Below are 144,179 nucleotides of genomic sequence, written 5' to 3'. Positions count from 1 at the left end.
ACCTCCTCCAGCTTGAACACCAAGGACTTCCCAGGCCAGCCGAGAGATATAAGCATGTCCAGCGTGTCCTTGGTCTGCCACAGGGCTTCCTCCAGGTGTTACATGCCCAGAAAACCTCACCCAGGATGCACTCAGGAGGCATCCTTGTCAGGTACCCGAACCACCTCAACTGGCTCCTTTCGATGTGGAGGAGCAGTGGCTCTATTCTGAGCCCCTCCAGAATGGCCAAACTTCTCACCCTATCTCTAAGGGAGAGGCCAGCCACCCTTCGGAGGAAGGCCATTTCTGCCGTTTGTATCCGCGATCTCGTTCTTTCGGTCACTACCCACAGCTCGTGACCATAGGTGAGGGTAGGGACGTAGATCGACTGCTAAATTAAGAGCTTTGCTTTTACACTCCGCTCTCTCTTCACCACAACAGACCGGTAGAGGGTCCGCATCGCTGCGGCCGCTTCACCAATCCATCTCCCAGAACCAGAACCTTAGAAATCTAGGTGTTATTGTTGATAAAGCTTTTTCTTTGGAGGGACATTTAAATCAGATAGTAAGAACCTGCTTTTTTCATTTAAGGAACATTTCAAAACTTAGATCCATTGTGTCAACAAGTGAACTCGAGATGATAATCCATGCTTTTGACTCATATGACCCCCTGTTTTTGGCTGCACTGGCTACCAATCCAATTTAGGTTCCATTTTAGAATTCTAGTTTTAACTTTTAGAGTCTAAAAGTTAAAACTAGAATTCTAAAATGGAACCTAAATCGGATTGGTAGCCAGTGCAGCCAAAAACAGGGGGTCATATGAGGCAAAAGGAAAGAGAGAAGAGAAGGCCCTGTAATGCTCTAAAATTTAGAGCATTACAGGGCCTTCTCTTCTCTCTTTCCTCAGCTTTCCTGTCCCTATCAAACATAAATCCAGTTTTCTGTCTCTGAGACAGGTTTATTTTGGTTTGAGCCTTTCTCTGTATTATTGTAGGGTCTCTCAGTTTGCATATATGTGACTGCTGTTGTGATTTGCTGTTATACAAGTAAAACTAAATTGACTGAAATGAATTGATGAAAATCTCCTTCATGCTTTGGACCTCATATTTGGACTTCCACTGTAAAGCTACACACAACTTCTGCTCTTTGATTCAACTCCCTTGAGTCTCTTATCTGCTTAAATTGTCATCAAACAACAAGGCAGCTGGTCTCAGCTAGCAATGAAAGCCAGACAGTTGTCTAATTACTTTTGATGCTCTGAAAATGGAATAGCCTGTTCAGATTTAGAATTCAGCCACATGCAGTAAAACTGAACAGAGAGAACGTCACAAAGTAAATGGTTATTAACCCAGAGTATATCAAGGCAGCAAATTCTTCAATGGCTAAGTCAGTCATCTGAGCATGCTTTATGGTTACTAAATACACAACTGAATGAAACAAGCAGCAACTGAAGGTTAGCTGCAGCAAAGGCTTGGCATCTGAAAAGGAGGAAACACAGCATTTGGTGATGTCCATAGGTCTTAGACTTTAAACAAGGATTCCGTGTAATTAAAATTATATTAATTTTAAATATTGTTTGATTTAAAATCCACTGTGGTAGTTTATAAAAGCCAAATATTTTTTAAAAAGTATACTCGTCTATATTCCTATAAGCACTTTTATAAAACAACTACACTAGAAAAAGTCAGCAATCAGATTTGATCAAGTGCTTGTCAGTGGAATGAAATGGCTTGATCTGCTGGAGTGGGAGTAAGATTAATGTCTGTGTGTCTGTGTTTCCTTTTGGTTCCCAACTCACATAAAACAGGAGCAGAATGCAACTCTGTTGCCCCAAAGGACAACGGCTATACTAAAACCTTAATGTTTTATAATGTTTTGATTGAAACATGATGATATCAGCTGTTTTTAATAGATCATTTTTGCTGATGTCAGCATTTTTAACATGGGAATCTAATGTAGTAAGTTAATCTTTTTGTGTTGTTCTGTCATATAATGTCAAATTGAAAGAATAGTTCTTTAAAGAGCTTAAACAAAGAAAGAACTTTTGTCTCCCAATGACTAATATATTGCTTTAAAGTTTGGAGATGGAAACAAAAAGATGTTTCCTAATGTGTGGCCCTGATCTTTGACCTATGACCTTGAAGCATTACATACCAAATGCCGTGATGGGAATAACAGCGTAAAAAGTAACGGAGTTACTAACGCCCCTACTTTTTTCAGTAACAAGTACTCTAACTAATTACTATTTCTAACGTTACAACACCGTTACTAACAAGAAAATGCGGTGCGGTCACGTTACTATTTTTCAACAAACAGACGGTTGAAGCTGTGTTTTATGGCGTTATTTTTTGCCACTATTCTGGGCGCACATAAAAAAAAAATTTGAACGCACGTAAAAAAAATTGCAGGTGCAAGTGTTGCATTTTGAGGAGAAATTTATTTTGAGTGAAGAAAAACTAAATTTGAGTGAACAAAATTCATTGCTGCATGCAAAAAATGTGTTTCAGTGTTTGCTATTATCCATACACACACAATAGCAGCCCCTCTCGCTCAGTTTTTGCATTTGCGCTTGCTCGCAATGTGTTGCTTGCGCTCTCAACATTTCTGCCCGTGCGCGTTCAACTCTTTCTGTACACCATTATATTTGTGCCACAAAACCAGCCAATCACAGACTTGGATGCAAAAAAATCTGATTGACTGTTTTGGTGTCCAATAAGCTCGAAATGCAATATCCCAGAATCCATTTCGTCCAAAACTCAAACGAGGCAGTGGCGGAGGAACACAGAGTGGCGGAGTTTGAAATATTACTCTTTCTGGGTCACAAAATAAACTTTTAAGATATTTTCATGCGAGAATGGTGCTGTGTAAACTTAAAATATCTGACCGATTTATCAAGGCATCACATATTTGCAATAGTGCTCTAACGTTTACGGAGATGCCTGTTACCCACCAGCTGACTGCATAGCTGGACTGGCCTTATAATACTTTCTAAGGATATTCATTGATGACATTAAATACATTGAAATATTGTACTTTGTAGGTAGGGTTCTGACATAAACGGTAGTAACCAGACCGAAAAGCAGCGCACATTTCAGTGCTTTTTTCTGTGCTTTTTTTCCTGAGATGTCATACACTTTGGATTCTAGCCAGTCATTTTACCTTCCGAGGATAGTAGGCGGGACCAGGTATGTACGTTCTTTTAGAGCAGAGCTACAGATTAAAAATGTCCAAAGCGAAGCGGTCAAAAGTCTGGCTGTACTTCACAGCAAAAGATGCAAACTCAGCAGCCTGCAACAAATGCTTTAAGGTGATACTGTGCAAAGGAGGTAACACCTCGAATCTGATGAAACACCTGGCGACGTATAGCATTTTGTTAAAAGCCGAGAAATGCACCGTATTTGATAGCTTGCTGCGAGACCTCACACCGTTCACATCTACTGTGGGTGGGTTGCCTGTTATCAGACCCGGAGTTAGCAACATCCCCCAAAAACCCAAAGATTAGAGTCCTGGCCCCTAGCCCTGCCAGTGTAGCAGAAATGATGAGGATGATGATGGCAGCAGCAGCCATTCTTCTCTGCGTGAGCAGCTTAATGTTGTTCGTGTGTAATTTACGTTGAGTAGGCTAACCACGTTATTAAATTAATACATGTAAGGTGAACTAGCAAACACCTTTGTAGTTACATGCGGCTGTCTTCTTGTTTGATGGCAGATACTCCCTTCACCCTGGCCAAAAAGGCTAAAATGACCAAAGAAAAAGTGGAAAACAGCTAAACATGAGAGGTTTTTGGACAAAGTTTGTGTTTTTTCCATTGATTAAGCACTGCTTCCAGCCAAGAGTGATGCCATATATGCCCCATAGCTGCAGAAAAAGCTAACATTGTTATCTTTTTACAGATAACAATGTTATCTTTAAAAACAGCTGAACATGAGAGGTTTTTGGACCAATTTTGTGTTCTCCATTCTTTAAGCACCGGTTCCAGCACAGTTTAAGCACCGGCACCGTTTCAAAAGTACCGGTTTGGTACTGGTATCGGATAAAACCTAAACGATACCCATCCCTATTTGTAGGTGGTCCTAAAAGATTCGCAGCCTGTGCAACTGCTGCACTTCTCCTGCATGTGCAAGGCTGGAAAAGCTCTGTCCAACCATTGTGTTGCTCTTCTGTTTCAATTCCGATGTTAAGCTGCACTGAAGGTGAACAACAGTGGCATAAGCCCAGAGTTATGGTGAGTGCAATGATCGCAATATTTTTAATGTAACTTTATATTTTATAATTAATTTTTACCATATTGTAATAGTGGATAAAGCCTGGCCCTATTGAGAAGATGGCTGTGCTCTCAGCCAAACCCAAAACAAGAAAGACCGCAGAGGGTAAGTGCTTGCTACTGATGGGGTTTCAGAAATCATCACAACATTCGTTAGGGCAATAATATTTAATAAAGAATGGGGGGGGCAACTTATTATTGTTAAAAGGCAGATTCTAGTGGCAATATAGTGAGTTATAGGGCCTAACAACTAATAAAAATGACTTGTTTCAGCATTTATAAATTTAAAGTTTTGATACGCCATGGCAAATGTAATGAATAGGAAAATCGGTCTCTTGTCCCCCAGTAGCACTATGACATCATCACATTCTATCTGAATTCTAATCTGAAAACTGAAAATCTATTTAAAATTATTATCTTTTTTGTTACATATCATTCAGGAAGTGTTTTTCGGATTTCACACCTCTAATCATTAGTCATAATGTTCATTTGTAAAAAAAAAAAAATTGCTATCATTGTGCCTGTAATTGTAGTAGATTTCGCCTTAAATTTAAAGTGTGTGTGCGTGTGCGTGTGTGTAGTGTACCAAACTTTCTCTGATGCTGACTGGCCTGTGATCTGTTTGGCAAGGTGCAACAAGGAAGTCCACTTTCTTATCAGCAACCAGCCAAAGAGAAAGTGCAGACTCTTCATAATGCTCCACCTCCACCATCATTGCCACTGCAAGACTACAGACTGAAACCATCAGAGTGCATGTTTGTCTTTTCCAGGAAGCAACAGCTGCACATGAAAAGTCTGGAGGTGAGCATAGAATATGCTACGCGAGACCAGAGTGAGTGTGCCGATTGGTATAATGTGCGGAGACCATGAGTCGCTGCATCTCATTTTAGAGAGATCTGTCATGTGAGCAAACACTGGATTGGTGCATCACCAGATGGTATCATTTTTGACCCCTTGGAGCAACCTCAGTTTGGCCTAGTAGAAATGAAATGTCCAAACATTAGAAGTTATGTAGATGCACCTTACCTCAAGGTCATCAGTGGGGCATTGCAGCTTAAACCAACACATGCCTGTTATTGGCAAGTTCAGGGCCAGCTGCTAACTACAGTTATGAGTTGGTGCAATTTTGTAGTCTCCACTCAAAAATATGTTTTCATACAAAGAATACAGAGGGATGAGGGTTTGATGGAGACATTCCTGACTTTAATGTCATAAACTTACATGGTGGGCAAGGGCCATTGTATTATTTACCTGTTGTTTTGATCAAAATAGAAAGCTGTTGGTAAAAGTAGGTTTGGTGAAGAGTTCACACAGACTAGTTTTGTGTTAGTATTAATATTGGCAGTGTTTGTGTTCAAATCATGTTTTTTTTGTTGAAATAAATTTGATATCTTTACCTTTATAAATCTCAAAGTATGTCAAATAAAGTTGATAATTTGAAATCTATGTGTGTTTTTCTTTCAGAATTCCAGGGAAACAGTATTTAGCATCTTTAGAAAATCTATTGCAGTCAATAAGAAGCGCACAGAATGGAGCAATAGACAATGCGGTTAAAGTAAGGCAGTTTTATTTGCAGAGTTACAGTAAAACATCAAGTGATTTATTATTGAACTTTAACCAGGAAAGGGGGTGTGTTAGCTGTTTATCAATTCTACTTAGTAAAAAAAATTTGCTACTTCCATTGTTGGGAGGTAACTAAATACATGAATTTAGAGTAATAACAATATTCTAAAGATATTCAAAGTATTCAGAATACAGTACTCTGATTAGACAAAGTAATGGAATATGCTACAAAATACATTTAAAGGCAAGAATTCAGTATTCAGTAACTAAATACAATTGTAAAGTATTCTTCCAACACTGGCTACTTCTCCCACATACTACAAAATACACTACACTACACACATTTCAAGCTTTTAATCAACCACCCATTTTTTGACCAGGGGTCCATATTGATAATTTGTGAGGAGACATGCAACAGTAAAAATTTGGTTCATACTCCCAGAAATGGAGAGAGGGATGACAGTGTCAAAAAGTTTGTTTTCTTTAACCCTCCTGATGAGCCTCTCCACGTAGACCCTAAAACGTGCAATGGACTGGGTTCTAAGGACATCCATCTCTGACATTTGAGCTTGCTTGGACAAAAAAGCTGGGCGATGGACTTTCCGGGCACTAGCTTATCTACCAGAAACCCTTTGTCCACCATTATATCCATCTCAGGCGTTAGGAGGGAGGTGATGCCGGAGTGACGGAAAATCTTATTCTCACTGATGGAGCCTTCAAAAAGTGCTGAGGCAAATGTCATTGCTCCATGGGGGGACATGCCAATAAGTGCTTTGAAAGTGCAGTGTGTCTTGTAAGTTGAAAATACCTCACTCTGGAGCAGAAGGGAGGAGGGTGTTTGGCACCTCATTTCAGTACAGTCAAGAATGACCTGGGTATTTTTATAAGTCCCACTGAAATCCGTGGGGCTGTTTGCTCTCACTCTGCCAGGTGCAATCCAGATGGAGACAGATCCAAGCAAAGTGTACAAAAGTTGGACCATGACACAAGTATTCTACTCACTGTAGATCTGTGAATGTTAAAGTTGTGACAAAGCTCCCTTTGTGCCGGTTGCCAGATAATTCAGGAACAAGAAGAGCTCATGAAATGGCAACAATTTCTGGAAGAGAAAAAAAAATGCTGCAGTCATAAAAATGCGCAACACACACAGATCAAGCAGGTAGTAATTTTGTAGAATTTACAGTTGGTCTGTTTACAGGGCTCTCGGTGGATGTGCTGGTGGAAAGGCTCTTCTGACCACTGGTGACTAGAGATGGACCGATCCGATATTACGATACTGACCTAAATGACTGGATCGGATATCGGAGAAAAATAAAAAATGTAATCCGATCCATTAAATATCACGAAAGCATCTCACAAAACTTGCAACACGCCATAACTCACCTCAGAACGTTAGCAGTCGGAGCAGTATGCATCACGTGATAGAGCGGCTGTGGCATGCGGGACCTGTAGGTGGTCTGGATAGCATGTGGAGCTTCGCTAGCAACCCGGCATTTCATCTCCGACAAAGTTATCCCGAGAGAAGTAAAGCAAGTGTGTAAGTCCATCTCTGAATGTTTGTAAAGCATTCCTGCGTTAAGCTTAATAAGCGACTGCCTCTTCTTGCTGCTACTTCAATCATGAAACTGCTTAACGATCAGCTGATCGGCTTTTCTGTCGCGAGTCCGTGTCTCTAGTTTGCTTTTGGTCCACTTTGCACCAGAAAGAGGAAACCAGCGGCTGAACAACAGCAGCACGTTTAAGCTTGATAAGCTGTTGTTAGAATTTATTTAATATTACTTTCTACACCAGGATCTTTTTCTATGTAGCTGACGGCTGGTAACTGTGCAGGGGCGGATCTAGCAAAGTTTAGCCAGGGGGGCCGATAGGGCATTAACAGGGAAAAGGGGGCACAAAGACATGCTTTTCTTTCTTATTCTCATTTAAAATGTCTAGCTTTTAATAAATAATTATCTGACACCCAAAGTTTTAATTTGATGCAAAATGAATAGAAGTCAATTACTGTATATAGTGACTATTAAGTCTAATATATATACCCTAGTAAGCTATAGTACTTTTTCCTTTGGGAAGGTACCATCTGTGCAGTCTGCAATTTTGTTGAAGAAAGATGTTGAATCTATTTAATATTTCTTGAAAAATAATTGATTTCTGTGCATTTTTTTCACACTGCATCAAATTAAGGTTGATTACGGCGATTAAGCATCATGAGGTGGAGCGTGAGGGGTGGTTCCCTATTTTTTATTTATTTATTTTTGTTGTTGCTGGGAGTTGGAACCCTATTAGTTAGGTTGCTTAATATTTATGCTAAGTACTCTTTAAAATACCAGAATAGGGAGGATGGTGTAGGTTTAAGTTTATTAGATTGATCAGTATTGCTGAAATATGAAATATTTTTTTTTGCATACAGGTATAACAGAATAGCTTTAGTGTAGTTGTTGTTTTAAACTTGAGTATGAACTTATACAAAATGCAGCAAGATATTTAAAAAACAGTTTTGTTGATTAAAAAACACTATATCGGATTCATATCGGTATCGGCAGATATCCAAATTTATGATATCGGTATCGGTATCGGACATAAAAAAGTGGTATCGTGCCATCTCTACTGGTGACCCTCACCATCCTTCTTGTTGCCTCTTGGATTAGATTCCAAAAGGCCATCAAATGCTCATATGACGGAAATCTGCATTTAAATGGTGAAATTTTTTTTTTTCTGCAGCTATTGATAAATTTCAGATGAAATTATAACTTTCTATTGGTCAATGTAATACAGATCGGAGGTAAGTTACACTAATATTGTTAAAGTGATGAGGGCTAGAAACAAAAACCAACTTCAGCCTCGTGTTAAAATACACATTTGTGTAATGTTATTAAGGCCATGGGTCACTAGCTCCCAAACTCCGGGTCGCTCTGTCTTTTTTGAAAAAATTATTCCAGTGGAATAAGGAGGGAACAACTTTCAGCTGAGGACAACGTTTCCCAGAGGAAGACACGACACTCTCCAGTCTCAAAATGCCGACTACACACTTTAGAGCTGGTCGTAACTGTGAAGCTGTCCCCATTGATTTTTATCAGTCATTTTGCACGCAATTCAGGATCTTTGGGAAATGAGTGGAAACGTAACATCTTGTTGAATCTTCCCCCAGCAGTACACAGCGGGACACAGCAATGGTGAGCGTTCCCACCTTCTGCTATTTGTAATTTAAAGCAATCTTTCCGTTTCGGTATTTTGGAAATGCTTTTGGAGTCCATCTTCGCAGTAGCGATTGACCGCAAAATAAAGGTACCAGAAATGTACAACTTCCCAATGCTAACTTCCCTTAAAACAGGAAGTTAGCATTTTCTCGTGCACAGGGTCTATTGGGGATACCGGGCATTTGCCCGGTGGGCTGATGGTGATTTTGCATTTCGTCATTTCGAGCTGATTTGAGACCAAAACAGCCAATCAGATTTTTTTGCATCCAAGTCTGTGATTGGCTGGTTTTGCGGCACAAATATAACGGTGTACAGAAAGAGTTGAACGCGCACGGGCAACACATTGCAAGCAAGCGCAAATGCAAAAACTGAGCGGGAGGGGCTGCTATTGTGTTTGTGTGTATGGATAATAGCAAACACTGAAATACATTTTTTGCACGCAGCAATGAATTTTGTTCACTCAAATTTAGCTTTTCTTCGCTCAAAATAAATTTCTCCTCAAAATGCAACACTTGCACCTGCAATTTTTTTTTATGTGCACTCAGAATAGTGGCACAAAAATAACACCATAGTGTTCAGCTTACTGCACCTTATATCAGTTGCATGGAAGTAGCTGTAATTAATCAGGGCGCTACAGCTGTGCACACTCCCGCGGGCGGCAATCACTTTCTGGCTGACTATCACTTTTTGGCACAACACCTGGAGCTAAGGGGGCAAAACAATCGCATGAGTGCTGCGGTTTGACTGAGGAAGAATAAAGTTGTCGTGGTAAGCCAATCACATGACCACTTTAAGATGACAAGCAACAAGGTGATATTTATCAGTTTTTAAATTGTGTTGATAGGCCACGCAAAACCAGAGTCATGATAAACAATATATATGCGACGTTTTTTCCTCAATAGTTTCGTCACGTTTACTGTCTATGTCACGGTTCTGGGTCAGTTTGACCCAGTATTTTGAGTTATGCTTTTGGTGTGTTTTGCATTTTGGGTTCTTTTCTTATTATGATGATAATGATGATTATGACTCTATGTTTCGGTTATTCTTGTTTAGGGATTAGTTCGTAGGTTTTTGTGTTCTCATGTTTATTGCAGGTTTAGTTCAGTGTCTAGTCTATCTCTCTGTGTCGTGTCTGCGTGTTTGTTTAGTGGTGTCTTGTTTCCCGTTTTACTCTGAAGGCTCATGTTCCCGTCTTATGTCAGTGTTTCTAGCTTTGCTCCTCCTGTCTTATCAGGTCTTATTCCTCCCAGCTGTGTTCCCCTTCTGGCTCTAATTTCTTGATGACTGCCTCAGTGTATTTAAGCCCAGTGTGTCTTTGTGTCAGTGTCAGATCGTCTGTTATCCTCATCTCGTATTTTCCCTTATTGTGACACTGTGTTTCATAGCCTGCTTAGTTACTCTGTGTTTATAGTTTTTTCCATAGTTCCTTCACAGAGTGCCTTAGCCTTTTTAGTTTACACAGTGTTCTCTGTCTTCTTAGTTTTCCCAGTTTCAGTGTCCCCAAGTGTTTTTGTTATGCCTGCAGCCACAATAAAGGCTTGCCTTATTTTGGAAACCTAGTTCTGTCTCCACCGTGTCTGCTCTTGGGTCTACCTCATTCCTCACGCCGGCGCGCCCCGCCGTGACAGTCTAAGGACAGTGGTAGCAAGCACTCTCTGCTTATGAGCAAAAAAACAAAACAAAACAAAAAATGCCCTTTCGTGTTGGTGGAAAAATGCACCATGTCGGCCAATCAAAAATGATATGGCAACATGACATTTGGTTGTTTAGGAAGAGGGGGAAGTTTTAGGAGTGACGGCGAGAGAGAGAAAGAAAGACAGGAGAAAAATAGAGAGCGAGTTTTGAGATGTGAGAGATTTGTGACGTTTAGAGTGTTTGGAGTGTGTAGTTAATGTGTTGTCTCGTGTAGTTAGTGTGTAGTGTTGTGGATAGTTTGGTGTTGTGTGTCAGAACAATCCATAACAAATATGGGTAAATAAAATGCCCAATTATAACTTGGACCCCAGAGGGTTAAACATTTTTTAAATCAACGCAATAGTTACTTTTCAAGTAATTAATTGAAGAATCTTGTAACTCAGTTACTAACTCAGTTACTTTTTTGAAGAAGTAACTAGTAACTATAATTAATTACTTTTTCAAAGTAACTTGCCCAACACTGCCAAAATGGCATATTTGATTATCTTTATCAACCTGATTGACACAGAAGTCTGTCTCCTATAAGCTATAAAAACGTGAGATTTCAAGATATATTTATGCACTTTGTGATTTTGCGAAACTCTAAAAACATTATTGTGACATCATAGGGGGTTGTAGTGAAAAACTAAAAAGTGTGTTGTGCAGCTGCCACCTTGCTCTTTCATATCACTCACAATATTTTTTCCAAGGTCGATTTTAAACTTGGACACTAACAATGAATGTCAAGATCAAATGCTTAGCCAATGTAGCTGCTCAAGTTTGATGACGATCCATAACAAATATGGGTAAATAAAGTTGTTTTCACATTTGGTGTGACCTTGACTCGATTTTCACCAAACATGTAATCAGCTCCAGCTGTTGTTGGTATCTGGCACCACACATAATTTGATCTGGATATGTTGAAAACTGTAGATACTAGACAGCTGATAGACAGACAAACAAACAAACTGACACAATAACATCACTGTGTTACTCTGATGGTTGTTCACAAAGCTCCTACACTTTTCTTGAGTTAATTTCCACCATCACACCTGCTTCATATCTCGATTGGCACGCAGTGCAGAGATGGAAGGAAAATATAGCCAGGATTTGAACTGCTGAACTCTGTTTCCGGTCCCTGTGTGTGGCTGCTCACTTGTATCTTTTTCATCGGCTTCAGCATTTGCTTTAAAATACCTTTCTTTCATCAAGAAAGACTTGAAATGGCTAATTTGAAAGGAAAATAAAGAAACTGCAGAGAGACTGACTGTTTTCATGTTGAAACGTTTAAGAGGTTTCACAATGCTTGAAGCAGCTGGGAGTTAAAATGTGAGGTGTTTCCTTATTTATACAATCCAAAAGGCATTTACAGGGACTGCTAAAGAGTGGCTACATACCCAGGAACATGGAGCATTCATTAAAATAAATGTGTACAGTCTAATAATGTTCATGTTTAACAAGAAACATTAAAAACATATTTATTAAAACATTTTTTTCGAAACTCTGAAAGAAATGGAAGCACGGTTGCTGCATTGGACCTTTACACATGCTTAACCAGGTCAGTATCACATTAGTCCTCCTTCTTCTTCTCTCTTACTTCTTTTTCCTTTTCTCTTCTTCCTTTTCTCTTTTCCTTCCTTCCTTTTTTTTTTCTTTCTCTCCACCTGGTTGCTCCATTTAGAGGTGACAAAAGTGGAAAATCTGCCTCCTTGTCACTCTATCCCCATGCAGGCCCTCTTCACGTACGTCTCCAAACTGCTCATCCTAAACTGTCTCTCTGATATACTAATTTTTTCACTGCCACCATCATAGCAGGTCTCAGAACCATCTTGTAAATTTTCCCTTTCACCCTTGCAGCTTTTACTGTGTCACAAATCACCCCAGACACTCATTTCCACACACTCCACTGTGGAGTAATAGAGCTGTTTTTTATTTTTACTATCATTCATGTTTTTACAACCAGATGAGCAGCTCCCTGGAGGCTCATTAGAACAAATGCAAGATGTGAACAGCCAATCTAGATCTGCTATTTATTGCAGGCCAGGTAGGGACCTATACAAGTAATTTTATATCAACAGAAGCTTTTTAAGGAGCTTTTAACCTATACTTGCTTAATTGCTGGAAAAAGAACTACGACAAATTAGCTTTTTACATTTGCCATCACTCACAGTTGGCAGTGTATTTATTTTCTATTGAAGTAAAAAACAGCTCTTCTGTGCTTTAAAATGCACAAATAATGTAAATAAATTTGTTTCTTTGTAATCATGAGCTAGTAAGTTATAATAAAAGTTATGAATTTAGTGATTTCACTCCAGGTCTAAGTAAGTAAGGGTTTTGCTGGCTTTTTTCTTTCCTTATGTGTTCATGTTTGCAGACCTGATCTGGTTTATTACAGTAAGCTTTACTTACTGTTTAATTTGTTTAGCTTTACTTTAAATTCAGAGTGTCACAGCTTGACCTTGCCGATATTTACAATTTGCTTCTTTGTGTTCTGCCACACCCTTTTTTTCCTAGCATCTCAGCACAACCTGAAGCAGACTTGCTGTGTCTGTTTAGCATACCTTGATCTGTTTGGCAGCAGCGGTCAGGCCTGGCCAGTGTCATTGTCCTTTGCCTACAGTGATCGCTAAATACTGTACTTGGTGTTTACAAAACTAAGAAAGGCCATCTTTAAAGAAAAGAAGCTGGCATTCTTGGGAATATTTTTAAAATATGTTCATAGCCAGTACAACGCCACCCCACCCACCCAAACCTCAAAAAACAAAGCAAAACAAAAAGCCCCCACACACTGATACTCAAAAAGAACTATAAAAATTGTGCCGCCTCACTTCTCATCTACTCACTTTTAAATGTAACTGAAAGAAGCCACAGTGAGAATTACTAGTAATCTGTCAAGATTTCACAATTTAATTATTTTTTAAATGACATTCTGGTAAACAATACAGTTATCGCCATCATTCCAGTGGCATAAGACATGAGGAAAGAGTCTTTAACAGTTTGACAAGCAGAAATGGAGCAAAACTGTCACTCAGCATGCACACAGATCTTTCACCCCCCTGACACACGGTCAGATTTACGGTGCAAATTAAGCAGAAACACACAGCAGCATTAGTGAAGCATTAAATGTCCCTGTGTTGTCTGGGAAAGGATTTATCTTCCACAGATCACACGCAGTTATTTGGCTTGGAGTTCTTGTTCACAAGGGGACACCAGAACAAGCCTCCTGATCACAGACGTAGTCCAGCTGAGGTCATTCAAAGTGCTGCACAGCTCCGACTCCTTTCCCACAGAAACAAGGAACAGTGGCTCAGAAGGCAGCAGATGCAATCTGCCGCATGATTTTCAAACACCGACCTAAGCTAGAATGAGGACTTGGCTCACATTTTTGTAGATCATTATCAGGCATATATACTACAGCAAACTATACTGAGGTTCTATTTTATACTTCACAACTTGCTGTGCCAATAACAAGGTTTTATCAAAAGGTGAGAAAAGCGTCCTATAAGCATAGGTGTGCATTTATTGCCATGTTGTCAATGACTCACTCATATCTTTGAAATCTTACTCAGGATCCATCCAAGATCCTCTGATTGTATGGGATCATTTATTCTGAGTTGGATGTTTTGGACTTGAGTAAATCTAAGATTTCCTGAGTAGCATTTTAAAAATGAACGAGCAAAAATTCCCCAAACCTTTGTGTAACTACAGGGTGGGCCATTTATATGGATACACAGTAATAATATGGGAATGGTTGGTGATATTAAAGTCCTGTTTGTGGTACATTAGTATATGTGAGGGGGCAAACTCCTCAAGATGGGTGGTGACCATGGTGGCCATTTAGAAGTCGGCCATCTTGGATACAACTTTTGTTTTTTCAATAGGAAGAGGGCCATGTGACACATCAAACTTATTGGTAATGTCACAAGAAAAACAATGGTGTGCTTGGTTTCAACGTAACTTTATTCTTTCATGAGTTATTTACAAGTTTCTGACCACTTATAAAATGTGTTCAATGTGCTGCCCATTGTGTTGGATTGTCAATACAACCCTCTTCTCCCACTCTTAGAATAGAATAGAATAGAATTCAACTTTATTGTCATTGCACAGGTACAGGGCAATGAAATGCAGTTTGCATCCATCCAGAAGTGCTTTAGTGATATAGATATATTACAATATATATTAGCAATAATATAGATATGTGAGTATATTACAGAAATGGGTCTATTATGGTATGTTATAATGTACACGGTATGAAGTATGTTGTGAATATTCTATAACTATAAGTAAGTCTTCACACACTGATAGCAACATCGCAGGAGAAATGCCAGCACAGGCATCCAGTATCCGTAGTTTCGGGTGCTGCACACCTCGTTTCTTCACACCATAGACAATTGCCTTCAGATGACCCCAAAGATAAAAGTCTAAGGGGGTCAGATCGGGAGATCTTGAGGGCCATTCAACTGGCCCATGACGACCAATCCACTTTCCAGGAAACTGTTCATCTAGGAATGCTTGGACCTGGCACCCATAATGTGGTGGTGCACCATCTTGCTGGAAAAACTCAGGGAACGTGCCAGCTTCAGTGCATAAAGAGGGAAACACATCATCATGTAGCAATTTTAAATATCCAGTGGCCTTGAGGTTTCCATTGATGAAGAATGGACCCACTATCGTTGTACCCCATATACCACACCAAACCATCACCTTTGTTGTTCCAACAGTCTTGGAGGGATCCATCCAATGTGGGTTAGTGTCAGACCAATAGCAGTGGTTTTGTTTGTTAACGTCACCATTCACATAAAAGTTTGCCTCATCACTGAACAAAATCTTCTGTGTGAACTGAGGGTCCTGTTCCAATTTTTGTTTTGCCCATTCTGCAAATTCTGTGTGCCGATTTGGGTCATCCTCGTTGAGATGCTGCAGTAGCTGGAGTTTGTAAGGGTGCCATTTGTGAGTAGCTAATATCCGCCGAAGGGATGTTTGTGCTATGCTGTGGGCTCTTGCTGAATGAAGCTAGGACAGCCACTGATGTTTCTTCATTAGTGACCGTTTTCTTGCCTCCACATTTTGGCAAATCCAACACTGAACCAGTTTCACGAAACTTAGCAAGCAGAGATGGGTGTTCTCGTAGGGTGTCTTGAAATCTGCTGCAATGACCCGGTTACTGCATTCACCAGATATCAACACAATTTCAATCCGCTCTTCACGTGTTAACCTCTTCGACATGTCAATGGCTGTGAACAAAGAGAAACTTGTAAATAACTCATGAAAGAATAAAGTTACGTTGAAACCAAGCACACCATTGTTTTTCTTGTGACATTACCAATAAGTTTGATGTGTCACATGGCCCTCTTCCTATTGGAAAAACAAAAGTTGTATCCAAGATGGCCGACTTCTAAATGGCCACCATGGTCACCACCCATCTTGAGGAGTTTGCCCCCTCACATATACTAATGTGCCACAAACAGGACTTTAATATCACCAACCATTCCCATGTTATTACGGTGTATCCATATAAATGGCCCACCCTGTACAATAACTTTGCTTGTAGAGCAAAATGTAGTATTTTGGTCTAGACAACCCAAAATCGGGTGTCCACATATTTGGACGCCAGGTCCTAGGAGGTTAATGGATTTAAAGTTAAAAGGAACTAAACACTGGTATAATAAAATACCTATCCTGAGCTTCTGAAAACAGCAGACTGCGTAGTAAAAAAAAATTACTGCAATATGATATTTTGAAAGAAAGCCTTGAATTATACCCATGAGGCTTGATTAATTGACTGATAAAGTTCACATCAATTGTGGTGCTATTCAGAACCAAATTTATGAACATTGCGCCACTATGCAAATATTTTCAAATATACTGAGTGTACATTTCCCATCTGAGCAGGCCACAGTGTCGTATTGTTTTGGGCCGTAATTCATAGGAGCTCCAGATTTGTTTGCCCCATTGCAAGCCTTCCAGACGGTCAAAGTATTATCTCCCTAACAATCAGCAGATGTAATAACGTCATAGAAAGGCAGTTATGTGAATAATATGGTTCATTTTACAAGTTAAAAAAGAAAAGAAACAACAAATGATTTCATAGGAACCTAACTGCCAATAAAGTTGAAAAACAAATGCAATGAATAATCTGAATGTGAAAAAAACCCACAGGCATGGTGATTGTTTGACTGAGAACGAACATGTTGGTCTTGTCTAACCTGGGACAGGAAGGTGATGTGGTGGAGGACTTGAACTGGCTGAACTGGAAGATCGACTCAGAAGTTGATCTTCCCCTCATCCCCCCTTTTTGTATATGTGGCAGGATGAATGTTATCCTTCGGTCCAACCCACTTTCAGCCTGGCCCATTAGGGGGCGCTGGTATAAATAGTGGCCATTTGAGTGTCTCTGCGTCGCTTGCCTGTGATCTCCTTTTTGGTCACCTGACTTCCCCTCGGTGTGGTGGAGATCATTTGCGGGTTATTCTTCTGAAGCCCCCATCGCGGCTGGTCGTAGCTATAGAAGCCTCCTCTGAGCTATTCTGCTTACGTTCTGTGACCCGGCTTATTTGGTACGTAATCAACTTTTGTTACGCTCTCTGCCTTCTATTGTTCTTTTATAGTAATTATTTATTATGTTTCGCAGGAAGTGTGGGCCTTAGTTTTGCGCCAAGCTACGCGAACTGAAGTGCTGCTGTTTTGCCTTGCTGTGCTTTTACCGTCTGTTCCCGTTGTGAGAATTCTTTCCCTGCTGCTGTCAGCTTTTACAGTGGACGTCGGCGTGGACAACGGCCATATGCATGCCGGTTATCGGAGTCAGCTGGCGTGCATATTGATTGACTGTTAACTTATCGTCGTGTGGACGGCAAGTTGGAGCAGTACGGCGATTCCGTTTGCTCCAGATTTTAGAGTTTTATTCAGATTGTATGTTGTTTTATTGCTTTTTGATTTGTAGTTTGGATTTTCTGTTACACCACTGGTGGGAGGCCCTTTTTCTAGCTGTAGATCACCAGTGTGGTCCTGCAGTTGGGTTATCCCCCGGTGCTACACATTAGTTTGTTGTAATATATTAACATTTTCTTTGTTTCTTTTATTCAGATGCGGAGTGCCGACGTGGAGGAGACTAGGGTGCCTTGGTGGTGGGATCCCTTGAGTGTACACACCTGCCTTGTCTAGTTTATTAGTGTGAGTGTGTGATAGTGTTGCACTTGTGTTTTGGTGTGTTTTCTTTCTTTAGTTGTGTGTGTGGCATCCCTGCCCCTCCACTGGTAAGCCTCAGCTCTGAATACCTTTTTAAGCATATTTGTATTTGAATATTTATGATTATGTTTTTATTCGGTGTTTTAAATAATTACCAATAAATTGTCAATTTGTTTATTATTGAACCTCGTCTCTGGATTGAGTATAGCGAACCTAAGTGCCTTTTTGGTGATTTAGTGTCATTTCCAGTATTCTCTGGGTGAAATTCCCAGGGTGGCGTTGTCGTTCTTTAAAACTGAAGAGTATTTACTTTATATCCCAACCTCGTCTCGCCACAAACTTGGCGTTGTCGACAGGTTATACTCTTTAAAACAGAGACGTGTGTTCTTCTTTTTTTGTTTGGTGTAACGTAAATTGTTTTTTTATATTATTTTGTACAGAATAAAGGCAAAGCAGCAGCTACTTTGGTGTGGGATTTCACAGCTGTGTTACAGAGATGGAGGAAGAGTTACAGGAACTCAGGGACTTGATCGCGCAGCTGAAAGCAGACAACGAGAGGCTGCGTCAGGAGAGGGCTGTTGGGTCAGGTACTAGTGCTACACCTTCTACTTCAACTGCATCATCTGTGAACCCCCCAACGGCTGGTGTCTCTGTAGCAGAGAGACTAGTTTTTGTGCCCCGTGACAGAAAATGCCCTATGTTTAGAGGAAAATCAGGTATAGGGTTGAATGAATGGTTGGAGGAATTAGAAGGTTGTGCTAGAGCACGTCATTTGTCTTTTGCTGATAAAGCATTTTTCCTGTTTGACCACCTAGAAGGAGAAGCACGTGAGGAGATTAAATATCGCTCTAGTGCAGAGAGGACTGATCCTGCTAAGATAATTACTATATTGCAAGAACTTTATGGCTGTTCAGAATCCTATGTAGCATTGCAGGAAGCTTTCTTCTCTAGAAAACAGCAGGAAAGTGAGACACTGCAAGAGTTTTCCCTCGCTCTCTTGGGTCTTATGGAGAAAGTTAAATCGAGTGCCCCCAATGGCATGCCCAATGCTGACGTTTTATTAAGAGATCAATTTGTTGAACAGGTCTTAGATAGTACCTTGCGGCGGGAGTTAAAGCAGTTAGTAAGGAGGCAGCCCACACTGACATTGCTGGAGATTAGAGGGGAAGCTATTAGGTGGGAACGTGAAGGGTTGCCTAGTGGCGTTAGGCATAGAAGCAGTTCTGTCCCTTCTGTTTATGGCATTCAGTATGGGGTCCATAGCGGTCCCTCAGGAATAGCTCAGTCTACCCATTTGTCTGAGATGAGCGAGATGAAGGAATTGTTAAAGCGCCAGCAGGAGCAACTTAATCAGCTCACTCAGAGCATTGCTCGATTGCAGGGCCCCCATCGAATGCCTCGCTCAGGACGGGGCGACTCCATTATATGCCGTCGTTGTCAGCAACCTGGACATGTTGCTCGGGAGTGTGATGGGGAACGCGTTCCTCGTTCCCGGCCTCCTTCGCAGGCCCCTCTGCATAATCGCAGGCACTCTCCTTTAAATACGGCTTCGGAAAACTAGCACCCTCCGTATTGCCGAGCCACAGTTCGGGTGGGGTGTCTATTGGCTCAAGGGTTGTTTCTAATGGTCCAGAGGCAGTCTCGAAATTAATTTCATCCTGTCCTCATATAGATGTGGACATGGGCGGTATAAAAGTACCTTGTTTGGTTGATACGGGGTCCATGGTCTCTACCATTACTGAAAGTTTTTTCCGCCAGCATTTTGAGTCCTGGGGTCAAGAGCGTCTCCAAGCTTGTCATTGGTTGCAGCTTAAAGCGGCTAATGGGTTGTCCATTCCTTACCTTGGCTATATCGAGCTAAGTGTAGAGCTCTGTGACAAGTTTCTTCCACAGTGTGGCGTGTTGGTCGTTAAAGATCCTCCAGGTGCAGGACCTTCCACGGTTCCGGGTGTATTGGGGATGAATGTCATTCGGAAGTGTTACCACGAGCTTTTTGGGCAACACGGTGAAGCATTGTTTAGTTTGGGCTTTGTCACCGAGGCCCCTAAACCCCTTGTGCAGGCGCTGCAAAAGTGCCATGACGTTAGTATAAGAGCCCCACTGGATTTGTCTGGCCATGTGAGAGTGAGGGGTAAGCGAGCATGTTGCATTCCGGGTGGTGTAATGAAAGTAGTGGCCGCCACCTGTTCTGAGCAATATTCAGGTGCCACTGTGTTATTTGAACCTACTGATGTTAACTTGCCTGCTGGACTTTTAGCGTCCCCTGCATTGGTTCGAGTGGTTAGAGGTACTGCATACATACCAGTTGTTAATGTAGGGACTACGGCGGTCTTGCTTTACCCTAGGACCGTTATAGGGACCCTGGAAGATGTTCATGTGGTCAGTTTGCCCGCTGGTGTGACAGAAGTACTCCCTAACGTAGCCACAATGGCATCTCACACCGCCACTCCTACTGTGCAGGATCAGATGGAAGGGATTGATTTGTCTAAACTGTCAGCAGAGGAACAGGGACAGGTGAGGTCTCTCCTTAAGAAATACAGCTCGGTCTTTTCTGCTCATGACACTGATTTGGGTTGCACTAACTTGATCTCCCATGACATTCCAGTCTTAGACGATATCCCCGTGCGGCAGCGTTATAGGCGCATCCCCCCTTCAGAGTACGAGGTTGTGAAAGAGCATATTAACCAGTTGTTAGGGGCCGAGGTGATTAGAGAGAGTAGCAGCCCCTATGCTTCTCCCATTGTGCTCGTTAAGAAGAAGGATGGCAGTGTGTGTTGATTATCGGCAACTGAACAACAAGACAAGGAAAGATGCATTCCCCCTGCCGCGCATTGAAGAATCCTTAGATGCGCTGACTGGTGCCCGTTGGTTTTCCACCATGGATTTAGCAAGTGGCTATAATCAGGTCCCAGTTACGGAAGAGGATAGGCCCAAGACTGCCTTCTGTACTCCTTTCGGCCTATTTGAATGGAACCGAATGCCATTTGGGCTCTGTAATGCCCCTAGCACCTTCCAGAGACTAATGCAACGCCTTTTCAGTGATCAACAGTGCCAGTCTCTGCTTCTCTATCTTGATGACATTGTAATCTTTTCATCAACAGTATCGCAACATCTTGAGCGGCTGGATGTGGTGCTAGGTCGGCTTCAGCAGGAAGGTTTAAAAGCCAAGCTTGCCAAATGTGCCTTCTTCCAGCGGGAGGTTCGCTACCTAGGCCATGTCATCTCCGATCAAGGTGTCTCTACGGACCCTAGCAAGGTGGAAGTGGTGGCTAACTGGCAGCCTCCTAAGACTGTTTCGGAACTACGCTCCTTCCTTGGGTTTGCCAGCTATTATCGCCGTTTTGTGGAGGGTTTTGCCAAGTTGGCGGCACCTCTGCATAGACTGGTGGCAGAGTGGGGAGGCAGAAAATCAAAGAAGAGGTCAGAGCATGGTGTCGTGGAGAACTGGACTGCAGAGTGTGCTCAAAGTTTTGAGGCATTAAAGACTAAACTGACAACAGCACCAGTGCTCGCTTATGCAGATTTCTCTTTGCCTTTTATTTTAGAAGTGGATGCCAGCCATGCCGGCCTAGGGGCAGTGCTTTCCCAGGAGCAGGGAGGTAAGGTGAGGCCAATAGCCTATGCCAGTCGGGGTTTGAGGCCCACTGAGCGCAATATGCTAAATTATAGCTCAATGAAGCTGGAGTTTTTGGCACTTAAGTGGGCCATGACTGAGAAATTTAGAGAGTACTTGTTGGGCCATAAGTGTATTGTTTACACCGACAACAATCCTCTTAGTCACTTGTCTTCTGCTAAACTTGGGGCTACTGAACAGCGCTGGGCAGCTCAGCTCGCTTCGTTCGACTTCGACTTAAAGTACAGGTCAGGAAGGAGTAATAAGAACGCAGACGCTTTATCTCGCCAGCATCCACCTGATCCTCAGGAGATTAAAGCCATGGTTCCTGGTACAGCCTTGCCTGGACCTCTTCAACAAGCCTTGCGGCTGGGACCAGCTGAGGTATCACAAGCTGCCATTACGGTTTTGCCCCATCTCACTACTCCTGATCTTCATGCCCTCCAACAGGTCGACCCAGTGATAAAGGAGATCTTGGTGTTCTGGAGACGGAAGCAGCGACCCAGCTTTGAGGAGCGGCAGCAGCTTGCTCCACTTGCTCTGGTGCTGCTACGACAATGGGATCGTCTGATTGAAAGGGAAGGAGTTCTGTATCGTCAGGTTCATCGCCCTGACGGTGCCGAGGTGGTACTTCAGCTTTTGCTGCCTAGTGCACTAATTGAGCAGGTGTTGACTCATGTTCATCAGGAGCACGGCCATCAAGGTGTGGAAAGGACCCTAGCGCTTCTCCGCTCACGGTGCTATTGGCCAGGTATGTCTGCTGAGGTAGCTCGTTGGTGTCAGAGATGCGAACGTTGCCAAGTTGCAAAAGACACCCAACCAGCAGCTCAAAGTTTCATGGGACATTTGTTGGCTTCTCGACCAAATGAAATCTTGGCCATTGATTACACCTTGCTCGAACCTTCCCGGAATGGGCTGGAGAACGTTTTGGTGATGACTGATGTTTTCAGCAAGTATACATTGGCTGTCCCCACTCGTGACCAATGTGCTGCTACAGTGGCCCAGGTTCTCGTGACTGAGTGGTTTTCGAAGTTTGGTGTACCAGCGCGTATCCATTCCGATCAGGGTCGTAACTTTGAAAGCTCCCTGATCCAGCAGCTCTGCAGGTTTTATGGTATCGAGAAGTCCCACACTACTCCTTATCATCCGGCTGGAAATGGTCAGTGTGAACGTTTTAATAGGACTTTGCACAATTTGTTGCGGACCCTGCCAGTGTCCAGAAAAAGAGACTGGAATGTATGTTTGCCCCAGTTACTCTACTGTTATAATACCACTCCCCATCAGGCTACTGGGGAAACTCCATTTTTATTGATGTTTGGGCAAGAACCCAGGTTGCCAGTGGACTTTCTGTTGGGCAGAGTACCGGACCCCATCAGTGGAGATGTGCACGAGTGGATTCAGGAGCATCAAGCCCGGCTACAGGTTGTACATGAAGGAGCCAAGGAACGATTGCAATTGGCTGCCGACCGCAGAAAGAGGCACCATGACAAAAAGGTGAAAGAGGCACCATTGAACAACGGCCAGTTGGTGTTCCTGCGCGATTTGAGTGGAAGAGGGAGATGTAAAATCCAAGATCGATGGAAACCAGCGGTATATAGAATCCTGAAGGCACCTAAAGGAGGTGGGGTAGTATATACCATCGCACCTGCAGATGATCCCAGCAGCGTGAAGCATGTTCATCGTACCTTGTTGAAGGCTGTGATAACGGCAGCCACACCATCAGAAGGGCCTGCTCCAAGCAGTAGCCCACGTGGCCCAGAAATATCCTCCCCAGAACCAGGACATGACTCATCACGTGACAGTGACCTGTTATTCCTGAGCGTAGGAGCTCCTCAAGTAAATGTTTCACCATCTTACAGCCCAGTGGCAGTGATTCCAAGTAGCCCTGAGTTGTTGCTCCGGCCAGAAGACCGAACTTCCGATGTCCCAGCCACTTGTACAGTTACTCCGAGTGTAGCACCAGTTCCATCTAGCTCTCTTCCTGCTCCCTCTACGAGTTCTGATACAAGAAATGTGGTGGTGCGAAAAACAACCCGGTCCACAGCTGGCCAGCATTCAAACATCCATCATCTCCCAAGACCAACAGGGGAGGTGGCACAAGGGGCTGCTGATTCTATTTCTGAGCTTAGGGTACATGCTGTCTCTGCATTTTTTAGGCCTTGGGACTAATCTGGGTGTCTTTTCATCGTCGGGGCGACGATGCAAGAAGGAGGGGTAGAATGTGGCAGGATGAATGTTATCCTTCGGTCCAACCCACTTTCAGCCTGGCCCATTAGGGGGCGCTGGTATAAATAGTGGCCATTTGAGTGTCTCTGCGTCGCTTGCCTGTGATCTCCTTTTTGGTCACCTGACTTCCCCTCGGTGTGGTGGAGATCATTTGCGGGTTATTCTTCTGAAGCCCCCCATCGCGGCTGGTCGTAGCTATAGAAGCCTCCTCTGAGCTATTCTGCTTACGTTCTGTGACCCGGCTTATTTGGTACGTAATCAACTTTTGTTACGCTCTCTGCCTTCTATTGTTCTTTTATAGTAATTATTTATTATGTTTCGCAGGAAGTGTGGGCCTTAGTTTTGCGCCAAGCTACGCGAACTGAAGTGCTGCTGTTTTGCCTTGCTGTGCTTTTACCGTCTGTTCCCGTTGTGAGAATTCTTTCCCTGCTGCTGTCAGCTTTTACAGTGGACGTCGGCGTGGACAACGGCCATATGCATGCCGGTTATCGGAGTCAGCTGGCGTGCATATTGATTGACTGTTAACTTATCGTCGTGTGGACGGCAAGTTGGAGCAGTACGGCGATTCCGTTTGCTCCAGATTTTAGAGTTTTATTCAGATTGTATGTTGTTTTATTGCTTTTTGATTTGTAGTTTGGATTTTCTGTTACACCACTGGTGGGAGGCCCTTTTTCTAGCTGTAGATCACCAGTGTGGTCCTGCAGTTGGGTTATCCCCCGGTGCTACACATTAGTTTGTTGTAATATATTAACATTTTCTTTGTTTCTTTTATTCAGATGCGGAGTGCCGACGTGGAGGAGACTAGGGTGCCTTGGTGGTGGGATCCCTTGAGTGTACACACCTGCCTTGTCTAGTTTATTAGTGTGAGTGTGTGATAGTGTGTTGCACTTGTGTTTTGGTGTGTTTTCTTTCTTTAGTTGTGTGTGTGTGGCATCCCTGCCCCAGGGTGACGTTGTCGTTCTTTAAAACTGAAGAGTATTTACTTTATATCCCAACCTCGTCTCGCCACATATACAAAAAAGGAGATGAGGAATAGGGATCCATTTCCTTAGGAAGCTGAGATCCTTCAGTGCGTGCAGAAAAATGATGGATTTTCCATCAGCGTGTTACCTGCACTGGAGCTGGTGACACTGACAGACTTGATAAACTAATCAGGAAGGCGGGCTCTGTAATTGGCTGCAAACTCAACGCTTTTGAAGCTGTGCTGAAGAGGAAGTCACCATTAAGTAACCCTGACCACCCTGTACATTACATACTGGACAGAAAGCGGAAAAGGTTGTATTTTAATATTTTTATATATATTTCTGCTATGATTTTAATGCACTTTTAATCAGAAATGTTCACTGCAGTATTTATTATCACCCAGGACATTGCTCTTGTAATTATTTGTAGAGAAATAATATGCAAATAGACAATTAAGTTAACATGTTTGTAGCTTTTTATAAAGACTGGCTTATCAATTAATCTGCCTAAATCCCTGCTGGGGAGAAATTCTTTCCATTCTAGTCTTGCTAATAAACAAGCACATTCCTTCAAATGATTCAGTCCACGGACAAAACCTGTGGTTATCTGTCTCCGTAGCAACATGTGGCAAGAGTGGGGATGAGAAGACTGAAAGCACACTTCTGTCTGTTTGCAACATAACTAAACTCAACTAAACAGTCATTTTGGATGTTTGTTTCTAGTTCCTGAAACATTTCTAAGCATTTCTGTAACAACATATGAAGTGTTTCCCTTCTGACAGAAAGTCTGCATTAGCAGGTAGGTGTGAAAGAGCAGCGGTGGTACAAACAAACTCTGTTTCTGACTGTGAGACTGGAGATTGTGTCTGGAAACGCTTTTAACTTTTGTCTTTATTCACTGTTTACTTTTTGTCTTAACTTTGGCCGCGGCAACTTCTTGGTCAGGGTTGGGAAAAGATGGCGAGTTGGTTTAGAAAAAGGCTCTTTCACAACGTTAAACAGATGTCAGAGCACTCCATCTTGTTGGTTAACAGGATGCCGAGTTCCACATCATATATAAGCAGACAATTTACTTTCGCTTTATTGCATTCATGCAACCACTGCAGGTGGTGTAACTTAAATGTAACTGTTTTATAAAAGCTCACACAAACAATTTATGTGATTGTTTTCCAGGGGAACGACAAACTTTGCAAGGCCAGCAGGTGGATAGCCATAGGGAAGAAGTGAAAGAAGATGTCACGTTAGCACACCGTCTTTTTTTTATTGCACATTAGGCATGTTCAGATGCTCATGGATATTGTCATATAAGCGCTTTAATTAAGTGGAATTAATGCTGCTAAATGATTGCATTTACACAACTACACGCACTACAAAAGCTATCAAAGTGAACTGTTGAAAAGCTACAGAGAAAAGGTTAAAGAGGTAATATGGACTTGGTCACATCTTAGCTGATAAACAGTATTAAACCTTGATATTGGGATTAATTGGGATTTGATCTAAATCTTGAAAACATATTTTTGGAAAATTCACAATGTAAATGAGCCTGCAAAACAAACTCACAGGTCACTTTATTAGATATGGCTGTTTAACCGGTTGTTAACTCAAATGTCACATCACACGCAAGCAATGCAATATATTTAGGCATGTATACATGCACAAGTAAAGTCACTGGAATGAGGAAGAAATGCAATTTAGGTGACTTTCGACATATAGATCATAATCTGCTGATCGGCTGGGATTTCCCTGTGCAACCATGTCAAGGATTTGCAGAGAAATTGAGTTAGAGTCCTCTGGATGAAAATACCTTGTTGATGTCATAGGAGCTCATAGGAAAGCAAATAGCCATGCATTTACAACCAAAGTTTGCAGAAGAGCATCTCTGAATAAACACCGCATCAAACCTTGAAGCAGATGGGCAGCAGAAGACTACTGCAGGTGCCACTCCTGTAAAGAACAGGGAACTGAGGCTGCAGTTCTTGCAGTTTCACAAAAACTCAACAACAGAAGATTGCAAAAAACATTGCGTGCTCTTAGTTTGTGATGTGACATTCAGTTGGTAGGGACAGAATTGAGAGTAAACAACACTGACAACAAACATTGATCCATCCTGTCTTGTACCAACGATTGAGGCTTGTGCTAGTATAATGATGCATGTTGCTATGGAGCAGTCTACCTGAGTATTGCTGCTGACCATGTCCATTCCTTTATAAGCTCAAGCCAATAGATCATGTATGTGCAACTGACAAATCTGCAACAAGTGGGTGACGCTGTCATGCCTCCAGCACCTTGTTCTGAAAGCAAAATAGGTACAAACCAATAATAGCCCTTTCAAGCCTGAAGCATGAAATAATTGCCAGAAAATTCTTGTGTTTTTATTGAACCTCCTGACAAAAAAACAAACAAATGTAGACATATGAGTTTACATTTTTATCATATTATCTGTATCAGGCTTTTTGCTTTGCAAATTCTTACTTACAAATGCATTGTGGAATTTATTTGGAGTTTCTTTTGGGGGGGGGGGGATCACACTGATGATGTAGCATCTTAAAAACTCAGAAAACTCATGTAACAAAAACTATACACCCAGCTTTAAAGGGCTAGGGTGATATACCTAATGAAGTCAGTGAGTGTAATTTGCCAATGCTTTGCTTAAGTAAACCATTAAATCGACACTCTTCTAGCTTGAATATTGACTTCCTGTTTACAAAGCTATAAAAAATCCAATTTACAGAGAACCAATTTACAAAGCTTAAATTACAGATTTATAGCTCAGGCTCCTTTAGCAAGAATTCTTCTTTTGTTCCTCTGTTTTTGGTCAGTTTACATGGATGGTGCAGCAGTGGTTTTGGGTCTGGGATTTAAGGTCAACTATTTAAACAATTTTGAAAGGAATTTGTGCTTGCATACTGTTTCTGGGAATTTAAAAAAAAGAATAAACTGCATAAATTTCGAGAAATGGCTATTTGGTAAGCCTCTGTATAAAATGATGTCACTGTTCTGCCTAATTAATATCAATCAGTCTGAAAAAGTCAAGTCAAAAACAATTCCCAGGCCAAACAAATATGTCTCTCCATCCTGGAATGTACCACAGCTCCAAACTGCCAGGAAACAACAAAATGCAGTAGGGCCTACTTGATATTCTTGTAGAAGTGGAGCTTGGGAAAACATCCAAGGTGATATTTAAGCTTATCAATCAGATGCGTCTGGGCATTATGACCTAAATTTGAGGACCATGCACAATTATGCTTGACCAGTAATTTATAAAGGGAAATTAGTTGCGGATACTGATCTTTACTGTAAGGAGCTTTTCACTTGAACTTTGGTTACTCAATTCACAAATCCAGTAATGTCAGAAAGTGGCGTAAGTTAACATGGAATGAGGGAGTTTAAGGTTACTGCAGTGTCAGCTGTCAACTTCAGAAAGACTTTTTCAAGCCAACTGTGAGTTCTTATTTTCTGTTGCTTTCCTTGGCGGATCAATGGTGGAGGGTGGGAGAGATAAAATAAAACCAAGGATGATCCATTTCTTTTCCATGTAAAGTCAATGAAAACTCATACAAAATATAATAATAATAATAATAATAATAATAATAATGCTGATTTGCCTTGGCACAATAACTCCAGAGCTCAAAGGTTAAATGATGTATACTGAACTATTTAGCAGTATGTTCATAGTTGACTTACCCTGTGATAGAAGTATAAGAGCACCCCAGAAGAAGGAGGAAGACGATGGTAAGTTATGACCACAAAGATTGTGCAAACAGACAAGTCAATCCTTGTGCAAACAAAGCTGCATGGATCCCGCCAGCAAACAGGATGAAAAATTACAACCAAGTAAATGAACCAAAGCAACCTTGACAACTGATAATTCCTGTAAGCAGTCATCACTCTTCAGTCGTATTCACACAACCTGTTGTATTACCTACAATTGAACGTAAAATCATCACACAAGGAGCTGCTCATATCAAGTCGGAATTCTTTGTTTCTTCGGGGGGCAATTTGAGGCAAGCAAATTTACAAACATGCAGTTCATTCCCACACATTAGAAAAACACGAACATTTTAAAATAAGACAATAGACAAAGGGCCAGGAGGGTGTTAGTCATCAAAATCCAAACACACCAGAACCACACTTCATATTAAAAAAAGGAAAAGATGTAGGGTTAGTCTGAACACACGGTAGACTGGCAATCTCATTTGAGGTCTGCTGGCTTTTTGGATCAAATAATACGATCCTTACTGACTTGGGTGGTAAATCCTAAAGATTAGGAACATCTGACAGGACTGATGGACAACAGCTGATGTGATGTCATTAGTGGAACCAAACATTCCAGTCAAGCCTTGACGTCCCAGTAATTTCTCCCACTTGTGTTATTCAGTAAATCATTTACCTGCCTTTTCACAGCCCCAAGACAAATTTCAAACTGTATATTCCTGTCTAATATATTCCTGCACTTAATAGAACAATGTTAATCCTTGTGTAAGTGTTTAAAAATGCCTTAGATAAACCTTTTGAGTGCTCAATACGCCAAAAATGATGGAGGTTGACGTCAACGGTCAGTTTTACTTAGAAACTTTGTTTTGACTTTTCCTGCACATCCTGGACGAAGTTTTCCATCAAAGTCAAGAAAAAGTAATGGGAAAAAGAAAAAGAAGAACATTTTCTTCACTGCTTCTGACTGTGGCCATAGCCTTATGATTCTCACACACATGCAGCTGCAGTAGTGAAAGGTGACACGAAAAGTATGCAGTTTGCTTTTTAAGATCTTCCAGCAGCTTCCAGACGATTGTCTGTTGAGTTGTGGTGTGTGAATGCTAAGCAGGGCTTTGGTATTATTATTATTTTTTCTATTAAACATTTCGTTTGACATTAAAGAAAAGTTTCGAGGATTGAACAGATATTATTTCTATAATAATACAGCAAACAAGGGTGTCACACCTTTTTTAAATATCTCCGCAGCAAACTTGACTCGCACTGGATTATTTTAAGATCTTACATATACACATTTTCATGAAGCCTTTGAATTCTACCTGTAGAAACACGACATGAACTTCATGAAAACCTTAATTATTTCTGACCTTTTCTTAGTTGCAGCCTTGTATGCCTTTAATCCTTGTGGCATTTCATGATGTATGCCATTGTAAAGTAGCACTAAACAGAATAAGCTCAGCTCACACTGATTTGAGCCAACATCATTTGTTATCATTACGCAACATGAGGTTGCACAAAGGTTTCGTGTTAAAGGGCAGCTGATGAATTCGGTAATCTCACAGCCTGAGGAAGGAACCTGAACTGAAACCCGGTGGTCTGGTCTGGTGGCAGCAGCTGCCTTTTTATCGGTTGGAAATAGCTGTGGGTAAACAGACACCTACTGCACCATTATGACTACATGATGCTATTTTGCAGCAATAAACTGCTGCAGAGCCTTTCAGTGTTGGATTTAACACGTGTCATACGGTATGCGATTCCTTGTTTATTGCTCCTCTTTTGATTTTAACAAGAGTTTGATGCTGATCCATGGCTTAGAGAAACTTACACCACATAGTATAATCTGCCTGAACCTGCACCAGTATTTCTGAGTACAGAAAATTTACCAGCCTGCAATACAGAGTAAAAAACAAAACAGTGTTGTGTTGTATAATTCCACCCTAAAAAGGGAGAGCTGGGTAGTAAGTAAACTTTTTTCCCCCTTACCTCAGACAGAATATTACAGCCGTGTAAAATCAGCAGCTGTGTTGTAACTTCAAACAAACTTGTCTCACAGTTTCAGTCTGTTGAATTTATCTCAGCCCTTGATAGCGTGTGAGAATGAGCAGGTGGCCGTGTTGATGTTCACTCTGACATGAGAGCTGCGCAGTTCAGCAAAGTGCCAGAGCACAGTTAGTAGATTTGCATACTCTGTGTTTAAAGATCCAAAAAAATAAGCTCCATCATCATTTTGCAAAAACAACCAGGAGAAGGTGAAATGCATCTTTAAAGGACATCAGCGCTTGATGGACCATGAAGGCACGTAGCTCAGCCCGCAGTCTGGACACACGTGGATGCCAGACTGGCATAGCCAGATGCTCCGTTTGTTTTTGTGAATCCAGTGCGTGCTTTCCTAGCAACAATGCTGTGATAAAACATTCTACCAGATCTTACTGTTTTTCTTATTTTCCTGTCAGTTTTCAACCTTGCAAGCACTCAGGAAGCCGTCTGTGCAAAGCAGCCCAAGTAAAGCAGGAAGTGTGATGAAATATTTCTCTGGAAACATTTCATCACACTGCCCGAGGGCCCCAATGGGCCCCTTGGCCTGTTGAAAAATATACACACCCACCTGCTTTATATGATGTGCATCATTCACATATTGTGGGTTCAGTAACCCATCTTCAATCAACACAAAATAAGACATGAACATGTTGGTAGTTTTATAAATTACTTAGGAGTTTGGCACCTTGGTACATCTCTGATTTATTCACTGCTTATTACCAAATCAAGCTTTTCAGGTCATCAAACAAAGATCATTTTATCTGTAAACAGTGATCCATCATGATGTTTCTGATTACTTCTGTAATTACTTCCTTCATCAACATATCTATTAAACCCCATTCGTGCAAAGCTGCTCAGAGAAATCCAAGTATTATTTGACACTTTGATCTTAACATGATCAAGCTATCTCTATTAAGGGGTTACGTATCACAGGCCTTTGGGTGGTGATAATTAAGCCATTACTTCAAAAGCAATCACTTGATCCAGCTGTCTTTGTTAATTATAGGTCAATCCCCAGCCAGTATTACAAACATTTTGAAAGAGTAGTTCTAAGACAGCTAACTGATCATCTGCAGAGGAATGATGAATTTGAAGAGTTTTAGTCAGGATTCAGAATTAACTACAGTACAGAAACAGCATTAGGGAAGGTTACAAATGGTCTTCTTCTGACTTCTGACCATGAAGTAATTTCTATGCCTGTTCTGCTAGACCTCATTGGAGCATTCGCTGTGACTCCAATTTCTTCATGTAAATGGGAAGTCCTCTTCATACAGTAAAATTAATTATGGAGTTCCACAGGGTCCTGTGCTGGGACTAATACCGTTTAAATACATGCTTCTCTTAGGCAGTGTTCTTATAAAGTATAACATACATTTTCAGTGCTGTGCAGTTTTATCTATCCATGAGAAAAAATGATACACACCAATTAGTTAAACTAGAGCAAAGTCGTAAAAACATAAAGGCCTGGATGTCCTCTGCTTCTAACTTCAGATAAAACAGGTCATTGTACGCAGCCTTAGAAATCTTAGAAATCTGGTATCTAATCAGATATTTATTCTGGTTGCTATTACATTAGCCTCCAGTAACACTGCGAGGACACTGGTGTCATTTTGACCAGGAAGACAAGGTCGTGGCCCGATTATAAAGACTTTATAGTACCACATGACCCCAATAGTGGTCCTAAGGTATTTAAAATAGGAGGCAGAGCCTTTAGCTTTCAGATCCCTTTTCTGTGGAATCAAATCTGTGGATTTCGAAGACAGATAACCTCTTTACTTTTAAGAATAGACTTAAAACTTTCCTTTTTAATAAAACTTGCAAAGACTATGTTGTAATTGGCCTAGGCTGCACGGGGCTTCCCATAATGCACTACACATTTCTTCTTCACTCACCTCTTTTCGCTTTCCTTGTGTTTATAAATCACTTTACATTTAATCATTAGTGATTATTAAACTCTGGCTCTCTTCTACACCATGTCTTTTGTCCTGTCTTGTTCTTCTCACCCCCACCACCAGTTCACAAATGATAAAATCTCCAATGAATCAAATATCCATTTTTTTTTTTGCTTGTTGTTTCATCACCCATTCCTACATTGTCAAATCCTACAGTTGAAATCTTAAGTCCTGTCAACAGCTGTGTAGCGAGAAATATCTTTTTTACAGAGTTGAGATAAGGAAGTTCCAGTGATTTAAGAGTGAGTGATGATTGTGTAAGCTGTGTAATACTGGCACTGGCACATATCATTGCTAACCTATCATGGGTATTTTTAACAGTTATGAATGAGTAGATTTCTAAGAATGTAGTTCAACTAAAATCCCTTGCTTCATTTCTGAGAGAAAGAAAGTGTGATTGTGCTGAAAACTGGTGTTCGCTCGCTCTGCGGTAGAGTATCACTTCCTGTTCCTGCTCAAACACAGTGGTGTTTCTGAGTAGCTTATTTGCTTAGCAATTTTTTAATTAACAACTTTTAAATACATTCTTTTTCATAGTATAATCTTCACGTGCTTCATCCGAAGCACACTTTCTGTGTACTCACTACCTAATTTATAGCCAAAGTATTCACTCACTGTCTCTGTACTGTTTCGCTAGCTTAGCTTAGCTCGTAGCTGACTCGTTAGCACCATGGCTACTTCACCTGTCCCTCCTGCACTTTCTTGCTCATTGTGTCAGATGTTTAGTTACTCCTCGGCCTCCTATAGCAGTAATGATATCTGTAACAAATGTAGCATATTTGCAGCTCTGGAGGCCAGGATTACTGAATTGGAGACTCGGCTTCGCACCCTTCATTCACCCATAGCTAGCCAGGCCCCTGTAGCTGGTGCAGCCGAAGATAGCGTAGGCCCCGCTAGCTGTTCCCCGGCAGACCCCAAGCAGCTGGGGAAAGAGGGCGGCTGGGTCACGGTGAGGAGGAAGCATAGTCCTAAACAGAAGCCCCAGGTACACCACCAACCCGTTCATGTGTCTAACCGTTTTTCCCCACTCTGCGACACACCCGCCGGGGGTCAAACTCTGGTAATTGGTGATTCTGTTCTCAGACATGTGAAGCTAGAGACACCGGCAACCATAGTCAATTGTCTTCCAGGGGCCAGAGCAGGCGACATTGAAGGAAATTTAAAACTGCTGGCTAAGGGTAAACATAAATTCAGTAAGATCATAATTCACGTCGGCAGTAATGACACCCGGTTACGCCAATCGGAGGTCACTAAAATCAATATTGAATCGGTGTGCAACTTTGCCAAAACAATGTCGGACTCTGTAGTTTTCTCTGGTCCCCTCCCCAATCAGACCAGGAGTGACATGTTTAGCCGCATGTTCTCCTTAAATTGCTGGCTGTCTGAGTGGTGTCCCAGAAACGATGTGGGCTTCATAGATAATTGGCAAACCTTCTGGAGGAAACCTGGTCTTGTTAGGAGAGACGGCATCCATCCCACTTTGGATGGAGCAGCTCTCATTTCTAGAAATATGGACAAATTAATTAAACCCCCCAAAGTATGACTATCCAGAGTTGGGACCAGGAAGCAGAGTTGCAGTCTTACACGCCTCTCTGCAGCTTCTCTCCTCCTGCTACCCCCCCAAAAACCCATCTCCATAGAGACTGTGTCAGCTCCCAAATAGACAAAAAACAAACTAAAAACCAGCAACAAACAACTTAAACATAAACAATTACAAAGAAAGAACAATAAAGTATCCACATCTGAACCAAAGAGTAAAACAGTGAAATGTGGATTATTAAATATTAGGTCGCTCTCCTCCAAGTCTCTGTTAGTACATGACTTAATAATTGATCAACAAATTGATTTACTCTGCCTTACAGAAACCTGGTTGCAGCAGGATGATTATGTTAGTTTAAATGAATCAACACCCCCGAGTCATTCTAACTACCAGAAATCTCGAAGCACAGGCCGAGGGGGCGGTGTGGCAGCAATTTTTCACACCAGCATATTAATTAATGAAAGACCAAGACAGACTTTTAATTCATTTGAAAGCCTGATGCTTAGCCTCGTCCACCCCAGCTGTAAAACTCAGAAACCAGTCTTACTTGTTATCATCTATCGTCCACCTGGGCCTTACACAGAGTTTCTGTCTGATTTCTCAGACTTTATATCTAATTTAGTTCTGAGCTCAGATAAAATAATTATTGTGGGTGATTTTAACATCCATGTAGATGCTAAAAATGACAGCCTCAACATGGCATTTAATCTGTTATTAGACTCAATTGGTTTCTCTCAAAATGTAAAAGAACCCACCCACCACTTTAATCACACTCTAGATCTTGTTTTAACATATGGCATAGAAACTGAACATTTAACAGTGTTTCCTGAAAACCCTCTCATGTCTGATCATTTCCTGATAACATTTACATTTATAATAATTGATTACACAGCGGTGGAGAGTAGACTTTATCAAAGTAGATGTCTTTCTGAAAGCGCTGTAACTAAGTTTAAGAATATAATCCACCCACTGTTATCATCTTCAATGCCCTGTACCAACATAGAGCAGAGCAGCTATCTGAACGCTACTCCAACAGAGGTCGATCATCTTGTTAATAATTTCACCTCCTCACTACGTACGACTCTGGATACTGTAGCTCCTGTGAAAACTAAGGTCTCTAATCAGAAGTATTTGACTCCGTGGTATAATTCTCAAACACGTAGCCTAAAGCAGATGACTCGTAATCTGGAGAGGAAATGGCGTGTCACAAATTTAGAGGATCATCATTTAGCCTGGAGAAATAGTTTGCTGCTTTATAAGAAAGCCCTCCGCAAACCAGAACATCTTACTATTCATCACTGATTGAAGAAAATAAGAACAACCCCAGGTTTCTCTTCAGCACTGTAGCCAGGCTGACAAAAAGTCAGAGCTCTTTTGAGCCAACAATCCCTTTAACGTTAACTAGTAATGACTTCATGAACTTCTTCACAAATAAAATTTTTATCATTAGAGAAAAAATTACCAGTAATCATCCCACAGATGTAATATTATCTACAGCTACTCTTAGTACCATTGATGTTAAGTTAGACTCTTTTTCTCTAATTGATTTTTCTGAGTTAACTTCAATAATTACTTCCTCCAAACCATCAACGTGTCTTTTAGACCCCATTCCTACAAAACTGCTCAAAGAAGTCCTGCCATTAATTAATTCTTCGATCTTAAATATGATCAACCTATCTCTAATGATCGGCTATGTACCACAGGCCTACAAGGTGGCTGTAGTTAAACCTTTACTCAAAAAGCCATCTCTAGACCCAGCAGTCTTAGCTAATTATAGGCCAATCTCCAACCTTCCTTTCATATCAAAAATCCTTGAAAGAGTAGTTGTCAAACAGCTAACAGATCATCTGCAGAGGAATGGTTTATTTGAAGAGTTTCAGTCAGGTTTCAGAGCTCATCACAGCACAGAAACAGCTTTAGTGAAGGTTACAAATGATCTTCTTATGGCCTCTGACAGTGGACTGATCTCTGTGCTTGTCCTGCTAGACCTTAGTGCAGCATTCGATACTGTCGACCATAATATCCTATTAGAGCGATTAGAACATGCTGTAGGTATTACAGGTACTGCACTGCAGTGGTTTGTATCATAAGATAAGATAAGATAAGATAACCTTTATTAGTCCCACACGTGGGAAATTTGTTTTGTCACAGCAGGAAGTGGACAGTGCAAAAGTTATGAGGCAAAAATTAGAATACAATAAGAATAAATACAGTACACAACTGTACAGAATAGAATAAAATAAAATACTATATACAGTAGAATAAAATAAAATAAATATACAATAAGATAAAAATAGAATACAAATACAAATACTATATACAACTGAGTAAAAATACAACGATGACAGAAAGGATTATTGCACTTAGTATTATTGCATATGTATGGATGTGTGTGCTTGATCAGTTAAAGTCTTTATTATGGAGTCTGACAGCAGTGGGGAGGAAAGACCTGCGAAATCTCTCCGTCCCACACCGTGGGTGCCGCAGTCTCCCACTGAAGGAGCTGCTCAGTGCTGTCACAGTCTGCTGCATGGGGTGGGAGACGTTGTCCATCAGGGATGACAGCTTAGCCGCCGTTCTCCTGTCACTCACCACCTCCACTGGGTCCAGAGGGCATCCTAGAACAGAGCTGGCCCTTCGGATCACCCTGTTCAGTCTCTTCCTGTCCCCAGCAGAGATGCTGCCGCCCCAGCAGACCACACCATAAAAGATAGCAGAAGCCACAACAGAGTCATAGAATTTCTTCAGGAGTGGGCCCTCCACTCCAAACGACCTGAGTCTCCGCAGCAGGTACAGCCTGCTCTGCCCTTTCCTGTAGAGGGCGTCTGAGTTATGAGTCCAGTCCAGTCTATTGTTCAGATGAACACCAAGGTACCTGTAGCTGTCCACAGCCTCAATGTCCATACCTTGGATGTTCAGTGGTTGCAGTGGAGAATGCTTGTGCCTGCGGAAGTCTACCACCAGTTCCTTGGTTTTACTGGCGTTGATCTGGAGGTAGTTCAGCTGGCACCAGTCCACAAAGTCTTGGGTCAGACCTCTGTACTCCTTGTCGTCCCCATCAGTGATGAGGCCGACTATTGCAGAGTCATCAGAGAACTTCTGCAGGAAGCACTGGGTGGAATTGTGGGAGAAGTCTGCAGTGTAGATGGTGAAGAGCCAGAACCGTTCCCTGTGGGGCCCCCGTACTGCAGACGACCCTGTCCGACACACAGCCCTGAGTCCTCACATACTGTGGTCGGTCGGTGAGGTAGTCCAGGATCCAGGTAGTGAGGTGATGGTCCACTCCAGAGTTCACCAGCTTGTCCTTTAGAACCGAGGGAAGAATGGTGTTGAAGGCACTGGAGAAATCAAAGAACATGATTCTCACAGTGCTTCCAGCGGTCTCCAGGTGAGCGAGGGAACGATGTAGGAGGTGAATGACGGCATCATCCGCTCCAATGCCAGGCTGGTAGGCAAACTGAAGTGGGTCCAGTGATGAGCTTATTAGGCGCCGAAGCTGAGCCAGGACCAACCGCTCCAGGGTCTTCATCAGGTGGGATGTCAGAGCCACCGGCCTGTAGCTGTTGAGGTCCTTGGGGCGTGAAGTCTTTGGCACTGGTACAACACAGGAGGTTTTCCAGAGCTGTGGAACTCTTCCCAACCTCAGGCTCAGGTTGAAGAGGTGCTCCATCACCCCACACAGTTGGTCCGCGCAGGACCTGACGACCCTCGAGCTGATGCCATCTGGACCCGCTGCCTTCTTGCCATTAATCCTCCTCAGTTCCCTCCTAACCTGGGTGGTTGAGAGAGACAGGCTGGAGCCTTGTGTTGAGTGTGTATTGGATGCTGTTGTTGGGGGTGGGGGGGAGTGAGCAGGGTGAATAGAGGAGGTGTGAAGTGTCTGAGGTGGAACAGCAGCAGTGGGGGTGGGTGAGTCTGCAGCCGATGTTGCAGACTGCCTCATGGCTGAGTCAAATCTGTTGAAGAAATGATTCAGTTCATTTGCCCATCTCACATCCCTCCCAGGCAGAGAGTTCTGCTGTTTGTGGCCCGAGATGGTTCTGAGGCCTCTCCAGACTTCACCAACGTTGTTTTGTTGAAGCTGGTTCTCCATCTTCTGCCTGTAGCTCTCCTTCCCATTCCTTATCAGTCCCCTCAGCTCTCTCTGCACCCTTTTCAACTCCTCTTTGTCTCTGGATTTGAAGGCCCTCCTCTTCTGCTTGAGGACGGTTTTAATTTCTGGGGTAATCCAAGGTTTGTTGTTGGAGAAACACCGTACAGTCCTGGTAGGTACAGTGTTATCCACACAGAAGTTTATATAGTCAGTAATGCATGTAGTAAGGCTGTCGATGTCCTCACCGTGGTCATCACAAATCACCTCCCACACAGTCGACTCAAAACAATCCTTAAGAGCCTCCTCGCTCTCCTCTGACCATCTCTGTACTGTGCGGGTGGCTGGTGGCTCCCTGCGCACTAAGGGCTCATACACAGGGACAAGGTGCACCAGGTTGTGATCAGATCTGCCCAGGGGAGGGAGAGGTGATGAACTGTATGCCTCTTCTGCATTGGCATACAGTAAGTCCAGTGTTTTATTGACTCTGGTTGGGCAGGTCACATACTGGGTGAAGGTGGGCAGTGTGGAGTCCAGTGAGGCATGATTGAAGTCCCCTGATATTATGAGAAGGGCTCTCGGTGATTGTGTTTGCAGTCTGCTGACCACAGAGTGGAGAGAGTCACAGGCTGCATCCGCGTTGGCCGAGGGGGGGACATACGCTGTTATCGCGATAACATGCGAGAACTCCCGGGGCAGGTAGTACGGACGCATGCTAACGGCTAACAGCTCAATGTCTCTGCTGCAGAGTTGCTCTTTTACAGTGATGTGCCCAGGGTTACACCATCTGTCGTTCACAAAAACTGCCAGTCCCCCTCCTTTCCTCTTACCGCTGTCTCTGGTCCTGTCCGCTCGCAGCAGCTGGAATCCCGGTAGTGTCACGCTTGTGTCCGGAGTTAGCGATGTTAGCCACGACTCCGTTAGCATCATGATGCTACATTGCCGGTACTCCCTCTGTGACCAGGTTAGCGACATGAGCTCATCCATCTTATTGGGCAAAGATCTTACGTTTCCAATAATTACAGAAGGAAGAGATGGTCGATAACGTCTCCTTCTCGGGCGACGGCGCTCCTTCCCAGCACGACACCCCCGTCTTTTCCTCCTCAGCTCGCTGGGAATATCGGGTCTGTCCGCCGGCAGTACCGCTGCAGGACTCAGCGCTAACAGCTGATCCTTACTGTAAACAAAGGATCTCTGCTCTGGGTCCCCAGACACGGGTGAAAAAAGTAGAAATAAACTGAGAAAAACGACCAGGACTAGCACAAAACGGTAGAACATGGTTGCAGAGTCTAATTACTAATACGTTAGTTATAAAAAAATTACGAGAAAAAAGATAAGAAAGAAAGAAACTCAGAATGAGCAGAGCTGCTGTAACAGGCTGCCGCACACGGGGGGCGCCGGATATGTCATATCTTCATATCTTCATATCTATCTAATAGACTCCAATTTGTTCATCTAAATGGAGAGTCCTCTTCACACACTGAGGTTAATTATGGAGTTCCACAGGGTTCAGTGCTAGGACCAATTCTGTTTACACTATACATGCTTCCCTTAGGCAGTATCATTAGAAGACATAGCATACATTTTCACTGCTATGCAGATGACACCCAGCTCTATCTGTCCATGAAGCCAGATAACACACACCAATTAGTTAAATTGCAGGAATGTCTTAAAGACATAAAGACCTGGATGGCCGCTAACTTTCTGCTTCTTAATTCAGATAAAACTGAGGTTATTGTACTCGGCCCTGAAAAGCCTAGAAATATGGTATCTAACCAGATTCTTACTCTGGATGGCATTACCTTGGCCTCCAGTAACGCTGTGAGGAACCTTGGAGTCATTTTTGACCAGGACATGTCCTTCAACGCACATATTAAACAAATATGTAAGACTGCGTTCTTCCATTTGCGCAACATCTCTAAAATTAGAAATATCCTGTCTCAGAGTGACGCTGAAAAACTAGTTCATGCATTTATTACTTCCAGGCTGGACTACTGTAATTCATTATTATCAGGATGTCCAAAAAACTCACTGAAAAGCCTTCAGCTAATCCAAAATGCTGCAGCAAGAGTCCTGACAGGGACTAGAAAGAGAGAGCATATTTCTCCTGTTTTGGCTTCCCTTCATTGGCTTCCTGTTAAATCCAGAATTTAATTCAAAATCCTGCTCCTCACATACAAGGTCTTAAATAATCAGGCCCCATCTTATCTTAATGACCTTGTAGTACCATATCACCCTATTAGAGCACTTCGCTCTCACACTGCAGGCCTACTTGTTGTTCCTAGAGTATTTAAAAGTAGAATGGGAGGGAGAGCCTTCAGTTTTCAGGCCCCTCTTCTGTGGAACCAGCTTCCAGTTTGGATTCAGGAGACAGACACTATCTCTTCTTTCAAGATTAGGCTTAAAACTTTCCTTTTTGCTAAAGCATATAGTTAGGGCTGGACCAGGTGACCCTGAATCCTCCCTTAGTTATGCTGCAATAGACGTAGGCTGCCGGGGGATTCCCATGATGCATTGAGTTTTTCCTTTCCAGTCACCTTTCTCGCTCACTATGTATTAACAGACCTCTCTGCATTGAATCATATCTGTTATTAATCTCTGGCTCTCTTCCACAGCATGTCTTTTATCCTGTCTTCCTTCTCTCACCCCAACCGGTCACAGCAGATGGCCGCCCCTCCCTGAGCCTGGTTCTGCCGGAGGTTTCTTCCTGTTAAAAGGGAGTTTTTCCTTCCCACTGTTGCCAAAGTGCTTGCTCATAGGGGGTCATATGATTGTTGGGTTTTTCTCTGTATCTATGAAGCGCCTTGAGGTGACTTATGTTGTGATTTGGCGCTATATAAATAAAATTGAATTGAATTGAATTGAAAAAGGCGGTACACATTAGATACCAGGTCGGTCTTTAAAGCACCTAATCAAAAATGATGCACTGGTCGTAAAAATCACAGAAAAGGCTCACCTGATCTAAATAATAACAATGATAACCTTATATATTTTTGATTTTTGAACATTTAAAAGAGGCTTTACATCTTTAAATTTCAGCGTATTTTTAAACAATTAGTTCCACCTGAAAAAAATAACGATTGGTATCATGTGGTACTCACAGACAGGCCCACACAGCATTACTTTTATTGATTTTTTTGCCCATATCCTTTTCCTTTTGTTCAATGGGGCATCAAGGAGGAATGTCTGTCCAGAGGACAAGCTTTTTAGACAGATGGCCAAGAATCATAACTGTGTGTCAGGATGGGAGGTCAGGACCTTTTTTGGCCCCTTGTTCCAATAAGCTTTTTATGACCAGCCAGGGCAAAAACCACTCTACAGACACATCCTGTACTCTCTCTCACACACACAGACACACACACACATTTTAGATATGGTGCTAAAAGAGAGATTTTTCAAAAACATAGAAACCTTTAGGCTAACTTTATAGATTGAATTTTGAATGAATAAGCAAATTCCATTTGTGTTGGTGTCAGAAAGGACATCGGTGTCGATTTCATTTTCCAAGCCTGCCTTGGACAGGCCACAAATCTGACAAAGGGGCCACCACAGAAACAAACAACCATTCACACTCACATTCACACCTTTGGGCAGTTTAGAATCACTGGTTAACCCAACCCCACTAATTGCATGTCTTTGGCCTGTGGGAGGAAGTCAGATTACCATCTTTCTGTAAAGCAACAGTGCTAACTGTAATAATGTGAATTATTGTTTGCAAGATGGTTTGTTCCACAATGGACTGTGTTGCTGCACGGACGTTTTAGAGTGACACACAAGTAAGGAGTTTGGGCCAGATTGTTAGGCTGTATGTTGCTGTTGTACATGGCAGAGGACCAATCTGAGTCGCATGACTTGTTAATAAACCTTTTACCCCGTTGGGTAGGAAATAGATATTCTGGAGTCTGTTGTGAATGAGACCAGAATATAACACTAACCACAGTGTTGCTGTGCTCCCCTTTATGCTTCTCCCTTGAGATGCTCTCCCAGGCCTCTTAGTGGCACTTCAGATGCTTCAGTAGGTGTGTTTGTAGCTCTCTCTCCCTTCGGTTTTTGTCTTCATTAACTGAAAAGCACGCCATATCAGATTGAGACAGGTGACTGACTGAATATCCCATTCCTACACCTCCAGAAACTCTCTGGTTGCGTTTGCAGTATGCTTTGGGTCTTTGTTCATTTGCACTGAAAAGAACTCATGTGTGAGTTTTGTGGCATTTGGCTGAATCTAAACAGATAAAATAGCCCTGCATACATATTTTATCCTGCTACTTCTAGGAGCAGTTGCATCATCTATAAACACTAGCAACCTCCTTCCACTCCCAATTTCTGCCAAAGTCTCAAGAAATTATTGAGATTTATTATATAACCACATATAATCGCTGTTCTCAATTCTGTAACATAAAAAGGTCCACAAAACTACCATTTATAGTTATCAATACTATTTTTTAATGAATTAACACAGAGAATGTGAAACGTGCTTATTTTAAACTAGTCTGTACATTCAAAGTGGGGGTACGAAAGCTTCCGTGTGTTGGACGCATACATTTGTATCCCACACTCGCTGAAATGGGAGCTCAGGTGCCTTTATCAACTCCCTCCCCTGTGTCTTTGGACTGTGAGAGGACAGCTGCTCCAGGTAATCCAGCGTAGGTCAAACATGTAAACATTAGACAAAAAAGCCCCAGCCAGGATTAAACCAGTAACCTTCATGCTGTGAGGTAACGCCACTAACCACTCTATTTCAGATATCTTGTCTGATGGCATCATCTCACAAAGCAAACTCTCACCTCTGTATGACCTCTGTTCCTTAGACCTTTGCACCATATACCTTTATTTGAGAACAGCCTAAAAATGATAGCAACTTTTAATTGTATTGTTTTTTGGGTCACTCTGGGTCACAGTCATCAGATTTAAGGAAAAAATTTTGAAAACTTTTGTGTGTTGTCATAATGTCAACCCCAGGGTTAAAATCCACTGTGGTGACGTATGGAGGCAAAACTACAAAAAAACAAAGGCTGACTGTCCAAAAGCTTAGAGACCTATTTCTACTTAAAGATAAAGGCAGAAAACAGAAGCTAATTACACTTTTTTTTGTGAAATATGCAAACCTCTATCAAGTATTGGTGCATGTTAATCATGGTGTTCTGATCTAAGTAAGCAGGTACATCATTTCTCCTTACATTTGACTGAATATTTATACAGTTCGCATTCGTCTTAGAGAAACTGAAATGTCAGCAAACTAGTCAAGAAAGGTGACCATGTTTAGTCTTTATTTTTGTCTGCTGGTTCCCAAAAAGATTGTTCTCCTGAAGTAACCCAAGCAATGTGAAATTAAAGGCATTCATTTTTTTAAAGCATAGATATCAATCAGATTATTTAGACAATGATTCCTTTTTGTTCCTGTGAGCAGTAGCACTTATGTTGTTTTGAAACCCATAGGATGCCCTTGAGCTAAAGTGGTGTCAAACACCACTAAGAAAAACTTTACAAAGGTTTTTATTAGTAAAACAGAGAGAGGCAGTGTGTGCATCGGTAGAACTTAGATCTTACTGTTTATCTTTTCAAAGGGAGCTAAATTGCCAAAGAGTATTAAACAAAAATGCACTCCTCACAATACTATAACTGGCACATTCAGCACAGACTGTTGTAGTTAAACTGTCGTCTCTGGAACATGCTTATTGTGAAGGAATGCAGAAGAGAACAGGTGTGGCTGTTGTGGTATCTCAAGAGCTGCCGGCACATACTGCTCAAGACTACTGACTGTCTCATTAAAATATTTACAAAAAACAAGTATGGAAATCTGTCACTTCTTCTACAAGAAACATATTTTGTTAACGTAATATTTTGCAGGTTGTCTAGTAATTTTTCCAAATACACAATCGTAAGCTGGGAATTAAGGTGTTGGGCGTCAAGTGACAAGTTTTAGATTGGTTATTTTACACTGAATTAAAACCTGAAGGCGCTCAGGGAATATACTTGTAATTTCTACTGAATTTAAATTTAAATGCAAGGAGTAAGGCTGTAATGTGAACAGTGGCGTCTCTAACGCCATGAAAGTCATCTGAGAGACAGGAAATGAGCCATGACTGTCCTATTCCAGAGAAATTGTATTTACCGTTGATTTTTTCTTTAAAATTAATATTAAAAAAATTCTAAAAAGTACACCAATGATGTTAATTCATAGCATTAATTAGAATGGTATTTGTTCAGTACTCTGGTGGGATGAGCTACACAAGTTAATCGTGTCTGCACTCGAGAAATGAAATTTGAAGATCTTTAACCTGCAGGAAAAAAAACATTTACTCTCTTTAAGAGAAGCCAAATATTAATATGGTTATTATAGTGAGCTAGAGGCTACATAGTGGGGTAAAAAGTGTGACAAACAATCTAGGGCTTCAGTGGAGGGAGAACCCTTCCACTACATTAAACTGAAATTTTTGATGTAGTTAGGCTTTTTGTTTTTAATTTAGTGTCATAGTTACATTGCCATGATGCCATTTTCACCCTTTACAAATCATATAAAGTAACCTAGTCCACCCTGCACTCAGACTCACCTTTATAGCACAGCTAAGTTATTCTGAGTGACTGCTAATGCACAGTGTGAGTCATGTATTTTTCCCAGAAAGCAAAAGACAGAAAAAGGAGAGGGAGAGAAAGCAAAGTGAATGAGTTCAGCTGTTACCTTGTTTCAACAGAAAAAGCAGCTGGTTTAGCTTTGAGCAGCTGTTAAAGACGTTGAGCCAATGACAGATGTGAAGCTATATCTATCAAAATGTGCTAGCAAAATGTAACACCATGGGCAGAGTGAGTGCAGGAGTGCACTGTTTCTTAACTGGTGTGCCACGAGGATGATCATGGCATTTTGTCTGTCTGTTTCAGGCATTTTAACTCCTGCTTTTTATTTTAAAAACAAAGAAAGAACTGTTTGTAGGTCGTTACTTCTATACATGCATTTATTTTAGATTTTGCTAGTTCTAATGAAACATGAGCAGCACACCAACATACTTGTGTAAACTCTAACAAATGTTTTTATGTGTTACTAAATCATCCACTATATCTGCAAGACTATTATACACCCTCATATAACAACTTTGAGTTTAATAAAATCAGAGGAACAGTAATATATCATATCATAGCATGTACAAATACCCTAATTTAAGCAAATGCATTTTAAAGCACTACCATTATTCCTACTCATCCAAGTTGCTATAATTGTTGTGCTTCATAAAACTTGCACAGTTATGAAGATAATTACATTAATTAATATTTTATGATGTGCACTGGTTTGACCGCTGATGTGAATTACCACAAAACAGACCGAAAAGACTATGAGGTTGTGAACAGGTTTAGCAGTCCTGTGCTTCAGCTCAGTCACGGGGGGGCACAAGTCAGTGTACACCTAGTGTCAGTCCCAAGCCTGGATAAATGAAGAGGGTGGCATCAGGAAGGGTATCTATCCAAATCAAACATATGGAAAAATGTGGTCTGAGGCCAGGTTAACAATGACCACCATTGGCCAACAGGGTGCTGGTGGAAACTGAGCAATTGTTGACTAAAGACAAAAAATGAAGAAAGGGGGAAGGTAGTTAGGAGCCAGTGAGAGAGAAGCAAAGGCAGGAATTTGAAGGTGATAGTTGGAAGTTCAAATGTAGGGACAAGGACTGGTAAAGACAGGGAAGGAAAGTATTCAAAGAAAGAGTTTGGCAATGAAAAAGTGGGATAATCAGGGAGATTAAAATAGTAGACAGGAGCACTAGGAGGCTAAGCATACAACAAGAGACATGGCATAGACAAAGGGAGAGTCTTAATGTGAGAGTGTAGGTGGAGAAGGTCAGAAAGAGCTGCACTGTATTTTTGCGGATCTATAGAGAGCAGATGATAGAGTGCCGAGAGAAGCAAAGCGGTGCTGCAGGAGGAAGTCAGAAGTGTCAGAGATGTGAGGTTCAGGACATACATGAGGGAAATAGTGTTGAATTCTGTGGTCAGAGTGAAACACCGAAGGTCTGCTCTGAGCCTTTTCTTATTTGCAGTGGTGATTGACTACTTGACAGAGGTCAGGCAGGAGTTTCTGGTGTTCAGAAATGACATTGTGATCTGTAGTGAGAGTAGGGAGCTGGTAGACAAGAACCTGGATGTTTAGATGAGTCAAGATGAGTTTAATACACGAGGTCAAGAGAGGTGAAGAATAGAGCGCAGTCAGGGTGGAGTAAGTGTCACAACTTAGGGCTGATTTGTGAAGCAAGGATAGCAGCAAGTGTGAAAGTGAAGGTTTACGAGATGGAACTGAGAGCTGCTCAGTCTGTGTAGCAGGCTGGGAATAAGAAGATGTGATAGAGGATAACTGATGTTTGAATACAAAACTAAGATTGCATTTTTTAAGCTTTATGTATCCTGAGAATCGTACTGAAGAAAAAATGAAGAAAATAATCCACTCTTAATTTTGATGCGCCAAGTAAAACTAATTTAACTATAAAATTAATTGTACACTAGTATCTTTAGGAGGAAGGATGAAATGTGAGGAGATTTCCAGCTGTGCAGACTTATGTATTTTTATTAAATGTTGCATACAAACAGCTCATTTCTGGCTACCATAGCAGCCACTACAGATTGTTGCATACAGTTATTGGCATAATTATTTGTTAAAAATTATTTTATTTTAAGAGATATGTGAGAGAAGGAAGGGAACCTACAGAGACTGCGTATGTATATGACCCAGAGTGTTGTGCTACATCCTTTATGAGAGGATGACAGAGTCGCTCCGGATGAGTGAGAGGTGACCTTGTTGCTACCGATGTTCAGTTCACCACTGAATATGCTGATATGCAAGTTACCCATATGGAAAAGAAATAGTAAAAACTTATAAAAGACTTGCATAAGATGTGGCGTACTTCATACAGTGAATCATATAAGGTTAATATGATTTACTAATGAAAGTGGCCACTTTCTCATTACTTTCACATGTATTGTTTTAGGAAGTTTCATTTATGTAATTTTTCAAGGGATCTTACATCTGTTTTCACTCTTGTATGCTTTTCATACAAGTTTCACACAAGACAGATACGAAATGTATAAGATTTATATATATCTTTTCCATATTTCTTATCCCAAAAAGTTGATTCTATTCATCTGGACGCAGCATTTTCAGTGGGAGAAATGTTTTGTCACTCATTCAAGCGACTTCTTCAGTCTCAGCTGACTGCAGGTTTCCCCAACCTTATAAACAGTACCTCTGCAATTTTTGTTACCACAAAACAGACCGAAATTGTCATGACAATTGACCAACAACCACTGATCAAAGACCATTTATCAATGACCATTGATCGATCAGTACTCATAGATCAATGGTCCATTCACAGAGAGTTAGGGAATGGCTGCAATCACAGCATTGTAAGATGATAAAAGATGTACCTTTAGGCCCCCTTCTCGATTCAGAGATGGTCTTTCCCTTTTCACGTAAATGGCGTCCTTGACTCCACGCTCAAACCAGCGTTCCTTCCTGTCCAGGATGTGTACATCCTTGTCACTGAAAGAGTGTCCACTGGCCTGTAGGTGTAAACAGACTGCAGAGTCCTGGCCTGACGAGGTAGCTCTTCTGTGTTGGGCCATCCATTTAGCCAGAGGTTGTTTGGTTTCCCTGCTCTATAAATCATGGCAATCCTCCTGGCACTTTACAGCGTACACTACATTACTCTGTTCGTGCCAGGGGACTGGATCCTTGGGGTGGATCCGCCTGTTTTGGGGTTTGAAAGCCACAGAGATGTGATGTTTAAATAAACCTGCAGTCAATTGAGACCGAAGGAGTCACTTGGGTGAGTGATGAATAGAATCAACATTTTGGGATTTCTTTACCTGGATGATTGAGCATGCATCGACAAGTTATTTCCATGTTACTGGCTCCTTATTCAACCAAACCCTCTCATAAAGTTATACAAGTATATTATAAAGGACAGCTGCTTCTTTGTGAGTGTAGCTGGTCAGAAAAGGCGGAAATAGGTAAATGAAAAGAAATAATGAGTGTTCCAATCTGCTAAACTAGCAATGATGTATCCATATGTCAGTTGGAGAAAGAGCTAGACAGACACACTTAACCAGCACAGGTGCATATAAATAGAAACATTTCTACAGAAATGTTGGCTCTCAAAGAAAAATACCACAGAAAACCTATTGGGCTCATCTACAAGAGTCATAGCAGGCTTCACTTATGACTGTGTGTGTGTGTGTGTGTGTGTGTGTGTGTGTGTGTGTGTGTGTGTGTGTGTGTGTGTAGGTGTGTGTTTGCTGCGCTGAAACGATGATCTGAAATGGTGCAAATGTCTGTCACTTTAAAAAGTAACTTAGTTAATGCTTGTTCATCTTCTGTAGTGCTACCTAAATGCTGAAGTATCACAACCCCAACTTTATTGACATCTACCTATATGTACGATAAGTACAACAAGGACAAAGGACGGACAGATGGTGGTGAAATTATGTTTTAGATTTATTGACAAAGCATCTAAGATCATTTGGATCACTTTTACTCCTACCAACGATGATCTTCACCACAGCTTGTCTTGCTTCTATCAAGCTGAAGTAAGAGACCATAATATAAAACAAAATAACAGGGTGGATTTCCCCTTAAATATTGGCCCGAAGCGATACACTTCATTGCTCACAAAACACTCAGTGCACTGTGCAAAAAGAAATGATGCGTATGTTTCGGTAAACAGGTCATACAAAGTCACCTGTTCACATAGCTGGGGTCTGCTGAGGCTTGTTTCACTTCAGGTCAAACTGAATGAAGGGAAAATGTAGCCTTTTTTGTGTACACAGGATGAAATGTGCATGAGAGGTTTTGGCAATTGTTTTAATTTGGTAATTGTATAATGCATCTCCCCATCTATGTCTGTCACTCAGTCTCACAGATACACAAAAACCCTGGGACGTGAAGTACCTGATGTTTGCTTTCCAAGCCGCTGCAGGGAAATAGTTTGCAACTGTCAAGACTTGTTCTTCTAAAGCTTATGTTAAAACCGCACCAGTGCGAACTGATGAGCATAATTATAGCCGTATAAGTGTCTGAGGTTCTTTATGAATGCACTGATTTAGAGGGAAAAACAGGGGCAGGTTAAAAACAAGATCTAAAAGCAAGAAGAAGTCAAAAAATAGACACACACGTATAGAGATTCCACTTGTCACATGTCCTCCCCACCCACATGTGCAGGACGTCCAAGAAGAGAAGCGATGGGTCAGATATGTGACATGACTGCTGGGCCTCATCTTTCAACACACGGTCACACACGCTCCAACTCTCTATACTTGTGCCAGCAAAGATAAAACACTGTTTTCTTTCCCTTTTAAGCAAGAGCTATCAAGTAAGCAGAGAACAGGCTGTATGTTCTATCTACAAAGTCAGTGTTACTGTGCGGTGATTCATGACACAGAAATGCTACATCTGCTCAGGCGTGGGAGTAACGCTACACTCTTAGAAAGGATGTGTTAAAAAATGACACAAAAAATGTGTTGTTACACTATTAACACATTTTGTGTAAATTTTAACATAACATGTGTAAGAAAATGTGTAAACATTGAAAAAATGTGTAAAACGCTTAACACACTTGATGTGTTGCACAGTTTAACACATTTTGTGTGTTATTTTCAGAATCTAACAACAGGACCTAAAATTAGCAGCTCAGTAATTTGATGCTAGCCCTGTGTTTAGTGAAATAAATTGTAGATTAACAATGTATTATAACTATATTAACTGAATAAATAAAATGTTTAGTTATTGTTTGTTTTCCTTAATCCTTTCCTCATTACTTTCAACAAATAAAACATTTTATAATGTAATGTGGACCAAGGTATGGTGTACTAAAATTCTGAAAGAGGATTAATTTTTTATTTCTCAATATGTATGGCATACCAATTAATGGCGATGGCTATACTATAAGCATAAGTATCCACAAAGAACAGGCTTAATTTTGACCGTAACATGTGAATACAATTGAAGCAAAAGTAGAAAATGAAATGAGTAAGAACACACATGCTTAAAATTGAAACAAATTCTGCCCAGCAACATGACATACCGGCGGCGGCGGGAAGGGGGCGCTATCTTTCGCGCCAATGAGACAAAGGAGACAAAGATGGAGGTTACGTCGCCTAGTATGTTGTCAGACCTTACAGTAAGTAACATTTACCAGTTTATCTTAATGTACTGAAAATATGCCGGGTTTCTGGAAGAATGTGAATTTATATAAAATATAGGAGTTTAGAGTTTAAGTTAATTACTGCTTAACTATACCTAGCTAACCTTAATGTAACAGTCTTGCTAACATATCCTACTCTTAATTTTATTATTAGTTCTTGGATTTCGTGCCATACTCCATTAGAGTTAATGTGTTTTGGTAGTATTTTTATGTATTACTTTATTCATGTATTTATCTATTTACTTTATTTATGTATTAGAGTATTCAGAAATTGCTCTTAGAACCAGTGTGGTAGTTGGCTAGCGGCTCCGACAGGCATTATGTTGTCTATGAGCAACGCCAGAGTCAGCACCTAACCGTAGCAGTGTTGAGTAAAATGACAATATTGTCGTTAGCTCTGAATATAGCAAATGTAGTTATCACCGCGACCATTCGTTTACTAGCAGAGAATAGGAATAAAGACTGAGTAACTTTAACATGAAATATACCTCATATTGACAGAGATAATTATTTTTTCAAGCAGTTAAAGCAGTTTTTGCATCTAGTATGATTAACTAAAGTATGTGCACATTCTTTTTTAAGGCTTATTGCTGGAAACATGCTCTGATATAGTTTCTTTTTTATGCAGAACTTCTGAGGAAGTAATAGTCAGTGTTATTTAAAAAACCAAACAACAGCAACTTGACCATGCAAATTATCTTACTTATTTAGCCATGTGTTTCATTTTTTCAGCACACATATGACAACTTAGAATCTGTCAAAGTCCTTGTAACCACTTTTATAGATGAGAAAGAAATTTGTAAAAAAAAAAAAATTCTTATTGTCAGCAGTGCCACAGACATCAGACATCACTATTAGTCAGGATCAGATTTATTCACCAAGTAGCAACTAGAAGATAAAATCAATTTATTTATTATTCAGAATTTCTTTTAGTCATTGCGTTATAATCACGTAGTTAAGAAACCGCCTTCTTCTGCTGCAGCTTTTTGAGTAAACTCGTGCTTTTATGCTCTGTGGAAATTTGCTGTCATGACTTTGAAGATTATTGCAGAGAGGTAAAGTGTCTGGTGTTGCCTTTACACAGTCTACCATTACCACAGAAGAACAAAGTCAACCCCTGAAGTCACTCAGGAAAGCCCCACAGATTCTTAAGGAGTATGAAACCTGTCGGTGCCATCGAGGAGGCTCCTTGTGAAGACTTGCATTGGGGATTTGGTGGAGAGGTGTGGTTAGTAAGTATCGCACTTTACTGTACTTTGTTAAAATTTTGCAATGAATGTTTTCCTTTAAAAATGTTGAAGTGCACAGAAGTAAAAAAGTTTACCTTTGTTTTCCAGTTACCCTCTTAGTGCAGAGAAGCTAACTGTAGCAAAAAGCATCCTCACCACTTTTCCACCCTTAAGTGGCAGGACAGGGGGAAGGATTTGTAAGTAAATTTAGCATTTTAATAATGTAAATTCCACTACATACTGTAAATTGCACTTGTTCCCACTTACTGTGTATCGTTTAACCTTTATCTAATTATTTATTAGAGCTTTTTTTCTCAGTTAAAATTGCTCAGCTGTTACCCATATACCTCTGTCCTTTCTTCCTCAGGAGCATTATTATGATCCAGTCTCTCATTGTGGATTCCGAGAGACTAAACTGCGCAACCTTAGACGGAATCTCGACCAGGGGCAGAGACATTATAAGAAGCGAAAAGTGACAGATGACTGTGGTGAAGACAAGAAGCTCAGGCGAGAGGATGGGAATACCAGCAGCACAGATGAGTGGGTCACCCAAGTTATTGCGGCCCTCAGCTGAGAACCTTCCAATTATCATGTCAGGCATGGAGGAAACATACACCAGTCTCAGAGCCTGGAATATTCGGAGAGTACCCACGGTTTTTGGACATGCCAAGTCTGGTAAGTTGCTTGGTTCTCTGGTAATGGTTTATGTACTCCTTCTCCACTCAGTTGTGTTTTGCATACAAAGTATGTAACAGGAGTCGATACATTTGGAGGTATGTTTATGAGCTCCTAGTGAATATTTTGAAAGTTTTATAACTTCAGAGTTTGATCATTACTCCCTGCGCACTGATTACAATGAGCATCACTTTTCACATGGTCCAAAATCTTAGTCGTACCACCAAATGACTATCTAATAGTAGGGACATCAAATGACAATGCAGAAAGTGCTGCTTGTGGAAGTGAAAACCCTACAAAAAAATCACCTAAACCTGTATGAAACTCTGCTTTCAGCAGCACTATTTTCAACAAAAAAGCTCTACAGGACAAACCGCAGATAGACAACATAAGAAATTGTCTGCTAGAAAGTTGAACATCAGCTAAAAAGTCCTAATTTTTTCTCAGGGTCTGATGGGACCCAAATCATAGCTAAAATTAAGGAATAATGGACTTGTATTCAAATACCACTCCAAGTAAATTGTTGTTTAACTGTGTAGGTAAGCTAGATGTGGAATGGGTAACAGAAATGTGATACTGTAAAGTTTGATCTTAGCCATACAGCTACCAAATGGACAGAATGTACTTTTGATTTAATGTATTTAATGCTTCATTTTAAACTTAAACACTTCTTTTATTTCCGTAGGCTGGACTTGGAGTTTGGCAATTTTACAGGAGGAAAGGTGGATCTCTTTTTGCGAAAATGGGAAGCCAGTATCATTCCGAAGCTCAAATCAATAGCTGCCCTGGAAACAAGAACCCCCCCGCCATGTGTTAACACACCTACTCCCACCAGTTGGTGCCAGTCGTTGCAGCCTTTTTTGCACTGGTATGTATTCAGTAAAGTTCTCACGGTATTTACCTGAGGAAAGCATTTGTCTACACCTCACTGAATACTATCTTTATCTTCCCCCATCTCCAAGCCTGGAACAAGTATTGCATCGCTTTGCAGTGATCCTGAAGCATCATCCACAACACACCAACCCCAGCTGATATGCATCGGTGATCTAAAGAGGGCAACCAGGCAGTACATCATTGTTGCTAAGAATGACAGAGTAACCATTTCTCTGAATGATGGCCTGACGTGTGCTGTGGATAAGCTTTTCAAACTGTACTGGGTATGTAACTTGTCCTATCCAGCACCACTTGGCTCCGTCTTCACCTTCTTTGATTTTGTCTATGACCTGCCGCTGTCCACCCAAAGGAAAACCAAAGTACTGGAGCTGATTGCACAGATTAAAGTATGCAAGTAAAATGTTCACCTGTCCAAAATGTAGAGAGTCTCTGTTCACAGAGGTGAGAAACCTCATTTGGCATCTTTGTCAAATACACTGCTTATCAGGACTGACCATTTTTATGCCTATGCAGTGGAAAGGTCAGACAATATGAACTGATTGGCTGAAATTTTTGATTTTTGTATTTAAACCCAAGGTACAAAATTGTATAACCTGGATGCTATATTCGCCAAAATGTATGTTTTTCTGTTTGCATGCAACTGCACATTTGTTAAATGTTGACAATTTGTTGAAGATGACAATTGTTACCTTTAAAAATTTTAATTCATGTATTGTCTGGATTATATCAGAACATTATATATATACACTCAACAAAAATATAAACGCAACACCCTTGTTACTGCTCCCATTCCCCATGGGATGGACGTAGAGACCTAAAATTCATTCCAGATACACAATATAACCATCCCTCCCAAACAGTGGTCACAAATCAGTCCAAATGTGTGGTAGTGGGCACATCTGCTATATTGAGATAATCCATCCCACCTCACAGGTGTGCCACATCAGGATGCTGATCTGACATCATGAGTAGTGCACAGGTGTACCTCAGACTGCCCACAACAAAAGGCCACCCTGGAATGTGCAGTTTTTTGCGCCATTGGAGGTCTGGGGACCCAGAACCGGTCAGTATCTGGTGTGACCACCATTTGCCTCATGCAGTGCAACACATCGTCGCATGGAGTCTATCAGATTGTCAATTGTGGCCTGTGGAATGTTGGTCCACTCCACTTCAATGGCTGTGCGAGGTTGTTGGATATTCGTGGGAACTGGTACACGCTGTTGTATACGCCGGTCAAGCACATCCCGAACATGCTCAATGAGTGACATGTCCGGTGAGTATGCTGGCCATGCAAGAACTGGGACATTCTCAGCTGCCATCTGCCCTGAACAATGTGAACCATGATTCATCCGTGAAGCGCACACCTCTCCAACGTGCCAGACGCCATCGAATGTGAGCATTTGCCCACACAAGTCTGTTACGGCGACGAGCTGGAGTCAGGTCAAGACCCCGATGAGGACGACGGGCATGCAGTTGAGCGTCCCTGAGACGGTTTCTGACAGTTTGTGCAGAAATTGTTTGGTTGTGCAAACCAATTGTTCCAGCAGCTGTCTGGGTGGCTGGTCTCAGACGATCTTGGAGGTGAACCTGCTGGATGTGGAGGTCCTGGGCTGGTGTGGTTACACGAGGTCTGCGGTTGTGAGGCCGGTTGGATGTGCTGCCATATTCTCTGAAACGCCTGTGGAGACGGCTTATGGTTGAGAAATGAACATTCAATGCACGGGCGACAGATCTGGTTGACATTCCTGCTGTCAGCATGCCAATTGCACGCTCCCTCATTGCTTGTGGCATCTGTGGCATTTTGCTGTGAGACAAAACTGCACATTCCAGGGTGGCCTTTTGTTGTGGGCAGTCTGAGGTACACCTGTGCACTACTCATGATGTCAGATCAGCATCCTGATGTGGCACACCTGTGAGGTGGGATGGATTATCTCAATATAGCAGATGTGCCCACTACCACACATTTGGACTGATTTGTGACCACTGTTTGGGAGGGATGGTTATATTGTGTATCTGGAATGAATTTTAGGTCTCTACGTCCATCCCATGGGGAATGGGAGCCGTAACAAAGGTGTTGCGTTTATATTTTTGTTGAATGTATATTGAAAAAATTGAAAAAATTTTTTTGACATTTTAATGATCTAGAGAGATAGAAAGCTAGTCAGATATGAATTTTGTTTGATTTTGTAAAGTAAAAATTGTGATATAGCTTTGGCTAAAATTGAATTTAAAACATTTTAATTGAAAAGATTCTGACAGTTGTTGTTCATTCAGTTTGTAATGATTTATAATATGCCAAATAAAAAATGGAATTCAATAAGTGTATAATATATACCCATCTTTTTTCTCCTTTTTTAAAAAAAAAATTGAAATGTACACATTTTAACACATCTTTGTGTCAAAATAACACATCTTTGTGTTTACATTTTTTAACACAGAAGATGTGTTAAAGGAGCAGACACATTAATTGTGTTAAAACTGACACATCATGTGTTGTCCCTAATCTGATGCAGCACATGTGTTAAAATTTAACACATGATGTGTCAATTTTAACACATCCCTTCTAAGAGTGTACATATATGACTTGTGCAAGTGAGTGCGTACTGTATGCTGCATTCCCAAGGTTTATCTCCCAAACTGCCCTCCTTTTGCAGCTAATATTTTCAAGCATTCTTCCTCTACCACCTCACCATTCGATTCAAAAGCCCTGCTTTCAAACACTGACTATAATTAATACACACATACATGACTTAAGTGTGTGACACAATAACAAAGAGTGTGTTTGTTTTCATAAAGTCTGGATCAAATATTTTGAGACACACAACACAGGGTACTCTCTCTTCATCACCTCCCACACAAACTGTCATACCTTGTCACTTAGTGAGTTCCCAGTAATTATGACATTTAGTGCAAATGCATAATTTGTGTTAGGTTTACTTGAGTTTTCAATTATTGTATCGTAGATGTCCTTGTCCTGGAGATGTCTCTTCTAAGTTGCTGTCCTGTTTTGTTCATAAATAAAGTGCAAAGGAAAAAAATAAAGGTCGTTTACCATAAAAAAACAAGGTTTACTTTACTTTTTTCACAGTCTTGTTCATCATGCCCTGCTACCAGTGTAAAACCATGCATCCTTTTATTTTAGCATTGTTGCAAAGAACCAACAAATGTTGCAGAAATGCAAACTTGCACTTTTGCAACTTCATTTGTAATCAGAAATGCACTTGCAAAAGTATCTATCTATCTATCTATCTATCTATCTATCTATCTATCTATCTATCTATCTATCTATCTATCTATCTATCTATCTATCTATCTCTCTCTCTATCTCTATCTCTCTCTCTCTCTCTCTCTATATATATATATATATATATATATATATATATATATATATATATGTATATATAGATAGATAGATAGATAGATAGATAGATAGATAGATAGATAGATAGATAGATAGACGATTTTCAATTTTCTTGTAGTTTATTGCACTTTTTTGCAATTAATGTAGTTACTATGGACTTAATGCATACATATTATTAAAATATGGGCTATAACAGTTGTATAGCAACTTGAAATGCTCCCACAAATGGCACTACAACATGTAAAAAAATAATATAAGCTCTGGCGGACTTGGTTCTATAGTAGGTCTTAAAGGGTTAAATAAATATCGTCAAATAATCGAGATCTCAATTTCAGTGAAAATAATCGTGATTATCATTTTTGCTATAATCGAGCAGCCCTACTATACGCTTCTCCTTTTTGCTACCATAACGGTACGAGTTGTATTTAACTTACCTCGACATGCTTGCGCAGGTTTGATGTGGAATTTTTAAAAGCTGCTAACTCAGTATCTCTGTGCAAACACAGCTTACACTGCATAATAAAGCTGTTGCCTTTCTTGCACTTGAAGCCGAAATGGTCTCTTAAATACGGCCAGGGGTTCACATCCGTTTCTTCGAGTTCAGGGTCAGCAGAATTCGACGGGGCTTCTTTTTTCACTGGATCGGTAACACCGATGTCAGACTCCATCTTTAAAGTGACCTTAGCGCCAATTTGTTCTACTACCCATCATTCCCTGCAGTATTTCCGAAGCGCAATGGTTTTTTTTATTTTTAATTTACTCTGTAACGGGTGTGATCGAAAACGTAGCGAACTACAATACTTTTTAAAAAATATACTTAAGTAAAAGTAAAATTACAGACTTGAAAAATGACTTTAAAAAGTACAAATACACAAAAAAACGACTCAATGACAGTAACGCAAGTAAATGTAATTCGTTACTTTCCACCTCTGCTTCTGGGGTATACTCTCAGCAGCATATTAAACATGTCAGGTCCCCATAAGGAGAATCATGTGCTAACAGCTGTCTAAATGACTCAGGTAAAGTTTGTAGCATGCGTGCTTGTTGTTTTTGTCTGCTTCCACTTGTCTTTGCACTAGGATGATGTCGGTGTAAATGTGCAGTCATATTTGTTGTGTTCCTAGTAGTGCTGTCAGCGTTAATCTCGTTGAAATGACATTAACGCCATAACGCGGCAAATCTCCGTTAACAAGTTACCGCGGTTCGCCCCGTGCGTGGTGGGGCTGGACGGCGTCAACACATTAACAAGCAAGCTAACTGCGCTAACGCACTAATTCCCACCAATTGAGCATTGCGTGGCACATCCGACATACTGTTTTACTTTTGTCCATGACGTGCTTACCATCATGGTCATACTTCACATGAAAACCAAGATAGTTCCAAACGCCAGATCTGAATGAGGGTGGGGGAGGTTCAATTTGCCATGTTGCAACGAGCTTAGCTTCTGTCTTGCTAGCTTGCGCTGCGCTCAGTTGATCTGCACTCGACAGTGCAGCCTAGGCGGAGTAGTCGAACGCAGATCCACTGATCGCTCAACACAGACAGCATCGTCAGAAGAAAAGTTGATAAAATAAATTTAAAAATTTGTATTGTTCGATACATATGCGTACCGAACCGAAAGCACTGTATCGAACGGTTCAATATCGATGCGAGTATTGTTGCACCCCTAATACATATGTATATGGGAGACAGAGAGAGAGTTGCTAAATTATTAGTAAAATAACAAGTTTTAGGAGGACAAACTTCTGTTCCACAAAGGTTAAACATTAAACACAGCGATTACGCTCAGACCACAGGCACTCAGCCAGTATATAAATTACATATTATGTCTTATGTATTACTGCATAGGAATACTAAAAAGAACAAACATTTATCACATGTAAATATTTATTTGTGTATTTAGTTAAAAGGTAAAAGATGTCACTGCTATAAAGCTATCACAGATTTTTTATGTTAACCTCTTATCAGCACTCTGTCAAAAGCCCAAGCTGCAGCTTTTTGCTGTCACGTCTCCCTCAGTGTTTACCTTTAAATCTTTTCTAAAGATCCCACTGCTAACACAATTTTTGGATTGTTTATTGGGGTAAACTCAGAATACATCCACATCCCCATAGCTCCAGCTTTAACCCGAGCTGCTTCACAGGACTAGGGGCAGTAACCTGAGTCTCCAGGGGGTTTACTCCTTTCTAATGCCGTGGGAAGGTTGTGTGGGGTGGTGTGATAATAGCTGGACTTTCTCTGGAGCAAACACCCAAGAAGTTTAAGCCATTTTTGGTGCTTGGCTTTTCTCTCTTTATTGGCAGTGTCATGATTCCACTGTCTTTTTTTTTTTTTTTAATTTAAATAAGAACTGGCATGGAGTAAAGACAAATCCGGACTTGCCACTCAGACAATCATCCCCTTATTTAGAACTGAGAGGATCTTCAAGCTGTATTGGGCATCTTCAACTCTTGGCAAACTCCGAAATGTTAGAGCATAGCATGCATAGTCATACACCGCAACAGTAAAATAAACAACATAAGACAGATCTGCACTTGTACAAGAGAAACAGAGTACGCGATCCTCACTGACACATAAAATGATAATTAATTTTCTCTGCTGTACTCATGAAAATCTATCCTATGCTCTCAGGGGGTTACAGTGCAAATGCATTTCTGGAGCCAATCTGTTCTTATGATAAATTCTGTGTTCATTAGTCCTCCGGGGAAGTCCACACTAAAAAGGAATCTGAGGATTTGTCACATGACCTGACTTACACTTGGCTCAACTCCCCAAAGTGGACCTGAGTTCATGATGAGGAAGAGAAAAAAGGATGGGAGCATGGGGGCTGTGGCGGGTGGTGATCTCGGTGCTTATGCCTCCCTGGGGAACTCAAAAATCTGTATGGTTTTCCCAGGCTGGGACAAAGCTCCTTTTTTTCTTTTCTTTTTCTAGGATCAGCATTCCTGTGCTACATGTACACACACCCATGGTAGTTTATTCAAGTTGAAAGATTTCAACCTATGAACTCGTCACTCTGTGCACATCAGTCTTATAAATTCAGTTTTGCTCCAGTTCAGGTGCAGGTGAGAACTGACATGTCAAAGATCCCAAAGAAAATGCCTAAACATACAGTAACGATTTACAAATCCGATCAAATTGTAACACTCCAATGAAAAAGGAGGAAAATGTAATTGCTAAACTAAAAAGACTTTTTAAATACTTTTATATTTACTAAAGCAATTAATAACTGCCGAGTGAAGTGGTTTGTTGCAGTTGTCCCAAATGCCTTCTCTCAAATAGTTAATCATTTGTAATTTTTGCATTTTACTTTGGACTCTGCTCTGGGCTGTTGCCGTTTACTTTTTCAGCCATTCTATTGGAGATTTGCTGTTGTGTTTTGGATTATTGTTCTATAACATGAGCAAATTTCAGCCCAGCTTTAGCCATTGGACAGATTTGGCTCTAGAATACTTTGGTATATGATTCATGATTGACTCAATGATGTCAAAGTGTCTAGGTTCTGGGGCTGCAAAACAACCCAAAATCATCACCCCCTCAAACACTGTGCTTGACAGCTGGTATGAGGTTTATGTGCAAATATATTTTTATGTTTATGTGCCTTGTTTGTGCCTCTTTGGTCGGTTGTTTCAAAGGACATTGTTCCATAAGCCTTGTAACCTATTCAGAAGAGACTTTGCAAATCTAAACTGTGTTTCCACTTTTTCTTTAGAAAGCAAAAGAAGCTTTCCCGTGGCAACCTTTCCAGACAAACCATACTTGTTTAGTCTTTTCCAAATTTTCCTGTTATTTACTTTACCAATAAACAGGCTAATTGAGTCCTGTAGAGTCTTAGATGTAGTTTGTTGCAGTTTCTCATAGTCTGACCTTGGGGTGAATTTGCTTGAACATCCATTCCTTGGAAAATTGCAACATTGCATTAACACATACCCAATGGTTCAGACTAGCAGGTTTTCAATACCTGTGGTTTCATGGAGATGCTCACACTTGTCGATGATCAGTAAATCAACTGCTTTTGATTAGCAACACTTGGCTGCTGCTTACCCTCCTAATTCCCATGGAAGCACCAAGGGTCAACTTAATTTGTCACAGGACTGCATAGAGTCCTGTGAAAATTTCTTTTTTTACTAGACTGTACACAGTCATGTCATGAATGAAATGTGAGGTTTTTGGAAAGCCAGTGGTTAGTTCACCTGATTTTCGGTCAAGACAATGAACCGCAAACTGTTTTATTATTTAGCTTGGTGATGAATCTAAAATGAAACCTAGGCATATCATGTTTACCACAGTTGCTGTATAAACATTGCAAATGCCCATCCTGGAAGAGTATTAATGGCATATCATATTAACTCTCGGTTCTGAGTCATATTTGCAAACACTATCATCAAAAATGTTTAGCAATGTGAAACCATAAAGATCCATAAAGATTTGATCACATTTCAAATATCTGACTAATTTGCTGAAGAGCCACAGCATACACGTCCTTGTGCTTACATCATTGTTTTTGTTTTGTACTTGTGCTTTGCACCCTTGGGTATTTGCAATTGTATCACTGCTGCCAGCAGTCATGCCTCAACAGTTACAGTAAATGCTTGTTTGCCTCTTTATTACTGAGCCAAAGCCACATGAAGTGTAAGCCAGAAAGCAGTACCCAGTTGCCCATTTTGTTTAGAGAGACTAGTAGCTGCTGCCCTAAAGGGAAAAACAAGTGCAAGCCAACATACTACAAGTGTAAAACAGTGTAAAAGTGTAAAACCCTTAAATCTATATATGGTCTTTAAATGATTTGATTTATCTGCATATAGTTTAAAATGAGATCTGAAAAATATGCCACTATATATAAAAATGTCTGTAATTCTTGAAAAGTTAATACAACACTTTCAAGTGGTAAATTAATCTACACTTGGAACTCCCTGCGTCGGTGTACAGAGGCAAAATTATAAAAACTTTGTCCTCATCCAAATAGTTATGGATCGAACTGTATTTAGGAGTTATATATACTTGGTTTGCTGGCAATGTAGAGCAATGTAAACCTTTCTACAGGGTGGGCCATTTATATGGATAATAAAATGGGAATGGTTGGTGATATTAAAGTCCTGTTTGTGGCCAGTGTTGGTCAAGTTACTTGAAAAAAGTAATCAGTAACTAATTACTGATTACTTCCCCAAAAAAGTAATCCCGTTACTTTACTGATTACTTATTTTCAAAAGTAATTAATTACTTAGTTACTTAGTTACTTTTTAAAAACACGATTTATCACCTGAATAGGTGATAAAGTGATAGATCTTTCAGCACAGTTCTACTTTTTCTGCATAATCCATCATACAAAATGTAATCAAATGGAAAAGTCTCCTTTTTTAAAACTTGTTTTATCAGTTTTAATCTTTTAACTTTATGCATCAAGCAAAAATTAAATTATATGCACCATTCTCTGACTTGAAGAAATTTGTTTAACATTTAAACCTATTTTCTGCACATTCCAGCACATAAAATAAAATATTTTTTGTGTTTACAATCAGTCTTTCAAATAGATGCAAGTAAAACACAGCAGAAAATAAATAAAATCAAAGACTCAGCGGTCCTGTTGCTCTATTTTCACCTGTAAAGCAGGCAGAGGTTTACCCTGGTGCAGGTGTGCCGCAGCGGTCAGTGGAAGAATCCGCGAGTTTCTCTGTGAATTTCCCATTACGTCGTAGCGCACTCGGTGCTTGTTTAGGGTTTTTTTCGCTGTAAAAATAAGTTTTCTTCCCACGCACAACAGACGCTAATATTTTTGTCACTTTTTATGGAATCAAACTCAAAGTAAGGTAAGTAAGTAAGTAAGTAAGTACTTCCACACTTTAAACGCTGCACGCTCATACTCTCTCCTGCACTCGATATATGATCCATTGTTGATCTGCACACAGCTGTTGTCACGAACGTCGCACTCGCTTACCTCACTGTCATGAGACATTCTCGCAAAAAAATCATGGTTTTAGTAACGCAGTAACGCAGCGTTCCTACGGGAAAGTAACGGTAATCTAATTACCGTTTTTGCAATAGTAATCCCTTACTTTACTCGTTACTTGAAAAAAGTAATCAGATTACAGTAACGCGTAACGCGTTACTGCCCATCTCTGTTTGTGGCACATTAGTATATGTGAGGGGGCAAACTCCTCAAGATGGGTGGTGACCATGGTGGCCATTTAGAAGTCGGCCATTTTGGATACAACTTTTGTTTTTTCAATAGGAAGAGGGCCATGTGACACATCAAACTTATTGGTAAAGTCACAAGAAAAACACTGGTGTGCTTGGTTTTAAAGTAACTTTATTCTTTCATGAGTTATTTACACGTTTCTGACCACTTATAAAATGTGTTCAATGTGCTGCCCATTGTGTTGGATTGTCAATGCAATCACTAACCATTCCAATTTTATTACGGTGTATCCATATAAATGGCCCACCCTGTACAATAACAGGAGTGTTGAAATAGATAAATAAATAAATAAATAAATAAATAAAATAATCTCAATAAAGGGAAATTCTCTCTTGCAATTAGGACAGGAGCAGTGAAATGTGACAGATCTTTGTCCAACCCTTTTGCCATATAAAGTGGGGTCAAACAAGGATGTTTGCTGGCTCCAACATTTTTTAGCTTATATTCTTTTGCCTACTTCTACATGACACATTCGAAGAGAGCATCACACAAGAAACAATGTTAAACTTTTCATCACTGAACATTGGAAGAAAAAGACCAAAGCATGAGAAGTTCTGATCCAAGATCTAGAATTTGCTGATGATGCAACACTCATTTCCCGCCCGGGAAAGCACTACACTGCTTGACAAGTTCGCAGCTGCTTGTGATGACTTCAAGCTGAACATCAGATTAAAGAAAACCCAAATCTTGTGCCAAAGAACATCTGCTGTCTCAAAGCTTCTAATCAACAGCTATGCACTGGATGCTGTTCCACATTTTGCTTCCCTTTGCTACACAACTACCACAAACAAGTCCATGAAAATAGGAATTTGCAAAAGGACTGGCCTAGCTGCCACCAACATGTTCAGCATGTTTCTCCAAGGAAGTGATTCCTGGACAACCTATGCTAGGCAAGAACACGGGCTGAACACTTTCTACATAAGGAATTTACAACTCCATTTTGGGCATTACATGGACAGACAAGGTCACTAATATGCTCATGCTTGCCAGAACAGTGATACCTACTACCAACTATGTACACTATCCTCAAAAAATCAGACATTTGGACTTGAACATGTCAGAAAAATGGACAATGGACGCATCCCAAAAGACCTTGTAAGAAGGCAAGCACCCCTTTGGATGTGTGTAAAAGAGACATGAAGAGGAGTGGCATGGCCACTGGCCTTTGGGTGAAGTTGCCTTGGACCATTGAAGGCAGAAGTTGAGTGACCTCTTAAACAAAATAAAGAGAGGATAGCTGCAACATCCCATCAGAAAAGACACCAGCAAAGAGAGGCTGTCAGACCATAAGCCACTCCCATAATTGGATTCATCTGCAACAGAGTGTGCCTTTTAAGAATTAGACTTGCTGGCTGCTTTAGAAAGTGTTCCACAACTTCATGGCACTAAACATGAACTTTTCTCTGATATTTGACTACAATATGAATTTGTTTGCTTTCTGACAAACTACCGGCTTAGAGACACAGCAATGCCATGAAACCTCTCAGAATATGAGACTTGCCATACCATTAATTAAACCTTTCACCTTGTACCTAGTTGTTACTAGAGCAAAGTTACCCATTAAAATGTTTTTTTCTGATATGAGTTATCTTTTTCTTTGTTGGAAAGAAAGCCTCACTGTGTGGTCAGAAGAAGTGCTACCCCTTTGAAAGTTTCACAAGTGTTGTGGTGGAGTAAGTGACACATTTGCAGACCAAGCTAGCATACAAACACTAACATCCTGCTCTAAATCATCTTGTTTACAAGTTACAAAAAACAGAATTGATTTGTTAGTCATGACTTGTTTAAATCACAACTATCACAACAACTATCAACTTCCTGACACGTGCCCTAACAAACATTTCGTTATGTACCTGCTGCAGCTGTTATTGCATCGCACAGTGTAAATGCCCATATTAAAATGTCATACATTCAGCAAACATAACATTGTGTTTGAAGTTGTATAGTTATAGCACTTTATATTATTTGGATTAATGGCTACTTTCTTAAATATTCGTGTCAATTTATATAATTGACATAGTCTTGCAAAGTTCTGAGGTGACTCAGTGGAATGTTTACAAGATGGAAAATGGTGGTTCAAATGTGTCTTTACCACAAGGTTAAAACCTACCACTGGCTGACGTAGACGTGTGTTCGACACGTTTTGATCTTTGAACGAAGTGTGAAAAGCAAATTAAGAACTTTATACAGCAATGTTTGCATTCATTGAGAGCAGCTTGGAAGCTTGTGCACATTTCCAGCTGTAGAGTGGATTCCTGTAAACTAGCATGTGTCACAATCTTTGTGTGGAAATCTGATAAGAAATGTGACAAAATACTATTTATAGATCTCTTGCCATATTGTCTTGTGGGATTTTTTTTTCTTTTTGTGATAACCTTTTATGTCATAGGAATCATTTGAAATTGTTTTGGTGTTAGCCAGTTAAATACCGGCGTACAGAACAAACTTGCTGTGCTTAAAAATAAGTCATCGGATTATTTTCATTTCTATGTCAGAGAGGGAGCACGGCAGAGGGAAGTACATTTTCTTCATCATGCTCATTAGCACTTTTTATATGACTAAAGCTGCATGAGTGTAACCCACCCAGTTAATTCTGCGTTGCTCTTAGCATAGAGCATAGCAGAATTAGTATACAGCTACAGTATACAGCTGACTCATGATAGCAAAGGTCATACATACATATATAAGCAAATACATCAGTGGGCTACATGAACAGTCTTGAAACTTTGTTTGTAAAACAAAATATTGATATGCTGCAGCATGCATTGCAGCAGCTTCTCTAGCTCTCCTGTATCAGTGTTAAAGTCTCCATTGCTTGGCAGTATGCAGCAATATCAAAACCTCAAGAACTGCAACAGAATCACTGGGAGGTGCGTGGGGTGGATGGTGGGCGTATAGAGCACACACTGAAATTTGAATACTTCCATCTGTGTTTTATTTTTTCATTTAAAAACTGCTTTGCTTAAGTCATCTTAAAGATTGTGGTTTTGGTTTAATCTTGATGGAGCAGATGTGTCTGCATGTCACTGGGGAATTCATCTGTTTTAAAAGATCTCAATCTAAGCTAAGTGAGATACTGCCTGTAGAGGTGTAAACGCAGTCATCATCAGTATTATCACTGGTTATGAATGTATTTTGAAGCAAACGTGTTTACCAATGTGGCAGCCAAACAACTGTTTCAAATTTACCTTTTATTCCAAAAACCCTGATCTTTGGCTAAATGTTTACCGTAACTGTAGCTTTGTCAAATGTTCTGTTTGGACAAGCGAGAATTGTTCAAGGCTCCTTGTTGGCTAAAGCCTTCCTGTGTCACGTTAGCATGTTCTCTGTGTACCTGCATGGGTTTCAGAGTACAGATTCATACATTTTGTTCACCAGGTACTTGCAGACATGGTGACTTTTATGAATGAGAGATAATTTGAAAGAAGTGAACGTCATCAACTGAGATAAAGAATTTGGTTTGATCTTTAAAATTGTCTGATTTAAAAGAGACAACAATTTTAATCTGGCCTAAATCAAATGCTCCATATAGAAGAGTAAAACCAGACATTGCTAAACATGAATTAATTGAGTTACAGAATTTAAATAGTAAAAAAGTAAAAAGCTATTTGGTGATTGGAGTCTGATAAAGCAACAGAATGACAGGAAGTAGGACAGGGCCCTTCGAAGTCTCGGTGCTGGTGCTAGTTTAGATGAAGCAGACTGAAGCTTGGAGAGGGTCTCTGATCGACCAGGGTGAAGTGGAAATGGCGAGGAGGTGGTTTGCGCAAATGAGAGCATCAAAGGCAGAATGACAGGAGAGCACTGACATTTAAAACATATGAAACAGAAGGTGGGTGAGAATGATGATAGCTGAACTTAGTTTGACAGCATGTGAAAATGAAAATGAAAATAATTTAAACCTGGCAATGTAGACAGATGAGTCTTCTCTTGGGCTTCACTTGGGGACGTCAGGTCTGGTGATTTCAAATGCCGATTGTACATGATGGAGGTGGAGGTGGACTTACCTTTTCCCCTATGACTAATTTGCTTTATCATTTGCATATATTAAAACTCTGGAAGTAAAACTTTCCTTTGTTTTACAAGAAAAATACAGCTGATACATTTTCCCTCTCACCCAGTTCTTGGGTATGATCATTTATAGACTCTACTTACACTTTTAATCTGGGTGCTGTTTCTCATCCTGCCCCCGGGTTTATCACTGACCATGTTTTAGTACTCACCACACTTTTCTTCATTGTGACAGGTTACCATTTCACTTAATTTCACAATGCTTAATCTGTGTCCCACACCATATCAAACTCTTAGAATGTAACTAAAATGAGTTTTTCAAAATTATACCAGTCAGTTATGTTAAAGTACTTGAAAACCTGGATAAATTCACTGTGCTAATTTTCAACACACTATTAAATATTGCAAAGGCATGCAAATTAAAACCACAGGTCCCGATAGACAGGTCCCAGTAATGGGGATAAAAAGAAGAATTTTTTTTTGTGCTTTTTTTGTTTTGTTTTGGGGTTCCCCCCCCCCCCCCCCCCCCCCCCCCCCCCCCCCCATTCATTAGGAACTAAAAGATTATTCCCAGTTCACAGTGACTCATAACCTCTGAGTTTGTGCTGACTGGTGACTTTTTTGAAAAGGGATCGAACATTCTGCAGCCTTCTGTTTCCTCATTCAAACAGACGGTAAGTCAATTCTTTCTCAAGCTTATACTTAAAGTGCCAATCACAGTGTGTGTCATGCTTCGACTTTGATCATTTTACTTTGATGGAGGTATACGCACAAGTAGCAGTCGAACAAAGTAAAAAAAAAAAGTTTAAGTACATTAAGTTCATTTTTCAGCTTAATTTTTCCAGCAGAGTGGATTATGTTGTAATACATCAATATGACCGGGTTTATTCATTCTTTATTCATTTCTTGAAGCAAGTGAAAAATGACTACATAACCTGAAGAGTACCGTGCATCATGATCAAGATAACAGCGCATCAACACTGTATTTGTGTTGTATGAAAATAAGTCGGGAAACTGGTGTGCAGAGCTGTTTTGCAACTGTAGCGCAATAAAAAGTGCGACTTTTCCCTCTGTGTAAAGACAAAGATGAAGCAGGCTTCTAGACTTTAGTTAGACTGTTTCACATCATTTGAGTTTCCTCTGATTCTGGAAAAGCACTAAATCATCTCCTGCTATCTTTTAATTTGCTTGATAAATAAAGTCGCTTTTTCTTTTATAAACCACACTTATATACTCTATTTCATTAGATATTTTTTATGCATGGTTATTCCCAGTTTAATTAACTATTCTGGTTCAAACCAGCTGTTGTTATGACTTTTGCGGTGACGAAGATGTTGATAAACTCACGTCCTCGTAGGTGCACACTTGGAAATCCAATCATAAAGAAGACCTGAGACACTCATTTCTAACCTGCGCCTTCTTTCTGGCGGCTTCTCTGCTGCAGATGGTGTTTGGTTGTGTTGCTGCGCGAAAAGCTCGCTGGTTAAAGGAAATACAGAGGAGGAGCTGCCGTCAGTGACCCAAGAGGAAACTACTCTGTCAGATGATGGTGTAATTACAGCGTGAAGCGCAGCTCGCAACCTCGGTCGGAGCATCTCTTGCAAAGCAAAACCACCTGAGTGAACGTTTGTCTCCTGTGGATCCGTACTTTCACCAAAGATATGGAGTATAAATTCTGTGCGTAAAAAGAGACGTTTTGGAGATATGGGTTTGGTTACTGGAGAACTGGAGGAACGAGCATTAATGGGAAGTGTCACTGCTTTGCTCAGCGTGAACAAGTGAAAGAATTCATTGCAGTTATGAACTCCACGAAAGAACAACCCGGATTTCGTACGCCCACCATCCCGGTGATTATGTTCATCTTCGGGGTGGTGGGGAATGTCATCGCCATAGTTGTTCTGCGAATATCACGAAAGGAACGAAAAGAGACGACTTTCTACACACTTGTGTGTGGCCTGGCGGTGACAGACCTGCTGGGCACCTTGCTGGCCAGCCCCGTCACCATCGCCACCTACATCAAAGGCACCTGGCCTGGAGCTGATCCATTGTGCCAGTACTCCGGCTTCATCCTGCTCTTCTTCTTCGTGGTGCAGCTAGGCATTGTATTTGCAATGTCAGTGGAAAGATACCTGGCGATAAACCACGCATATTTCTACAACGAGTACGTCAACCAGAGACTCGCAGCGCTGGCTCTTTTAGCCATATACATTTCCAACGTTGTGTTTTGCGCGATGCCCAGCATGGGGTTCGGTCGTGTGAAACTCCAGGAGTCTGAGACCTGGTGTTTCATCGACTGGAACAGCAGTGACACAAGTGTCAAGACTTTTAATTTGATGTACGCTGGGGTGAACTCGGGCATCGTGCTGGCCACTGTCATATGCAACGTGGTCGTGTGTGGAGCTCTGATCCTGATGCACAAGCGGTTCATCCGCCGCACGTCTCTGGGAACAGATCCGCGGCGCGTCGCGGAGCTCCGGCGCAGACGAAATTTTGGACGATTAGCTGGGGCAGAGATCCAGATGGTGATCCTGCTTATAGCTACATCCGCTGTCGTCCTCATCTGCTCCATACCTTTAGTGGTGAGTATGGCGAAATGGTAACGAGCAAGCGCGCCACTAGTATATGCGCGCGCACTAGACTGTCACAGAGTTGTAACAAGCTGGTTCTTTCGAGACAGAAAAACCAGGAAAGATATTGTGTTAAACTTGATCAGTGTAATGAAAAAATAGACTGTGCGCACGCAAACACAAATACCAACACAGGTTTTACGCATATGCTTTCTGAATGTTGTGTCCTTGGTTTAGAGCTTTGTGGTCTGATGACACACTTTGTGAGCCGTCACACGTTTCGCTGTTAACACCCTTTGTGCTTTCACTTCAGCATACACACATACACACGTACACAAGGGAATACGTGTGTTTGTGTGGGGGACTAATGCGAGTATTTACAGTAACCAGTGTCGTTAAAGTTGCTAACTTCAAAAGTCTCAATTCTCAGTTTATTCTCAGCTTTATCAGCAGACGTCATTGTCCAACCTGAGATAATGTCAAGGAGCAAAGTTTTGAGTGTTTTTGTTAAAACATCGTCCTCTTTGTGTTACTTTCGCAGAAGTGAACTGTGCACTAAGAGAACTGTCGCTTCAATTAGTACAACCCAGACAAGTGGCACGTTTATCTTTTAGATCAACTCAACAATACATTTGCAAAAGCTTTATATTCTCACTGTGCCCGTTAGAAACGTTTTAGGATAAGGATTTTTTTTTAATATCCGTCAAAATTATGATGTAATGATTAGAAATTATAAGAAGCAATTCATTGTAATGTTAGTAGCGATAACTGAGTGCTGTTTTAAATCTTAAGATTTAAACTTCCGGGCCTGCGGGTCTTGAAAAAGACAACTGACGATTAGACTCGGGGGAAGCCCAAGTGCCAAAATCTCATTTGCTATTTGAGAGCAAGAAATGTGGGAATTTCTTTTATTGGCTTCTTGCCCTTTGTACTTTATCTCAGTTAGCAGAAGTCAGATAGTGTCTGTTTATGCTTGACTATTCCATTTCAACTGTGTAAGAATATTAAATAAATATATAAAATATTACTCTTAAATGAAGGAATCAGGTGTAGCCAATCAAGTGTCGACAAAAACCAAAAAATTGAATTGTTTGTGAAATGTTATAAATAAATAAATAAAAATGTTCTTAATGCTTATTAAACTTTTCTACCTTCCTGTTTTCTCTGCTTGCCTCTCAGCTGAGGATCTTCATAAATCAGCTGTTCAGAAACCGCAAAGACGAGAACTCGATACTTGACGACCTGCAGGCCATCCGCATGGCTTCTGTCAACCCCATCCTAGACCCCTGGATCTACATCTTGCTCAGAAAGACAGTTGTTCTCAAGCTAATGGAGAAAATCAAGTGTGTGTTCTGTAAAATGGGTGGACGGGGACGAAGCAGTGGCAGGCACTTCCTCTGTGCTGACGGTTATCTCTCCTCATCCATCGTCTCTCGGGACTCACCATCACTGATGTCCCGTGAATTGCGGGAAATGGTGAACACATCGCACACCATGCTGTACCCATCAGAAAGAAACATGCAGGCGCGTGGGTCAGTTCAGGCGGGAGTGCAGGGTGACTCTAGCATTCCTGCTGTACAGACATTGCAGGTCCCCCAGGAGGTCCACGGGTCTAAGAGGGGACACGGAGTATTAGAGGACAAAGTGTCGGAAACACCACTGAAAGAGCCTCCAGTGTGTCCCAAAGACCCACCTCTACATGTCACCTTTACAGATGAGACAGCAGATATACAAGAAAAATGTATATAACCATAAGCATAATCACCAAAATAAGACTTTCCCCTCACAGATGGGAACCAGTGAAAGCACTGCAAACAAAATTTGGAGACTGAAAATTCTGTCAGTCTGTAGATATCTTGTGGACTGCTACAAACATTTGACAGATGAATTACAGACCTTCTGTAAGTACCCGTTATCAGTGTATCACTCCACATTCATTCTTTGCTATATTGCTAAACTCACATGAATACAATCACATAACTTTTATTAGTACAAGCCCACCGAGGGAGCATCATAAAGCTCTCCTGTTGCACTTTTTGGATTTCAGTTCATTGCCAGGTTGTCTTTGTTTCGCTGTGATTCAACAACCTGCACGATGTCTGTAAAGAATTTGTTGTGTTAAAATGTGAACAGTGTGCCAGGATGTTAATTTATTTTTAGTGTGAAATTGTACGTTACTGTCTTCTCCGTGAGAAGGTTCAGTTAGTTTGAAGATAGGTGCGGGATGAATGTGTGTTCGTGTTTTATTTTGTTTGTTTGTTTGTTTCAAACATTAAACTTTTATTGGTTGTCAGAGCAGCTCTTTCATCAAAACTATGATTATGCCATCCCCTGAATCCCATAACAAAGGCAGCTATACACTAGAGTTCCACAGTGCAGACACTGGAGGACGTTAGACTTCAAAGTGACTCCTAAAAATCCTTCTAATCCCGTCATTTTATTGATTTAATTTGTAATGCAATGCGTAATAATCCCAGCTAATCAGAGTTTATAAGGAAGATAAGGCAGGAAATGAAAGCTGAAGCCATGACCTCGATATACTGCTGCTATAGACGTATATAAATATAAACACACGTTCATGTTCAGTGTCAGATTTATCACAAAATGTTGTGTAAATGTGTCTAATGAAAAAAACAGCAACAACTTATGTACCAAATTTATAAACAAAATAAAAGTGTCTAAATATTCATATAAGCTAATAAACGTCAGTGTGTTGTTTTCTTTTGGAATCAACAGGAAGAGTGAATGATGATGAATGATGTGCAAACAAGTATTAACAGCAAATAAATGCTTGATGATGTACAGCTACTGTACGTCAGTAAGTTCTGGAAGAATGACACATTTTTTTGAAGCTTCACTTCTGTACAGCACCACAGAGGATTTTAAACAGTCAAGATGTGACTGAAGCGCAGGTGTTCAGCTTTAATTTGTTTCATTAAGTGTTTAGAAATTACAGCTATTTTTATACACAGATCCACATTAAAAAGGATTGTTTTAATGCGTTAATGAAGTCAGTGACTGCTTGAAGTCTAGAACCCAATGTTGTGTTTGTCTTGAGATGATCTACCAGGTCCTTGCTTCAGTTGCCTTTAGTTGCGGTTCTATTTGTGGAACCGCAGTGTCTGATCAGTTTTGCAGCATTTGCTGAACCTCAGCAGAGAGTATTCATCCTCTGCTTTTAGCAGCAGTCACGTCATCAATAACCAGCAGTGACCCGGTTCCACAGGCACATAACAACATCATGTTTGCCAGATGACTTGCTGTTCCTCTCCTTCTCCACGTGTTTCCCTTCATTCTGGTGCAAAATAATCTTGGTTTCTTCTGTCCAAAGTTTTTTTCTTTTTTGCATTTTTTCAAAACTCTGCATGCTCTTTTAGATGTTTTCTGGTGAATACCTTGCTGGTTTTCCTGTTTTTTAGTCTGACCAGTGCTTTGCGCCTTGTTGTAAACCTTCTTGATTTCCCTCCACAAAGGTATCTCCTAATTATGGACTTTAGAGCTCTTGTTGACATCTCTTTGGACCTCGTAATGAGAGTTCCAGTGACCTGTTACCAAATACAAGATCAGCATTTGAAATGAACCCAGATGTTTCGTCTGCTGTGATGGAATAATGAAGGGACAGACATCGCCTGGTCATGAGACAGCTTGTCAGTCAAATGTCCGATTACTTCTGAGCATCTGAAAATGGGGTACTGTGTCTGCACTTCAGTCACATCTTGACTGTGTGATTTTAAAAGCTACTGCTGTGGCATACAGAGGCAAAACACAAAAATATGTGTTAATGTCCAAATACTTATGAACCTACTAACATTACAAGCAAGTGCTTCTCCGAGTCTACTGAAAACAAGATTGATCAGTCCAGCAAAGACTGAGTTAAAATCATTAGTTATCACTTCAGGGTTAATGGCGTTCACCACTTTGTCAATTAAAACAATGAGGCTGGTTCAATTCTGTTCAGTTTATGTAGCACCAATTTACAGTACTCATTTAGCACTTTCTATTCTAAGGTAAGGATCCTACAGTATTATAGATAAGGGATCATGGATTGTTGGGTGTCAATGAGCAAGTACGTAAGGACAACGGGGACAAATAACATGACTGCGTGTGTTTAGGAAAAAAGCGAAAAGAAAAGGATAGAAAAAAGACAACTTACAGAACAAAGCATATACTACAGAGAGAGAGAAGACCAAAGTTAAATAGTGGTCGGTAAATGCAGAGGAAGTAAAAGGGAGTTTTTAGGAAATCCGGAGATTAAGGAATTACAATAGTCCAGCCTACAGGTAACAAATGCCTGGCCCCATTGTGGAAGTGATTCTTTGCAACAAGAAAAAAGCAAAAAGCAAAACAAAAGGGAAAGTAGACGACTTCAACACAACCCAAGTGAAATTTAAACATTTCTATGTTATGGATGTTTATAAAAGACGTAGCACCTGCCATCCCCTTGGTCAGCACTGACTGCTTTGAGCAAATTTAAAATCAATAGCCGGTTCAGACGGCAGGATATCGTTCACTTGCAGACAGCTGGTTTCTTTACCTCTGATGATTTCCAGTTCCACTGTGGCCTCCGTCCAGAGCCTTCCGAGAGCAATGAAATGCCCCTCTGAGAACAATAACCCTTTAAAGACAGCTCTGACCTCAGAAATCTGTTAAAGCTGTAGAGCCTCTCGGGAGACAGGAAATAGTGACTGACAAAACAGCTGTGACAGGATTTTAGCAGAGACTCGGAAGGAAAAACGATTCTCCTTGGAAACTTGTCCCTTCTCTCCCCATCTCATCAGCTCGCGCCGCTAACATGTGACAGCCTGTTTTAGACATTTAAACTCTCGCCATGATGAGCCTGTGAAAACAAAGGGTCATTAGAAGATGCCATTGAAAAAGAGGCCAGTTGTGACATTATGGGCTTTTAGAATAACTATTGCACTATTTTAACTTGAGCTGTTGTTACCCAATCAGGATATTTGAGGATGAAAACAGAATCAAATTGATTTAGACGATGTTTGTCAGAGAGTAGCTGATGAATAATGGCACTTATTAGCATTGCAAACCATTTAAAAAGGTTGTAATTATTTCTAGCTGATGGCTTACCAAACTATACTGTGCACTAATCGTTTTCATGAGCTGGAATAGAATGGCTGATCTTGTTTTTATCTTGGGAGTGTGTAGCTTCATGGCAACACGACCATAGCAGGAACTATCACAAAGGTTGTTCTGAGTATTTTGGCAGATGTATCTGAAGGCAGATTTTGTCAAAACAATAGCCTCTCTGCAAAAGTGGGTAGGCTGCAATCATGAAACTTTAAGACGTGTAGCTTATATTGAAATAAGAGCCAAGAAAGGTGTGGTCCCACACATGGCCACTTAGTGCTCGTGCAGTAATGCAGAAAAGACAACTGAGTGACAGGTTGTGCAATCCCATCCCAGCATGCTGTCATGTGTATTCTGTTGCAATGCCTTCAGGACATATTACAGTATCAATCAGCCACTGAATAGTGGTGCTGGCTGCTTCTTGGCAGTTTATAACTTTATTTATACGACTGGAGATAAAGAGCAATGCATGACACATTACGCCATCTCAATATTTATTTCACAGAAACAAAAATGCAGAAGTATTGTGTAAAAAAAAACTAAGCACACCCCATGATTCAATAGCATGTAGAAGTACTTTTACTAATAACTGGAAGCAAACATTTTCCCATTTGATCTGATTTAGTCTCCCACACTTTTGAAGAGGAATTTTGTCTCATTCGTCTCTACAGTGTCGCCTCAATTCAATGAAGTTTGCAGTTATGCACGGCTTTTTTAAGGTCCCATTTCTGTAAGTTAGAGGTCTAGGCTTGATTGGGCCACTGTGACACCTTGATTCTTTTCTTTTTTAGACATTCTGTTGTACATTTGGTGCTGTGTTTGAGTCATTGTCCCGTTACATGACCCGACAGTTGGACAAATGGCCCAACGTTTGATTCTAGAATACTTTGGTATACAGAGGAGTTCATGGTCGACTCAATGACTGTAAAATCAGTCTAAATTATTATGTCTCTGCCACTGTGCTTGACAATTGGTCAGAGGTGTTTGTGCTGATATTTTGGTTTGTTCAGATGCAACTTTACACATTTAAGCCGTGCTGGCATGCTCTTTTTAGATATAAGAGGGTTTCTTCTGGCAACCCTGGGGATATCTGCTCCTGAGAAGATGGGTAACTATGAATAATTCTCACTGTGGAATGACTTGTGGACTTCACTTTGATTTAACATGTCCCTTTAAGCCTTCCCATGGCAGCAACAATCACTTCTTTATAACCGTTGTAGATGCCTTTGTTTGAACCCACATTAATTGTTCTAGAGAAAAAGTAAACAGAGTTATCTTAATCTGTAGGACTTTTTGTCTGGTACCCAAGCGTATTCAGCAAATAAATAAAATTCATCCTCCAGGGATGACTTGCCTTGCAGACACCTTCACTTAAAACCACCCAATAACTGCTGAGACTGTTGATCGCAACATGAAGTGGCAGATTGACTAATACTTTTATCCCTTGAGCTACACTGTTAGAATGGGGGGGGGAAAAAGTTCCCAAAACTCTGCTGAAGAGTAGGAAAAAGCCAGTAGCCAGTATATACCTGACGGCGTCAGAACAACTTCAAAGCAGCCGTACTCTTAGAAAAATAAAAGTTTTGACTTGTCCCAGAAATGCTGAGGCATCTGTGAAGTAGGAGGTGCAGGTTCGGCTGAGCAAAGCCAGTTGGTTAACAACAGTTCCTTTTTTTCATGCATTTTCTTTTATTTCTTTTGGAAAGTTTGGATTTACATTGAAATTGAACACGTGGCTTGACCAGCATTTGAACCATCCAAATACAGTGTGTTTAAAATCACTTGGCGTACCCTGATTATACACAGGTGACCTCCATTCATCTTATTATGCAACTTCTAAAAACAACAACTGCGCCAGCGATGTTTTTGGGTGTGTCTCAGACAAGCGTGTCACAACTTATATAATCTTTATATATAGTATATTATATAAGTTAGATTACGTTGTAGAAATGTCTTCTTTTTCTCTTTGCCATATTTCTCTATTTCAAAAAGTGTTAGTAGTTTGTTTTCTTTCCTGTTATTATTATTATTACACAGTGTTCCTGTCAGTCATCTGAAGCGCTGACATTTATCACCACTGAGAATCAATCTATATCCCGCCTCATTACCCATCTGTGGTGCTGACTGATCAAGTAATTAATTATATGCAGTTTACGTTCACCTTCCTAATCGTCTTTTTTTTAACTGAAATGAATGTTTTTCCCATCCTTCCTACAAACCAGACAAGAAAAGGGAAGTGACTGCTCTATGCAAATAACTTCAACAGTTTCTTGGAATCAGATGTTCCAGCTAATCCGGTGAGACTTCACAGATGTGCCCCTCACTTGGAGGCATACAAATTCTGTACTGACCAAATCTGCTAATTTTTTGGAGTGTGAGAGCTGTACCTTGATCATAAAACACACTAAGCATGCACTTTATTAGGTACACCTTGTTGGTACCTGGCTGGACAGCCTTTTCCCTTCAGAGCAGCCTTAATTCTTTCTGACATGGATTTGGTTTAATATTTGACATGATAGCATCACAGTTGCTGGAGATGTGATGGCTGCACATCCATGACATGAATATGACATTCCAACACATCTAGAAGATGCTCTGTTGGATTGAGATCTGCTGACTGTGGAGGCCATTGGAGTACAGTGAACTAACCATCACTATTCAAGAAACTGACTGAAAGAGCTGGGGTTCTAATACTTCCAAGACACTGATGGAAGCAGTGTGTTTGCATGGAAGCATGGCAGAGGGAGAGTCATGGTTTGGGGCCTTGATGAGTCCTTGATGACTTACAAATACTGAGGAAAAATAAATTGAAAACTAAAAAAAAAAATGTAAAAAACAATTACCAGAGATAATCGGGATAATAGTTCAAGAGATTAAGCTTGTAATAGCTTCAAATAAACAAGTTAATCAAAAACACCAAAAAACAAAAACTAAAAACTCCCTAAACAAACATTTTTTGAAATGAACAAGTGAGAATCCTGACTTTAGCATGCTGGGATCCTGTGGTATCACATAAAGAAAATGGTTCACTTACAATAGGGTCAGCAACTCACCAGCCGCAATTCAGGATTAGGGTTAAAGCCTAATCCTCTTAATACATATACTATATGTATTAATTTATCCTCTGTCTGTCTGTCCCTCTCACTTCACTCCCGTCACCTGTCCATCTCATCCCAAACCATCTCGACTTGGTTTAGGTCAGGTGACTGTGGAGGCCAGACCATCTGTAGCAGCACTCCATTGACGCTCCTTCTTGGTCAAATAACCCTTACACAGACTGGAGATATGTTTGGGGTCAATGTCTTGTTAGAAAGATAAATGATGGTCCAACTAAATGCATACTGGATGGGATGGCTGTGGGAGCCATGCTGGTTTATTATCCCCATCAGTGTCACCAGCAAAGTACCCCCACAGCACCACAGCTGCTCCTCCATGCTTTGTGGTGGAAACCATGCCTATAGAGACCATCCGTTCACCTTTTCTGCATTGCACAAAGACAAGTGGTTGAAACCAAAGATCTCAAATTTGGACTCATCAGACCAAAGCGCAGATTTCCACTGGTCTAATGTCCATTCCTTGTGTTTCTTAATCCTAAACAAATCTCTTCTGCTTGCTGCTTTTCCTTAGCAGCTATTTGACCATAAAGTCTCGATTCTCCTCTGAACAGTTGATGTAGAGATGTGTCTGCTTATATATATTTATATTGTACAGTAGATCGTACAATAATACATACAGAGAAAAACCCAACAATCATATGACCGCCTATGAGCAAGCACTTTGGCGACAGTGGGAAGGAAAAACTCCCTTTTAACAGGAAGAAACAAAGGGTGGCTACTTTGAGGAATGTAAAATATAAAACAGAGTTTTTATTTTGAGTTATTGTTTTTTTCTTTGCTACATAATTCCATATATCTTGCTTTATATAATTGATGTCTTCAGTATGTATCTACAATGTAGAAAGCAGTAAAAATAAAGAAGAACCATTAAATGAGAAGGTGTGTCCAAATCTTTCACTAGTAGTGTACATAATAAACGTCTGCACAAGTCAATTCTTCTTCTCCGGTGAAAGTAAACTGCAGGAAACACAACTATGACATTTTTTTCATTGTTTATTTACTCACTGACAATTTGCTGAGCATAAATCGTGTTTTAATCCACATCCTATTTCACAAACAATCATATTCACAAGAGTAAAATGTAACCACAAGTCTCGTGAATTTTCTCTGTACTTTACAATCGCACATAAAGATTGTGGCTGTAGATTTTAACAAGCAAATGTTGTAATTTTCATGTAAATCAGGGAAGTTAAAGTCTCTCAATTTACGTGTCCACATTATTTTGAAACACAACTAGAAGCAAATAAAGTTAATATTTCTACAAATATCAGGATGAATCCTCAGTAATTAATGAACGGACCTTCACAGATTGAAATCTGACCCTCAGCCTGTTTTTACTGTTGTCTGAAACCACATTATGTTACAACTTAATTTTCACATGCACATTTACTACTATTTACATGAATGGGATTCAGACACACATGGGTAAAACTCAACTGTCTTAATTTGTACATATTAACATTCACAATTCTTGTGAATGTTAATATGTACAAAAAAGACAAACAAAAGCGGAACCTTGAAAGTCATTTATATTCTCTTCAAAGTCCTCTTGCTTTGACAAACTCTTCCTTTGATGGTGTGGCTGAGTCCTCTGATCCCTCCTCCCCTGTGAGTACATTTTTTACATTCCCCTCAGCATCTATGATTACAGCGGTCCTCTTTAGCTCCTCATACCGTGTCTGTCGCTCAGCGACGGCCACACAAGCAGCTAGCACTTCGTCAGACTCAAAATCATAGTCCTGATTGAGCTCAGGGGCATTAAGGATCTCTTTTTTAGTCTCCTCCTCTTGTCGAATCTTCTCCTTGGTTGCTGTTTGCTGCTTCTGTAACCTCCAAGCCCAGGTAAGGTCTTCCTGCCACAGGGTGCGCTCTGATGGGCACTGGTGGATGGCAATCTGGAATGACCTCACAGCCTAGAGGGACAGTAATGACATGCGCTTAGGGACATATACAAGATTTCAGACTACTGTCCCAAATGCTGCAGGTGATTGCAGCATCAGCGTTGTAATGAGCACGACCACAAGCTTCATTGTGGACAGATTGATCGTTCCATTAAAAGGAGCTCAATAACTTTTATATGACTGTGGGATGGGTTCGCACATTAGTTTGAATGTTAATAGTTATACTGAACAGAAAGATTCATGGTCTATAATTATCTATGTGACCACACATCACTCCTGAAATATGCTGCCTGGTTTCTTCTTCTTCTTGTTGCTCTCTTTAAGGGGTCGCCACAGCAGATAATCTACCTCCAATCAATCTCTAGCATCTTCTTCTGTCACACCAACCTTCTGCATGTCCTCCTTCACTAATTCCATGATTCTTCTCCGTGGTCTTCCTCTTTTCAACATCCTTTGTCCTGTATACCCAATATCTGCTGTCTGCACATGTCTGAACCATCTCACCCTTGGCTCTCTAACTTTGTCTCCAAACAGCTCTGTTTTAGCAGTCCCTCTGATATACCCATTTCTAATCTTGTCCATCCTGATCTGTACCAATCCTGATCTCTGTCAGTGCCAGTGTCCCCGCACAGTATACATCATAGCAAATGGGAAGGTTTACAATCATCTTGTAAACTTCTGTCACACTCGTCTCCACCCACACCACCTTGCCTCTACTCTTCTTCACCTCTCTTGTGCACTGTCGGTTGGCCCCAGGTACTTAGGTGCTTAACTGTCACATCTATCTCTCCTTGCATTCCTCTTCTCACCAGTGCATAACTCCACGTCTCCAGGCTCTCTACCACCTGCTGCCTACTCTCACATTATTGCCTGACAATGTCATAGTCCACGGAGACTCCTGTCTGACCTCCCATTTTCCCATAAAAGTAAAAATTAGAAAAAAGAAAATCTGTTACTTGTTCATTAAAACACAATTCTTTAAAGGATAAGATAAATGGTGTTTTCTGTAATCTGGAGATTGCTTTTCATGCTTGAATTGCTAGCCTGCATTAATCTCCTGATGGGAATCTATCAAAACTACTTGATGTTAACATTCCTCACCTGTAACATAAATAACATGCGCTGTCAAAGATGATGACAGGTTAATCATAATAAGATTTCTGAAAAAAGTGCAACCGTCTGTGCCTAAAACAACACATCAAGTATAATCTTGAATCAACTAGAGCCAAATCAACCTTTATAAATGAAAGTAATCCTTCAACTGCTACTGCAGGAAAAAAAATCATCACTCTTCTCTATAAAACTCATGGCCAAACAAACTTTATGCTAAAACGCAAATCATACATGGAGACTATGCATTTTTCTTGAATTGGATTGCAGGGGATAATAATTAAAGAAGGGAAGGACTAGAGCAGAGCCATGGAAAGGAAACATGGAAATCACTGTGTTCACATTTGCACAAACATGTGCTACTCAAACATGTTGGTGCATACAAAGCTTTGAAACTCGACTGAACAAGTCAAGCTAAAAATAGATGTGCCGTATTTTTCTTTTCCATTCCAAAAGCTTCATTACAGAGGGAGGTGTGTCTATATTTGGTTTAGTTTTAGCTGTAACTTTCAACACTTCCTATTGTTGTTGTTGGTACCATAGGACAGGTTTCCCGCTCTGGGGCGTGTAGGAGCAACATTAGCTGAAGGCGTTCTGAGTTCACCCCTGTTTGTTTGGCTTGAAAAGGGCCGAGCAGCAGAACTGCGAGTTTCGAACACCCACAGGTCCCGGCGTGTTCTGGGGCAATTTAAGCAATCGTCCAAGCCCCAGGCACCTGGGTGTGCTTTCATAGAGTTGCTTTGTCTCACAGAGTTCACAAAAAAAGTAATAGTAAACACGGTAAGTCATCCATCTTAACGGCGCTCCAAATTCGAGACAACTGACTTACAAGTATCTACATAAACAGGCATAGTTTATTGCAAAATCAAATGCATAAATTGATCCTTCCAGTAAAGACCATTAGCGACTGCCTAAGAAAAAAAAAAAGCCATCAACTGTTATGCAACACTACTGATACAGCACAACTACAGCATAACTAAATGTGGATTAAGGGTCACCTAATCCAGCCCTAACTGTAAACTTTATCAAAAAGGAAAGTTTTAATCCTAATCTTAAAAGTAGAGAGGGTGTCTTGTCTGTCTCCTGAATCCAAACTGGGAGCTGGTTCCTCAGAAGCAGGGGCCTGAAAGCTGAAGGCTCGGACTATCCTTCTACTTTTAAATAGCCTAGAACGCCAGGGTAGAATGCGTAGAGTGGCAGCAGAGAAGTATCACAAGGTATCACAGTTGTGTGGTGGGATCTGACAAAAGCATGAGGCCTTTCCATGCGAATTTGCATGTTAGTCGTCTCTTTGCACCTGTTCTTTCCAGGTACTCTGGCTTCCTCTCACAGTCCAAAGATAAGGTTATTCGGTTGGGAGAAACTAACCTAATAAAACTGCAAATATTAGCCTGAATGATTGTCTGTCTTTCTGTGTTAGCCCTGTGATAGACTAGTGAACCGTTGAGGGTGTGCTCTGGCTCTCGTCCAATCAAAGCTGGGAGAGACTCCAGCCCCACCGTGACTCTGAATTGGATAAGCAGTTAAGGAGGTCAGTCTGCAGTAGTTGTGACTTAAAAATACCATTTATTATTTGCATTTTCTTGCAGCCCTGCCTTCACAGGACGTTTTTAATGCATTGCCAGATACACTCACTAGGTCCACCTCTCCCAAGTTGAGCTGAGCCCGACCCAAGGTCTGCCAGCCCTTCCACCACAATGGCCGGAACTTCACTGCCATCTCTGCTGCCTTCACAGCTGGAAAGACTTCCTGCAGAATGGTCAGCACCTGACAACAAAGAAGGTTAAAGATGATGCACGCATGCCATAAACAAAACAGCAACAAAATCAAAGAGAGAAAAAAAGATCATCGAGATCAGAAAGTACACAGGCTTTAAACTGTCTTTGCTTACATTTTGTAGTGTGACTATTTATTTATTTATTGTTGCTTTATATCTTTTCATATATCACACCATTTTATTTTCAGCTTGATACTGGTCAGTTACCATATTAAAAGTAAATAATTGATATCTCCGTCCCTGCAGACTGATTTGTGGTGACTCACTGAACCACTGGTCCTGCAGTACAGTGTAGAGCACCTTCACGGTCACAAGATTTCTCTCTAAATCACTGACATTTTCTGTGATCGCATTTAACAGTGTAAAACTGAAGTTGTTAACGTCTTTAACCTTGTATTATAAAGTCATCTATTATTCAGACGCTGGCCCTTTTTGATTTTGCTTTTGTCATGCCTGAAGTCAAGACCTGACAACTTTGTGCATGTATTTGCATAATAAACAAAAACTATTTTTGAAGAGGTTCTCTTTCGCTGGTAATGCCGTTAAAAATAGCATTATTGTCTTTTACGATTTTTTTATATATATGCAGAGCAAAGCGATGCTGACAAAAATAAAGCTAAACTGAGTATTGTTGTTAGGACATTTATGCTCTTGCTATTGCTGGACACAGGTTTACTTTTACTTCCTCCTTTTTCAATCACATTTCAACATGAGACTTAGACGTGAGAATAGCACCAGTGTACAGCAAGATGCACCAACACAACATGTTGAAGTCTAAAGACTGCTTTAATACCATAGCTTGATACCCACTGATACGCCAGGAATACCTACAATGTCTCTGTCAGAACACCGCAAACCAAAATGCCTTCAAAGCCATAACATTTTGAAGACATCTCATTATCAACAGGATCCACCATAGGTTGGAATCATTAATTTATAGCCAGTAAGACGGAGTAAAAGGTTTACAAACTGGACTGATTTCAGCCACACAGATATACAAGTGGCAGGACACAAGTGGCACAGATTAAATTAAACAGGAAGAAAGTGATGAGAGGAAGTAAAAGGCCAGCAGAGTCACTGTAACCAAACTCGTCATCTGGGCCAGTAATAGGCATTTGATGAGAACCAGCCCATTTTCAGTCTAACGACTGTGAACAACATCAGCAGTGCTAATGGATACTAATAGGTGAAGTGGGTGTACATGTGTGTCCAAACACACTGAAGCTCAATCCAAGTAGAAATGGTATAAGGCCAGTTTGAATTTATGCTATAGCTCATGTCATTCCTGGAATGAGGAAAAAAAAAATCATGCTGCGGTGTTTTCCCAATACCCTAATAAATGCTTCTCTAACGATTTCCTTCTCAAATTTCTTATAATGGATGATATTATATTAGGCTTGGAGTACTCTGTGAGATGTGAATGACTATGGAAATAATGGAGGAAATAATGGAGTTTGTGAGACTACACCCACGACTTCTTTACTTTTCTTGTGTAACAAGAAAAGGAGAACTGAGGCGCAGCCAAAATACCTAAAGGAAGAGTAACTATAAAAACAAAGAGGAAAAGAAAGTTGAGAAAAGTTAAAAAAAAAAAAAAGATTAAAGATTATTTACATGGTATTGAAAATAAGCAACAGATGTTAATATCAAAGTGGAAGCGGGAAAAATGGTCTATGTAGCCATGGCCACCGGCAGCTTTCATTAATTTATCATTGCTGATAAACACCATGATATCACAAAAAATATATTTTTTGAAATTTTATGCGACTAAACAAGAAAATTTTAACTATGGATTCCATGGACTGATTATAAAAGATTGATGTTTGTGGACTATTGCTTAAAGTCTCAAGATTAGCATTTGGTGAATTTTTTAAAAGGCAGAACTGGACCAGAAGGTGCAGTGTTAAGCTAGGTGTTAATAATAGAATTTAAATGCTACACTGGCAACACTGAAGGAGCTAGTTTAATGAGTCAGATTAAGGTAGGTAAGATAGGTAATGCCTGACATGCCCATTGTGATATGCAATTAACTGAAACAGTTGCTTGAAAAATATTGGCTATGGATTATATTATGAAAGCTAATGTTAACTGCGCATATTTACTTCTGCTGCTGAGCTGGGCATTAAACTGTAACGTTCTACAAGAACTGACCCACTTGTGGAGCTAGCCTCACGCAGTTACTGCAGTTTTTGGTAATTCTGCACTAGTTTTGTTTTCAGCTCTGACGTTGCAACCTGGTTTACTGGCATAACTGAATACAAAACTCCAAGTGTAAAACAGCATCTTTTAAAGTTTTGAGGTTTCGCATCTCACAAAAATTCTACAGTGTATCAGGAAACAGCAGAACAAAATGGGGTGGCTGTTTCAACCATGTGGTTAAAGACAATGTTAACCACATATGCTTTTTAAAGTACATTTTCTCACAAATGAAATATGATACTGCACTCATGTCAGATCCAAGCCATACATACTGGAACCGTGATCCCTTTCAAATGCAATTTCAATGGAAGTGAAAATAAATTATCATTAAAATGGCACTAAGATCACATTTCTTCAGGGCTGCTACTGATAAGAATGAATTTTAAAAATCTATTATTTGATCACTAAGCAAAACTTGAGTAAGCACTTGGTGGAAAAACCCTTGTTGGCAAGCACAGCAGTAAGACATTTCTTCTAGCTGGTCACCAGGTTTCACACATCTCAGGAAGGATTTTGGCCCACTGCTCTTTACAGAAACTCTCTAAATCCTTTAGGTTTCTTGGCTACAGTTTGGCAACTTAAAGCTTTGGCTCCCTTCACATACTTTCTATCAGACTGAGGTCTGGAGACTGGCTAGGCCACTCCATGGCCTAATGTGCTTCTTCTTTAGCCACTCCTTTGTTGCCTTGGTGGTTTGTTTTAGCTCATTGACATGCTGGAAGATGCATCTGCAACCCATCTTCAGTGTTCTGGCTGAGGGAAGAAGGTTTTCATCCAAGATCTGACTGTGCATTGGCCTCTCCCGTTACATAAAGTCGCCCTGTAGTTGCCCTTTGCAGAAAAACAGTCCCAAAACAAATTGTTTTTACCTCCGTGCTTGCCTGTAGGGATGTTGCTCTTTGGCTCATAATCAGCATTTTTCTTCCTCCAAACACAACGGGTCTGTTGGTCTGCTAGGACGTTACCAGTGGTACCAGTTGGTGACTGTGGTCCCAACTGTCTTCAGATCATTAACCAGCTCCTTTCATGCAGTTTTAGGGTGATCCAAAACTTTTCTCATGATCATCATCACCTCATGAGGCAAGATCTTGTTTACTTGCTATCATAAAATTTGAGATTGCTCACTTACAAAGATGTGAACAAACTTCAGTAGAGGATCAACTAATTATTTCCACCACTGTTTGTTGAGAAAATATGTCTGTTAGAGAATATAATTAATGATATACCTGGGACTTCATTTCATACAGTAGTGGGTTGTCTGGAGTCAACTGAATGGCCTCATCCCACTTCTTGATGGCCTCCCAGTGCCTGAAGAAAACACACACTGTGGTTCAAATCCAACTGAGAAAAGTGGGATTCAGGTATCTATAATCAGAGTCGTAAAGGTAAAGCACATTCACTTCTTAATAGTCATGCATTTATGAACCATGAATGCTTGCTGTGTTCACTGTGAATTTACACAAAGCCAATCTAAACATTGCCAACCTACACAAAACCAAACATCCAGACGTGGCTCACAGCACCAAGTTAAACACAGGTTCATGATGAACTTTGCTGAGGTTAAATTCTGCAGGTAATGCAGCACTGAAGCGCAATCAACTCAAACAGTAAATAATATAATGCAGTGAAATGAGACACCCAGTTTCACCATCTCCACCCAGAGATTTGATATGTTATGCAAACTAACATGGGTCCACATGCTTGTGGACATCATAAAAGCACTTTCCCCTAATTATTTCTATTGTTGCGTGCTGTAGAAATGCCACCTAATTTGAAAGCTGCCTCTGCCCTACTTTTCTATTCTTTCAGGCAACTCCCTAAAAGATTAGAAAACCAGACCATTACTAACATGGCTGTATCATGTTTCATTTGTTTACTACAACCATAACCACATGGTTGGTTTTGTGCTTTTTTTGTCTTGCCAGTTAAAAAACAAAGAAACCTAAAATACATTTATCATCTTTATAATAGGAAAAAGTGGGGAAAAAAGAACAAAGAATTTCTTAAAACTATAAAGCTGCATGTGTACGCCACAACATCTGCCCACTTCCGGCAGCAGAGAGTGCACACAGGCTGCAGCAGGTTACATAAACAGAAAAAGGTTGGCTGAAGTGAAGAGACAAACGGTAAACCAAAACCTCCCTTGGTGGTTTCTTAGCATGAGCTAATTACGTTGTCTACTAGTTCCTTCCCAGACATTAAAGCAGAACGATAGCAGAATTTGCACGAAGTCACATTAAGCTTCTCTAGAACCTCACTCCAAGCAGCTGTCACCACTATAGTTAACTGCTTTGCATAGATTTGTATACCAGGATTCACAAGTCTTCAGGTATTTCACCACATATGCATACACTCCAGGCGATTCTAGGAACTCTCTTCCTCTGGTCAATATTGACACAACACTGTTTTCCTGATCAAGATAAAGACAAGAGGTGACGTCCCGGGTATGTCAAATCGACACCTTTTATAGCTTTATGGAGATGGATATCCTGAGAAAATCAAAAGCAATTCAAATCACACAATGAGACAACTAGTGGTCATCACCTACAAAGTTCAGACTGCAGTCAGAAAACATGCCACTGCCATTCAAAAGGCAGAGAGAACAGTGAGGAAACGGAACTAAAGGAGTGTGGAAATCTTTCCATTACATGAAGTAAAGAATACTGCAAAATCATATGAGGAAATTAAGCAATGAGCTATAAACCATGTGAGGCCTGCAAGCTAAAAATGGCTCTTCTAGTGGCATCATAACTGTTTATCAGTCAAAGATGGGTTAGAGAGACGGGACAGTAACTAGTATCAATTTTAAGAAAGTCCATTATTTGGGCAGCTATTTTGAAACGTAATATAAATTAATATAAAAACTGCATGCACAGAATCATTTTTCAAATCTATCTTTAAAAAACACACTTAAACAGTTTGCCAACTCTTTTCCAGTGGAAGTTATATTCCTCTGATTTTACTGTTGCAAAACTCTTCCACGGATTAAAACAAACGTTTCCTTTAGTGGTTTATGTTTCTCTTATAATGCCTCTGCTCATAGCCTAATACCGTTTGAATGATTTAAGTGCTTACTTGTTATTAGTTTAAAGAAAGAGTGGAAAATTATGAAATACAGTAGAGGATGGATCATCATTTAACACGCTACTGTCCAAAAAAGGAGAAAATCCCAGCATGCTCCTATCATAAGAAACCCTCATATCCTTACTAGAGATGGACCGATCCGATATTACCTATCGGTATTGGTCCAATACTGACCCAAATTACTGGATCGGATATCGGCGAGAAAAAAAAATGTAATCCGATCCATTAAATATCAAAAAAGCACCTCACAAAACTTGCTACATGGCGTAACTCGGCTCATAACCGTAGCACGTCGCAGCAGTATGCATCACGTGATAAAGCGGCTGTGTGTATTTGTAGCGTAGCTACCAAACCAGCATTCCATCTCCGAGGAAGTTTTCCCAGAGAGAAGTAAAGCAAGTGTGTAAGTTCATCTCTGAATGTTTGTAAAGCATTCCCACGTTAAGCTTAACAACCGATATATGGTGCGACTGCCTCTTCTCTCTCTCTCTCTCTCCTGCTGCTACTTCAATCCTGAAACTGCTTAATGATCAGCTGATCGGCTTTTCTGTCGTGAGTCCGTCTCTCTTCTTTGTTTTTGGCCCACTTCTCACCAGAAAGAGGAAACCAGCGGCTGAACAACAGCAGCACGTTTAACCTTGATAAGCTGTTGTTAGAATTTATTTAATATTACTTTCTACACCAGGATCATTTTCTGCGTAGCTGATGGCTGGTAACTGTGCAGGGGCGGATCGAGCAAAGTTTAGCCAGGGGGGCCGATAGGGCATGAACAGGGAAAAGGGGACACAAAGACATACTTTTCTTTCTTATTCTCATTTAAAATGTCTAGCTTTTAATAAATAATTATCTGAATCTTACACCCAAAGTTTTAATCTGATGTAAAATATATAGAAGTCCATTACTGTATATAGTAACTGTTAAGTCTAATATACCCTAGTAAGCTATACTACTTTTTCCTTTGGGAAGGTACCATCTGTGAATTCTGCAATTCTGTTGAAGAAAGATGTTGAATCTATTTAATTATTCTTGAAAAATAATTTATTTCTGTGCATTTTCCCCCTGCATCAAATTAAATTTGATTACATCGATTAAGCATCATGAGGTGGAGGGTGGGGGGCAGAATAAAATACCAGAATAGGGAGGATGGTGCAGGTTTAAGTTTATTAGATTAATCAGTGTTGCTGAACTATGACATATTTTGGACGCAGTGTATTTTTTACATACAGGTATAACAGAATAGCTTTAGTGTTGTTAATTATTTAAACTTGAGTATAAACTTATACAAAATGCAGCAAGATATTAAAGAAAAAACAGTTTTATTGATTAAAAAAAACACTATATCGGATTCATATCGGTATCGGCAGATATCCAAATTTATGTTTCCGTATCGGACATGAAAAAGTGGTATCGTGCCATCTCTAATCCTTACTACACAATAACATGTTGACCATTTCAAAGAGATTTCAAATATCATATTTGGCATTCTCTGCTTTTGAGAAAACACAACTTGCTGGACAAAATTTAAAAATAAAAAAATAATAGACATACCTAAGATGAGCTATTACCTTATATTTTACCTTATAAACGCCTTTAAACGTCACGTTTTGTTTGTTATGCAACCTCCTTGAAATGATGATTGTTTCACTGTGAGGCAGACATTTCGTTTTTTTTAAACACATATGCAGTTTGTGAATAAATGTGTCAGTGAGCCCAGTCATACATATACAACAACGACGAGGCGGCTAATCTCCTAAAGATGGCAACAACAGCCCAAATTACAGAAAACTCTTTGGTAAGCATGACATTTAGTGTGTTAGTGGGAAGTTTATATTACTCTTAAATTAACTAATGTTTCAGTAACACTAGGGAAATCCATGGTGTTTCCCAAAATTAATCTGAGCGTGTGCAAAGAACTTGCAGCTGAGTTGGATTTGAAATGGTTGTTTCAAAAGCATTAATCAGGTCTGCGATCACTGGCAGTTACTTGCTGCATCAACATGATGATAAAAAAGCAATAAGATGGAAGCTGCGGTCAGTTTGTGACAGAATGAGATCAAGTTGGCAATAATATGCAACCGATTTGTGATAAAGCAGCAATTAACTGACATAAACCAGGAAAAACTGCAAATCTGTTACCATCAATTTTTACAATTCACATTAAAAACAAATTCATATTAACTATTTATGGAGTTAACAAATATTTAGAAATTGCTCCAAAATAGAAATGTAGTTGCTGCAGAATGGCAACCTTGCTTTTATATAAGAATAGAGCCAAAATGCAACCAGTTGGATCGACTCCCCTACTGCAAAGAGTTGTACTCCAGATAAGGTGCTGCCCTCATCGGCGCACACGGACTCTAATTAATTCCAACATGATGGCAATCTGACTGCATTTATACAGCAGATGGTAATTATTTGTCTGCCACTTTATTTGTTACTCTGTGTGTGACTGAGCCATCGCTGAAGTATGGCAACACATTATGCACCATAGTATCACAATAGAGCAATTTTGATATTTACACTGCAAAGCTGTTAATTTTATATCAGTTCAGTTAATAAGCTCTGATGTAGTGATGGTAATGATGATGGTAAAGAAGTGTTTTAAGGCAGCTATGGGAGGGAATCCACTTAAAGCATCTTAATCATATATGGATATTTAGCAACAGGAAATAAAATTAGATAAATATCAAAACAAAATACATTTGTGGCAAATATAAATATTAACTGTGGACGGTAAAACCTTTAGGTAGCAAATAGATGTTAACATAAAGACATAATTGTAGAAAAACAGGCAAAACATAACCCCCCTACTATTCTGCTCACAGAACAAGTGGGTACTATAGGAGCTGTTCAATTACATCACAAACATCTAAACCTTTGTAATATCAGGCTGACATCACAGGTCAATGTTATTAGAGGGAAAAGAAAAAAAAGACATGGCTGACATCCTCGACCAGACACCATTTCAAACCACTGAACTGCAATTATGGAGCAGTAAGACATAATTTCCTCAGTAAAATCCACTTTCTTCTCACAAATATAATTACAGGCAGTCACTGTGGACAACAGCATTACGTCTTCTGGACTAGGAAGCTTTCACAATGTGATTGTTATTTGGTTAAAGAGGTTAAATTATCACAAAACAAACATAAAAACAGCTTCTGAAAGAGGCTTATTTTTTTGTAATATCTGTATCTATTTAAAAAGAAAAAAATTTGAGTTGAAATGGTGAGTATCCATTTAAAATAAAATAAAAAGCTCTCTTAAACTGACCACATTGCTTGTTATTAGTCAGTCTAACGTTAGTTCTAAAGTTTACTTCGGGAACTCTGACAGTAGAGCTTTGAGTAGATTTAAACCTTTAAATCCCTGCTCTGTTTGAAAAGCTTAAATAATGCGGCTGTGTTTTTATTTTCCCCTCCAATATTAAATAGAGATAATCTGACCAGATGATCTGAGAAGAACAAATGCTCTTTGACTTCTGAAACATGTGCTAGACCTTTCACAGAAAAGCCATTAAATTAAATACAAGGAAAACCTCAACCTTAGATGCCTTTCTAAGTTACACGTCTCCTTGGATTTAATATGTTTTTAATGTAAATCTTTACTAGAAAGCCAACAGAAATATCTAAACTGTGATCGATATGTCTTTATTGTCTGTACAATGCTGCCCTCCTCTGGAGAGGATCTGAAGTAACTTGACTCTTACTAACAGCAAAGCTGAGGAGGGAAAAATGTTGAAACTGACAGTTCTCCCAGAACTTTTCACAAGGGAATCTAGCAGCACACTGACAGGATGCCATTATTACCACAGAATACAAATATGTTTCATGCTGTAATCCTACTTGGCACACAGTGTGGAAAATTACTTTGAAAGAACGCGGCTTATGTATACAGCCTTTTTTTCACCACTGGCTGTTTTTGCCAAGGCAACAGCTGCACAAATATTGGATTTCTATTGTCTGATTTCATTAACAACTACAGCTTTATTGAATTGCAGTGCTGTGCAAAAGACTTGAGCCACCCCTCATTTCTTTATTATTTGCTTCCAAATCAGGCTTTCTTGTAATTTTTTAAAGTGGTCTTGAAAAATTGTTGTCCCGTCTTTCTGATGGTCTTTCAAAGTTTTTCTCTGGACATTGGCAGCTTTTTCACTACTTTTCAGTCCAGTCCTTGTACCTGATTATTTTCAGAGGAATGATTTTTTTGTTTCTCAAACCTTTTAACACTGAAGTACAAATCATTCACACACTCAAAAGGCACCTAACTAAAGGGATTAACCAGTGTGTTTTGTCTACATATAACAGACAACTTAGCCAAGAACCAATTTTAAATTGTATCTTTAGAAACTTTGTTACTGGCAGCTTGTAACAAAAAACACAATTTGTTTCCGTTTCTTTGTCCGAATCTATGAAAAGTGCCAAAAATAACACAGACTGACACGTATAAAATAATATTTTTGTTCCAACAAGGTTGATTTCTAAAGAGCTATTAACCTTCTATATCTTGGTATGGTGTGCAGTGCGTCCTTAAAAGAATTTGAGGAAAGTGGACAAGTGGAGGACAAATAAGAAGAGACAGGCCTTAAAAATATATATATAGCAGATGAATAGTATCTGGAAGTAATTTTCTTAAGAAACTGGAAAAAATTCCACCAGAAACCAGACACAGAACATCTGGCCCTTCGGTTTATCAATCTACTGTTCACTGAAGTCTCATCAAAAATGGTCTCAGTAGAAGGCTGTCTTTCAAGTAGCCATTATTAAGGAAGGAAAATGAAGACAACACACTGAGGTATCCCAGATTACACAAGAAGTGGACTGGTAGTCAGTGACAATGGGCACTATCAGTTAGGGACTGGCCTCACCATAGCCCAGAAATGACAAACTAAATTTACATTGAGGGCCACATACAGACCACTTTGATCTTCAGTGGGCCGGACAAGTGAAACGCCACTTTCTGTCAGTGTAAAGATGGTTAACTACACATTTAATGCCTGAGATATCTTAATATATAAAAGAAATGCAATTTCAGGAGCACAATTCAGAATTGTAGAATTGCAGAAAAGGTTCCGATAGCTCACTGCCCATACTGTTCCATATTTATAAAACCTAAACGGTATAAAAATACAGTTAAGTCCAAAAATGAAAATACACATTTTCCAAAGCAATCAAGGGAGCTGGATTGGAGTTTTTGCTGGGCTGTGTTGAAAAATAAAGGCGATCATACCATATATTTACACTAACGATACAAACTGTTTCTGTCCTATATAATGCATTTCCATTTATGTTAGCACGTTTCAATAAATCGCCACAACCATTTCTAAGGCTAGGTTCACACTGCAGGTCTTAATGCTCAATTCCGATTTTTTGATCAAATCCGATTTTTTTGGCTACTTGTTCACACTACAAATAAAATGCGACAGCAAACGCTCTCTAGTGTGAACCAGTCATTGGTGTGAACGCTCAGAGCAGCCTGCATGCGCAAAAGAAGATGTCACACACAACGCTTCTCCGGCGCTGATAATTGGCGTCTGTCTTGTGTCAGTGACGTAAAAGACTGATTTAATGCGACATGACCATTCAAACAGCAGTCGCTTTCTAAAACATCCTTTATGTATCGGATTCAGTAGCACATACGAAAGTGACCCAGATCGAATTTGTGCCGTTCACACTGTCATACCATGATCGGATATGGGTCGCATAGGGTAAAACAAAATCGGATTTGATGCGCTTTCGCCTGCAGTTTGAACGTAGCCTAATTTTCCAAGCTAAGGGTAAGGAAATAATAAATGACAAAAATAAGAGGTGGATCAAAACATTTGCACAGTACTGTGTGTTAGGGTATTTTGATTCGCAAAAAAGAGGACACTTGGCCCAGTTTCTGTGTGCCTGTCAGAATGTGTTTGCGCCAAGCACTCTCACCTGCCATGCTCAGCCAACAGGGCACCCTCCTCCTCCAGTCTCTTGCTCTTGGCAGCACAGTCCTCCAGCAGGATCTCCCGCCGTCGTTTGATAGCGTGCAGCCAATCCACCTCGGGGTCCTGACTTGGCCCATCATCCACAGCTTTCTCCGCTTCTGCCTCAAACTGCTGCACCGCTGACTTGGACACCTTCTCCCCAACTTTCCTCTTCCAGCCAAATGACGCCATCCTATATGAAAAAAAAACGGGATACGACGCGTGGTGGCGGTGGTCACTTATCATATATATGCTCGATTTCAGCTTTAATCACGACAGAGTAGTACAAAAATGTACATTATTATGAGCGCAAGTCTGGCCTGCTTTTGCCATCTAGATTCGTATACATGGCCGCTGAATGAGTTTCCAAAGTACCGTAGCAGAAAGATTTATATTTTATTTTGGATATTTAACGTTTATTATGGCAATAACATCCCCAAAACTCGCTAGAAAAACAAATTAAACTCCGTCATACTGACGCCAGCTAACGTTAATTCGGGCAACTCAGCTAAAACTTGCAATTAAAACTTGACATGCCAGTAGGCTTGCCTACATAAAATTAACTTCTTTTAATTTTGAAGGTATGTTTTTATACTTCGTTATTTTAGAACAAAGTGGGGACATACGCACATTCATCCACGGCTTTCCACGAGCAACAGTGGATAAGCTGCAGTTAGCTAATCGTTAGCCACATTTGTTGACCTTCACGTTGCGTTCAGGTCTTATCGGTTTAAAGCCAACATCCCATCGTAAATACTGGAAAATTTGAAGAGCGGGGGGGGGAATCAGCCCGTTTTTGCACAATTCATGCAGTTTCTTTTGGTAAGTATATATCTCCAATTGAAACTACAGACGTGAGGGAACAAAAGTGTAACTTTGCGTTAACACTGGTGAACTTTTCGGAATGAAATGTGTACGCCCCCTTTTTTTTTTTTTTTTTTTAACTTTGCCTTGAACCGGTCCAACCCCCCTCCCATTCTGTGGAATGCGCGTGAATGCAGCATGACCCGGAAGTTGTGAGAATGTTTACAGTCTTTTAAAGAAACAAGAACCGTGTTTTAAACCTTTTAAAGCGCACGAAAATCAACGTGAAATCAAAATCGGTTAATATAGATTTAATTTAAACGACAAATATATGAAATTTTAATAAAATTACCGATGCCTGCGATCACATTCCAAAATACAAGTCCAATGCTATTGCTGTAAACAGAAAAGCTTAGTATGGTAGTGGTAGATTTAATATTCTATATATTCTTCACAGTATGTTTCAGGTAAAAACAAACAAACAAACAAAAGTCAAACATAAATGTGCATTTTAGCAGTTTATTATGCAGTTGTGTATATAAATGATTCAATACTGTCCATTCAGATTTACACTGATCAGTCTGGTTGGGTCCCCTTACACACCAAACAAAAACAGAACAATTATTCTTTGAAGCAGATGAAGCGGATGCTGAACTCAGACCACTAGGACAATACTCCATCAGAGGCAAAAAGAAAAGAAAACTTTTTTGCACACATTCTTTCAAAATGTATCAAGCAAGCCATGAAAAGCAGTTTATAACCAGAGGTTGCAACTCCTCCCCCCCCCCCCCCCAAAAAAAAAAACAAAACAAAAACAAAACCCCACCATAGTGTTTGTGCCTTTACCATGATCCATATATTTTGTCTGTGAGACATGAAGGTCAAATGTGGATATGAACAAAAGATGCAAGTTGGTCACAATTATCGTCACTCCTGAATTATCTCTGAAAAGTAAAATGCTCATACAACAGATAGTTCAGATTGCTGACATTTGCTAATAAACATGTCAGATAATAAGATTCTGACTTTACAGCAAGGGCATACAAATACTTTAATTCAAATAAGAACCACCCCCAAATTATCTTAAAAGTTTGATTTAACTTGATCCTGTTGACATCGTTTTAAAGATGGCAGTAGTTACTGATGTCTATAAAAAGATGACAATCAGATCTTTTAGGTTTTTGCAGTTAGAATTTTTTCCCTTTTTGGTAATGCAAAGCACCTAGAAAAATGAATAAACCAACCATAAAGAAAGTGTAATTAGATTATTTTAATCCTCAAAACCGCAAAAACAGCACCAAGAATTCTGACCGGCACAATTTCCAACTTTTACTGACATAAAACTGATAAACAGTACTGATAATGATAAGGCAGCCAAACAGGCATAACTTAAAACTTTAAGACCACGGAGAGGCAATGGATAATGAGATACATCACACTTATAATCAAAGACATATCCAACTCTACTTTGTGAGCCTGCAAGTTACCAGAAGTGCGATCTACCTCCCCGATCTATGTCATTCAAAGCTCATAAGTCTGTTTCAGGTTTAAAAACATAAAACCTTTAACAAGGTCAAACTTCAAGGGAATGTACAGGAAATTAAAACATGTCCAAAAATGACATTGTGGATGTATTCACTTACCAACAGACATTGTCCACGCGCTGCATGTAATTGCTACTACTCACTGAGCCCTGAGGCCTATTCATGTGTGATGGCATTTACAAAACAAATGTAGGCAAAAGGCATTTCACTTAGTAATCATACTGAAATCGTATTCATTAATCTAAAACAAAAACACTAAAGAAATAAGAGAAAATAAGTAAAAATCAACTTGTCATTCTAATGCGACATGGAAAGTTATAGTTCTAGATTTTGACTGTCGTGGGAAAAAGCTGTCTAAAGTTAAATACAAAGACAATCGTGTATCAGAATAACTGATTGAATGAAATAAAATTCATTATGATTACAAGCCAGACTGTAAAAAAAAAAAAAAAAAAAGATATAATATATATATATCATCCAGCAATAGATCTTATTGCAAGAAAGAAAGAAAGAAAGAAAGAAAAAATCAATTTCCTTTACAACCAACACTCCACCTACTTAATGCACTGATAAATATGTTTACGTCTTTATATATAAAAAGGTGGCGACAGACAAATTCAAAAACACATTTTTACAACAGGACAAAACCATGAAATTTAGTCTGACAATTTCTTAAAAAGAATTAAAAAATAATAATAATAATAACCCAACATAAATTTGATGAACGCATTCTTTAGTCCCTGACGCAAGACAGAAATACAGGAGTCACAGAACTTCTTCAGACTCCAATGAATGTGATGGGTTTGCCCACCCTAGTTATATATAACGCTTCGGAACATGTGCACCAATTCTCAGATCCCTACTGAAAAGAACCAAAAAAACCCCCCCCCCCCCAAAAAAAACAAAACAAAAAAAACAACAGCAGCAGGAAATAAAAGAAACTTGTGCAAAAGTGCTTCCTGCATCCCGTGACTGCCACCCAAACACCCAACCTCCATGTGTGGCTTCCTTTTGTACAGGTAAGAATGTGATTTTGCTCTCTGTACTGAAAAGCAGTGCTCACCTGACTACAGTACAGAAAATTCAGTGTAATCACTTGCGCATATGTGTAGTTTGGATGTAGACGCTTGCTATTAAGTTGTTCAGGAAATTGTAAAACCCTCGTTCCTAAATGTTCTGTCCTAGCTAATTAATCAGCTAGTCATTTGTCTTTCCCCCAGTAACCCTTTGCATCCCCAGTCAGCTCAGTATACATCCCTTCAGCTTAGGGAACACCAACCTGCATCAGTGCCATGGAACAATCACTTCATCCTCAGCCGGGATGAACTGAGCCACGATTCAGTTGCATGCTTATTGCTATAAAGACACTCAGAGGGAGAAAAAGGCTAGCGATTGTTTTGCGAGCTATCGTGCAAGTAGTTTAATAAGATTTGCACACATCTCAAAGAACTCGATGGTGTGGCTTCCTGGTCGAGGGACAGATGCATTGTCCCCGCCTCCTGTGGAATCGATGGATGAGGTCAACGATGACGTCAAAGAGCCTTCTCCAGTCTTGGTGGGGTGCACGGTACTAGGTGTACCTGGAAGTTCTGCTCCATCTACATCGTTCTTAATAGCGGTCCGGTAGTTGCCCACAGAGCCAGAGCGCAGAGGGGTAGCACTTCCAGATTTTGTCTCCAACATATCATCTGAACAATAAGACAAACTGATTTTCAAACACAAGAAGTTCAATGGGTATCACTAGGGTATCTACAAGTCTTGGAAAATACTCAATTCAATTCCTGCCACAGAGACACTGCTGTAAACAGTGAAATTAATCACTAGTTTATACTTAGTCGATTGTTTAGGTTAGGGATAAAGTGTAAGATTTTTGTAGTCAAAAATAAAGATTATTTTCTTCCTTTTAACCTAATAAACTGTAATATAGATATTGCACTGCGGACACCCAGATCATCCTGACACCCAGAGTTTGAACAATTTTGGGTTCAGTTCATGAAATATGCACAAGCCAAAGCAGCGTTCACCATTTCCTCTCAAAGCAGCTGTGGCTACACAGTCCATGGCTCTAACACCCACATACATCTCTGTTCACTGACTTCTTCTTAGCCACCATTTACTGAGATAAAAAGCCTTTGGTTCATGAGGGGTTGACCAGTAAACAAATTTTAATATAAGCTATTCGGCTTTCTAAAATGAACATATTCTAAATGCAGCTATATTTGCCGGTGCATGACCTGCCTCCTATGAATGTGGTTATGCATTTTGTTAGTACCAGTTTTAATGCTGGAAACAGACTGCATACAACTGTATTTTAATTTTCTCGATCAAAATACTGCTGACCGTGATATATTTATGAGATTACTGCAGTCCCAATGTCCACTTTGCTTGGTCAAATTATTATAATCTGGGGTGTTAGACACACACTTGCAGTGACAGGAGGTGTCAAACAGTCAAGGTCTTGAGCCAGCCCTCATTTCTTTATAATTTGCCAGGAAAAATAGCTGGAACTATTTGTTTATCTCTTGAGCTCGGTCCCTTTTCTGTGATTGAATGAGTCACAGGTTAGTGTTAAATGGCTTAACAAACAAAATGTTAAGGCTACGTCCACACGTATTTTTGAAAACGCAGATTTTTCTATGCGTTTGCACCTTTCGTCCACACGTAAACGGCGTTTTTGGTCACTGAAAACTGAGATTTTTAAAAACTCCGGCCAGGGTGGATATTTTTGCGCCACGTTATCGTTTCGGTGAAATGAATTTCTACAATACTGTTAATTGTACTCTCTGCAGTGTTTAAATGCTTACATATACACACAGTTACTGTCCCTCCACACATACGACTCGGTTCTGCTTCTATGCCCCAGCTTTGTTTACTTTTCCCCACGAGGCTTCTAGACTTCTGATTGGCCAACATTTCTGCACGGTTAGGAATCTAGCGCCACCTGCTGCTTTGGCATGTTCATAGCAGCGTTTTCCTTCATTTCTGCCTTTATGTGTGGACTGGATTATTTTTGAAAACGAAAACGGTAAATCTCAGTTTTCAAAAATACCTGTGTACGTGTGGACGTAGCCTAAGACAGAGGGATTGGACTTCAAATGAGTAAAAAAGTAGCCAATGTCCAAAGAAAAACCCTCAGAAATCCTGGAGAACTATTGCTCAAGACCCCTTACACAAAAAAAGCTCTCGCTGCTTGGAAGCAAAATATAAAGAAATGAGGCAAGTGCTGTATATATAGGTGAAAACCTTTCTTGTAATCCACATTCACACATCCCTTTCCTTCCCATGCAGTGTCAGAGGATGCATCCAACTTTCCTGATCTGGTGCCCGATTTGTGCCCAATTTGGTTGTACCTGAACTGCTGCTGCTACAGCAGTCCTATTATGAACTTGCTAACAGCATTAGCACCCAGGTTCCCAACAGGAGGCAGGACTGTTGCACTGATACAGCTGCTGATGGCTTATACTTTTTACAACTTCTCTCATAGTCCTCCATGTTGTCCACCAGATGGACATTTAACAATGCCGAATCTTGCTTGATCAAACCATTTAATATGTATTAATATGTTTGCAGTCTCTCAAACTTAGTTCCCAGATAATTTTGTTAAGACCTGCAACAAATATTACTGCAGGTAAATGATTAATTTAAGAAATGCTGCTAAACTATCACGCAAATAGTTTAAAACCTAAATTAAGCTAAGCTATAAAGCCATGCGATTAATTATGTGTAGTTATAGACAAATGTTAACAATCAGCATAATATTTTCTATATTTCTGAGTCATCAGGTATAAGTTCAGATAAACACAAGCTTAATGATGGACTTTGCTGTAGCCCAAAGCCAAAGCTTCACATACTTTAAATGGAAAGCCTGTGATGTATCAGAAGCACACAACAGCTCTTCAATCTCATGTTTTCCTTTGAGGTAATGCCAAACACCTACACAGACTTCCCAAACCATCATCCATGAGTTAATCATTTATAAATTCCACACTGAGGCAGCATACTAGAGGACAAAATCCAGATAAACACCGAAGATACAGAGAACTGAGTAAAGGGCTTACCTGAAGATCTAGGTTAACTGGTCAAATGTTGCAAAACTGAGTGTAAGTTGTATGAGACTAGTTTTAAAAATTAAATATATTACAATACAAGCAATCAAAACTTGATCCATCGGTAAATTACAACACATGCTGTACTGCTGCCATTGAGCTTCATGAGTCAAATAATGCCCAAACACTGATGTGTTATTACTGCCCTTTAACACAATTTCCTCATTTTGCACAGTACTGTGTTGAATCCCCACCTGTCCTTGTTTGCATTTGTATGCTGGTGTGCAATGTTCGCTCTAAGCTGCGCACGTGCGCAATTGCGCACTGCTGGCAAGGTCTCTGCAGGTATCAGGCTGTTGTTCTCCTTTATCTCATAGTGGACAGAAATTATTTTTTCGAGTGGCACAAATAATTTGTGTGGCATCAGATTTGATGCAGAACAGCTGATTGTTCTGTCAATAGTTTGAAATGTTTCTTTTAAAAAAACGCCTTGGCTGCATTTAAAAAAAAAAAAAAAAAAAAAAAAAAAGCTACAAAAAAACGTTGTTGTTTGCATAACTCAGTCATTTTTTTGAAGAACTATATAATTAATTGCCCAACATTGGTCATTATATACTATATTTTGCAGGCAGAGAGTTACAGGACTCTCTCCCAGACCACAGATTCATACTCATAAGTCAGAGCTTTATAAAAAAAAAAAAAAAAAAAAACAAAAACAAAAAAACAACACATCTGCTGTCGCTCACAGTGGTCCAAGGGATCGCTCAGGGAGTTTGTGTGTTCGCTCAGACACGTGAAAAATTAGAGGGAACATTGCTGGTGTGTCTGCCATCATAATTGAAACCGAGCAGTTCATGGAACTAATAAATCTCGAACAACAGTTACTTTTATTGAAACACAGGAAGATAAGGGGAATTCACAACTGACCTTGAGTTTATGCACGTATCGCCAGAGGTAATAAAATGAGACACAAAGGCATCTACACTGGCAGAATATTAGCCTCTGCACAGCATGTAATTACATTCTATTACATCTTGTTTCCCTGTGGTATAATCCATGTGCTAATCAATAAACAGATATTGACATCTGCGTCATATGTAGTTACATTTCTGGGAATGTGCGGGTCAGGCTATGACACAGATTTAATGGTGCACTTTGAATCATCACAAATAACGGCCTCGTGTATGATCTTTCATGTGTTTTATTCTCTAATATTTGAGCCATACACAGGTTAGCTATGTAACCTTATCAGTGTATCCTGCCGGGTGCTTATGCAAATGAGTGGTGATCTAAATGCAGACTGTTTCCTCACCTACTGCTACAGACTAGTGAAGGTGAAACTTACCATCTATGCTACGGAAGTCAAGGAGGTAGGTTCTGCTGTCCACTGTGTACAGTTGAAGGCTCATCTTGGCAAGCATCCCAGTAACAGGATTCTTCCTTCTCACACGCAGATAGTATGGATTCACAACCTAGAAAATTATTGAAAGGAAGGATAATGTGTCTTTGTGATGCTTTAAAAAGTACACCTGGAGCTTATTAAACTTTTAATACAATCCAACTTCAATAACTAACTGTGAGATTACATTTTACTACATTTTTTTTTTTTAAATTGTAAATATTAAGCCTTTCCTCCTATATCTTGTCCCTCTTCTTCCTTACCTTCCACTCATAGTCCAGCTGTTTCATTGCACGGCACACCTCGGTCATGATATCATTTGGTCTACTTTGACTGCGTATACCCAGGTGCCACTTGGCTCTCCTAACACCCTGGTGCTTGGACTTCTGAGGGTTCAGTTCATCCAGTGTGTGACGGATACTCCTGGGAGGAGTCTCCGCCACGAGAAAAGGTACACGCTCAGGGTGAGGCTTCACTATCGCTGCACCTGATGAAGTCAGGTGTTGGTCATCTAGAAAAGAGTCAGGAGGGCTAGATGCCAAGTAGAAATCCTTGGCTTCGCTCATGATGCGACGATTGTCAATGATGAGATGGTAGGCAACAGCCAATGGATCCTGATGGTTGCGACTGTATATGCAGGCAAGGACCTCCTCCTCTGTGCACTCAAACTTCTCGCAAACCTCCTTCAGGGCCTCGTCGTCGATCATGTTGTTGCTGTAGGAGGGGTCCTCAGGGAACAAGTACTTTGGCAGATCTTTTTTGAACCACTCATCCTCTCTGTGGCGAAGAATCATTTTGGTAGTTAAAAGATCATGAATGCAAACAGCACCAACAGAACTAATTTTCTACGCAGACAGTCCCTTGCCATCATGAAATAATGTGATTTACAATCTAGACAACCAAAAACAAACAAAAACAAAACAAAGCCTATAGGATTTTTGACTTTGTAAATACTCCGCCAGGCTTACCGGATCTCTTTGATGGTGGCTCTTTTCATCGGGTCCACCTGCAACATGTGTTTCAGTAAGCTTATTACTGCAGGGTTCAGATACTGTGGGGTGAAGAAGATCCCATCACAGATCTTCTTAAAAAGTGTTGGCACATGATCATCATCAAAGGGAAGTGTTCCACACAACAAGGCGTAGAGAATCACCCCACTACTCCAAATATCCACCTCTGGTCCAGCATATAACCTGAGGAGGCGTAAAAAGAAAGAATCACAAAATCTATTTTTAACTAGGCTGTGTTTTTGAGTTGTGTTTCTGTCTCACTTCGAAATGTAAGTAAAGTATCATTAGAAGAAAAGAAAAAACCAAACAGAATTTAAAATAAGCCATTACCTTCCTGAGATGACCTCAGGAGCAGCATAGTTTGGAGAACCACAACTTGTTCTGAGGAACTCTCCATCTGACATCATGTTTGACAAACCTGCAAAAGATTTTAACTATTATATAATATGCACACTTTTCAAAACACAACAACTTCAATTATTTACCTCACATAAACATTTAATGTTTTTAATGCAGTTTCAAACTATTCTAGTTTGGTTTTAGCTTAAAGTGCTTTATTAAGTATATAACTAACGTGAAAAATACTAAAGCAGTAATGTTTCGTTTTCTGTCGGCCCCCCAAAAAAGCTGCTTTATAATTAGCTGTACCATTTTTTTAAGATTCTCCACTTACTGCAGTTCATCCTCTCAGCAAGGAGACAATGTCTTTTTCACTGGTAGCAATGGTGAACATGATTCATGAATTAACAGAAGAGTGACAAAAATACTTTACTAAAGATTCAAAATAATTTGGAATAACTGCAGGTTAAATAACAACCAATGCACACTAGAATAGTTTAATATTATCAAAGTCTTGAATGTAGTTCTGTATATTTGCTTAGCCAAATTTAAGGAATGTATGAAGGATTTTCTGAAACATATTTTATGTTTCTGGCACACTACTGCCAGAAATGATTGATCGTTGAAATAACAGACTGTTATTAGAATGTGTTTTCATGCTCGCACTAAACAACCCTGGAATCTGCTCATGGATTATGAACCTATGTGGTAAAAGCTCACACTAAAAACCCATCAAAATACCAAATGTAGTCAGATTTGGAGGACAATTTTTTGAAATTCTGTTTCAAATCTGGAGGTTTTGTAAAAATCTTTTGAGAAAGTAACTTGTAATCAAGTTGTGAAATACTAGTTAATATATGATTTGTCTGCCTTTCAAGTTAACGACTCTACAGAATCGGCATTTTTAACGGTGGTAAATGATCTGTTACTTGTGTTGGACTGACTCAATCTCTGTTCTCTTGTTATTAGACCTTAGCGCTGTGGTTGAAACAGTGGACCACAAAATACTTAAGAACAGGCTTATGAAACACTATGTCATCTCAGGTGTGTCAACAGTTGAGACCATACTTTCCAGAAAGATCTCAATATATGCTTTAAATTATTTTCTGTGTCGTGCACTATTAAGTATGAAGTCTACATGCAATGATCGGGGAACATTCTTAATTTCATTGTACCTGTGATAATGACAATAAAGTTTCTGATCTGATTGATCTGATTACAAGGGTCAGTCCCTGGCCCACTTTTATTTTCAATAATATGCAGCACCAGTGGGTTAAACTCAGCTAAAACTGAGATGTCAGTGACTGGAATGGCAAGAGTGAGTCATAAGTATGACCAGTTGTCTTTGTGTTTTGATGACTGTGTGATCCACTGAGGATTTGGTAAGAATCTTGTTGTTTTTTGATCAGAGCCTTTAATTTGCCTTTTAATTTGGTGAGAAAAATGTCTACAATCAGACATATGATGGCGCTCAAGGACGCCAAGGTTCTAGTTCATGTCTTTGTGACATCTTGCATCATAGCAATGCTTTACTGTGAGGTTTGCCCAAGAAAATCTTTAGAGGTCTGCAGTTGGTTCATATTGCAGCACCATGGATTTTGTACTGCTGCAGTCTTATAAAATATTAACTAGCAGAGCACCAAGCTACCCGAGTGATCTCGTGAGACCATATGTACCTATAGGTCCCCTACACTCTCAGGGGAGTGGTGTCCTGAAGGTCCCAAAGGTTAAGAAAACAACATATTTTTATATCATGCCCTAACATTATGGAAAAGCCTTCTGTCTGACATTAGACTGTCAAGTTCAACTGACACCTGTTTTCTATTGTATGTAGTTCTTGGGGTATTATTGTCTTTTTGTTTATTTATGCTTCAGTTATGGATTATGGTGTTTTAATTATTTATTACTGTGTTTGCTTTTAGCTTTGTTTATTCTTGGCTTTGGAAAGGACTTTTTATGAAAGTGCTCTAAACATTATCATTACTATTAGGGCTGTGCGATATGACACAAAATCTCATATCCCGATATAAGACATTATCGTCCGAAACGATATAAAAATCACAAAAATGTAAATTCTTTTTGTAAATTCTGTGAATCTCGGGCAGCTCGACTTGCGTGAAGTGTTTCCAACTGAGCGTCATGTAGCTGGAGTCGAGTGTTTTAACCAATGCATGAAACGATACATTTTTTAGACATAAGTTGTAACGGCTGCCGTTTTCTTTGTGAGTATTTATTACACGGCGTGGTGCAGGGAAAAGCCTGTTCTAACGTTTGAGTCTAAGGTTTACTTTTTAGCATCTGACGGCTAGAGCTGGGCTATATCATACCGTTCACGATAATACCGGTGTAATGTTGGGCAACGATAGGAAAATGAAATATCGCGATAGAATATGGGTAAAACGCACATGCGCAGTGCCTTTGTTTACATACGCACATAGCGGCGACGCAGAATGAGAAGAGCGAAAGCGGATCGTTAAATGAAATAGATGAACCAGAACTGGTTTGTAAAAATGCTGCAACTTCAGTGGTGTGGAACTGGTTTAGCTTTCGTCCGTCAGATACACAACAAAGGACTATTTTTGGTAGCGCATGCTAGCGGGCCGTCGTTATTACCATGTTGTTTTGGAAAATACGGCACACTTAAAATCAATCCTTTGATTTTTCTGAAAATCGACAGTGCCCCTTATAATCCCGTGTGCCTTATGTATGAATTCTGGTTGTGTTTACTGACCTCAAAACGATTTTATTTGGTAGACTGTGCTGGAAAAATCTGTCAAATGCTTTAGTACAACTTTGCTAAGCTACGAAGCCGCACCGCTTGATGGATTGTTGGAGCATTATGGCTATCGTAGGCAGGAGCCTCGCGGAGTGATACGTACTGTGCTTCAACATAATATTACCGTACTGTGGTGTATAACCTCTTTTTTTAGTTTTGTGGATATTATATACGGTTGTGCCGGCCAGTTTCCACTGGAAATGCCTTTTGGTTAAACTGTCAGAAAGGAATTTGCATTTGCACTGTTAAATTTTTATATAACTTTAATGCGCATTTAAAAAAAAAAAAAAAAAACAGCTGCTTGTTTAAGAGAAAATACATTGATGTTTTTTGGGGGTTTTTTTGCACTAATAAAGTTGAGGAGTTGTAAAGTATTTTGTCTGGTGTCAATTATATCGTCAGTTATATCGTTATTGCAAATTTTCAAATGTATATCGTGATAAATATTTTTGGTCATATCGCCCTGCTCTACTGACGGCTCTTTTTTGCTTCTCATCCGAAAATACTCTGCATACTCTTTCACGTGATTCAGTTTATTTTGAAAAGTCTCAACAGGATCTTGAGCTTTATTGTGAAAAGTTTGTGGTTTTACCGTCATTGTTGCTAAAGACAACGCATAAATACAGGCGCTTGTCCGTCCGTAGTGTAGTTATATTGAATATAAGAGAAAGAGAGAACTTTAAGAAATTAATATAGCCACTACAGTGACCATCAAAACGATGAAAAAAAAATATTGCCGTAAACAGTTTATTTTGCGACACCACGAAACAAACGATAGCGTAAAATTAAACGATAGCCGTTTTTATATCGTCATCCGATATATATTCTTATATCGAACAGCCCTAATTACTATTACTAATGTGTGTATAATTAACAAACTAAAACAGTGGTTCCTGCTGAGACTTCTCGATTCAAGTCCAAGAACTACTCACCAAAGTCTGCAATCTTAGCATTCATATGCGCATCAAGCAGCACATTTTCTGGCTTAAGGTCTCGATGTACCACCATGTGTCTGTGGCAGTAGTCTACTGCTGAAATGATCTGCTGGAACAGTCGTCGACTCTCCTTTTCATCCAACTGTCAAAGCAGAAATTATTCATTAGGTGTGATCTTTCCTTCCTCAGTCAGAACATCACTGATGACTAAGCAGCACCTCATGTTGTGTTTTGAATATCTTTTTCAGCCTTCACAGTTTACAAAGTTCAAAGATTACTTTATCTCCACTGTAGTCTGATGATGACAAGTGTATGATACTTATCTGCGTTCTCTTTATCTCACTAATGATAAACTACACAACATCTGTGCAACATGAAATGATTGAAAGGGTTAAAGAAGTTTGGAATCAATATACAAGTTTCCAGTCCTAAAGTACCTTTCCATTTTTGCAGATGTAGTCAAAGAGCTCTCCCCCTGAGACATACTCCATCACCATGAAGATATCTGTAGGGGTGCTGATAACCTGATACCTACAGTCAAAACACAAGTCATGTGGGTTATTAGGAGTTGGAAGGTATTATACAAGAAAACATTTAGACATGTCTGTTACCATTTAATAATTATTACAAAGAATAATCGGAATATGTGCTTAGTTTTGGACAGCTGACTCAAATTTTTAGTTTTAATGTTACTTTGCCAATGGTCTATTTTAGCCCATTTATGATTAATTTTAACAAAGTAATTTAATCAACCAGCAGCTCAGTTCAACCCACAGGAGATTGTTAACACATCTAATTTTTGGTTTCCTGTAACAAAGAAAAACAATTCCTCACAAACAGGAAGAAACTTAGTTGCCATGGAAGAAAATTGGTGTGCTCAGTATTGGGAAAAAAAAGTGTATGAGAGCAGCACTTTGTGCAAATGTTGAATATTATAATATAATACAAAAACAATTGAGCATTTTTATGTTTCTGCTGCCAGACAGACAACAGACTGAGCTATGAGTTAGACTCCACTGCATACTTGCAGTCCATTAGTGGCATTCATCATACCTGCATCTATTTGCACTAAAATGCTGTGTAGCTCTCTTTGCACATAAGCCACATCTGTTGCTGTTTTACATAACCATTATCAAGCTGTAGAATCAAACCAGGAGAAATTCTTGATAGCAAGTCCCAGAAACCACATTGTGTGCAGCCTCTAAAGCTCAGATTTTACAAGTTTTAAATACAGACAACAACAACAACAAAAAATGCATTGACAATGTGACAGTGTTAAGATATTTTAAGAAAACATTCAGAGCTTTTGTAAATCCAATACACACACAACATACGCACTACCATGCTGGATAAAACCAAAGGCAATAATGTCTGCCATGCAGTTTGTAGCTCAGCAGATGTTAGAGATGTTCACTAACTGTGAATCTGATGTGTTGCAATTGCAGAAAACATCCCATCAATAAAAATGAAGCAGTATTATGTTACATTACTCGATCTGTTATTATCCCCGCTAGACAGACAATGTTATGTACTTTGCCCCAGTGGTCTGTGCACCCTGCCAAAGATGGAATCAGTCTCTCATGCGTAGACACACAGACATAGCTTACATTTTTTAACATGGAACGGGTATTTCAGGCAATTATACCCCCCCAGTCAGTTTAATGACCCTGTAACTGTGGCCTCAAGTCTGTGAACATTCCCTTACCAAACAGGAAGTCCCCTGACAACTGTCAAATAGTAAGTTTAGCTTAGAGCACCAGAACATTATGGCACAGTCAGCTCAGACTATGACGTTAAAAAATTACTCATTTGAAATGACACACTTATCTGTTTTAGCCTACCAGATGTTGACAATAATACCAGCAGAGCAAGCTACACAGCTACCCACAACAAAGGCAAAGCCAGTGCACTTTTGTACGTTAAAATGAAAGACCAACTGAGGGAATAACGAAACAGTCAATACTGCACAATAGGGAGAGGTCAGAAGAGAGAGTGGACTGAGTCAGACAGATACTGTCCTAGATGGATGCATTCTAAAACACTATAAAGGCCTGAAAATAGCTCAGTGGGTGGCATTAATGTGGTGGCAAGGGGATTATGGAAAAGCGAGCAGGGTGTAATCTAGGACTTACAGTTTAATTATGTGAGGGTGCCTGAAAAGCTTGAGGTTCTGGATCTCCCGGCGAATCTTTCCCACCACGTCCAAACTGCGGATCTTCTGCCTGTTCAAGATCTTCACTGCCACTTGATGCTTGGTCAGCTCATGTTGGCCCACTGAAGGATAGAAAGAGAGTGGATGGAGCATTTCTATTACAACCAAGGCCATATAAAATAGGGAATGGTGAAGTATTATGCAAAACAAGGCATCTTCACACAACTTAAGGAAAGGTGTAATTTGTTGTTTACACTATTAGGATAAAGGTTACCAGACATGCTACGAATCTTAGAGGTGAAACCTATTTTGGAAACAGAAGGCAGCATGGTGGATGAAGGACAGCAGCAATAGGACCAATATCCTGAAGTCAGTGTGAGGAATGGGAGATCTAAATCACCACCTCCTATCACAATTTTAAGAATATAAAAAAAATAAAAACATTCAAATTAAAGAAAAAAAATGGAAGAAAGGGAAAAAAAGTATTTTGTTTTCAGTCAACCATATTCAATCACTCAAGCATATCAAAGCATAGCTTTGTCATTTGGTATTATGGAAAGACTGTAAAACAGTTCTCTTGTTTTTTGCTGAAACTGGCTGCCTACTGAGTGTGATAAATCTAATGCTGAAACAAAAGTCCTTCTAGAAGCAAATCTTGCCACGCACAATGTTGAAACAACTTCCAGCAACATTAGGGCACATACTTACTAAACATCAGTCAAAGCTAACCAAAACCTCTAACAAGTTTGCAAATTTTACTTCTATCTGCTGTGTCAGCATTCTCTCAAATATGTAAATTCAAGAGTCTTTGAACGCCACATCTCTACTTTATAAAGTCTCCAGCTGAAAGTTATATTTTAAAAAAAAGAAAAAGAAAAAAATCCTAGCACATGCTAAATGATCTGTAAAGATGAGTGGGGATACACAGTCAATACATGAGCAAATAGGTCAAATACAGAGTCCTCATAACTGAAAGCGGTAAAAAGCCGCACAAGATACAAAAAGATAGCATCTCAATGGATGGTGGGAAGACAGCGCATTTGCCCATGGGAGTTAGCAAACAGCTGGTTTTGATTTACCAGCTGTGTCGGTAGTAATCAAGACCATAATCACACAGCACCAACTCTAGCTCTTTTCCCTCAACATCAACAAATAGCTGAGAGCTGGGAGGTGACTCATTGGGAATTAACCGATCACACAGCTTGCGGTGGTTCCACTCCATTTCGATATATATTGTGGTTTCAGTGTTTCTACTGAACAGAACAGCCTGTAAGGTAAACAAAACGCACAGACACGATTACTTTTAAGAAATAAAACAGGTTTTTAGTCCATTGCGTGTTGATACAACTCAAGTTGTATATTGACTTAAGCTTCTAAGCGTTCAGCCCTGTGCACTGACAAAGTGGGCGTAGATTCAGCAGAGTTTGTCCAACTCTTTCCATCGAAATTTCAGAAATAACATTGAATGCTTGAAACAGGCAACAAATACGACTCGTGGGGAAAGAAGTTGTGAATAAATGTAGCGCAGAGTTGGGTTTAAAGGCAAGAGAGAGGAAACCGTACTTTACCGATTAAAATGTACTCTTGCTTGCGGCAACATCAATGACGAGGGCTGACTTCCCGGTGTATGTCTCAACAAGCGCTTCGCTCGCTAGCACGCAACGCAACCGACGCTAAATGGCAAACTATGTGACCAGCTACAGCCCAATTTCATAAAACTTGCAGTGTCTTCTTTATCTTAGAAACTACAACGACATGCTCTAAAACCTGCGTTTTGTCACACACACAAAAAGTTCAGAAAATAACGCGACAACAAGTGTGTTGCCTCCCCAGCACTGCGACAAGTTAGCTTTCCTAGTATGCTAGCTTAGCAGCTAAGCTAAAAGCTCCCTCTCCCACCGTCTCGCAGCTGGCAGGATGCACAAACGCCTGAGACAGTTACACATACCTTTAACCTTCCCAAACGTCCCCACTCCGAGAGTGTCTCCGAGAATGTAATGTCCAATTTTAACTCTTCCTTCATGCTTCACTTTTTCCGTCGCCATCTTCCCGCAGTGGCCTTGCTGCGGGGTTAGCTAGCTGCGGTAGAGATGGACCGGACTCCGCTATGTGTTTCTCCACTCTAGCGGCTCCGCTCAACACTGAGGGTGGGAGGCGTCCCGGCTCCTGTGCGATTCGTCAAACTCGTCAACGACGTAACATGTTGCATTTAAATGCTCTCAATAAACTCCGAAATTGTTAATCTGGGTGAAGTTCATGTTGTAAACTTGTTTTGGCCGGAAATTCTACCGTATAGGCTAAATCAGGGCCAGGAAGTGAAAGGAGAGAAAATGTGCTTTAGGAATATATGAGATTGATAAATTATGATGTGCCCAATCAAATACTATGGAAACTCTGGATAAAGTCAGCAGTTTTCTGCCTATATAAAAAGGATTTCTGGCTGCTCTCTTACTGGGGCCCTATTTTTATCTGTCTAAATACAACATAAAAAAGATTTTAAAAACTGACAAAATACCATCAGGATTAAATACATTAGAAATACATTAATACAGTGAACTATGTTTCATAAGAAACCATTCTCATAATCGTCTCAAATATATTTCCCAAACCTTGTTAACTTCATAAAAAGTATATAAACAAAAGCTGCACTCCAGTCCAAACTATCCAAATTACAGTTCATAGTTGTGGTTTTAGGCTCTTGTTTATGAGGTGGATATATATTTTGCCATCATCCCACTCTGCAGTATTTGTTGCACTTATTGTTAACTGTTAAAAATATTGAAACCTTTCAAAGGTAAATATGGTAGATTACAAGAAGAAAGGACACTCAACTGTCTAGAAACAGAAAGATGTGCACAATATTCATGGGAACCAGATTTCACAACAATTGTAATTATTCATTTTATGGAGTAAAAAGTCTTTGAAATACTTGTTAAACTATGCTACATTTAATATGCAAACATATCCAGCAAGAGAGGAAAAAAGACAGTTTGACCTTGCTGTGTAGTCTGACTACAAAACTCCATAAACCTTGTAAAGAACCACTCCTACTGTATGTCAAGACCTGAAGCATGAAAAAGCCTTACAGACATGCAGGGAATTTCAATGAACTGGTCAGGAGGAAAAAAACTCCTCACTGACAGTAATGCATGACCACACGGATTATGGTTCTAAGGAGTGTCAGGACTCATGTTTAAAGCATGGGACAATGAACCTGAAAGATCTTAAAAATCTTTCACTGCCCTTTTTAAAAAATATATTATTATTTTTCTTAAGTACAAACTGAAAAATACAGGTTTTGTTCAGTCAGTGATTATTTCAAAAAAAAAAAAGAAAGGCTTGGTGAACAGTTACCATGACTCCCTTGAGAATTCTGGTAGGAATTAACAGTGAGTACCAAAAGTCCTGTCAGTGACACTTAGTGTATTTTTGCAAGTGTGAATGTTGTACTTTGTATGCAGTTTGAGTCTCAGTACGTAGGGATCTGGCTCACTGCAGTACACATAACAGGTATTTGATTGAGCTTCTTAGCACACAGAGAACTCAGTATACATCCCAGAAGTACTGCACTCAAGATACCCAAAATGATGATTTAAAGTAATTTGATTACATGTAAAAAAGAAAAAAAGAAAGAAAGAAGAATTCAGTGTAATTTGGTTACATAATTACAAAGTAAAACATTATATTAAATGGATTATATTATATCTTTTTGATTGGTTCTTGCCATAACATGAATGTTAACAGTTGTGAAATAGGGCTATGTACCAACACAACACAACTGATGATCCCAACCCCATTAAGAAGGCAAGAAATCCCACAAATGAACCCAGAGAAGGCACACCTGTGAAGTGAAATCCAACTCAGGTGACTGCATCATGAAGCTCACTGAGAGAAGGCTAAGGGTTTGCAGTGCTGTCAACAAGTGATAACATATCATATGATATATATGATATATTATCACTTGAAGCTCACCAAAAATAAGTTTTTGAAGTTTTCTTTAAAAAAGTATTATCAAATATGTTATGGTGGCTGGTGTCAGCTATATAATCATGACAGCTATATACTACTGGTTGTCAGACACAAACAGCACTGTATCTGAGGGGCACTAAGAAGGGTAAACTGGCCACGTTTTGTTTGTTTGTTTTTTTAACCGTACAAATCTTTGCATGTGTGTGTCATCACATGAAAGTATGTTCTTGAAGACACCAACTGCAGGAACAGTATTGTATTGTTAGTACAATATTGTATTATAATACAATATTGTTGTCAGTTTTGTATAAGTATTGCTTCATATCTTATTGCAGTATTTTTGTTTGTTTGCATCCACTAAGCAGGTCATGGGTTACAGTTAGAGCCTGACCCATATAAGATTTTTAAGACATCACTATTTGAGAATTTAAAAAAAATCCAATAGCTTGATATACCAGTCCATATTTGTTTTTCTTTCTGGCACATACATAAATAAATTGCCCAAATATTTGTTATGTCTAGGGATTTCTTTACTTCTTTAATCTAGGCCCCACTCTGCTCTGATCAGCTGGTTGTATCCAAAGGTAAGTTGTTAACAGAGAAGTTACAGAGTGGCCTCTGGTGGACAAAAAGTGTAAAACATCAACATCCATAGCTTGGTTGAAGTGTTTCTCCCGTCTCTTCTTCACTTTTTTAATATTTCATTTTACAGTCATTATAAATGCTAGATGATAATAGATAATATCGCCTGAAAATATCAGTCTGATGATAAATCGTTGGGGCTGTAGTTACATTTCACACCATAGCAAACTTAAATGTCATCCAGATGATTGTGGCAGCTCAATGAAAAAGACATATATACACAATAAACGCATTTAGTTGTATAGTTAGTTATGTCATATGCCAAAGTGGCTTACGTGTCCACGTGACAATTAAAGGCATCAACCAGAGACTGTAAGGATGCTAAATGCAAAAATAAATAAATAAATAAAAAAGTTGTAAAGAGAAACAATGCATATTAAATTAATGACACTACTTGAACAACATGTCAGGTTTATAATGTGGTTCCAGCAGGAAAAGTACTAAGAAAGCAGAGAAGCTAGCCAAGTTTCCCAAAAGCTGAATGTTTCTATTTTCATAAGTGTATTTCTATGAATGTTTAATTAGTGACAGTCTATTGGTTCATTACAGCCTGTATGTGACTTTGCTTTTATACCACCAGTTATCCCCTTTTTATTTTTCACGTTTCACTTTTACATTGCGTTTTTACCAACAAAGGATAGAAACCATGCCATAACTTGGACTGTCCAATAGATGGCGATGTCTGTGCAGGATCTGGTAAGGAGACAGATGATGAATATGCTGCCCTGCAGTGCCCTAAATCTCATACACACATAGCTAAGGCAAAATTTATTATGGTGTGCAACAAAAAGTGGCAAAAAATAGTTTTGTTATTGAAGACCGAATACGGGCCTGCGGATCGGTGTCTTTAAATAATTTCCCCCAGGGATCAATAAAGTATTCTGATTCTGATTCTGATTAAAGAGAAACCCAGCAGTGCCAGCAAATTCATCTTCCTCCACTATGCTACCATAAGCTCCTGACAGTTTATTACATGCAACAGTGGTTATCATTTTAATTAGAGACAGGCTTATTATAATCCTACTGGGCCCGCCTGTTTGCATGCTTGTTAAAGTATTGCTCATTATCCTCTACTCTGTTCCACACACAGGCAGCTGCTCTCCCCCCTAACAAGGAAAGTGAATGGGCCTCACATTTCATACAGAGAGCACAACACATTCAGACCAGTTTAAGAGACTGTCAATGCTCACGTTATTTTACCTGTTCGTGAAAACAAGCAAAACGAAAAGCTCGTGAGGACAAACAAGTAGCCTAATGCACTGAGACAATGACCCAACTTAGTGTGTACACCCAGATTCTCTTATGGTACACACATCACTTTTGTGTGTGTCCATGCAATACGGACATGGATATCTCCAAATTAGATAATATATCACCTTTTTCTGCATTTGTCAGCACTAAGACAAAGGATGTGCTGTAATCTAGCATAAGGATTCCCACTTTAATGGTCTGCCAATCTTTATGACTGTGGTGCCATTCAAGGACACTCACCTTTGAATGTACTGTAGCGAGATAAAATTACTATTTATCAAGTGAAATCTGTTGCTGTGTGGCTGCTGCTACATTCTAATCCAAAGTGCAGACTTTCGTCTGTAATTCAAGCAGTTTCACAAAACTGTTTAGGAATTACAGCAATGTTTCTACATAGCATTCAATTTCCAGAGTTGGACAATCTGAAATAATGTTTAATATTATAATAAGGTCCCCCCCCGGATGCTGTTGAGGTGGGAGTTATGGGATGGGGGCCTCTGCTACACCTTCCCAGCGCACGGCCAGGCTTCAACTTACAGGCAGCAAGCCAAAAGGATACAAGGACACCTTCCCCTGCCCGCCGCCTCTCACTGAGGGCAACTCCAGGTTGGAGTCCAGCCTCTCTCCATGAGAATCCAAGCCATGCATTGAGGTGAGGCGACTAGGTGTCTCTCGACCTCAACTAGCTCAGATTCAGAAGACGTGTCCCAAAAGCCAAACCTTAATAGCTGGAGAAAGTACTACCAGGGCCTCTGCCTGACTCACTTTTGCAGTCAATTATTGCTTATGGCCTTGAAACCACTGACATACTTAAATGATGGCTTCCTCTCTTGATATGTTACACCTTCAGTTTCTGCTCCTTTGGGGGTCTCCTCTGCCTTCCGTTTTATTTCAGTAAATGAAAAGCAAGCATATGTTGGGCTGACTTGACCCCTGAATATCTAATTTCTTGGTGATGAGAAACAAGCGTTGCTTTCTGATCTGCTTCGCAACATTTGGCTGAATCTGAGCAGGTGTTATAGCCCGATACACTTCAGGTTTCATCTTGCTGGTTTTATCAGCATTCACATCATCAGGAAACTCTAGTTACACCTACAGCCATACATGCATAACGTGCCTCCACTTTCTGACAAATGATGTGCTATGATTCAGATGTAAAAGTGGTTAATGCAATACTTTTGAACCATTTTTATTAAAGCAAGAAGTCAGCACTTAAATCACTTCCTTTGATTTAAGAATCCACTGGGCTCCTGTACAAAGGCCAAGTTACAAAAACTATATCACTGTTCAAATACTTACAAAACTAACCATCTGAAACTTGCTAACCCTAAAATCTTACCAGTTTAAGACAAGTTTTTCCACAGTGAACAACTCAACACTTGTGCCCAGTGTAAGAAGACTTTTAATTGCTTTGGCGTCGGCAAAACAATGTGTATCTTAACAACACTAAATATGTAAAATAACCACCAGACGAAAGACAAAGTATCATAATGGTGTTAAAACATGTTATGTGTCAAAGTACCAATTTCACAGTAAATACTGTTTGTTAAAAGAACATTTATACTGGGGAGACAAACACAGTCATAAATTACTTAACATGTAGGAGAAGAAACCATGTTAGAGATAAATGGCTGGCTTATGGAACAATATGAGGAAGACAATTCGACAAAGACAAATAACCAAATATCAGGTTACATTTTTTCAGTGGCATACAAATAATGGTTAGAAAAGGGGGAAGAAAAAAAAAGAACAGAAAAAATAAATCCACCATATGTGAACCTCACTCACTCAGAATATTGTGGAAACCAGTAACAAAAATACATCAGACACTTCAACAAACATCATTAAAACTCTCACCAAACACTAAATTATAGCATCTCACGGTTTTCTTGAATTCATACACTAAAAGGACTGCTTGAACTGAACACTAGTGTGCACTCCCTCCTCCAAACTGTGTAAGCTCTACAGTATCTGCATTTTGAGGCACTTGGAAATAATATGATTGTACGATGTGTAGTATAATATGTACATCTGTTCTGCTTGCGTGCCTGTATGTCAAACTTAGACTAGCGGTTCTAAACAGAGTCATACTTACTGCTTTTCAAGCCACACAAGGACACTGAAAGTCAACAACATGCCTTATCCTTTTACTAACATTGTGACTCACAAAGTACAGCAAGTACACACATGTACACCAGTGTGTGTTTTTTTTTTTATATATCATAAAGTGGGAATGATAACTTGGTTACTCATTCCAGATCAGTACTTTGACTCAAAAGGGGCTTTAGACCCAGAGGAAGTGGGTAGGGCTTGAAATCTCTGGCATCTGATCTGAAGCGAAGATGTTGACCAAGATAAGCCTGGCAGGAATGCATGAAAGAGTGCTAAGAAGAGTGCAAAAATGTGTTGGAATAAACTGTTCATTTTCCTTGTGCTTTTCCAAAAGCATAGTGCTCTAAATCATTAAAATCAATGTGTCAAAAAGAAAAAAAAGAAACAGACCGTGGAAGCAAAAGAGACCTCTGGAGAATTTTAAGTCTTCCCTTAAAATGCAACCATGAAACACACTACAAAATGTAATTTATCAAGCTGATTACAAGTTACTATTATCACTGCTACATTTTAATTAAAGGAGGGAAAAAAGAGGAATAAAATATTCACAGTCAAACAATTTTAGTGAGTTTTGGGCTCAGTCTTTCAAACAGAAAACTCACACACATCATATATTCACAAAATGACGTTCTTGATCACTGGTCCCACATGAACACGACACTCCACATTATTCCACATAGCTATTGATGGTCCCTCAGCTCCTTTAGCAGCATGGAGGCCTGACACTTAAGGAAGGCTAGCGATGTCCCGCTTTGGAGGGGGTCCGGCCGGCTTGCAGGGAGAGCCATTGGCTTTGTCTTCAAAAACCAAAACTCTGTGGAGAGAGATGAGTCATGGGCAGTTAACACAAGATCTCCATTTAATGTTAATTTGAGCGTATCCCAGCAGGGAAGTTGCACCCTCTATAGGTCCATCACAGGACCAGCAGAGCAGTATTTACATCATTGTCACCATGCGTAATTGCAGCTCAATGCAATTACGCATGTAAATATGATGAACATGGCTATCTGAAGTTCAAACCCAGCCTCAGAAGGGGAACAAAGGTGATTTAGGAGAGTGTGAACATGACAGGTTGTTGCTGGTCTGGGTATTTCACTTTTAAAGGCTGATCTACTGGGATTTTCCCACACAACCAGTTGTAGGATTTACAAAGAATGGTCTGAAAGAAAATATCCAATAAATGTTGATGAAAATCTGTTGTTAATATAAGAGGAATATGGCCAGATTGCTTTAAGCTGATAGGAAGCCCAGAGCAACATGAATAACCACTTTAACAAAGAATAATAAAGAACATCCCTGAATGCACAACAGGGCAAACCTTGAACCAGCTGTGCTACAGCATCAGAAGACCACTCCTGTCAGCTAAGAACTGGAAAATGAGGCAACAATTGACACAGACTCACCAAAACCGGACAGAAGTTTGGATAAATGCTGCCTGGTCTGTTGGTTTCTGCAACATTTGCCCGTAAAAGCATAGCTCTACCCTGTATCAACAGTTTAGGCTAGTGGTGTAAAGGTGTGGGAAACGTGTTCATCACAACCTTTGGACCAATTAGCACTACCTGAGCATCTTTTAAAACACCACAGTATTGTTGCTGACCAACTCCATCCCTTTATGACCACACATCTTCAGAAGACAAGATAATCTGTCATGTCAAAGCTCAAATCATATTAAACTGGGTTTTTGAACATGACAGCAAGTTCAATGTGACCACCAAAATCACCAGATCTCAATCTAATAGAGCATTGGAATGTAGTAAAATAAGAGTCACACCAAAGATGTGCAACTGGCAAATCTGCCACAACTACGTGATGCTATCATGTCAATATGGAGCTAAATCTCAGGAATTATTCTGCACCTTGCTGAATCTGTGAAATGGAGAATTAGGACAATTCTCAAGGCAAAACAGTACTAGCAAGATCCTAATAAAGTGCCTTGGCATGTTCCCTTCAGCACCACGGAGAGAGGCATAAAGACTGTAAAATATTAATTTAGATGTAAATTTAAAAGACTGACAGTAGACACAGGATGTAGCAGTCAGGCAAGAAGCAGCTGAGCAATAAGTGAAAGGAATGGAATGAAAGGAAACCACAAAAGGACCGAAGGCAACAGTGGTTCAGACTGGACACAGCACAGTGAGTGATCTGACAAGAGCTATTCAGAGCAAATGCCTGCCTTTAACTTCCTTTTTTGGAAAACTCTGCAAAGCTCCAGTAAGCTCATAAGGAGTAATGATCCCAGTGACGAAACAGGCACTCAGCAACTCAAACTCTGGCACATTCCTCTGACCACTACTCTCACTCATTTTTCTTCACACTTAGGACTTGTCTGCCATTCTACCCGTCACCACTAATATTCATCAATGTAATGTTTGAACTGAAGAGTTTTCATGACCATTGTGACCATGTTCTGTCAGCATAAGGATTTGTGATTTTTACAGAGATGAGCACACATCTGTATTTTACCCAAAGTGCAAGCATATTTTAAAAGGGGTTGAGGTGGGAATTCTGGCATCTTAATAGCAGATGGCCAATAGTTTTAAAGGGAGCGACTCACGTGGACTTTGATGCCTGTGCAGCCAGACCAGCTGCAATAACATTGAACAGACTGTTTAATGTTATGGCATCTATGTGTGTTGTTTAATCAGTGTGACTTTATTATCTGATAAAGACTCCATTACACTTATCTCTTCAAAGAGCAAGGTTTCCTTTGCTGCTCTCCTGCAAGACCTTTAACAAATCCCTACACGGCTCATTTGTCAATCAAAATCTTGGTCTAACAAATTATGACTGTGTCTTCTTTTGTACTTGTGCACTGCACTAACACTAACTTAGCCCAGTTGCGGAGCTTGGTGTCATTCATTGCCCTCTAATTACAACCAAAATCAATTATTGTCCTGCCAAATGCTTTGAATAACATCAGTCTAAAGCTGTTCCGTGGCCTCAGCTTCTCCCTCTCATATCCTCTCGAGACCCCCCCCCCCCCCCCCCCCAAAAAAAAACAAAAAACCCACATGAAATAAAAGCTATACTATACGCTCCTTCTGAGGTATAGTATTACATGTATTAGAAAGTGTAACCAAATACTGATAAATGTTATTTCTGGATGCAACAACAGTGTTACTAGATTATCAGCAAGCAGACAAGAGAAGCAGGAAGGGATTTAAATGTTTATAAATAGCAGCTGTGGGATTATGGGATACACTTTTGAACAACATTTGAGTGTTGTTCAAAAGTGAGGAGGAAATGCTATGCATTTTCTCTGCTTGCTGTTTTTCAGGATTATAAGATTTGTCTGCTAAAGGGTCCAGCCAGCTTAGTCCAGCAGAGCTGACACGCAGCAGCCATTACAGGCTCTAGCTCCTGTAGGTTGACCTAGTGCAAGGCTGCTTTAAAAGGCTTACACTGGCTACATTAACACATTTAAAAACAGGTGCACCACTTTATCCCCTGGGGAGCATGAAAAAGTTATTACATATTCTATAGACACCATTTCTATTGTAAAGGGTACATTTTAATGACACAGTATGGTAAATTTTGGTGGCTTTGTCAGGCCTATGCAACCACAAGTGGTTAATCAGACTATTCTCAGTACCCTAAGATTAGGATCCCCACTACAGAGAGGGATGAGCTGACTATGGATAGGCTACCGAGATGGGTTTTGTTATCATGCTGATTAGCAGCCAATGCAGCATGTGGGCTGTGACATCATCCCTTGTCATCCCTGAACCCCCTGCTGTTAAGGAAGCAATTGGCTGACACAGCACACAGTTCATATCCTCCCTATTAGACATGTGAACACAAGCAATGAACCAGCACACAGTCATACATTAAACAAAATATCACTGTTAAAAACAAAAACAACCCCAAACACACATGCACACACACTAAAAGGGGGTTTACTTACAATTTGAGCACAGCTGAGCGCTTGCCAAGCATCATCTTGACAAAGTCCCTGTAGTTAATGGTGTTGCTGCTGCCGCCTGTCACCTCCACGATCATTTTTTTCAACTCCAAGTGGGTCTTGGGCACTCCCAGTTTCTCCATCATCCGCTTGAGACCCATCAGATCTGAGACAAAGTGGAGTTGACAAATGGATCCACGATTAGCAGAAAAAGGTGAATTGCTTTCCTATTTATGTACAAGTCTTTCTTTTCCACAATAATATGAAGAAAAGAAAAAAAACTTTCAAAAATGCTAAATTACATCAACACCTACAATAGACTTGACTAAATTTACACAGAAAGTTTCAAGCATTTATCACACAGAGATCGTTTCTGTCTAACAGTTTTATAATGTCTGCTTCTGACAGAAATACCATTTATTTCAGCTGGAATGAGTTTAAAATACATTGTAATGATTTGGTAAAAGTGCTTCTGAATCACAAAGATATCTGTGCAAAATTATGGAAAACCAATATTAATTGTGCAGAGACCAGAAAACTGAATAGGGGCTAATATTCAGAGATATTTTGCTGACTGGGGAAGTTTTATAGGACATACAGGAGCTTGTTTTAGGAACCGCAAACAGATCCTGACACTACAGTTGGCCCCACACCTGTTTCAAAACCTTCCACAACAATGGACAGAACAGTCTCACTTCCCATGCAGCACACAGCAAAGTAACATGAGCCTGTTTAAATCCTGCGCCCACTGGGGGCAGACAACACACACACAGTATTAATTACTGTTGTCTCATGTCAACATGGGCTTGAGCGACAGTTGTTATCTGGGTTGTTTTTTTTACTCACCAATCTCTCCTTGGTCGTTCAGGTCAAACTCAGCATATTTATCTGCAAAACAAGCACAGGAGATTATTACCAACAGTGGTAGTTCATTCACCATCCCCCACACACATACACACCTCGCAGTACAACACTAACAAGCACCAACCTCCAGAGAGCATATTACATGTCAGCAAAACAGTTAGCACACTCTGCCCAGTGATCTCAACATCTTACACTGTGCTGACAGCTGACCTAGCAAAGACACAAACAGCTGATAAGGACAGGTGGGTTTTTGTGTGTGTTCTCCCACATCTCTGAGCAGGAAGCAAGCAATCTGGCAGCTGCAGGGAGCCGTGGCAGCCAGATTAAGAGTCAGAAGGTCAGGAAGTTAAAACAGTACTTCAAGTTTAAACAGAGTGAAAAGAAAGATGTTTGGGCCCAAAATCGCCAAGCACAGCAGCATACAGACAGTTCATGGGCTGTGAACAATCTCAGCCCACGAGGGCCGGTGTCCCTGCAGGTTTTAGATCTCACCTTGGGTCAGCACACCTGAATCACATGATTAGTTCGTTACCAGGCCTCTGGAGAACTTCGGGACATGTTGTTGAGGAGCTAATTTAGCCGTTTAAATCAGCTGTGTTGGTTCGAGGACACATCTAAAACCTGCAGGGACACCGGCCCTCGTGGACTGAGATTGCCCACCCCTGCTCTATACTCATTTCACTATAAAGAAACAAAAGTTGTAATTACTGAACATTCGAGACACTAACACATTGTCATTGTTGAAAACACTCCCTTAACAACTCCTCATTCGTGGTTTCAGCTAAAGAAAAAAAAACCCTTGTTATTTATGCGATAGAATAACTTGGATGTATGTGACCAAATGTTACAATTTTTTTTTTTTAAATTAGCATAGAACAACATTTACCATTAATACTTGGAGGGAAACTCTTATAATAGATGCAGTGAAAACTTTAGGAGAAATAAATCTAGTATCATCAATTTAGTATCCTTCTAAACGTCAGTTAGGGACACAATCTCTGCAGCTATGATGGTGAATAATGATCTGAAGAGTTGATGGTTTTGGCAACATTGTGACATCACGAGGTAGCTGACCTGTGACCTCTTTGAATATAAAATGTTGAATTGAAATTTCATTGGTTTTTCTCGAGTCTAAGTGAACTATTGGGTCAAATCTGAAATTCCTCAGGAGATATCACAATTGTGAGAACGGGACAGATGGAGGGATAGCCTGAAAACATAACGCCTCCAGCCGCAGCTCTAACGGGAGCATGAAAATCTCATCTAGGACTAAAACAAGTCATGACTTTCATCACTGATAAATCAGACATTTCTTTTCTTTTCTTCCTATTGAAAAAAAAAAAATATCACTTTGCTGTATCACACCAAAAGAAAACAATTCACACATTTTAAAACATGGAATTGAAAAAGTCGGTTGCTTTTTTTTTTTAAAGCTTTCATTTCTAAACTGGGATGGAATGAAATGGAATTGGCCTAAAGATTACTCTTGGTATATCGTCTAATCTAAGTGGTTTTAACCACAGACAGGCTTAAGAATAAATAGTAATTACTAACCACTGGATTTGCATTCACTTATAAAAGCACAACATAAACATGTCAATGAAGTGACTGCTTCTTCGGAAGCGGACATTTTTCCGCTTCTGCCTAAATTTTTCTGTTCCCTTTTCCCTGGAAGAGCACTTTAGTCAGATTACACTTGCTATTTCTGTACCACAATGGGAGCTCTGTGTGTGTGTGTTGGGAGGGACAGAGAGAGGGTACTGTGTTAACTGAGCGAACCCGTGGGGAGTGGGACGGGACAATGCCGACCCTGTTCGTAAACTCTGAGGAGTGGGCCTCCGCACACACATGCGCACACACACAGCAGTTTTTGAGTGGGCCACTTGTCGTAGCGCAGCCTGTTGATCATCTGCAGCCACAGAAAACGGCTCAACTGCACAAAACTCAAGTCTTCAGTTGCTCCTCCAGACCCAAATTCTTTTGGCAAGTGATGCTAGAAAATAAATGGCATCAAATTCTCAAGAAAGCCTTAAATATACTTTATTTTTTACTTTTCTCTGACATTCATAAGGAGGTCTGAAGTGTAAGTTTGATTTAGACAAAGTTGTTTGTCTACCACCCACTTAGTCAGCTCATCAAAAGGGATTTTCCATTTTTAAAAAAGGAGGGTGACTTGCTGATAAAATAGCTGCAATGGACGGTGACCACACTGACTTCCTCTGCCACTTTGGCCAACAGATAAACACAAGGATTTCCCATCACTTTAAAAGACCCTAACCCCCAGGGCAGAGGCCACTGTCAATTAGCTTCTGTTTAGTCAAAATAAAAACAGCCCCCCCCCCCAAAACACAACTTCAGTTTTCTTTTTGGTTTGTCTGAGAGTGATGAGAAACAAAAACAACCTGTGGAACTCTAAGCAAAGGTACAGTGCTAGTTTGTGTCTGTGTCTGTGTCTGTGTGTGTGTGTGCGCGCGTGCACTAATTCTGAGCAAATGCAGGCTACATACTTTAGCTCAATCGGTAGTTGATTATCAGCACCATCTTTTCATTTTAGTCCCAGATTAGTCTGTGTTTACTTTGCCAAGTGGCCACAATTACCAGGCAAGCTAACAGGGGGGACTAACACGCACACTTTACACTTTTTTAGAATTTGTGGTTGCAGAAGTTTGTTTTATTTAAACTTTTTAACTGTAATCGAGTTAATGGGACTGAAAAACTCAGACACAGGTTGATGCGTTCTGTCCTCTTTGCGCAGCAGTGGTTCAGGGGGTAGAGATGGTATGACTGATGGACTGATTCCTTAGCTACTCCAGTCTTCAAGATACTGAACTCAGAGTTTCCCTGGACACTTCTCCACAGCAGTGCGTTCACAAATGTTAGACAGGGTGCTTGGGTATGAATGTGTGTACTGATGATTCGACACCGATACTGGTATGTATTGGACATGGCAGGAGTTGCATCGGTGAATCCCTTGGGCTGAAGTAGCTAGGGCTGTACTCTCCAGGTTGATTAGTGGACTGGTTTGTTAACACAGTCTCATTTGACCAAATACTCATTTGTTGGATAACTGCTGCTGTTAGAAGGAGAAAAGATCTGTACCGATGAGTACAATTTATGTATGTACAATGCTTGAGACTAAGGCTCCGTTCACACTGCAGGTCTTAATGCTCAATTCCGATTTTTTGATCAAATCCGATTTTTTTGTTTGGTTGTTCACACTACAAATAAAATGTGACAGCAAACGCGCTCTAATGTGAACCGTTCACGGCCCTAAAGCGGCCTGCATGCGCAAAAGAAGACATCACACACACACACACACACACAATGCTCTGTTTAGACTCAGACCAAACAGTATTGTTTGATGGCCCTTAATATAAAGACCTGTTTCGGACTTTACATTTTCCAATTTTGCTTGAAGTTTTTTTGTTATTTAAATATGACCTAATAATTATCCTTATTGCTGTTTTAGAGAGGAGCAGTGCTTCAAAGGATAGCTGCAGATTTCTGTCAGAATCTGCAGATTAAACAGTACAAATAAAATGTTCACATTTCTCCAATGTTGTCTTCCAAACAGTTTCACTAACATCTACACTGGATGGCCAGGAAGCGATCACGATGTCGTCGGGCGCTTCTCTGGCGCTGATAATAGGCGTCTGTCTTGTGTCAGTGACGAAAAAGACGTATTTAATGCGACATGACCATTCACACAACAGTCGCTTTCTAAAACATCAGATATGTATCGGATTCAGTACCACATACGAAAGTGACCCAGATCAGATTTGAAAGTATCGGATTTGTGCTGTTCACACTGTCATACTATGATCGGATATAGGTCGCATAGTGTCCAAAAAGTCAGATTTGATGCACTTTTGCCTGCAGAGCGAACGTAGCCTTAGAGTGTGAGAATAATAGAATCAATACTTTGATATATTTGGTCTAAAAATTGTCCCCATCCAAAATCTGGGTGTAAAACTTAATTTTTCATTAAAACTGAAAAAAAATTCACAGTTGTAATTGCTCAGAACATGAGGCTTATTAGTGTTATTGCTCATTAGTTAGAGTGCTGAAATCACCAGCTGAAACAGCTCTATTTTAAAAAATCATATTAATATTGGAAAGCTTATATTGGTCAGCTCCAAAACTGTTATTTCTGTAAAGTAACTTTGTTAATGTGATTTAATATGTTTCACACACTATATTTTCATGTTTTTTAGATTTCATTTATGTTAATAAGGCCAGCAGCCTGAGTACCCTGTGGCTGATTAATTTAATCTAGTGACTAACTGATAGGAATAATTACATTCAGCCATGAAAGTAGTAACAAGTGTCCAAAAACCAAACAAATCAATGAAAACTTCAATATAGAGTCACCTGAATATGCAAAATTAATTTAAAAAAAACCCCCAAACCTGCATTGGGTTTTATGGAAGTGTTAAAATAAAATAGGACTACATTTTATCTTGGTTTTTTTTGTTCCATGTGCTGGGTTGCAATGAGTCGATCTGACTGGTAGTTAAAAGTAGTGTGACCTTTAAGCCTCTGGGACAATGTGGAAAAGACGGGGGGGGGGGGAACCCAGCAAACCTCCCAGGACCCTGGTGCTTGGTCCCATTTCTGTTTATATATTACTGCTCCATTTCCTCCAGCAAGCATGCAATGTAAGTAGGACACTGGAGCATTTTTTCTTCTTCATTGCAATACTTACGCTGTTTTTTTACAATAAACTGCGTTTTTGGTCTGATGTGAAACCGATTAAAAAACTCACACCGACTGTAAAAAGAAAAAAAAAAATCTACATGCCTTAAATGTAAACGCAATATCTGTGGAATGGGGAAGGAGTTCTTTTCTAAATTGTGCAACCTTTATTCCTGTATTCAGCAAGTATCAATGTTTTTACTCCTGTTCCCAGGAGCTAGGAGTTTACCCAGGAAAGCTCCGAATATTGCAACAACAAGCAGAGTCACGCCCCGGCACATTCCTACCAGGCCACTAAGGACTTGGCCTTACAAATGTTTTAGAAATCACAGCATTCTGTCTTTCCCACAGAGAAAAACAAAATGCTGAAGACTAAAGGATTGTGTGTGTGTGTGTGTGTGTGTGTATATTGCCTGCCAAGTAAAAAAATATTTAAGCTAAGACAAAAGCCAGGAAAAACCCCAGCCACACCACCGCAGATAGCCATCAGCTGAAGGAAGGGCTGGATTTTCTTACTTTTGAAACCTTCCAACTTTTCAGCCAGGTCTTCTTCATCACTGTATTTCTGGTCTTCCAGGTACTCCTGAGAAAGAGGAAGGGGGTAAAACAAAAGTGAAGCTGGTCATAAAATACAGGTTTTACAAGTTTAATGAAACTGGGACTACTTTTTCATCTTCCTTGTTAGATTCCAGCGAATTCCCCACACATAAACAGAACTTTCAGCACACCAAATCTGACTGTGTCCTGTCCAAATTTTGAACTGGAGACCAACGACTCCCTTTACTGTCGTCACTTATCACCGCGTTCATTAAGTGGAACACCTCGCAAGGGTATAAAGCTGCCAGAAGGGAGCTAATGTAATAAAATTATAATGATGCAACATGGCGTGTGGGAGTCATCCACAATCCTTGCAGGACAGAGCGAGAGCCAGAACGATAGAGCGTGCCGTTGTTCTTCGTGCTGACCTCAGTGTGTCTATCGAACTTGCAATTAAGTGTAAAGAGGATAAACACCACGACTGGACCTTTATCAGGGATGCCTGACTCAGCTGTGCTGAATCACACAGCAATTTCCCACACAGAAGTGTCCTGCTAGTCATTTACGTTATGTAAACAAAGGGAGGGCCAGTTTTATGAGTCGTGAAAATCTATAAGGAACGGTTAAACCGAAATACAGATATATGGATTACACTTTACATCTATGAGCAAATTACAGTCATTTTATTTTGTTTTCGGTCATGAAAAACAAGAAGAATAGTGCCAAAATTTCCTTGTCACGTTTACATATCTTGCACATGTTATTAGTTCCTCATTAATGGAGCCTTAATAAGAAAAATAAATAAATAATAGAGAGTGATGCCAGAATACAGAACACAGAAGCTGAGATTTGAGATCGGGAACTACAAGATGCAGTCATGATAATACAGCGGAATTAAATGGATGTCACTGTACAAAAGAAAATCCTGGATTTAATCACAAAATAACTGATATTTTTAGACAGAGCCGCTTAGAAACCAGGGGTCATTTCTCTAATGAACAAATAAATACAAGCAGTGCGTAGTGGCAACTGGGACTGCTGTGCAAATACATTACTGTCACTGGCTCCTTTCCAAGTGGCCTGCCTTTTTTTATTTTTATACATATATGTGTACATTTTGCCGCAGCAGTGAGCTGATGACATCCAAAGCAGAGGAGGAAAACAGATTACACAGATATCTCGTCAAACTACGGCTGACGAAGCGTGTTAAACAAAGAGCTCATTGTAACACCTGTTTCCCGTCGGCACGAAACGCGTTTTAAACGTTTCCCACATTGATATAATCGGGACAGAGGGAGACGTTCACGGTCCTTTAGCACGGAGCTGTGTGACAGCATGCAACCATTCAACAAGTGCACCCCAGACCCTGCAGTTGGTGACGGAGGGAAATCAATAAAAATGCATCATCAACAGCATGGTCACGGCCAGCTTCAAAACACGAGACAGTGGCGTTTTGATTTCTAATTCACCGCACTCCTGAGACAGTTACCCGGGAATGCACCGAATCCTCAAAAACGAGGCCAAGGCCAAGTCAAGTGTGCGCGAGCTCATTAAAATTCAAATTACCGTGAAGTGCCGTTAGAGAAGCTCGCGGCAAATAAAGAGAACACGCGTACCTGGTTTATTTCTTCCAGTTTTTGCCTTTGCTGGTCTTTTAACAGCCCGAAGGCTTTTCCACCTGCCAAACAAAAGAAAGTGAGGTTATTTTTATTAAATAGCTGGTTAATACTAACACAGGCTTAGCCTGGACGGTAGCCGGTCTGCTCTATTGTAAAGACTAACATTAAGCTGTAGCTAGCCACAGACATAAGCAGATGCCCGCTAAAGGGGGGCATGGCAGTCCGTAACCATTTTATTTATTACCTTGGAGATTTTTACTTGAAGGCATCCCGGAATTTATCTGTGATGTAAAAATCCAGAAAATGGAAAAAAAAAAATTCCGAGCCAGAAGGCTGCCGCAACTGTCCGCCTGGGAGATACTCCTATTTAGAGAATGGGCTCAATAGGCCACTCACTGCACCGGTGTCAAAACATACACTATTATCAACGGAACATCCGATCAGTCCTTTCAAAACAAAACGTTGAAATCCAAGAAAGTTGATTCTGTTCTTCTGGAAGTAGTGTTTTCAGTGGGAGAAACGTCACGCACGCACTGAACTGGAGAGCGACTCCTTCAGTCTCAGCTGACTTTATAAACAGCACATTGGCATAATGACCGAAACTATACTATAGCACCAGTGACTAACAATGAGGTCAGTTTCATGATCAAATTGCCATGACTGCAATCGCACATTGTAAGATGGTAAAAGAGTTACCCTTATGCCCCCTCAGCGATTCAGAGATGGTCTTTCCCTTTTCACCTAAATGGCCTCCTTGACTCCCTGCACAAACCACCATTCCTTCCTGTCCAGGATCTGTACATCTTCATCACTGAAAGGGTGACCACTGGCCTGTAGGTGTGACTGCAGAGCTCTTCTGTGTTGTTTCAGAGTTCTAGCGTGCGGTATGTTGATGTTCGGATTCTGATTACTTAATCGGTTGTTAAAATAATGAAACAGATATTAATCATAGACTTTCAGCTTTCCAGAGCCCAATGTGAGGTCGTGAAATACCTTACTTTGTATTGTTTTGCCAAACGCAAACGCTTCCCACTGAGACATATGGGCACAATCTGCATCAATGTTACGAGTCTATTTAAAACTCCACGCACATTACATGGGACAGCCACATTTCTTCTGCTTTATTAACAATTTGCTCTTATTTTGAAAGGTGAAATATCCACATTCCGGTATCACGACGCAGAAACGCTCCTCTCGTCAGTAAGTGATGCGCTGAGTAAACTGGAACGCCTTCGCCATCACGTGGCCTCTGAGGAATCTGCTCACAATAAATCCGTGACCAAGACAATACACGGGCAGTGAAGGGTAAATATCCACATCGGAGCAAACAAGCTGACTGGGATGAATTAAAAGGTGAAATAAATGTGCAGAAATACATTTGAGGTAAGGTATCTATACAAACATCTTTTGTGAAACAATCGCTCTATAGTAAAAAAAAAAAATTGCATTAACATATTATTCCGCAAAACTGGATTTCAGCACATCCAGTAAAATGTTAATTTACTCCCCTGATTTAATCTGACTCGCCGTCCTTTCATTGGACGAGGCTTTACACTCGTGTTAAAAACGACGTTTTTGTTCCACGTGTAACACATTTTGTGTGAATTTTAACACGTGTAAAAAAAAACACCCAAAAACCAAAAAAAATCTTTCAAAACAACACGTGTTGTGTTAGATCTGACACGCCATGTTATTCAGGCACCAAATGTGCTAAAATCTAAAACATAATACAATATTGAGGAAACACAACTTGTGTTATATATGAAAGTACATGATGTACAGCATCAGTGTGGAGGAATTTTAAGGTCATGCCAAAGAATCTCAACCTGATTGAAGTCTAGATGTTAACTAAGCCACTCCAACATCTTTATTTTATTTTATTTTAATATTATTTTGAGTCATTCAGAGGTGGACTTGCTGATGTGTATTGTATCATTGTCCTGGTACATGACTCAGGTGCTCTTGAGCTTCAGGGTGTGAACTGATGGCCACACATTCTCCTTCAGGATTTTCTGGTAGAGAGCAGAATTCATGGTTCTATCAATCACAGGACTGACAATAAACTGGACTGGGCTAAAACACCACTGCAGTTTACAGGAAGGGCCAGAGCTGTTTCTATTTTCTGAGGTGGCTGAGGTCTTTTAATACCTGTCGGATGCAGAGGCTTTGCTAGTCTGTTGTGGCCAGTGCTAGCCTCATGCTGTTGCATGCTGGGGCACAGTACACACTGCATAGTGCACACCCTTAATATAAAATCCTCAATAGAGATAATCATTATGATAAGGACAATATGTGTAATATCCTGGATTATTTATAATCAGAGCTGTGTATTTATTAAAGCTATTTTGTTATATTTTGTAATTTTGTAATTATTTTATTATTTAATTCAGTTTGGTAGTCTTGGTAGTCATTAGTGCCCTTTTGATAGGTTCCTCAAAAGATTCACAACTGTTCCCAGCTGTAGAAATGGCTTTGTGACGCTTTCCAGACCGATAGATGGCAATGACTTTGACCATCCTCTGTTTTTTAATTAATTAGTTAATTGTTTCTTCACTTTGTCAGACAGGTTCGATTTAAGTCATTTTTTTATTCAACATGTTTGGCAGTGGTCAGGCCAGGGTGTGGTTAGTGAAATAGAACTGAGATTATCAGCAAATTATATTTACCTTCATCCAAATAGCCTTGATAAATGAGATCGTCTTTTTGTTTTTAAACTGCATTGTCTTTAGTCAGGTTATTGCTAGCTAATATTCAGATTTGTATGATTAACACACTTAAGTGTGACAGATATGAAAAAACAAAAAAAATCAAGAAGGGGGCAAAATGTTTTTCACATATTCTCCGTCAATACTAATGCAATGCCATTATAATTTAATTAGATAACAGCCACATTAAAATGTCTGGTACATACATTGCTCATGGCATTAGGCCAGAAAATCAATAATCTTTACCAAGCTCAAAAACATTCAATAGCCCACACTGACCTTGTGCCAAATTTCATATTGCTTCCCAGGAGATATCCAAACTTAGAGAGTGATTGGTTGTGTTTTTATTGAACTGTTCAAATAAAATTCTAATTCTTTCCAGTTACACCAGTTCATGCCGATCAATTCAAATAAAACTCCGTCGTCAGTAATATAGAAATTAATCTCTACTTTCAAATTCCTCCTTGAATTTTCGGTGTTGCTACTGAAACATTGGCCAGAGAAAATATAGTCGTTGCAATTTGTCGCCCCCTTGTGGTCAATTTTGCAAAGCCCTACAAATGAAATGTATGTTTTTTTGTTTTTTTCAGGTTACAGGTCATTATTTTTTATGTTTTTCTTTTTTTTCTGGTCAGCTTTGGGTTGCATATGGTTAGAAACACTGTAGATATATGACAATGCCATAGCCATGTTATTTGTTTGTTTCGGTGTTATTCAGATAAGATAAGATAAGATAAGATAGAACTTTATTAATCCCTCGGGTGGGTTCCTCTGGGAAATTCGATTTCCAAAAAAGCACAGCACCGACAGAAGTTACAGAGTTATACACACACACACACACACATATATATATAAATACAGAGACAATATAAATAAAATATACGAAGGGGATAAATAGAATAAATAGGAATAAAAATAAAAATAAAAATACAAGTGAATTCATGCATTTATTCATTCATTTATTCATGCATTTATGTATTCCCACTGAACATTATTTATTATATCAAGCCACTGAGGCATGCTTGATGGCAGAGAGAGCATAACAGAGTATATGGAGAGCTATATAAATCACTTTCTCTGTAGCACATTTTCTGTGCTCATGTGCTCTATTTCTGTTCCTGTAGGCCTGTCAGTACTATTTATTTAAAACCGACCGCTGCCTGTCATTGCAATGACTGAAACTAGACAACTAGATACAATTAATTATTGCGAGTGATTATGGTGCAATTACTGTCCATCAAATGCTGACAAATTTGCATAAAAGTTGTAATATTAGTATGGTAATTTTATTTTAAGGTATAACACAAATGTCACCATAATCAGAAAAAAAAATCCCTCCATTAGCAATTAGAACAGATCTTGTAACATATGATCAACAGCTGAACTGAAAAGAATCAATCTGCATTTAGATCATTTAGATAATTAGTGGTTATTTGTAGAAACAGAACAAGAGCAAGATATACATCTATGGTGTTTTTTCATTTAAAGTAAAACAAAAATAAACATAAATAAATAAATAAAAGCACATATAAGCTGATAAAAACTTATGTTTTTATCAGCTTGTGTATTATTCAAAACAGCTGGTTTTGGATTGTGGTTGAAGAAACATGAAAGTTTTTATGATGCTTCAGAAGTCCCTTTTTATAATGTTTTATTGTCTAAATGATTGATCAAAATTAACATGACTGCTACAGGATCATATGGTTTCATCAGATAATCAGCTTATAAATCTTGTTTTTTTTGTTGTTGTTGTTGTTGTTGTTGTTGTTGTTGTTGTCGTCGTCTTCCTGATTTAATGTGTTTTGATAATGTCAGAAGTGGTTTTGCCAAACATCATGATTTCACAGTAAGCTGACCTTTTTGGAGTGAAAGTGAATTTCATATCATTGCATTTGTTTCCTATTAGACCAGGTGTCAATCTCATTTGAGTTTATGAACCACAAACTATCCAAAATGCTCTCAAGTGGACCGGACCAGTAAAATCACTGCATAATAAAAATAATATTTCTCTTTCTTTCATGTTGAGAATTACATTTTGAAAGCATTCACTTGGGTCAGAACAACAATATTTACAGCCACATGCCAAAGTAATAAGAACCTTTTATACCATTACATTAGAACTTTGCCAGACAACAGAAAGCATTATATCTTGTTAAATTACTTTACTTACCTAATGAGATTTAGCAATCTGACATTGCCAGAATAAGTGATAATAATAATCAGAATGCATGTTATTGAAAAATTAATTGCAGTTAATTGCAAGTTTCTCACATTGCCTTTGTGATCTAGTGGACCGAATTTGACTCTTTCCAAGACAGTTGTGGCCCCCAGGGCACATATTTGACACCACTGTACTAGTTAAGTATGGAACATTTTTGGCAAAGGTAACTTATGAAGTTTTGGGTTATGACCAACAGTGTTTATGAGGTCAAAAAGACATTGAGTTTGATCACCAAATTCTAATAACTTCCAGTTCATGTTCACAAGACATTCCTGAGATACATTGCCTTCAAAGGATTTCAATCCAGAGACAATCCAGGAACATAATACCTTCAACCACAGCTGTGGCTGGCGCAGGGAGAGAAAAATAACTCCCAGACTACTGACTGATAATGAAAATAAATGTTAGGTGCAACCCCAAATCAAAGAGTGACCACAAAGTTGCAAGAAAGTGGCCAGAATCAACCCAACAAAGACTCCAATGTGGCCCGCTGAACTGCTTTGGAAAATGTAAAGGAGAGCATAAATTTTGGACTTTTCACTAAGTGTGACATCTTTTCCTACTAATAAAGACCTCTCTGGGCTATTCAGACTACACCAAAGTAAATAAGTAATCGAGTAATAATGAAATGACAGAAGAGTTCCTGTTTTTCTTACATTTCTTTCTTCTGTTTTTCTAATTTTGACATCCCTGCACTAGACAAACAAACAGCCAGCTGATGTGGTGAGAGCACAGGGAGGAAATAAAGTCAGATCACATCAGTTTTGCTTAGAAACCTGAGTAGCACAGATACCTCAGTCAGCTTTGTAGTCTATATATTTTATACCAAAAATATAGATTTCAGTGTGGACAATCAGGGAAAGGAAACTGCAAAGAAGTTTTAATTGGCTAAGCTCCGTCAGTGGTGGCACCGGACGTTTGAAGAGTCTGGTAGTGTCAGTCCTTTTGTCTTAAGGGGTGTCATTTTCACTAACTGTGATATAGGCATTGTCAAAACTTCTTGGAGTGTAACTGGGGGCCTTATTTTGCCCGATTAGCCTTTTTGATAAACTTGAATGTGTATGTGTTGCTTTTTTTTTTGTGCTTTTTTTTTCTGCAAAACATTTTGAAGTGTCTCACTTAATTGATTGGATGGCGCTTATTTGCACATGGAAATTCAGGGGTGATATTTGAAAAACATCACTTCTTCTGTTAAGGGCCTTGCTGCAGTGAATACAAACACAGAACAAAAAGGCAGCTGTGGGCAAAGCCTTTATCAGAAGTTGAAGCATTTTGAAATGTATTTCTTTTGTCATTAAACAAAAAAAGGCTACACGGGAACACGTCAGACCTGTTTAGTTAACAGAAGAAAATGCATTTTTGTGCTTTTTACATATATTCACACAAGTTTGCATTTTATAGGCTGTAAGAAAGCAGGCATTGTATTATGTTTGGTTATGTTACTGTACACCCAGAAAAACCTTCAGGAATTTATGGGTGCATGCTTTAAAATTCACGTTGTTCAGTTCACCACAGTGGTTTTAGTTTTATTAAAGGAGACGCTGTTAATACTCACCAAAAAAAGCTTGATTGGTCTTCAGCTGGAAAGCCTAGACTGCATCGTATTAATCAGCAAGACTACACTGGGAGCCCTTTTTTTAACATTCATTAATTCAGTGTTACATCACAGGGCTGCTTGGTTTTAAATAAATTATGGCCTTGGCAAGACCACAGTCTGGTACCAAATTGCACTTGCGATGCACTTTCATATCATAATGGGTTGCCCTCCCAGTGATTTCCTAGCGCTCTCATATTTTTGTTGATGTTCAGAGATGGGAACCCTGCAGAAACATAGCCTGTAGACGAGCCATTGAGATTCAGTCTTGATTCAAAGGTGACATTTTATGCTTTTCATAGCAATGGGCATAGCTTCAAATAATGAGGTCAGTGTATGTAAAAGTAATCTCTGTGAGGCAAAACCTCAGTCTAAACACTCGCTATTCGACATCTATTCTTGTGCCTCACTTTCTTTAATATAATGAAGGATTTTCTTTTACCTGTGAATCATGCAACCGTACCCTAGAGGACTCCCAGAAAAAAAAAAAGAAAAAAAAAAAGAAATATGGAGGTGGAAATGAGCATAATCGGCCCCCCTTTGAGAACTGCTTTAATAGTTTTCTTTCCACCTCTGTGCAATAGATCTGCACAGCTGCCTGACTAGAATGAAGTTTCATCCTACTGCAGAAATTTTAATCAGGTTTTGTAGTGTCTTTGTACTGCACTCACAATGTGACAAGATTAAGAATATCAGAAATTATGAATTCTAAATATGGTCTTTACCTGTTCCATTTCCTGTAAGTACACAAAAATATACTATAAATGCAGTTGGACAGAACTTCCATGCTGATGTTTGGTAACAGTATCCTCTGGGTTAACATCTTCAGATGGAACGGTTGTGCTTAGAGTAAGAGCAGTTAAGAGTCATACATAATACATTAAGAGTAGAGAATGAAGAAAAATAGGCATTAGTCTTACGTTTTAATATAGAATAAACATTTACTGGCCACTTGGTTAGCTAGAATTAAGTTTATCAACTTAATTCTTGTTGACAAACCCCTTCATCACCAGCATCCGCCTCAATGGTTATGGGATAGTTTCATATTGTTTACGCCCAATTCTGACTCACATGTGACTGTATCACAAATGAAGACTCATCAGACCAGGCAACGTTTTTTTGGTGAACCTTTTGTGACACGTAGCCTGAGTTTAATGTTCTTAGCAGACAGGACAGTCACATAGTGCGGTCTTCTGCTGCTGTAGCCCATCTGCTGCAACAGAGGCGGAGGCAGACATTTGATACATCCGGGGCTTAGCCCTAAAGGGTAGTACGCATGTAGGATTTGGGGGGGGGGAAGGGGGGTTGAAATGACTGAAAGATTACTGGGCTCTGTTTTTTTTGTTCAAAAAAGAATGACTTCATATAGGGAAAAATATGTATCACATATGCAGGACACCTTAAACTAGTTTTTTAATTAAGCAGCAAGGCAGAACAAAGTTGGGGCTGTATCAAGACATGCGGACTAAATCCCAATCCAACCAGACCCAGAACTGATCCGGAATTAAAACAGGACTACTGTCACGGCTGGCGGAGTGAGCCGTGTGGTGTGGAGGAAAAGGAGGACCCAAAATGCAGCAAACTGATGATACGAGTGATGTTTATTTACAAGGTGGAGGTGGCAAAAACAGGCAACGCAGCATGAGCAATTACAAACGGAAACCTAAACTGGGAGAAACTAAAGAGCAAACCTGAGACCATACAAAGGGGTGCGGGGCAGAGAGCCGCAGAGTAATGCAGGCAGATAACGCAGACGAGCCGACAAAGAACACAGACCGACACCCACTAAATATACACACACAAGGTAATCAGGTAATCACACACAGGAGGGAAGAACAGCTGAACCTAATACACATGAGGACCGGAGGAGACAGACTTTCAGAATAAGACAGGAACTCTAGGACACGAGCCTACGAAGTAAAGCAGGGAACACACGGACTGATTTACAACACAACACGGGGACAAGAACAGAGCACCAAGGACAGACACAGGTAGGGCTGAATATACACTAACTTCAGGTTCAACCCTAAACCAATACAAATCAGAACAAACACAAGGCACAAAAATGAACTTCAAGAAAACACAAAACGCTGGGTCAAAACGACCCAGGACCGTGACAACTACATCCTGTTTTTATTCCAGTTCAAAATCAGGACTACTTAGGATTTAACCAAGACAGACCCAGAATCAAAACTAGATGATAGTAGCACTAAAAATCATCATAGACCTGCACTACACTTATTTTTTAATTCTACCAAAGTACACTATTTAGATTGAGAAAAGTTTATATAATTATTCAGCCTTGTTGTGCAAACAAGCCTGCATAACTTAATAAATGTAGAATTTGAAAAATAACAAACCTAAAAAGAAACACTAGGTACGAGATACATGAGGACCTATGATACGGTGATACTTTTGGTAAACAACCATTTGACTAACATGTCTGTCTCACCTGCTCTTGTTCCATCTCTGTTCCTCTGTGGCTCTGTGTTTTGCCTTATATGCATCCACAGCTGTGCCACCAATTTACTCACATGGACTCTACTAACCTATCAGAAGCTTCTTAAGCTCAGAATGGAATCGTCTGGAGTTTTCTTATTAATTAACAATAAACTTAGTGCATATGTACTCCTAAATTTGATGAAAATAATAAAACAATAGACAGCTCTGTCTCTCTTTAACTAATTCAAAAGATATTTCAATATTTATTTATCCAAAACAAAACAAGTTTACTCTAAATTGATGTTGTACAGTAAAAATGTTCTTGTGTTTTCCATAAAGTGTATGTAAATATCTGGTTTAAACTGTGGATATACTGCTGTGTACTGAAATCCCTCTTGTTTTTCATAGAAATATACTGAACAACATACAAAGCATAATATATAAAATAACATCTACCAGAGTTTTTTCTTTGAAAGAAGCCCCTTATGTCCATTCTTGTATATCAGTACATTACTTAAACCGATTTATTTAGCCATGGAGGGTAACAACTGAAAATATGAAATAAACACACATATAAACTAAGACTCTCTAAAGAAACAGCATTGTTGTTGTTCGGCTTTTCATTTCTCCATTTGTTGATTCACTTGAAGAGCAAGTAACGTAATATGGGTCAAGTGATCAGTTTGATATCAATCTTTCGTGATTCACCGTCATATTTACATTATTTGTACAGTACGAATGATTTGCTTTGGTACCTGGTCAAACTTCAGTTCTCCTCTGTCTGCGCTTTTCCAACAGCGCACTCGCAGGCAGCAGCTCCACCGCCCCCTCGCTCAGTCGCTTAGTGCCTGAGCTCGGATCATACCAATATTAGGGGGGATTTACGCACAGTCGTAAATTCCCACAGTGTGCACTATGTGCTCCAAATATTGTGTGTAGTTTTTGTTTTATACAGTTGTCAGCCAGGCATGTAACTATGAAAAAATTACACTCCAAAAGACCCCGGGCTTCTGAAAAAACAACCCGGGCTTAAGCCCAGTAAGCCACCCCCCCCCGCTCCGCCACTGTGCTGCAAGTGTCTTGATGCATGGTCATTCATCCAGGTAATGAAATTCCTGACAGTTGATTGCATTCATCTGAATGTTGTGATCTCAGTGGGAGAAACATTTTATCACTCATTGAAAATCAGCACCTCCAAATCTGAGGCCATGGTCCTCAACTGGAAAAGGGTGGAGTGCCCACTCTGGGTCAGGGACGAGTTCCTGCCCCAAGTGGAGCAGTTTAAGTATCTCGGAGTCTTGTTCACGAGTGATAGGAGAAGGGAGCGGGAGATTGACAGGATTGGTGCTGCGGCTGCAATGATGCGGATGCTGTACCGATCCGTCGTGGTGAAGAGAGGGCTGTGAGTAAAAGCAAAGTTCTCAATTTACTGGTTGATCTACATCCCTACCGTCACCTATGGTCACGGGCTGTGGGTTGCGACGGAAAGAACGAGATCGCGGATACACGTGGCAGAAATGAGCTTCCTCCAAAGGGTGGCTGGCCTCTCCCTTAGAGATAGGGTGAGAAGTTCACCCATCAGGGAGGGGCTTAGAGTAGAGTCGCTGCTCCTCCACATCGGAAGGAGCCAGTTTAGGTGGTTTGGGCATCAAGTCTTTGTAAACAGTACTCATAGCTATTGATCAATGGTCATGACAATGTGTATATTATTGATGAAAGTAAGCTCACAGTCCATTAATTAGTCAGTGGTGCTAATTTTGGCTAGTATGTATCATTGATGAGGTTGGCAAAACCTGCAGCTGAGACTAAAGAAGTCAATTGGATGAGTGATGAAAAGTTTTTCCTGCTGAAAGCGCAGCATCTAGATAACCATAATGAAGTTTCTGCTACACGTCAAACCTTGAAGTTTCTGCTTCAAGGTTTGACATGTTGTGCATTCAGAGATGCGCTTGTTCATACCATGGCTGTAACTAGTGGTTTGTTTGAATTACTGTCTGGTCATTCTCCTCTGACGTCTGGCATCAACTGAGAACTGCACCTGAATCGATGTTTTCTCTTTTCAGGAAAGTTCCCCTAAAACCCTGTAGATGGCGGTGTGGAAAAATGCCAGCAGATCAGCATTTTCTGAGATACTCAGACCAGCCTCAGACCAGCCCCAACAAACATAATGCGCTCAAAGTCACTTAAATCACCTTTCTTCCCGATTCTGATGGGTAAAGAAAGGTGATTTAAACAGTTTGTCTTGTCTGCATGCCTACATGCATAGAGTTGTTGCCTCGTGACTAGATGATTATTAGAGATACACATGTATGTCTAATAAAGTGGCCACCATGTGTAGGTTATGTTGCACTTATAGTGCACTTCTACAACTAGCAACTTTCACACGCCCCTTGTTGTTATTCTTTCCCTCGAGATCGATAGGTCCACAGTGAACATCTGGCAGGTCAAAGGTCAAAGGAGGTTGAAGCCAGTGCAGAATGAGAGAACTCCTGCAGCGTGAACACACAAAACATTCATGTGCGGCAGACATACTGAATCTGGAATGTATGTGTGTCAGAGGTGATGACAGAGTTGCAGTGTTGCATTCAAAGATGGAAAAGAAGCAGAAATGTAGCAAGGCCTCTGCAGTTTGATGTAGAACTGAGACGGATGTAATGACCTGACCGCAGGGTGAGCAGGAGGGAGAGAGTTAAAAGGTCAGGCAGCAGATATCACTTTGGAAATGAGTTTTTGGGCTCTTGTACAGAGAAATGGTAATTCACAATCACTAGTCATACAGGAGGCAGTGAGAAAATTAGGTTAAGGTTTAAAGGTTAATTGTATCCTTGCAGGGCGTCCTTTTCTTTCTCTCCCCTTCTTTTTTTTTTTTAAATCAGGAGGAAAAAAAGAGCAGTGAACCAAATATAACGGAGTGAGAAAATACAGACAGGTGCAACAATTTCAACAGTTCATTCTCGGAAAGCTGTCGGATAACCCATCACTGCTGACAACTTTTGTAAAAACTATATTTTGCTATGAATGACAGAAAAGAAAAACATAACCTGTACTTCACATGTAACACAAAACATCCTACCCAACAGATGGAAACAATCTGAGACCAGGTAAAGAAGGTTTCGCTTTGCTTTTCTTTTTCTTGGGCGTACTCAACATCAAACCCACCACACGGGGGCAGCATTGGTTCATGCTGGCATTGCCTCTAAACATGGCCGTTATTATTACTGCAGGCAGTATATAATTTCAAACACAGAAGGTGTGGGAAATCTGTAACAAAACATTCTAAAGAAATACGAACAATGAACTCAAACCCGATCCTTAAATTCATCACCGGGGAGAACCGGACGGATCGATGTGTAGTTATGCTGAATGCTGAATCCGAAGGAGGTCAGTGATACCGCTGGAAAAACTGGTAAATCATCACAAAACATAAATGCTGCAGAGTGGTCAGTAAATATTCTTAGAAAAATATGTGCTTCACTGAATATCAGATTTTGTTTCATGCTGAGCTATTGAGCTTCCAAAGACAAATGTGTATCAAAAAAAGGGAATGGATTGAAAGCAGGAGTGAACATGGACTTAAATAGTGTGTTGTGTTAGTGTAAGCAGCCATGAAGACCTGACAGTAGATCCTGTATTTATTTAAACTATAAGTATTACATTCTTATAAAGATCTATTAATATTTGGGGTGAGTGAAACTGTTAACTGAAGCAAAACTAACAAAAACAGACAAGTGGGCAAAATGACATGCCTTAATGTCATAATGTTCATTAAATCATCTAATTTCTGTAAATAACTTTGGGAAAATATGTTGTGATTTGTTGTTATGTTGCAATTAGCTTCTAAATAATGACTAATGCACTGCTTTAAAATATTCATTAGTGTTACTGATATTCATTACCTTTATCTTTGATTACACCATGCAGTCGCATTAGAGCATGAATGGCGATCATCCCTAATTACTCCTTACAGGAAGCTCATAAATGTAAGATCATGTTTGTAATATCCTTCCATCCATTCATCAATCCGTCTGTCCTGTTGCTCAAGTTAAAGCAACAATGGCAGCAGCAGACCTGTGTGAGCTGGTAAATAATAATTGTTTATTCTGGTTCAGAGTCATTTATTATGTCTCCATCTCTGCCTCGGAGAACCGATTTTTCTGCCTCTCTGACAGGATTTCCCATGTGGGAAATGTCTTTGCGGGTGTTTTCTGCAAATGTTTGACAAATATGAAGCTATTATCACTGCACCAGATTACACTTACACATTTATTATGCACGTTTATGAATGCATGGACAGATGAGGGCCAATCTGAAGAAGTGGCAGCTGGAGCCCAGGTTGAGGAGGGAAATTGGCCTTTATCTGGAACAATCTCATTGTCCCCCCCCCCCCCAAAAGCTTGTTGCTAGTGTAGGTGAGTGTTGGAACTATAGCTGACCTCTAAATTGGGCGTTGTGCCTCAGTTCCAGGTGCAGCCAGGACCAGTACAGTGCCTATATTTCTTCAAGCAACTAATGTCAACTAATGTCAGCCTTCTTCTCCTGTTTAGGAATAAACAGCCTTTTTTGTTGTTGTGTTGCTGTCTTGAATTGCCATTTTATTATGAAGTAGGTGTGTGTGTGTGTGTGTGTGTGTGTGTGTGTGTGTGTGTGTGTGTGTGTGTGTGTGTGTGTGTGAAAAATTTAGCGTAATATACAAGTGAAGTTAACCTTGTGTGTGTGTTTGTTTGAATTTGTTCTCATGGAAACTGCAGCATGTGATGCAGGGAATGCAGTGACAGTCTCACACTTGATAAAGAGAGAAAAGCAGACGATGAAAGGAAAGCCCGTGGCTTGTTTTCATTGCAGTTCTTTGGAGGATTGTACATGTGTAAATGTCTGTGTGTACGAGTACCGCACTTTGAAATGTCATTTTTTCTTCCATTATGTAGTTCTCTTGTCAACCAAATATATCTTAAACTAGCCATCTGTGAAACAAATGAGAAATAACTTTGAATGTTTCCCTGAAAGGTCTGAATTTGTCTCATCAATACTTCAATCTGCCAGCACATCTTCAATCTTTATTTCTTCACACTATCCCTTTGCATATTTGCAGATACACTGTATTGCCAAAAGTATTCGCTCATCTGGCTTCACATGCATTTGAATTGGAGTGACATCCCATTCTTGAGGCATAGGGTTTAAAATGAGTGTGGCTAATCCTTTGCCGCTAAAACAGCTTGAACTATTTTTTTTGTCAAGGCTTTCCACAAGGTTTAGGAGTGTTTATGGGAGAGTTTGACAATACTTTATGAAGCACATTTGTGAGGTCAGACACAGATGCTGGATTAGAAGGTCTCCGCTCTCAGTCTCTGCTCTAATTCATCACAAAGGTGTTCTGTTGGGTTGAGGTCAGGACCTCCGTGCAGGCCAGTCAAGTTCTTTCACACCAAACTCACTCATTCACGTCTCTATGGAAATTACTTTGCGCACTGGTGCACAGACATGTTGAATCATTAATACTTCCTTTCACTGGCACTTTACACTTGATGCAATGCCAAACACAGATTCATCCATTGGATTGTCCGGCGGAGACCCGTCATTCATCACTCTAGAGAACACGTCCATTACTCTAGAGTCCAGTGGTGGTAAGCTTCACCCCAACTCCAACCAATGCTTTCCATTGTGCTTGGTGATGCAAGGCTTGGATACAGCTACTCGGTCATGGAAACCCATCCCAGGAAGCTCTATGCAGTGTTCTTGAGCTGAACTGAAGGCCACATGATGTTTGGAGGTCTGCAGCATTTGAAGCTGCAGAAAGTTGACAAGATCTGCGTGCACTAAGAGCCTCAGCATCCGCTGACCCCACTCTGTGATTTAATGTGACCTACCACTTTGTGGCTGAGTTGCTGTCATTTCCAATCACCTCCACTTTGTTGTAATACCACTACAATTTGACTGTTGAATATTTACTAGTGAGGAAATTTTCTGTCTGGACTTGTTGCACAGGTGTCATCCTATCACAGTGCCATGCTGGAGATGCTGAGAGCGACCCATTCTTTCACAAATGTTTGCAGAAGCAGTCTGCATGCCTAGGTGATTTTACACACCTGTGGCCATGGAAGTGATTGGAACACATGAATTCAATGATTTAGATGGGCGAGTGAATAGTTTTGGCCTGATTCATCTCCTATTCCTGGCCAGAAATTTGTTATTCTGTTTCTGCTGATCCCCACTGTGCATGTTAGTTTACTTTTATATTTTTTATAACTGATATTTTAAAGCTGAACGACCAACTAGCAGTTCACTGGCAACACATTTAATATGAAGCATTTAAACAATCTTTATAGCAACATATCAAATATTCCATCTTATCAAATGTGAATATTGGCTAATATTCAATAACATTTGGCTCTCTGTCCTGCCATCCTCACCTACAACTGGTCGTGGAAGATGGCTGCCCCTCCCTGAGCCTGGTTCTGATAAAGTCATGTTCTTGCTAAAAGGGAGTTTTTCCTTCCTGCTGTCACCAAGCATTTGTTCAAAGGGGGTTGTTTAATCAGTGAAGGTTTCTCTCTATCATTGTAGAGTCTTTACCTTACAACACAATGCACCTTGAAGTTACCTTTGTTGTGATTTGGCAATATATAAAATATAAATACTGAACATTTGAACTAAATTGAAATAATATTTGCTTTCTATGATGGTAAACTCTAATTTTTTTTTTCAAAAACTACAGTTTTCTCCTAGAATTTAATTATAATTTAGTTTAGGTACATTTTAAATGTTTCTGACCATTTGGGTAACTGTATAAGATGAGAGACAGAGAGAGAGAGAGACATTTAAATACAGTATGTTCAAATTACAACTACATATGTAACATGTGAGACAGATGAGAAGATGGATAATAAAAGCTCTCCTTTAGTAGTGGAAACGTCAAACAAATCTACCCTTAATCAATTTAAGTAGACCAAAAAATATACTGTAAACCCGGAGCTATTAAACCTTCTTTGTCCGGTTGGTCTTGGATAAAATCCTATCAGAATCTGAAGGATACTACAAAAAAAAGAGATTACTTTTTACTGGGAAAACAGAAAAAGGTGCGTGGGGGTGGGGTGGGTTGTACAAGGCCGAATCTTTGTGTAGCTCATATTCAGCCGCTGATTACAGCAGGAAATGATGCTGTCCAATTGGATGGGAGCCTGATTGTTGCCGCACTTGTATCTGCAGAGAGGGATATATGCTTTGCAAAAGGGCAGGCAGATTCTGTGTGTTTTCTTTTTTTCCTTTTTTTCCCTGAGTGAATAATCCTC

The 144,179-nt window shown here is 39.9% G+C and overlaps 5 protein-coding genes and 2 long non-coding RNA genes across 10 annotated transcripts in view; 4 read left to right on the top strand and 3 right to left on the bottom strand.

The window, feature by feature from the left end:
• The window catches only part of LOC309711622 (uncharacterized protein), a gene marked incomplete at its 5' end in the record, with an annotated part of 10,804 nt that extends 5,203 nt beyond the window's left edge, over positions 1-5,601 (top strand). Inside the window, 5 exons of one of the 3 annotated variants that reach the window (XM_082542039.1) lie at positions 1-151; positions 4,047-4,204; positions 4,277-4,349; positions 4,825-4,992; positions 5,359-5,601. The exon at positions 1-151 is cut by the window's left edge and continues 63 nt beyond it. In XM_082542039.1, coding sequence (XP_082398165.1) covers positions 1-151; positions 4,047-4,204; positions 4,277-4,349; positions 4,825-4,982 — 540 coding nt within the window. In that variant the 3' untranslated portion in view covers positions 4,983-4,992; positions 5,359-5,601. Of the gene's footprint in view, positions 152-4,046; positions 4,205-4,276; positions 4,350-4,824 lie in introns of all 3 variants that reach the window. The other 2 variants (XM_082542038.1, XR_014278044.1) reach the window with 2 other exon arrangements.
• Positions 5,602-49,928: 44,327 nt separating this feature from the next.
• Positions 49,929-54,846, top strand: LOC309711852. Of its 2 annotated transcripts, none has more exons than XR_014278115.1 (6): positions 49,929-50,145; positions 51,254-51,401; positions 51,507-51,595; positions 51,766-52,073; positions 52,759-52,941; positions 53,036-54,846. It is a non-coding gene; the product is annotated as an uncharacterized lncRNA (long non-coding RNA). The 2 variants fall into 2 exon arrangements; XR_014278116.1 differs by lacking the exon at positions 49,929-50,145 and adding an exon at positions 50,173-50,367.
• A 13,088-nt stretch (positions 54,847-67,934) lies between these two features.
• ptger4b (prostaglandin E receptor 4 (subtype EP4) b) lies at positions 67,935-71,796 on the top strand. Its single transcript, XM_082542364.1, has 2 exons — positions 67,935-69,114; positions 70,282-71,796. Exons 1-2 carry the CDS (start codon positions 68,335-68,337, stop codon positions 70,849-70,851), a joined length of 1,350 nt encoding a protein of 449 aa, XP_082398490.1. The 5' UTR covers positions 67,935-68,334; the 3' UTR covers positions 70,852-71,796.
• Positions 71,797-78,278: 6,482 nt separating this feature from the next.
• Positions 78,279-94,146, bottom strand: ttc33 (tetratricopeptide repeat domain 33). Its single transcript, XM_082542365.1, has 5 exons — positions 93,964-94,146; positions 93,299-93,526; positions 85,517-85,598; positions 81,950-82,081; positions 78,279-79,216 (listed from the first exon to the last, which is right to left on the bottom strand). Coding segments are annotated over exons 1-5 (819 nt in total). The 5' UTR covers positions 93,966-94,146; the 3' UTR covers positions 78,279-78,841.
• A 496-nt stretch (positions 94,147-94,642) lies between these two features.
• On the bottom strand, positions 94,643-110,527 carry prkaa1 (protein kinase, AMP-activated, alpha 1 catalytic subunit). The gene is made up of 9 exons (XM_082540758.1): positions 110,287-110,527; positions 108,319-108,460; positions 106,624-106,717; positions 106,184-106,328; positions 102,467-102,554; positions 102,095-102,319; positions 101,390-101,903; positions 101,073-101,199; positions 94,643-97,369 (listed from the first exon to the last, which is right to left on the bottom strand). Exons 1-9 carry the CDS (start codon positions 110,381-110,383, stop codon positions 97,086-97,088), a joined length of 1,716 nt encoding a protein of 571 aa, XP_082396884.1. The 5' UTR covers positions 110,384-110,527; the 3' UTR covers positions 94,643-97,085.
• Positions 110,528-115,579: 5,052 nt separating this feature from the next.
• On the bottom strand, positions 115,580-128,359 carry aif1l (allograft inflammatory factor 1-like). Its single transcript, XM_082540952.1, has 6 exons — positions 128,176-128,359; positions 127,929-127,990; positions 126,292-126,358; positions 121,063-121,104; positions 120,220-120,382; positions 115,580-117,126 (listed from the first exon to the last, which is right to left on the bottom strand). Exons 1-6 carry the CDS (start codon positions 128,198-128,200, stop codon positions 117,039-117,041), a joined length of 447 nt encoding a protein of 148 aa, XP_082397078.1. The 5' UTR covers positions 128,201-128,359; the 3' UTR covers positions 115,580-117,038.
• A 7,973-nt stretch (positions 128,360-136,332) lies between these two features.
• Positions 136,333-144,179, top strand: part of LOC309712032 — a 9,733-nt gene continuing 1,886 nt past the window's right edge. Inside the window, exon 1 of the long non-coding RNA XR_014278162.1 lies at positions 136,333-136,442. This is a non-coding gene — a long non-coding RNA (uncharacterized lncRNA). The remainder of the gene's footprint in view (positions 136,443-144,179) is intronic.

The sequence above is a fragment of the Aulonocara stuartgranti genome (genome assembly GCF_965226115.1).
Source record: "Aulonocara stuartgranti genome assembly, chromosome: 7".
Classification (NCBI taxonomy): domain Eukaryota; kingdom Metazoa; phylum Chordata; class Actinopteri; order Cichliformes; family Cichlidae; genus Aulonocara; species Aulonocara stuartgranti.
The sequence above is the reverse complement of the archived record's forward strand: the minus strand, read 5'-3'. Positions and strand labels throughout refer to the sequence as shown.

Excerpts from the sequence above, each read along its gene's own strand:
- ptger4b (XM_082542364.1), top strand. The coding sequence starts at position 68,335 with ATGAACTCCACGAAAGAACAACCCGGATTTCGTACGCCCACCATCCCG. Across the intron at positions 69,115-70,281 it reads TCTGCTCCATACCTTTAGTG|CTGAGGATCTTCATAAATCA; the intron begins GTGAGTATGGCG and ends CTTGCCTCTCAG.
- ttc33 (XM_082542365.1), bottom strand. Across the intron at positions 82,082-85,516 it reads TGTATGAAATGAAGTCCCAG|GTGCTGACCATTCTGCAGGA; the intron begins GTATATCATTAA and ends CTTTGTTGTCAG. Across the intron at positions 79,217-81,949 it reads ACTTGGGAGAGGTGGACCTA|GCTGTGAGGTCATTCCAGAT; the intron begins GTGAGTGTATCT and ends CTGTCCCTCTAG.
- prkaa1 (XM_082540758.1), bottom strand. The coding sequence starts at position 110,383 with ATGGCGACGGAAAAAGTGAAGCATGAAGGAAGAGTTAAAATTGGACAT. Across the intron at positions 102,555-106,183 it reads TGCTAAGATTGCAGACTTTG|GTTTGTCAAACATGATGTCA; the intron begins GTGAGTAGTTCT and ends AATCTTTTGCAG. Across the intron at positions 101,904-102,094 it reads GCCACCATCAAAGAGATCCG|AGAGGATGAGTGGTTCAAAA; the intron begins GTAAGCCTGGCG and ends TCTTCGCCACAG.
- aif1l (XM_082540952.1), bottom strand. The coding sequence starts at position 128,200 with ATGCCTTCAAGTAAAAATCTCCAAG. Across the intron at positions 127,991-128,175 it reads TTCAAGTAAAAATCTCCAAG|GTGGAAAAGCCTTCGGGCTG; the intron begins GTAATAAATAAA and ends TTTGTTTGGCAG. Across the intron at positions 121,105-126,291 it reads AAAGTTGGAAGGTTTCAAAA|ATAAATATGCTGAGTTTGAC; the intron begins GTAAGAAAATCC and ends CTTGTTTTGCAG.